General features: G+C 39.6%; 3 protein-coding genes across 4 annotated transcripts; 2 read left to right on the top strand and 1 right to left on the bottom strand.

The window, feature by feature from the left end:
- Positions 1-3,304: 3,304 nt before the first annotated feature.
- On the bottom strand, positions 3,305-11,798 carry zcchc4 (zinc finger, CCHC domain containing 4). The gene is made up of 13 exons (XM_062444830.1): positions 11,604-11,798; positions 11,066-11,184; positions 10,900-10,982; positions 10,423-10,695; positions 9,611-9,691; positions 6,106-6,178; positions 5,856-6,006; positions 4,869-4,969; positions 4,507-4,628; positions 4,086-4,161; positions 3,936-3,987; positions 3,661-3,808; positions 3,305-3,549 (listed from the first exon to the last, which is right to left on the bottom strand). The coding sequence occupies exons 1-13, from the start codon at positions 11,689-11,691 to the stop codon at positions 3,426-3,428; spliced, it is 1,491 nt and encodes a 496-aa protein (XP_062300814.1). The 5' UTR covers positions 11,692-11,798; the 3' UTR covers positions 3,305-3,425.
- Positions 6,903-9,504, top strand: si:dkey-219e21.4 (E3 ubiquitin-protein ligase TRIM62). Its single transcript, XM_062445334.1, has 6 exons — positions 6,903-7,118; positions 7,983-8,072; positions 8,190-8,420; positions 8,520-8,539; positions 8,631-8,761; positions 8,915-9,504. The coding sequence occupies exons 1-6, from the start codon at positions 6,903-6,905 to the stop codon at positions 9,502-9,504; spliced, it is 1,278 nt and encodes a 425-aa protein (XP_062301318.1).
- Positions 11,799-35,950: 24,152 nt separating the features above from the next.
- ablim2 (actin binding LIM protein family, member 2) lies at positions 35,951-106,021 on the top strand. 2 transcript variants are annotated; one of them, XM_062444348.1, is made up of 20 exons: positions 35,951-36,124; positions 46,156-46,317; positions 61,689-61,872; positions 65,920-66,032; positions 66,335-66,461; positions 67,141-67,234; positions 74,565-74,652; positions 75,531-75,589; positions 79,165-79,242; positions 79,417-79,560; positions 80,149-80,181; positions 81,157-81,274; positions 87,907-88,014; positions 92,651-92,688; positions 92,882-92,990; positions 93,104-93,162; positions 96,467-96,527; positions 98,124-98,131; positions 98,254-98,334; positions 103,924-106,021. In XM_062444348.1, the coding sequence occupies exons 1-20, from the start codon at positions 36,109-36,111 to the stop codon at positions 104,035-104,037; spliced, it is 1,794 nt and encodes a 597-aa protein (XP_062300332.1). In that variant the 5' UTR covers positions 35,951-36,108; the 3' UTR covers positions 104,038-106,021. The 2 variants fall into 2 exon arrangements, with proteins under 2 accessions (XP_062300332.1, XP_062300333.1); XM_062444349.1 differs by lacking the exon at positions 80,149-80,181.
- Positions 106,022-106,257: the final 236 nt, after the last annotated feature.

The following is a 106,257-nucleotide window of genomic DNA, read 5'->3' as shown; positions in this document are numbered from 1 at the left end:
TGATATTAATAAAGAAATGTTATATTTAAAATGTACAATTCAGTGAAAACTGCAGAAAGGATTTGTGACCATTTATAATTAAACACTGACATAGTGATAATCTGCTTTAATAACAGAGTTGTTTTTGCTGGTTTCTCCACATAGTATGTATGTTTGAGCATGAAGTGTTAACTGAACATATAGTGTTTACTGGACTCAGAGCTACAACACAATGACGAGCTGTACAGCAGTTTGAGTGAGTACCTCATGTCTGATGGCTACTTCAGCAGAGTCGCTCAGTGCCAAGATGAAGACATTGAAGACACAACGGCCCTTAAGATCCTCAAGAAGAGGAGCAATTGTTCCCAGGAGCCTGACAGACAGTTGGATCACCTGAGTCTCTGAGTGTTTGAGCAGCACATTTCATTACATATCTAACATTAACTGTAAGCTGTATCACCATTCTAATGTCTCCTTATTTCTGTCACGCTGGCCATGCTGAAGGTCTTGATCTGAGGTCTCAATATGCTCCTTATTATTTTGTTCTATATGACTTCTGAACACAGGGGGAAGACATGTCTTGCATTTGAAATGCTGGACAAGAATCTTCTCCAGCTGCTGAGGGAGACATTGTGGCAACCTACTCTCTCTTCAGCAAATCAGACCCATCACAGCACATGTATATGGCTCTGACCAGTTTAAGAAAAAGCTATGATAGAGATGCATCAGTGGAAGTAGCGCACCAGTATTTGGATGGAAAAATTCTGAAGCTGTCTTTATTTATTCCTCTGTCCCTGCAGCTGGTCTCCGCACTTGGAACTCTGAAGACTGCTGCTGTGATTCATACAAATGTCACATTGCGGAACATCATGCTGGTCAACCAGAAACAAACACCCTCCAGAGTCAAAGTCACTGACCTTAGTTCAGCCAATGAAGCTGCTGAAATCAAGCGTAGTGATCTCATGTAGCCTGTTGCATACAGGTGAGTTACACATTTGTCTTTACAGAAATTAATTGAAATGAATATTGTAGTATCTTCTCATTGAGTTATAATGTTATAAATGATGAATGATAACCACTAACGTGAAACTGTGCAGGAAGTCTTTGTCATATCTTCTAAAAATGGGTTCACACCGAGAAAACTGCTGATAAGGATCAAGAGATTCTTTGGCAGGCTGTTTAGGACCCTAAGCTTCTGTATCTCTGTACATGTTGATGAATAATTCCAGGTAATCACTATTTGGTGGAACTGTTAAATATATACTATGCATATTTGAACACAGCAAATTTGAATGTGTTAAGAAGCACTAACTTATACTTAAAGACGTAAAGAAATAAAGCCCTGTAACGTGGTTTTAAAGAGTATAGCAGATACTGTAAAGTGCTGGACAGCAACATACCAGCAAGAGTTTGTGGCTTTTAAGAAAATACTGTAAAATCAGTCACTGCATATATCCACAGTGAGGGGAAGTGTTCCTGTGTCTGGTAGCCTTCAGCATTCAGACTGGGTAAACATCACTGAAAGCAGGTGTGTGTGTGTGTGTGTGTGTGTGTGTGTGTGTGTGTGTGTGTGTGTGTGTGTGTGTGTGTGTGTGTGTGTGTGTGTGTGTGTGTGTGTGTGTGTGTGTGTGTGAGACTCACGATGAATCTGTCTTTTCATGGTCATCACCATAAACATATACAGTACGTGTTTCTGGCAGGATGTTGTATATACCTATCTATCTACTTTATAAGACACTCCTTGTTTCACTGGAAGCAATCAGGGTGTGTGTGTGTGTGTGTTTCAGCAGTGTCACTGGGGAGTGGGACTGTCACACTCAGACAAAACCAATATAGCTGTATTTGTTGTATTATCAACAAAACCTATACTGCATGTACACATAAATCCCAGTGAAACAATGACCACTAAATAACAGGTTATTTGGCAGAAACACGCAGTTATAAGCAGAGTAGGCTTTAACAATACTGCCATCTGGTGGCCAAAGCTGAACTCAGCAGTACAATCAGAAAGTAACACTATGCTGTTCTTATATGTTGCTGTTTTTGGCTCACGACTTAGGGTCAGTTCAGGTTGCAGGATGTCAAATTCAAGAGTCTTCAAGACAACCCCTCCGGAATATAACTAAGAGAAGGAAAACCTGTCAGTCCAGCCAGTCTGACTGATTGTGCTAATGACTGTTCTCTGTCTTGAGCTGCATTTAGAGACTGGTCATAAAAGTACTATTTAAGATACTTGTCAGTTGTGTTCAGTAAAGACTACTGGATTATATTAGTTTACACCCTGTTTGGTAAGAGTGGGCAAGTTTAGACCCCTAAAACTGAAGAAATTAGTGAACTTTTAAGAACTAATTAATAAAGGCCTTTATACTTTCCTAGTCTTTTTGGGGACTCGCATACACCACAATGCAAAACCAGAGATTACACATTTTTAACAAGGTGTAAAAGTGCAGACAGTTAGTGTTAGACATATTTAACCCTGCACTAATTCATATTTCTACATTTAAAATGGATTAAAAAACCATGTATAATGTCAAAGGTGTTGCTCACAGTGATGAGTACACAGAGAACGATCACTGCAGATGTCCGTCTCCTCAGTTTTACAGTGCTAGCCCTCCTGTTGTCCTTGGGTCAATTTTAACTTGGGAAGTGTAAAACCTGTGGTAATACATTGAAATGAATTTGGCTAAAAAGGTGCAACACATTAAGTGATAATGTATACCTTATGCTTACCTTAAACTGGGTCAATGGGTAAAACACCAGATAGAGGAAGTCTGATTCTCAACTAGTCATAAACTAACCAATATAAAAATATGACAAAACTACTGAGTAACTTATATCATATACAAGGCAAGGTTATTGGATTGATTTAAGCCAGTGTTGCAAATGTCTAGGACTCCCTGATTATCACTGATATACAACAGGTGTGCAGAGTTTGGTCCTCATCAGAACAGAGCTACACAAGGAGTAAATGTGAACTTAAAACTATAAATGGGACACAACTTAAAATGTATTCTAATGTTACTCTGTACGTGCTGGATCTGTTAAATAGGTAACTGCTTGCTAATACATTAGCCTAACAAGGTGATAAAATGTAATGTTTTATTTATAGCCTATTCTACTGCATACTGCCCCCAAGTGGCCAAAAAAGCAACTTAACGCCTCTTTAAACTGTTCTTCACTACAAATGAAAAGGTAAGGAGTTGATATTAAATGAAAGGATAAGAACAGGTATGTCTATTCTTGAGATGTGATTTTATAAGTATGAACCCTCAGATTAGGGCTGCTGAGGCAAATGCATCACAAATGAGTACGAGGTCAATTCTCTTTATATTATTTTTATTCCACTGCAACAATTGTTAACACTGTAATAAACTGGGATTGGAGTTTAAACAAAAAGAAAATGCTTTTGACTGCACGGCTGACTTGACACTGCATGAACACCGAGCTCACTTCGACTGAGCCGCTGCCTTCTTTGCTCTGCGAGCTGCTCCAGACATCCTCTTAGCTTTGGGCTTGAAGAGAGGACGATGGGATACATTTTTGCTTCCGCTCTTGGCTTTGGTCCAATGACTGCATAGTTGAAACATAGACAGACACATGCAGAGGAACAAGTTAAGACGTGTAAATATTTAATCGTATTGGTGCGGTTATCCATAATGGGGGCCTGTTCTCTGAACTCACTTGCTGATCCTGTGCGAGTCTTTGAGAGGGCAGCCTTTGCGTTTGTGCTTCAGGCTGCCACAGTTGAAGCAGCCCTCCTTTCCTTGGCTGAGGCCACATGGGTGGTCTGGGAGGGCACAGTGGCCACAAGACTGACAGTGTCTCCATGCTTGGAAGGGGGGGAAAAAAGTAAAACCCTCAATAAAATTCAGAATGCCATGCCAAAACCCAACTTGTAGTTAAATGTGCATCCAAATTCTGAATGACATGATTACTGTGTGTATAAATATACATACATGGTTTCACACATTTCCCACATGCTGAGCAGTGCTTCCAGTCACGACCATCCTGGAGACACAAAGAAGAATTGGAAGTTGTAGCATATTTGCAAATTACAAAGAATCAGCAACATAAAGAATAATGTATGTAATGTTGTGGTATTATACCTTGGATGGGCAGACGTTACATTTAGCGCAGTGCTTGTTGAGGGACCAGACGTATCTCTCACATATAGAGCAGAATCTATAAGAATGAAGAGCAGATGCATCATCACTTAACACAATATTGATATAAACTTCATGTTTTTTCACCCTTTTACAGTTTAAAAAGTATTCATTCAATCTTGGACTAAAAACAACTGAAAATTCATACTAGCAGAGTTTTTAAAATGTATGTTGTGTAGAGGAACATCATAACCCCTGTTTCCAGTCCAGGATCAAACAACTGAACAATCTCCATGACAACTGAGCAAACTTGAGCTGCTGATCAGGATCATTAGGTGGAATTGAAAGCTGGAGGAAAAACTATTGTTTCTATGGTTAATGATGAACTTTGATGCTCAACACAACAGAGTGAGTGTGTTGGTACCTGTAGCCCTCTTCTTTGGGAAGAACGATGTCTTTGGGAGAGATGTTCGTGAACAGCCTGACAGGAGACTGCTTCCTGCCTGTCTTCCCATGCTTATACAGAGGATGGTTGTCATAGTCAACCTGGTGAGACAAATAATACATATTTATTGTATTGCTTATAGTCCACAGTAGCAGTTTAGGTCATATACATTTGTTAAATGCTTGATACGGACCCATCAACAAAACCCAGATACAGCACATTTGTATCAAACAGAAAAGAGTTCTTGAGATGTATTCTTATATCTTACTGCAAGCTTCTTGAGGCTAAATCTGCTAATCATCCTTAGGAGTCATTAGCTAAAACAGGTATTCTACTGGTACCTGGTAGTCCAGCATGATGAATGAAGTGAGACACTCCAGGATACGAGGCTCAAAGAAGTATGGGAAGATCCAGATCATTGGCATGTCCACGTCACTGTTGTCTACACACATAAAACATATCAGGTGTTAGCTTCGGACACTGGACTTGTTCTTCATTTTAAATAGAAGTATCAGAATCCTTTTCATAAAACAAACTGAGCCTTGACGTGAACATTGAGGCAATGTGCAAAAAAGGGCAACATTTTCAGAGGAGGCTGTATATCTTTAGTGTTGACTGGAAGTTGAAGTTAGCACTGTGGGTTTACAGTTTACAATGCTAACACTGGCAGGGTTACCACTCTAAATGTGTGGTTACTTTTACAACAATGGCTCCTTATTTTCAGACAGAGGTAAAACAAAAGCAGACCTCTAATTTCTAGCAGGCGAGCAGTGATTTTGCTACTAAAATGACGCAGTGGTCCTGGAGGAAATGTGGAAAATGTATTCAATTCAGTATTATATGAATTTAAAACTGCTCTATGAACTTTAAGCCCTGAAAGTACAGTCTAAAGCTGCTCTATGTGAAAAATACCCTGAGATAAGTTATGTTTTGATTTGGCCATTTTTCTCAACATTTATTAGATATTTATTGTAAGGTTTAAGGGTGAGGACTAATGATTAGCTTGAGTCATTGTGTGTAAAACTCCCTAAATCTTATACATACATTACATTACCTGTAACCCTAATAATGAAGCAGATATTTATGAAATATGGCTACAGTTTACTCCATTCTTAACACTTTTGCGTTCACATTATTTGGCTTTGAGATTTACTTTTGTATTGTATTTGTGTTGTATGTATAGTCTTTGCAGATTCATATTTTTATTGTGTTTTATAGTTTTTTAACTGCAATGAAAATCTGAAGAACAGAGCAAAATATGTGTATATTTTAATAATAAAGAATGGAATTATTATTAAAAAAGAGTCACGCTCCTCAGTGACACTGACCAGAGCTCTGCAGCTTCCTCCACGTCTGTGAGATCAGAGAGAAACTGCTCGCCAGAGGCTTCACCAGGCCACCGAACGGAGGGTCAGCCACCATCACCACCTTCTCCCCATCAGACTCTTTGAGAAAGGCCTGCAGGACTGCACTGGAGGCCTAACAATCAACATATCCTTATTATTATTATTATTATTATTAAGCACTGGAAACCAAACACATGGAAAATAAGTGTTTTTTTTTTTTTTTTACTCCTACCTCTCCATCAAAGAAGTGATGATTGAACATATTGTAGTGACAGAACTCATCCTTGTTGTAGAACTGAGCATACCTGAAACATAAAGAAATCATACGCTGTGTTATTCAGTTCTAAAAGGTTATTTCTGTTCGGTTTCATTTGTGTAATAGCGAGCTAGGAAAACAAGAGCAAGTCTAAACTTATCTAATGTACATACACACACACACACTGTGGATCCTGAGGTGTGTATCTAGGTGACGATAAGGTGTCTGAGTGTGTGTTGCAGGCTGAAGCTTGTAATGCATGAACACACCCTCTCTAGCTTGCACATTCTTTACAAACGGCAGAGACGGAGAGAGCAGACCTCAGGTAAGCACTGCTGGGAAAACATTATATAAGTATGTTGAAAAGAAGTCTTTATTTGACTATGCATTATACTGGTTTAACAGCATATAGAGGACTTAAGGTTATTCCATAGGAAGTGAGGACCTAGCTAAAAAAACCTATAAATAAATCTAAATGCACAATATTCAGACAGCTGTGAAAATAACTTTCTGCTTGATTTACTTTTTGGATTGTTTTTTTTGTAAATCCGCAGTAAAAATGAGACCATCACTCGGACAGACTCTTTGCAAACAGCTGACTTTTCTATCAATATACAGTTTGTTTGTTTCTTACAGACTTGACAAAAAACCTGAAAGACTGGTTCACTCTGCAAACACAGCCGATGTACAAACACATAGAATGCTTGAGATAGTGCAAAAGTAGTAAAAAATACATCAGGTAGATGTTTAACATGTGTTTGTTTTCCTTAGAAATGGCAGAAAAGGAAGCAATATCTGTTGGTAATAGCCAGTCAACAGAGGCTCGGACAGTACAGAGTGGTCTTGCGGCGCCCTCTGTGGGAGCTCAGAGTGTACTGCAGGACGGACTGACCTTTACACTGGACTACAACAGTGACCAGGTTGTTCAGCCTTTCCCAAGATCACCAAAACTAAAGAAGAAGATAGCCAAAGCTGCACAACCCTCCCAGGTAATGATGAGATGATGCGGTGAAGCAGTTTAGAGATGTAAAGTATTTCACAAAGTCTCTCTTCTACTTTCTTCTCTTAAAGCACAATCAGCCACACCAGTGAGGTTCACAATATTGTGAGAGCACAGACTAGAAATTAAAACTGCAGTACAGTGGCCCAGAGAGCTTAAAGGATAGGGTCACAATTTTTCAATTGTCTAATGCCCATTTGAACATTGAAACCTTTTGCTGTAATCGTTCGTCCTGTCCATTGGAAGACCATTAGAAAATCCCTTAATAATGCACTTAAAATCTAAATGGTGGGGGACAAAATCCGCAGTCCTTGTTTTGAGCAAAAATGTATTTAAACTTTTATCTGAAGGTAATATAAAGCCTCAGCTGTCCCACTTCCACATCCAGCATTTTTAGTTAAAAAAAAAAAATACAAAAGGTGGTGGAAGCACTAAAAAGACTAACACTGGAACATATCTACTTGACTGTGAATTTTGTCCTCCATCACTTACATTGTAAGTGCATTATGAAAGGATCTTCTAATGGTCAGTATAAAGAGGGATTGTGGCAAGAAAAACATGTTTTAGTGTTCATTTGAACTCCTGACTGTTGTTTTAAGACAGACTTTAAAAATTGTGAACCTGTCTTTTAATACATTGCCACTTAAAAAACACATGGAAATAACAAATGACAAAACACAAGCAAATGAAGAAGATATCTTCACTAGGACATAATAAATACATGCTAGGTTTGTAGGTTTTGCTGTTTTTCTTTCGTTTTCCTAGTCCAACTTTAACCTTGTCCATGTCTGCATCCACCCCTAAGCTTACTGAAAGGTAAATCCTTGCATGCACCTTTCCTCTGTAGGAGCAGTTATCCAGACTTATAGAGGAACTGCAGGCAGAAAGAACCAAGAGTGAGGCTCACATCCAGTCTCTGAAGAAACGCAAGGCAGATCTGTCTGTAAGTATGGAACCAGGTGCCCCCAATACGTTAAACAGTTCCTATACACATAAGACCACCAACATGGAAGACTGAAAGTAGCTTGATGCCCCTTATGCTCTCCATTTCCCCCTGAAGAGGAGCACTGATGTGATGAAGCAGAAGGTTCGAGAGCGTTTCGAGCGCATACGGCTCATCCTGAAGCAGGACGAACAAGCGGTCTTGGACTCTTTGGAGCTAGACCTGAGGCAGACCAGGACCAGACTGGACCAGGTTCTCAAGGGCTGGACACAACACGTGGACCAGGTCTCCAAGAGCATCAGCAGCACCCAGACAGCACTAAGCAAGAGCCCCGGGGCAGACAGTGAGGTGGGACTCTCCATGCCAACACAGTCAGATAATATAGTGACAGAATGTAATTGTCTGTTGTTTTCATCACTATTTCTCTCTTTGTGTCTCTTTTCTCAGGGTGTGTCTGAAAATCTGAGGTAAAACTGCATCATTAGATAAAAAGTTTAAACTATTTCCCCCTCTCTGTTTAAACCTCTCCGTTTCACTTTAATCTGATCTCTCTCCCAGTCATAAGAAGCCAGATGCCTCTGAGAGGGAAATCCGACTGAATGAAGAGAGATTTGAAAGGCTCCTAAAAACATTATCCTCCATCTCCAAAAGCCTGAAAGCCCAGCTGCAAAGGAAGACTCTACTGTTAGGTACTGAGATGATCATTTCTACATGATATCGGGCTAACTCATTTAGGGCAGCAGGATGTTGAAGTGAATAAAGTTTGGTTCTTTGTGTCTACACATCCAAGAAAAAAGATCAACATGTCATCTGCATATGTGGATTCTGTGTTTGATTTTTAGATTGGTTGCCCATGGTGATTGACAGGCAAACGTGCCATGGACAGATAGTGGTGACCTCAGAGGGGCGTGGTATGTCCTTCTCAGGCACCGTCCCCTCTGTTCCTGAGCACCCCCTGCAGTTTGATAAGGTGTGCTGCGCTCTGGGCTCATCTCCTGTCACAGTCGGACAGAGCTACTGGGAGGTGGACGTGCGCTGCTGCTCCACCTGGGCTGTGGGTGTAGCCTACAGCAACCTGGTAAGAAAAGGCCGGGACAAGGGCGCCAAACTAGGTCGAAACAGGAACTCGTGGTGCGTGGAGCTCCGGAACGGGCATCTGTCTGCTTGGCACAACGACCGGCATGTGGCGTGTCAGGGTGTCAGGCAAACGCTGGTGGAAAGAGTAGGAGTGCGGGTAAATTACGAAAAGGGCAAGCTGACGTTTTACGACGCGGACAGCATGTTTGTCTTGCAGACGTTTTCTGCAGCCGTGACGACGGTGTTTGACCGGGCTCATCACCAGTTCACAGCACCTCTGTACCCCGCCATACGCTTCCTGAGACCACCAGAGAACCAGACCTGGCCAAACCACCTGCAGCTCTGTCACCTATGATGCTGCGGTCATCCGTCAGAGAGTGATGTGGAATGTTTTACTAATGATTATATGTGCTATCTTTCCTGTCCATGTATATATATCTTAACGATTATAGCAAACCAACCTGAAGTCGATGTCCAGCAGGAGACTCTTCATTGGTTCATGTTTCTGTTCCAGGTTCCTCAGCTTGATCAGCTCGTGAAGTCTAATGCAAACAGCAAGAATCATTACTGATTAAAGCACGAATAAAAAATGATTTAAAACAGTGTTTCAGACCTCAGTTATTTGACATAAGTTTGACCGATATTAGTTTTTGAGGATCAGTTATTTCCAGTGTTCACAAGTTTGACCAAAAATAAAAATGTGGCCATTAAGTGACCATTAAAACCTAGGGCTGGGCAATATGGCTGAAAACTGTATCACGATAAAAGTGTTTCATATCAGTTGATATCGATAATTATTGATTTTTTTAATGACCTATTTAAAATAAGCTTCCTTCCTCTGATTTTAATCACCTGTTATCAATCAAGGTGGACAGGGAAAATAAAAGGCCAACACAACCATGAAAAGCACTCAAATAAATAAATGTACACATACTGTCCCATGCTGGGGAAAAAAACGTTTCTATTAAAGACTGGTTTATATGAATGCACCAGTAGTTATTCATTTATAAACATATTTTTATACTTTTTGTTTATGGACTCACTGCCAGATAAACGCCCACACTTCTCAAATTCAAAGATAGCTATTTTTAAGTTTGTGATGCCAACTCTTCCAAATCTGTAGTTTCTACAGCTGATGACAACCCTATGACATCATCAGGGTTATTTTTTCAGATTTGACAGAAAATATTATACAACTGATTTCACAAGCTGAGCAGTTCTCCTTAACTAAATTGGTGGCGTGACCCTTTAAAACACTCAGAAATCTCCTCACCTGGGTGTTCCCACACACAGCACCTTCCTGTATCCCAGACCGACCAGGGTATCCAGCAGAAAGTGTGAGCTGCGGTCGGTAAACAGGTACTGGGCGTTGCTCTTCTTGTTGAGCAGCGGACGCAGCAGCACGCTGGGCCTCGTCAGCTGAGCCGCTGTGATGGCTTTGGATTTGTGGGAGGAGTGGGTGCTGAGATCTCCCGGTAGGAGCAGCATCTGACAATCCTCGCAGAACTTCTTCTCGTGCAGCTGGAGGGACGCAAACTTTTTGAACCTGAGGGACGATTTACAGGCAATGGAAGAAGTGTCACTTAGAGTCATCATTTTTTTGAATGGGAGTTTTGAATTTGGTTGTGTCAATCTGACTTTAAACCCATTTTAATCCTGTAAAAGGTCATTCAAATCAGGCTCATAATTGCTTGCATGGAGACAATATGAAACAAATTAATACATACAGTGGAGGCAGTTGACTTCTTACCTTTTAATGTACTCCTTCTGGCTGAACTGGGGCCTCTTTGCCTTGTTCTCTGCCTCTCTGGCCAACAACCTGGCCTCTGACACCTTCAAAATAAAGTTCATTCAAATAAGAAAGTGTGTATTTGACATTTTGATATAGTGACACAAATAAATCCATAAAACCTTACCTTGTCATCTTCCCACTGGAAAAAGTTGCAATCTTTTCTGTCTCTGCAGGCTGAGCAGGCATAAAACCTCCGGCCTTTCTCATCTCCTTTGGCAACTTTCTCAAATAACAACGTTGGACCTGACAGACACGCACACATTAGGTTATGTTATATTAAGTCATCAACGGGCCAGGGACCAAACTCCATTCAAAAAAAGGCTGTAAAAATTAATCTACTGGTATTTTCATAAATTCTCAAAAGTGCATCCACAGAATAAATAACCATAAAGATGCAAAACATTTTTAACTACAACTCGGCTTACATGTCCAACTATTACTGCCACTATTGCCTGTCAAATTACACTTATATATATATAGTACCATAAAGTTATATGTCATTGAATTTGTTTGGGATATATGTATGCCGAATTTATCGAAAGACACTATTTATTCATATAGTTTCATTTAAACATTTAAACATGTTATAAAGTATGTACTAAAAAGCAAAGTAACTTTAAAACACGTGATTTTTTGCTGGAGTTTGGTTTGTTCAGTCTTACCATGCGGGCAGCACGGAGCTGTTTTATCTCCCTCTGGAATAATCACTTCTATTCCAAAAGACTCGTCGGCAGTTGCAGATGTGTCCATGTCGATAAACAGGTCGCACGGTTAATAAACTTCACTTTAAAATGTGTTAACAGCAGACTTCAGCTCATGGATGTATTAAGTGTTTTAAGTGGAAGCCATGCTGTCTCTAAGCGGCGCGCGCGTGTGACGTCATGAATGTTTTGTCGCGGTAAAAGTGCGTACGTTTGTTTGGTAAATTGATCACAACCAAAGCAGCGTCATAAATGCTCTATATATGACTCTCATCTCATTATTTACTCATTTAATATCAGTCAAACTGCTGTTATTGTACTTTAGTGTAAAATCATTATGACTGCATCTGATTTCATTGTAATGGATACATTTCCATAGCAACAGTCATCAGGATATGGGCTAAAATGGCTTTTTAATATAAATATGTTTATTCATAAATTCTTTAAATGTTCTTTAGTAGGCTTCCTGACTTTATCATACATAATAATAAATAATACTGATCATGGAAGACTGTAATATGCATTTAAAAATTCTATAGCTAATTAAGGCTATTTTTTTTTGTTTAGTTAGAATGGTTTGTTTATTTATTTATTGAAATTATTGTTTACCCTGTCAATATATATGGTTAAATATTCACACCTTTGCTTTTCCATGCACAATTTACATTCTGTGTGAAGGTAAATTGTCACCTTTCTTGTTACTTGTAACACCTTAGTTTTTTTTTTAATGTTTGTGTTTAGCTTTTGTAGGTTTCTTTACTCTTCAGTCTTTATATTGTATGTCTCACCATAGCAGGGCCACACAACGAGCCTTAATGGGTTTTATTGGCTGCACATTTCTCTTTTGTTAATTACTGTTTTTCTTTTCTTAATGCCAAAAATTCTACATGTATTACTTTTTTGGATTATGTTCTTTTTTCTTTATGCAATTAAAAACAATTACGCTGCAGCTGCTTTCCCATGTCTGTTGATACTCTAGAATAATAGCAGTGAGAAATGTGTCACAGAAAATAGAAAGCCATCTCATTCCTGAGGGACTGTATTAGCTCAGACTTGGTAACAGGATCAGACAGATGTGCTCGACATAAAAGTGTTCACAAAAACAGTGATCCATAATTCAGCCTGTTTAGAGCTGACATCTTCCTCCAGTGTCTCCGCCTCATTTGTTCCCAAAAGGCATTTAATAAATCACTGACCCAGTTATAAAGATGATGCTTTATGATGATGATGCTTTATAGCAGTAAATAAAAATAAGAGCATGTGTTCAACATCTTAAGTGTTACTGAGATGGAATTTTAATAGACATTATATGAAACTGATTATGTGACATAAAAAAAATCATCACTGCCAGTCCCTCTGTCACAATGCAGTTTGTTTACGCTGAACTTGTAGTCCAAAATCAACAGCACACTCCGCATTGAAATGGTTGTTTTGCCCCTTAAAGACTACATTTCCCATGTATCCCACAGCTCAGTGCAGTGGCGCTGCCAGCACAGGGATGGTCGGTGCAGGAGCAGCCTGCTGGATGCTGAAGCAGCGCAGAGACAAGCTGCTGGATGTTACCTACAATAAGACAGGAAGCTGTGCGTGAGTTCCTTCAGCAAGAAAAGCACACATTTTAAACCCGTGATGACGATGGAGAATGCAATAATAAGCATGTTGAACAAAATGACAGCAAAATACTCACAACTGCACAAAACTTGCATTGTCAAAGAAGATATTTTCCAGATGTGGCAGATGTGGTCTCAGTATGAGGTTGGGCAAGTGCCATGAATTTCTTTTGGTAGCCAACTGATACATATGGAGTGGATCAATTTTGTTTTATTTTTCAAAGCAGAAATGTGTGATTGTTTTTTCACTGATTCACTGTAATTCTGCAGCCACATCAACAGTGGGTATCTTGCATGGGCATATATTATATAACTACTGTATATAACTGTATATGTGTTTTTTTTTGTACATACCAACTTCCCCATACACAACCCTAGATACCCATGGATCACAAAACCTCCAGATTAACTGCCAGTCTAAGACTTTGACTAATTGGATTAATTGCAAATTTGCTTTGTAGAGTATAAATCAGTATCAGAGTATCATCATCTACTCTTGTCACCCTGTCTTGTAGAAAGGCTTGTGTCAAAATCTAGTTTTAATTCAGCTGATAAATCAATCCCACAAAGTCCTGTTCTGGAGCTTTTTACTGTATCACATGGGCCTCCTCAGCACTCTACGTTATTACTGATGAATCACTTTAATCTCAATTAGACTGCATTCTTTTATTATTGTGCTCACATGATGGTACATATTCCTGAATAAAGTTGAATCAAATTAGAAGAAAATAATTGACATAGTAGTTTTTCTCCTATGTCGGGGGTCAGCTGATGGCAGACTTTAGCCCTGGATCCACAAATCATTTTTATAATTTTACCCATGATAAAAATTTGCTCCCCAAAAAAGGATCAGATAAGATAATCCTTTATTAGTTCCATGATGGGGAAATTTACAGTGTTACGGCAAGTGGATAGTAAAAATAGAAAGAGCATCAATAAAAAGAATAAAGAATAATACAGTAGAAATACATAAGCAATAACAACAATAGTAGTAAAAAATATAGTAAAAAAAAAAAGTAACATTATGTACAAGAGTAATATTGCTTTTGTCAGAATGATAACATACCTGAGTGTGATACTAATATTGTACATGTGTATGTATTCTTTATCTGTACTTTATTCACAACAGTCCTAAATATGATATTTTGTGACATTATTCAGTTTGTGTTATATTGTGTAATATCAGGCATTGAAACAAATTTAGGCTCTTTACATTTCTTATTCAAACTAAAGAGATTTTAAAGTCACTGGATTTCAATCGCCTTTAACCGGACTTTAATTTTGAAATTGCTTTCCGGAAACGCCCCTCACTCTTCTCTCTAACTTGACCGGTCGCGTTTGTCCACCGTGCGCCCACACCCAACCTGCACTGTCTGCCGTACAGAGGCAGCGCAGCCCCGCAGTGTATGCAGGACATTGTCCTCACGGTGCGGCTGTTTGAGGAGTTCTCTGCAGCCGGAGACAACCAGGCTCTGTGCTTCCCGCCCCTGCTGTCATCATCCCCCCCCCTCCCGCTGCGTGTGTGCGCTCTGCGGCTGCTGGCATCGTCCATGCACTGCCAATGTGGATAGTGGCTTATTTACTGTGCATCATCTGACTGGAGAAGACATCTGACTGGCACCATGAGCAGCACTGGTAAGAGCTTTTATAATATACATTGACTTTTATTCTTCCATTGGGTTAATCCTTGTTATAATTCCATTAATATCATTGTAACATCTCTATAGGGCTTTCAATATAGGGGTGTTGATCAATACTGTCTCATCTTCATCTTGTGTGGCATCACTATAATACCCCCTGTGTGAAATGTATGTAATATGCGTTAAAGTACTATATTTTCCTACTTTTTCTGTACCAATGAAGCCAGCAGCACCCAAATATAAGACACTACTATTGAGGCTGAGGTTGCCTGATGTTAAGACACGGTTTCAAATTAGTCCCAGTTAAAATGAATGTCATGTGGGCTAATTAGACGGGATGTAGAAACGCCCACAGTGGGTTTGGTGGCTCTTTTCATCATGTTGCTCCGCAGTCACTCCTGGTTTAAAGAAGCATGTGTGTTGTTACAGCAGGCCAGACTACTGTCACAGCTGGCTATTGTCCCCGAGGAGGATCCACAACACATTTAACAAGAGGCCGATCCTCATATGAAACCTGTGTTTACACCAGCAGTGTAGCTCCTGTACTGCACTGTGTGTTTTTACATATGTAAATAAATATATGTTGTTAACCAAGTTCCACAACTTCTTTTGTTGGGGCACCTCTGAGTTTAGGGAGTGTTGGTAAATAAAATGTCATAAATATTAATGTTAAAGGTTAACATCATAATTCTCGATGAAGGTGAAACTACATGGTTTGAATGTTTGTGTTATTGCTAGGGTGTAAATAATACACTGCAATCATTCCTATCAATACTAAGTAATTTAATACTGGTATTACATTAGCTGACATTATGGTAAGGAGTCCCCAGGGTGCTTTTAAGGGACCTTTGGAGACCTGATATTGGGAACTATTGAAAAGGCTGCTTTTCTGACATCTGAAAGTCAGAAAATTAGATTTTCTTTTTTTTTTTTACAAGAAAAAAATAAAATTATTGTCCCTTTAAATTAGAATTTGGCTCTGTGTAGAATGCTATCCCTTTAGCCCACATTACCCAGGCAACATAAACGATAAGCTACATTACTTAATATGCTTACAGTCTGTAAAAAACTCACACATTCGACATTCACCACCACATATTTACAACCACAAATTCATAACACTTATTTGGGAAATTAATAAACATTGAAGAAAATCGAAAGTATCATCCCTTTAAATTACAAGTTTGCTCAGTGTAGAATGCTAACCTCTTAGCTCACCATAACAAGGCAACATAAGCAATAAGCTACATTACTTAATATGCTTACAGTCTGTAAAAACTCACACATTTGGCATTCACCACCACATATCTACAACCACAAATCCATAACACTTATTGGGGAAATTAATAAACATTGAACTTTTAAATGTTACATAGCAACTTACACATGTTCAGGTTGTATGCTAACTAGCTAGTTAACAGTCCTCTGACATAATTCTGATTTACCATTACTATTAAGACCAAAATGATAAGTAAAGATATGAGCTATCTCGCATTTTGCAAAAATAACTTCAGAGTTGTAAAAAAAAAAGCAGTTTCAAAATAGCTGCAATAGCTAGCATTACATCAAAACAAAGTCCTATTGTAACTGTAATCAGTCGATTTAGACCATTAAACAGGAGCTACGCACCAGCTACAAATATAAAACGGGGTAAAGAGCTAGCTTTGGGGATAACCATATTAGAATAAAGTTTAAACACTCCCAAAGTTGGAATAACACGAGAATTTTTCCAGTTCCAGACATCCATCTATTATTTTTCCAAGCTGGAATTATGATCAATATATTTTATATACAAAATGCATGATGCCCCTCAGTAGTACTAAATGGACCTATCGATGCTCTGGGCTGCTGCTGGAGCTGCTAATGAGAGTGCTGCAGTTGGTCTGGGATTGGAGACAGGAGAAATTAATTAGCACACTGCTGTAAACTGACCGAGACTGAGACAAACGAGGGACGTCGTTTGTCTGTCTGACTTTCCCTTTGCAATGCTTTTGCGATTTTTTAACCTTTCACCTCTTGGAAGAATGTTGGCAGGATGTGTGAGCAGAAAATTCATTTCAGAAATCTACCTGTGTGTGATGACAGCTGGTCTCCACATGTACGGCCAGGTTGCTCCTGATACAGTAAACAGACTCAGGTGTGTGTGTATGTGTGTGTATGTAGATAGAGAGATATCCTGTTGGACCAGACCCTGTAAACAAGTTTGATTTACTTTAAAGTCACTTTAACAATCTACTTTGATGATTGAGCATCTTGTAGGTTTGTGGAATATGTGCTTTGGGTTTTCTTTTGTCGGGTTTAGGGCTGCAACTAATGATTCTTTAATTATTGATTAATTTGACATTTATTTTCTCGGTTTGTTTTGTCTATAAAATCTCAGAAAATTGTGTAAAATGTCTGATATAATTTCTTGGAGCTGTCTCTCCGAGAGAAAATCAGAGATCTCTATTTACAGGCATCTCAGAGTTTGGTGCCACCGGTATTCAACATGGTTTACATGGTAAAGGAGTGGTACACTAGAGTTTAAATAAACCACTTAGAGCAGGCTTGGCATGAACACACCCCGAGAGAAAGCTCAGCAGCATAATCAATCTGCAGGCCTGTCTGCATTCTTTTAATCCCGGAAAAATACAATGTACATTAGTTGATTACTGTCTGTTTAGCAGCAGAAAGACTTACATTAGATTAGATTATTAACAATGCTTGTGTTTAGATCGCAGGTATCTCCTTAAGATGAGACACATAGACAGATCTGAGCCCCGTCGCCACAGGGAGTGACTAAAAGAGAGGGATGATCAGAGAATCGCCTGTTAATTCCGGCCCAGATTACTGTCACAGGTCACACGAGGAGCAGTCTGATCAATACTGCTGACCTCTAAGTGATATGTCTGATACAGCTGGAATCAATATAACATACATAAAACATATTGGCAATGCAGGCCTGTGGATTTTTAAATTGCCCAGTGATGCACAAAGAAAGATGATTGAGGAAAGTCAACACACAGCACCACCATCAGTAACCTCATCACCTCCTCACTCTACACAGATGTTAGTGAATTGATCCAGTTCAGGATAGGCATAAAACTGAGACCTGGACCTGGATTGTATCTGCGTCTTTCAAGGAACATTCTCGTCTAGTTCAACTTGACGTCGTTCCTGGAAAGTTGCCCCGGATGTTGATACCTTAAGTTATAGCCATAATATAGCTATTCCAGGTGGTTACTTACTTTAGGTCTGACTCAGAGACAAGTGTTTAAAGTGATTCATGTTGAAAAATCTTTGGCAGGCTCAGCAGGGTTTTGCGCAAATCCTCAATTCCCTGAATCGCTACAACAGATCTGGAGTGCAAAGTTAGCATGATAACCATAGACTTGACTTGACCCAACTGAACTATAATAGACATGAGCCAAAGCTGTATTTTTTCTTTTCTGTATTCATTAGTGACCATTAGCTTGCAAGGCTAACACCAAATTCACTGTCTCTATCACTCTTCATGGGGCATTTTATTTCTATTTGTGTACACGTTTATCTAACCTTTTTACTATTGTTTGCACAAATAGAAATTTAAATAACACATTTAGGTTTAAATGGGAGTTATGTGCTAGAACCATTTCTTGCTAGGTTGCCGCCAAAACCTGCACTCATATCTATATTTGCTAACCTGTGCTCCCTGTTGGCACCAACATTGCATTTTTGCTGCTATAACACTTAACTAGTAGAATATTTCAAAAATCTTTCACCAAGATAATAACCAGGAAGTCGTGGTTAAGTACTAGCTAGTGAGCAGTGACACCCGCCCACAAACAGACATGTGTATGATTATCTTTTGGCAGTTGTGGTACTTTTGTAGTGACGCTGGTTCACTTCTGGCCCTGTGCCATTTAAGAACCCGTGTCACAAGTCATATGTTGCAGTTGTGTACAGGGGTTTTGTGCTGTAACACAAAAGGCTTGTGCCTCCAGGGTGTGTGTGTGTGTGTGCTTTCCTGTGTGTTCTCTGTCAGGAAAGAGAATAAATGTGTTTACACATGTGCAGGTTGTGCTTGAAGAAGTGTTTGTTGAGGGGAGAAAAAAGGGGAAAGAGTGAAGAAAATGACTGCTGCATCTCTGTATGAATTGTTAACGTTTGGTAATCCATGAGAATACCTTACCTGTGTGTGTGTGTGTGTGTGTGTATGTGTGTGTGTGTGTGTGTGTGTGTGTGTGTGTGTGTGTGTGTGTGTGTGTGTGTGTGTGTGTGTCTGTGCTGCACTGATATTGGTCAATTAGTGTGCTCTACAAGGAATATGTATATATTTGTCAGTGTATTTGATTTCTGTACATATTACTATTATTACTGTACCAAATGTATTAAAGCCACATCAGTCATCTTTCGCCTTTCCCATGTAATATTATCAGCAATAGATTGTAATTAGGGCTGTAACTAAAGATTGTTTTGATAATCTGTCATTGATTAATCTGATAATCACATAATCTCAATTATGTAAAACCAAAGTTAATTCATTTGCAATTATATGAAACACAAGTCAAGCAGGAAATCCTTGTGAAGCTGTAGCCAACAGTTTGGCCCAATTCAGTATTAGTAACTCACTGAATTTGGCAGTATACATTACATTTTCTGTCATGAATCAAATTATTTATATAAAATGGACCTTGTACTATGGTTTTGTTTTTGTTCACACTACTATATCCAAAGCAATTACTGGCTCCTAGCTAACTTTTTGACGTTAAGTGTATCACAGATTCAGATTTGGATTCACCCTGTGTGTCGCTAATTGAGACATCCCAGTGTGGGTTGAATGTGTTTCCACTTGAATGTATTATTTAAGTGTATCTTTAGGTTCTATGACTTCAATTTAGGAATGTACAGAGACAAAGAAAAAGTGGAAATGATCAGAGTTGACTTTCAGGGTCAGCTACAGGCCAGCACACTTGCTTTGGATACATAGGTTTGCTAGCTAGCTTTTAGCTAATATTTGTACAGTTGGCTGACAAAAAAAACACTGACTGAAAAACTTTCTCACGCTCAGTTTTTCCTGAAACTGCTAGCAAAGTACTTTCATCTTCTCTGTTTTTTTCTTTGGGTGAAAAATGTTTTAAATCTTCTCTTTTTAAAAATGAGTATTTATATTAGTAAAAGCCAGTATTCTCTTACAAAGACGCTAGAATTGGAGAGTCAAAGACAAGGCAGTAAAGCCCAGAGCATTCTGCAGTAAAGATGTACATATATATCACAATTTATCATAAAGTATCAGCTCTGTATATTTATGTCAGTGTAACTTGAACCTATGTGTGCAAATGACGCATGCTAATGCTACTGCCTTACGCTAACTCCTAATACATGAATAATACAATTTTGTAGACAACGCTGAATATCTGTCATTTTTTACATTAAAATCAAGTCATTAAATGATGTTAGTTGACAATATCAGCTTGTGGTTGGTTAAATGCACTCAAGTGATCTACAACCGTGCTTTACTTGATTTTTGCAACATCTTTAGGGTGAAATGGACAGTTTGTTGGTGTTTTGCTGTGTGAAATATCAGATAGACTGTAGACAGTAGGAAAGAAGGACCACTGATTAGTATTTTAACAACCAATATAAACCTTTCATAAGCTGTCTGTTGGTTGTAAGTCATAATAAAAGCTGTAATTTTTGTTTTTAGCATTCAGCCAATGAACATGTCTTCACTGGCCTATGTTAGAGAGCACATTTAGATTGTCATAGTAATAAAAAGCACAGGTGTTACTAGTCACCTTTGATTCAAGTGTCCCAGTAAGTCATGACAGTGTGACAGAGAGCCAGCATGTGCAATACCAGGATCCTAAATGCAACTCAACCATCGTTCATTTCATTATTTGCACTTGTGTTTTTTTCACTGTAAAAAGCTGAATTGTGTAATTTGAGTAAAAATATTTATTTTAGTTTTAATTTATTTTTTGGATGTTGTGTCTAGGTTCTCTGGTAGTTCTGGTCATGCTGGTGCTGCTGTAGGGGTGGCACAGTGGGCACAACTGGTGGGCAGATCCAGACTCAGGCTTACACCACAGCTTTTCTTACTGGGATAAATACTGGCCAACCTCACTGGTGCTAAGCCTCTGCACTGGAGCTTTATACACACACACACACACACACACACACACACACACACACACACACACACACACACACACACACACACACACACACACACACACACACACACACACACACACACACACACAATAGTAATTAAGCCTGCAATGTGGTGTGGGCTTGTGACATTTCCCTGCAGCCTGCTGTTTTAAATGGGCCTTTGATGAAGGCAAGAATGGCATGTTGTTTATCCTGCGTGCCTTCTCGGACTGAATACTTGAAACACTTTTTCAGTGGACATAGCTGATATTTTTGGATTGGAGCTGATGCCAAAAAAATTCATGAAATATTGTAGGTAATATATATACAATATATAGGGAGGGTTTATTCTTTTTAGGGTGGAACACCTGCTGAGAACACCTGAAAGTGCATTTAGATTATCATGGGACTCAAATTAAGAAGTGTACATTTTGAAAACTGGAAGTGAGGGAAAGTCATATAGTTCGTATTGATTCTTCCCAGCACACCACACAGCTCCACTATGTAGCATGGAGTGTCCTTTTAATTGAGTCCTCTTGTGTTGAACATGCTGAGTGTGTGACATTTAGGTGTGACAGCAGCAATCAAGGTCAGCTTTGCATTTTACAGGGAGCATACAGCACACAGAGTTATGCTACCAGCCATGATCAAACAGCCATAGCGTGTTGACTCAATAACCGCAGCCATGTAGTTAAATGAGCTGACAACATGGGGAAACTGTTCATGCGATTCTTTATAGGGTGATATCTGAAACAGGCAAGGTGTTGCAAATGACACTCAACTGATTTTACACATCGAGACCAGCTTACTTGTCTACTCATCCTTATAAAAACTGTTGTGTTTCTAGTGTTTTATTGTTTAGTAGTGATGGAGAAGCCAGTCATAGAATGTAACCCTGATGATATCATAGTGATGTCATCTCAAGCTCTCCTGGGTCTCTCACAAGAGCCCCAGCTTTATGGAGGTAGAACTGCGTCAGTACCAGGCCCCCTCCTATTGCACCTCACTGACCCTCCTCATCGCCACACTCCATTCTGTAGCCTCCAGTCCTCTGATGCCAATTATCTGTTCCTACGATACTGGACCAATCACCAAACCAAGCTTCTCCATAGCCATCCCACCTCTTTGGAACCCTCCACAAACACATCCATGACTGTGCCAATCTTGCTATGTTCAAGAAGTTACTGAAAATTCATTTTGAATGTTTGATTTGATGTCTTGTGCTTTGAGTGCATTTTTAGTTCACTAGGATCTTTTAAGCACCTTAGAGTACCTTAAAAACAGCTCTATGAATAAGATCTATTGTTATTATTATCCTGCCTCTGTTTAAGACGTTCAGTGAAGTGTCTGCAGTGTTGGATTTTCAGCAGAGATGATCCAGAAATGTGAAATAATTTCATACATACACTGATATGAAACCATTATAAATAGCTAACAATGCTCCCTTCACCAGTACATCAAATGGATTCTATTGTCACCATTCTATTGTGCGACACTGCAAGCATTGCTGACACAATCTTGAGGACTCAAAGTTAATGTTAGATCTATCAGATATGAAAGCATTTTGGAATTGGTGTGGCTTATTTTAGCATTTGCTCTCCTACCCAGTAAGGGGTAACAACATTGTCATGTAATATAATCCACCTTGGCACTTACTTTGGTGTTTATGAATCGCTGGGGGCCAACAGTTCAACTGTAAATTAAAGATAATCCATAAACAGCAACAAAGAACAAACTTAAGCCATTGACTTACTAATGAAGCCATTCACCTTGGAAGGTTGTCACCAACTGGCATTACCAACACTTTAGCTCATGTCAAATCCTTGTTTGCCTCAGATTAAGGCCAATATGGCACATGTTAAATGTGAGGTATGTTATGTCAAAATATGAAAAGTTAGCAAGTACACCTGTCAGCATGCCATCTATCCACCTTGTCACACGCTAATAGACAGGTCGTCGCTCCCCTATCGTTCCATTCCCCTGTCACGTCCCCTTGCAGAAGGGATATGTAATCCATCCAGGGCCTTCAGGGCCTGTCCCGTGGTCTTGTTCCATTAAAAATGCCTGGGATATTTTAGGGAGGCACTAAAGGGGCATGCTGGTGGATCCTTACGTGGATCAGATGCCAGACCACCTTAACTGACTCTTTTAAATGTGAAGGAGTAAAGGGCAGCTATTCTACTTTGTACCTCTTCTGGATGTCCAAACTTCTCCCCATCCCTAAGGGTGAGCCCAGATGCCCTATACATAATTCTCCTTTCCCCTTTATGTATCAATTATCTAAATCTTTCAGTCACTATATCAACTGGTCAACTGGGAACTTGGCCTTCAGGCTCAGCTCCCCCTTTATCATGTCAATCCGTGTTGATCCATGTCGATCTCAGCCTCTATTTTACCCCTCACTTCTGAGCAAGACCCTGAGATACTTGAACTCCTTCTTGTCCTTGACTTGCATCCAATTTAAAACAGGAACAAGTCAGTGGCTGATCCAGAAATGTCAAATTCGAATGGACTTGCAGAGGCAGTGAGTGTCATTGCGAGTTACTGGGCACTTAGAAGCAAGATATTCTTGTTCAATAGTATTGGGTGTCTTCATGGCTTCTGGATTCTCGGTGTACTAGATACAGTATGTAAGACAATTTTAACATTTTTAATCAGTATTTCTGTGTATAACAACTAAATGATTAGACTCTTGAGAAAAGCTTTGATAATGTTAAAAAGTTTTTGTAGGTTGAATTCTGGCATGGTTTACAGACCTTGTTAAATTATTGTCCGGTAGGTTGCGCAGCTATTTAGACCATGTCCCCATTTCCAAGTTGTCAAATACCGACACTTTATCAAGCCCCTTTTCGCCTCATACATACACACAAGTTTCCCTTTGGTGTCTGTATAGTATGGAAAGCCAAATAGGTCATGATTTCCCTCCTTGGTGGACTAAAATGGTGCACTATTAATTCCTATCAAATATGCTGATTGGGTGTGTACACTGAAAAAGTCTCTTTGGGCTTCCTTGTGCTGTTGGGATTTTTGGGCTCATAGAGCAGCGTGTGCATCCATGATGGTCTCTGAGTTGACTTCCTGTCGGCTTCCTGCACACATGAATGGAATGAAATAATTAACTAGTGCAACTATTCTAGACTTTCCAAACTTAAATGAACCAACTAGATAAATTGCTGTTTCTCTTCCTACTGGAAAAACATTCTTGTAATGAGGAAAATGTGTAACTAGAAACTTACTGTATTGTAGTCTAAAAATGGCCACAGATTATTATGTAACTCTGTAACTATTTTAATGTGATGAACATATGTCTACCGTGGCTATTTGTAGTGACTGTTAAGGGAAAACAGGACATGTTTTCCTTTGTGTTTGTCAAATGCATCATGGGAATGTGTGCGGCTACCTTGAGAGCTAAGTCTGCACTTTATACCTAGATCAGATTACTGCTATGTGGAGACACAAAAGATCAATGAGCTCCAGTGAATTATTCATCAAATCACTTTCTCCTGTGTGTGTGTGTGTGTGTGTGTGTGTGTGTGTGTGTGTGTGTGTTTTACTGTACTGTGATTGATCATTCCTACAGACTGGATTGCTGGCTGTGGCTGTCCATTGTTACACACACTGATGTACTGATGTATGGTATAATGTCTCCATACGCACTTATGCTCTCTAAAATATTCTTTCACTTCCTTTCTCATCTTCTCCCCTGTCTTCTCCTCTTTTCTCATGTTCTTCCCTCCCCTGTTCTTTCCTCCTTCCTTTCCTCCAATCTTTTTTCCTCTTCTTCCCACTATCTTCTCTCCTCTCCGTCTATATTCTCTCCTATTCTTCTCAATTCTCCTCACATCCTCTTTCCTCTTGTTTCCCCTGCTTCCCACATCCCATCTCCTCTCCCCTTCTTCCCTTTCCTCTTCTTCCCTCCTATCTCCTCTCCTTTTCCCTGCCAATTCTCCTCTCCTCTCCTCTTCTCTCCTCTCTCCTTTGATGTTCCAGCATTCATGTCTCAATCTGAACCCCACAGCCTCCACAGCGATTGAACCAATTAAACAGATTATCACACCCGAATCACTTCACATTGAGCGTCATGTTAAGTATTAAGGCATCCGAAGTAGGACCCTAAATGTGGGTCAGACAAGTGATTTCTTTTTTTCTGGTGTTAAGTCTCTGCTGAAGACGGGAAGAACAGAGATTTGCTTCATGCCGCGCTTCCCTAGTGATTCACTAATCCTGAGCATCAGCTTCAGTCTGAAGCTGCACTGTGTGTGTTGAATGTGTGTCGATACATTCATGAGGACCACATGAGGTTAGAAAGACGAGGACAATAAGTTTGCTGTTTGTTTTGCAATATAGGGTTAATTAAGGTTGAATGTGTGCGCTTTTCTCTTTTTTTAATATGCTAAATATGCTGCATGCTTAATGAAATGTTGTTTAACTGCAGGGTGTTCCCCCCTGTTTATATGCATACATCATCATAATCACACACACACACACGGACGTCAGATTTTGAGCCAAATCCAGATCAACAAAAACATAAAAGGTATTTAAATCACATTTCATTCTAATAACAACCAGGAATTTCAATTAGGGATTTAACTATCGTATTATTAGTAGATATACTTTGGGTTTTTTAGTTTCCTTAATGCCAACTTTGTGTTATCTTTGAGATCCCTTAAATATATTTCACTGGGTGATGAAAAACTTTGATGATTCTGCAAATGCCACACAGTTCATAAAAACTCTGTAGGGCCTAAATGTCTTCTTCGCCGTCTTCGTCACATTTCTGGCTGACCGAATGCGCCGTGCCAAAGGCGTTTGCTTCCCTCTATCAGCAGGGAAGAGTACAAATTACTTAATATAGAACACAAATTCATTTTTTTTCTTTCTTCATGACACCTCCTGGGCTCTGTGGTACTTCGATTAAAGTTATTAGACATGAATTAAGATGTTAATGCAGATATAATATGCTTAAATCCATATACAGATTAAGAGGAATGCCCTTTAAATTCCAGCAGAATACAAACCAATTAAAACTGAAAAATCAAGATCAAGGTTTGTATTAAAGACAAGCTTTTACTTCTAAATCCCTGATAGGACAGTTTATATATACTGTGTATGGAATCGTAACTGTTATCATCATAATGTTTCTTGCCGGGCTTTTAATGTGAAACATCTGCAGAAATTGTTGTATTGACAGTAGTTTAACACAGGCCTGTCACGATAACTACTTTTCTTGGACGATATATTGTCTCAGAAATAATCGCGATAAACGATATTATTGTCATTTGAAGATTATTTTATACCACTGATATAATGATGATATTATAGTATAATAATGCAAGAGGGCGGGGGGTGTGATTGGAGAGTGGGTCCTATGCTTCCGTAAATGCGTAGACTGCCATTATGGGCCAGGACAGAGGTATTAAGCAACTACTTGTTTAGCCAATGTGACATGAATAGCCTCTTAGCTGCTAATTTAAAGTGTTGCCACACTATATTGAGGTAAAAAAACTATCGATCAAAAGAATGGCAAAGTAAAACAATCCAAAATAATTAGAGAATATAAACAATATTTCTGGTAAAAAAGAGAAACTGAGAGAAGGAAAATTAAAGGTGTGACATGACTCTGAAAATGTACATTATACTGAATTTACAAAGAGAGACAGATTCACCCCTCAGTGTAATTTTAGCTGTCCAGGCAATGTTATTATGCCTGGCCTTTGTTTGTTTGAACCGTCCACACCTGCCTTTTTAATAAGAATTTTCATCATATACTACTTCTGCAACCACTGTATAGTCTGTCTCACTGAGGCTGGTGGCGTCAGATTTCTGCACTGTGAGTCAATACGAGAACAATTCCCACTCAAACACTATGGCACTAGGTTGGGGCGAGGCAAGTTTACAGAAGGCAATTCAAAGTGCTTTACATTATGCATTAAAACATAAAAACCCAGCAAGAACATTATGATGATGGATTACAGTCATGAATACTTTCTGCGTTACTAAATTCTTGATGGAGAAATTAAATTGGCTAAAAAACTCAATGGGATTAAGACAAAGAGAGAGAGAGAGAGAGAGAGAGAGAGAGAGAGAGAGAAAGAAGTGATGGAAAGACAGAGCAAAAGGAAAAAGAGGTCAAGAAGGAGAAAGAGAGGATGAAGAGTAGAAGGATAGAGTTGAGAGTCATTCCAGGTCATACAACATTGCCTGTAGTGAGCTGGTTTCAGTTCAGTGACTCCTCCTTTCCTGGCGCTCATCCAACCCATCCCTCCTTCACTCGTTGCCATTGGTTACAGCCTAATTTATCCTCCTCCTCCCTCCTATGTAAATCTGGATCTGACAGTGTTGTCCATGCATGTATGTGTGTGTGGCTTCTTTCTAGAATGTGTTAAATATATAATCTGCTTTATTATTGGCTCTGAAATGGGGGGGGGGGATTCCCCGCTGTTTACATGAATACATCAAAACACACCCTCTGATATCACAGAACAGCTCTCCACCACTGCAGGGTTTTTAATTTATGGTATCTTCTGCACTGTATATTTCATTTCAGGAAGGGGCTGGAGCGAAATAACTATGATGTACAGTTGCACCTACTTTCTCCCTCTCATTTGAACTCACACGTCCATCCACACCCACATATACACTGGTGAACCACCCTACCTACAGTGATTGTAATCTGGGAAAGGGAGATAGCAAATGTCCTGAGCTCAATATCACGACTTCCATTTGGCATATATTCTATCCATTCAGATAACAAATCCAGACATCAGATATACAGATTGAAGCAATTATAGAGTTTAGACTGAGAAAGTCAACTAAGCGGCACAGAGGGAATGCACAGTAGTTTAATCATTTGGTTTTTTAAACGTAAAATCTTAATCTTTTAAATAAGCTTTCAAGTAAATGTAGTGGAGCAGGCTCCCAGCTCATCAAATACCGACCCTTTTTCCTATACTGTAGGTGCCACTTTTTAATGCAATGGGTCATTATTGAACATGCAGGTTCATCCGACACGCTTCTATAGAACTACCACAATGTCTGAAGTAGATGCCATGAGACCAATGACGTCTATATAAGGTGACAACATGGCGTTATAGGAAGAAGGCTAGATAAATAGATGGCAAGAAGTGGACTTAGCAGGAGACCACTGTTTGCGACTTGCTTCCAACCATGTTTCAAGTGATTATTTTGACCCAAACCAAGATAACCCTAACCTTAACCCTAACCCATAACCCCAACCAAGTGGTTTGTGTGCCTAAACCGACCCAGACCTTAATCATAGCTTTGTCACACCATAAAACATCATTCTTTTTCAATAGTGATTGGTTATTTTGGTTTGTGTAGACACTACAGATGCTCCTTTTTAAAATATGCAATGTACGCCATGAGACCGATGATGTCTACATAAGGTGACAACATGGGTTATAGGAAGAAGGCTAGATAAATAGATGGCAAGAAGTGGACTTAGCAGGAGACCACTGTTTGCCTCTTGTTTCCAACCATTTTTCAAATGATTATTTTGTCCTAAACTTTTAACCGTAACCCTTGCCCTAACCCTAACCCCAACCAAGTGTTTTTTGTGCCTAAACCAACCCAGACCTTAACCACAGCATTGTCACACCATAAAACATCATTATTATTTAATAGTGATTGGTAATTTTGATTGGTGTAGGCATGCTCCCAGCTTGTTACCACAATGTGAATATGACCTGTATTTCTTGCCCTACATTAGTGGAGCAGTAGTGACAAGAAAAGATGAATTTATTGAGGTTAAATAACAATACGTTCAGTCATAGACTCCTTATAGCTGTTTAAAGGTTTTGCAGTTACACATACTCACACTTGCCATCTCACCTATAGCTTAAAGTCCTGCTTTTAACTCAGCTTTATGACCAGGAGTTGGACTTGGGATTGGGGTCATTGGTGCATTGCAGAGGCTCACATACACCAACAAAGAGAGAGAGAGAGAGAGAGAGAGAGAGAGACCCACATCACCAGCCTCTGTGGTCTCTCAGTGAGCTTTTGGGCTTCCGTCCCATTCCATTATCCATTATCCCCCACACCAGTATTCCCAGTAGTGATATGGTCATTTGAGCCTTTGAAGTGAAGCTCTTTACGATAGGCTGGTTCACTTTAGTGCTGCAGGCTTCTCATGCATTTAACCTGCTGTATAATGACCCAGAGGTTTCCTATTAGACTTAGAACACTGCATGGTGTAATGATTAAGTCCAGAATGCTTTGCATGGTATGTGCATATGTGACATGATTAACAACGACTGTAGGAAAATGCTTGGGAGTGGTGAGTGATTTAGATAATGTCAAGGTGAAAAGGTCCTGAAGAGGTATATCATTATTGTATCATTAGAGCAGTTATTATGGCCCACTCCTTCCAATGTCTTCATTATATACCCTGCTTAATGATGCAGGGTTTTGGGGTTTTATCCTCAGTTTTGGTCATTATTCCTATACCATTGCTCACCAACTTAGTTTCTGAGTCCTGGCATTGTAGTGACATTGCTAAGACCACCATCTGATTTGGAAAAGAAAAAAAAGTCAAGTTGTTCTGAAGCTAATATGAAGCTTCAGCGGTCCAAATGAGTCAAGTCGAGTAGGTATCTTTCAGTGTTAGTCCTTTTTAGTGCCAAAGTCCCTCTTTTTGTTACCATACTTCCACCACAGCTCAACAGGGAAATACTGCTCGAGGAAACGCAAAGAGGGAATTTTTTAGAGGTGTAGTATGTCCTTGTTACTTTAAAATTCTAATGAACTGGAATGATCCTTTTTTTCAATCTTCCTTCTTCCTGCATGTGTTCTCTATGATCAATTTCACTTCTCTAAAATCAGCTTGTCGTTTCAAGTTTCTCAAACTTTGATGAACTGCAACTCAAATATACTTTAGTTAGCCTCAGTGTCAGTTACAAGATGTCAAAATTTGCATCTGTAACTTTTTCTGGACTACAATCAAACCTGATTAAATCTTTCTCCAGCTTAAATGCTTTCAATTCACATAATACATTTTAACACGGCTGATTTTATACTAAACCATCATGGACACAGACCTAATCAGCTGGTGCTGTTTGGGAACTAAAAGAATGCAGCTATTTAGCTTAGGGAGATCCGTGAGAGTTTCAATTGAATGTGGAATCTGAGCTTTTTGCAAACATCATGACCCGCTTCAATTTAGAACAGTGGTCCGATTCACTTGCGCTTTCATGCTCTCTGTGATTAGCTAGCTGTCATACGCTCACAACCCAGAAACCGAAGCACAGCCAGGGAATTTGTGTGCAACTGTCAAGATGAATCTTTGGGGTTACACCATGCTGTTTGATTGAACTTGGGTGCATTTATTTTAGAAGTTACAAAACCAGGCAGCGCCAAATGGAAACACGTGAGAAAGGTCAAGATGCTAGGTCAAGAAATCCACAGCATCCTTTTAGCTGATCTGGCATGAAGGAAGTATGTACTTTGGTATTTCGACTGTCTCTCTCTCTTTCTCTGCTACCGTGTCCCTCTCTAAGAAGCTAATAAAGCATGTGGAGGATGATAGATGACAACAGAATGCTCCAGAGCACACAAATCTTCCCAAACCTCTGCAAATACTCCCTACTGAAGGAAAGAGAGAGAAGATGGTCTTTGCTGCAATGTCAAGAGCTTGTTACTGTATTTGTTCTCTGGCGGTTTTCCTTTTTCAATATTCATTTCAGCGCCACGCTAGACGTTGTCCTCTGGAGAACACTGCAGAAAGTTGTTGTGAGATCATTGCAAAGCTAAACCCAGGTTGTCATTGATGACAGTCTGATGGGATAGCAGCTGAGTCATTGTTTTCCAGTTAGTTTTTTTTAACATGCAAAGTGGCATTTATTTGAAATACACCACAAAGTCCTCATAAATTCCTATGACAAAAGCTCATTGTGGTATTTTTATTGTCATATTCGGCATTTTGATCCTCGTAAATGTCGCCATGAGGCGGTAAATCGTGTTGTTGCTTCGGTATTTTGGCTTGACTGCAAGTGGCAGCGTTCTGTTTTGGTCCCACATTTGGATTTGCTGTAGACAACCCTTGGCAACTCTGGTGGTGGATGATTTGCAATGCAGATCCTGTGTCTTTCTCTCTCTCTCTCTCTCTCTCTCTCTCTCTCTCTCTCTCTCTCTCTCTCTCTCTCTGTCTCTCTCTCTCTCTCTCTCTCTCTCTCTCTCTCTCTCTCTCTCTCTCTCTCTCTCTCTCTCTCTCTCTCTCACACACACACACACACACACGAGTGGTGCCGGCTGCTGAGTCACATGGCAAAGTCCGCAAGCGGCCCCATGCTGTGCTGTTCCCCCAGAAGCTTCCTAACGTTTACTGAGCACTTCCTTTTAATTTATGTTCCAGCGATGATCCGTCACAGCTTCAGACGACAGGGACAGAAAGAAGAGAGGAATAAAGGATGTGATGAAGAAGAGGGACAGTGTCAGGGATGAAATGAGGCCATGCTCAGTCCCTCTGGCATGTGTCTCTACTCACTGACAGTCATCTCAGCTTTTTCTATACTTCTCTTGAACATCCTGTTTGTTATTTTGGGCAATTTCTTAATAACCTCCTGTCTGGAAACCAGCTCGTCTGGCTTGGCAGGCTAGAAACCATTCACCTGCAGTGTCGTGGTTTTGAATGCAGCTCATACTGAGCCTGTCCTTCTATAAGAGTTCAAGTAACATCTTTTGTTTCTCAGCAAATCCTGAAAGCTTCAAAAGCTTTTGTGTTCCACAGGGTAAAAAGGCTGAAAGTGTACAGCTATGCTATCAGCTCTGTGAGGTCATATGTAGCCTACAGTAGACACAATTGTGCTTTGAGATAAATGCTAATTAGCTATACAAACATGCTCACAATGACAATGTTCACCTTGTGTATTTAACATCTTTGCATACAAACATTTGCTAATTAGCGCTAAACACAATTATTAATTTTGCATGTATTTAGTCAGGAGTAGTTGGAATTTTGACCTGCTGGTAGTGCTAGAGGAAAAGTTAGAAAATTACCAAAGTTATTTTGTAACTATAAACATGTGTAACAAATTTGGTGTCAATCCATTGCAGATGTTGAGATATCTTACAGGACAAATGGAAATTTGGACCTGCTGGTGGTGCAAGTGACCACTAAAGTAATTGGGATTCCTCCTCTTGGGACCTTGAATGTTTGTGCAAAATTTCAGGGCAATCCATCCAATAGTTGTTGACATATTTCAGTGAGGACCATAGTGGTGGACCAACCAATCGAAGGACATTGCCATCTGTAGAACCTCTTTGCTAGCATGGCTAATAAAAAGAAGTACAATTTAGGCAGATCCACCAAAGGAGTGGTCGCTTATTTCATCGTATGGCAGAATGTTTCCCATCAGGTCATCTGGTTCAGTCATGTTCTCAATGCTTGGCTCGGCGCCTAATGAATCTGCCTAGTTACTTCAGCATTGTGGACATGGCTATTGTTTTGTTGGGCCACAGAGGATGGAGACGTTCCAAGATCATTACATTAACCCTAAGGTGACCTAACACCAGCTGAATGAAGAATGACCTCATTGTTTCTCACTGTCCATATGGTTTTCAGTCCCATCACGCAACAATTTCGCTGTATGCTTTGGCCAGAGAGTTTGTTTGAGAGTACAGAGTTTCTCATGAAGTTGATTAGTGAGCTCAAGTCACGCCATATTTTTTATTATGTGTAAAGACCTTCGATACAGCAGTTTGCGTCATTATAAAATTACTTGCAGGAAACCTAACACAAACTCAAGCCTTACCTAAAGTTTTGGAACTTGGGCAAGAGACAGATTGATTCAGTAGAGGGTAGGATTTCCTGACTTTCAGTTCCTCATAAAAGTTAAGTTCTAACATTTTCCATAATGCAACTCAACAGCATCATACATTAGACCCTTCCATGCCCCCAGGTGGTAACACAGGCGTTCAGATAAAGCTGTGAAGTCTAAAGCCTAATTCAAGATAACCCTGACGACATCATCAGGCTTATTTCCTGACACTTTGGAAAGCTCCTTCAGGGGTGTTCTCACAGGTTGAGTAGTATTTCTTGTGACAAGTAGACTAATCTATGTATGTAAAATCTGCTCTGAAGGGACGTCACCATCCATTTCCCCTTAAAAGCTGAATATATTTATATGCAGTACAGCACAAGAGTTTGGACACACCTACACATTCCAGGGTTTCTCTTCATTTTTTTACTATTTTCTACATGGTAAAAACAATAGTGAAAACATCATAACCATAGAATAAAATATATTTAATATTTTAGATTCCTCAAAGTAGCCATTGTCTTCCTTGACGACAGCTTTGCACACTATTGGCAATATCTTGACCAGGTTTGTGAGGTTGTCACCTGGAATGCTTTTCAATGAACAGGTCTGTCTTATCAAAAGTGTTTTGTTCTGCTGAAGAAGCAAATAGCCCTAATCCACTACTGTAGTAATCTATATTATGGCAACAGCTGCTCAGTTAAGTAAAGGGAAACAACAGTCCATCATTTTTGAAGAAATGATGGTCAGTGCATCTGGAAAAGTTCAAGAACTTAGAAAGTTTCTTCAAGTCCACTTGCCCAAATCATTGAACTCTCTGATGAAATTGCCTCTCATGAGGGCGGCCCCAGCACAGGAAGAACAAGAGTTACCTCTGCTGCATAAACTAAAGTCATTAGTGTTGCCATACCTCAGAAAATTTTAATTTTAATTAGCAAGAAAAAGGTGCATCACGAAAACATTTTATATGCTGTAATTCAAAGTATGCTTAGGTCTAATCTTCTTAAAGCAGTACTGATTGATAGATTTGGCCACATGAGGGCAACAGAGCAACTTTTAAACACAACATTTGACATATAAACACTTTATATTAGTTGTTATGGTGATGTTAAAACTTTGGTGAACCCTTGCAAACTGAGAATCAGTGTAGTCTGTGTTAATGTATTCACGTTAATCTATCATATCTCTACTCTGTGGGCACAGTATGTCAGATCTGTTCTTACCTCTGTGTGTATTAGATTATTTTTCGGTACAGCAGCAGCGAGGAATCCCTACAGCTAAGCGTTGCGGCTCCCTGGATATTGATTACATATCAGCTACGATCAATGGCAAGAGTTAAAGCCAGTCTCCAGATACAAACAAACACACAGCCACTCAATATGAAGCCACCTTGAACATAAATCTAGTCAGATGCAGTGTTAATACTTGCATAGCGACAGAAAAACAAGGCAGCTAAGGAGGTGGTTGGTTGATTATTCTATCTCTAATCTATACAAGGCAATTTATTATAGTCATACAAATTGTTTTTTTGGTTTCAATGTTTATCCCGTGCCATTTTTGGAAATAACATCTTGGTCTTTTGGCAATAGCATCACAGACCGGCTGATTTGATGGTTTCCTGAGTGTTTAAACCCCTAAAGAATTGTCCTGATGTTTCGAAGTTCCAATCTGAGATAACAGTTTACCAGTCTCAGGAATTAGTGTTGCTTATAGTATTAAGCATTGTTAACGTTTCCCAGTAGTGTGGTGGCTTTTCCTTTGAAATCAAAAGAGATATACAATTTTGAATTTTTGAATAGTGTAACCGTACTGTTACATTACACTGTTACATGACATGAAGTTCAAGCAAGTTCTTGTCTTTAATCAGCTCTACTGATTTCCCTGTGATGTTCCAGAAAGAGTCTTTACTTTTTTTTGACTTAATGGGTTGGTGGCAAAGAGGTGACAGGAAATGAGAAGAGAATTACATGCAAAACCAGGTTCCCAATTACATGGTTTGTACCTCTCTACACACGAACCACTTTTTACCTATGGAGAATGCAACGTTGCCCTAATCCTTGCCGAAGCACTACCTTGGGAGTTGTGGTTTTACATCTCAGATTCAACTCTGACCTTGTTGGGACCAGGCCAAGGATCTTGGCAGGAAGACTTTGGTGTAAATTCAGCACTGAGATGGGGCAACCTGTTTTTTGAATGGAAAGATAGTAAAACCTACTATCTGTCCCTACCTTGGGAATGTTGGTCACGATCAGCACACACCACCGATCATGTGTAGACAGCCTAATAATATTAAGTCTTTACATTTTTCCACACTGTAGCTCATAGTTTTGTAATGTACATTTCTCCAACTTACAGCTTTGTGAAGGATATGTAGTCTCGATATGTTATATCCAATTATCTTCAGCCTATTTCAAGTCCCATACTTTTAAAAGTCTGGTTCACCATCACACAGTGACTGATGGCATTGCCATTTTCTGGAGTGTAAATGAAAGTTTTTTATTATTGGGGAAAGTTATTCTTGTCCTTGAACTTAATGGTACATCATTATTCAGATTCTACACTGGAGTCTCATTATCCCTCTCACTTTTCAGAGGAGACCTTCAAAGTAGGGCCGGTTTATAGGTCTGTCTATCTTCAGTCAGTCAATCAGTCACGTACATACAAAGAGCAGATTTAAAAAGCAAAATGTGACCTGCTTTCACCTTGCTAAGCTGTCTAATGTGCCTATTTACACATCCAGAGATACATTAGCTTTCATTTAGAGTTGTGGTTGTGTCCAATATTCACTCTCTGTTTAGCTCTTGTTTTGTCTTCATCCATTTCTGCTAGTTTTCCACTTTCTTTAGGCATGTCAATACCTTTGTTTTTTTGGAGGGCTGATTTTACTCGTCTCTGGACCCCAGTTTTCATATCATTGGGCTGTCAAAGTTTGAGTTTGGTGTGCACTGGTTAGACTGGGACACGCCCAGTGACAGATTACCAGGAGGAGGTGTCATTCTCTTTGAGCTTCACATGCTTCTATTTATAACAGATAGCCGCAATAACTCAGAGAGGTGAGAGAGAGAGAGAGAGAGAGAGAGAGAGAGAGAGAGAGAGAGAGACATAGGGAGTCATATGACCCACAGCTCATTCCAGAGATAGTGACAGACAGAGCACTCACTCTCTCTGTGCTCCCATTTATTATTACACCAGAGCTGTGGAGCGTGCGGAGGATGTGTCGCAACACCATCAGAGGGCTCTGAAAAGATTTTTTTTGGATATCGTCTATAATTATTATCACTAAAGGAAATAAATACATATCAAAATTGGGAAAACAACTTGAGTGACAATGCCAGAGGAGAAAGGTAATGATGACCTTTTATAACCTTTATTAAGCTTCATGTGGTGTGTTCACATGTAAGAGAGGGAAGAATGTTTGTGGTTAATGATTGTCTTTTACTAAACAGGACTTACTGTTTACCATTTCTTGTATTTACTTGTTCTCTCATATCTTAAATAGATATTCATTTACTGTTTAGTTCAACAACAGCTGTAGGCCATATGAATGGGTTTGTGTTTGCAGCATGTGTGCTTTTCTACATCAATTGGACAGTACCTACAGCTAAACAGGCCTCCTATTATGTAACCACAGTCAGAACTGTATAGTACTTTCTGTTTGAACATAGTGTGCGTATGTGAATGACAACAACAAGCCTGGAGTAGCAGGCTGAATGCTTATGCTGCAGGTTGATATGCAGCCTGCTTGCAACATCCCTGGCAACGGCACTGTTGTCTTGGTCCCGAGCCTGCATCTCTAACACTGGGAGCTCAGCCATTTGGGTTGTTCACGAAGGGGTGAAGGCCAGATGAGCTGAGAAGAAATCCCTATGATATTATTATTGTGATGTAAAGAGTGTCTTTGGTATTACATAATAAAGGTGTAGTTATCTTTTAGGGTGTTTAATTTTCTCTGCATGTGCTGTATATACCAATGGGGACTTGGGACAATCTTAGAGGCAGTGTTTAGGCTGTTAACTGTTGTTTTGTACCATATTGTCTATTTACAGTAACTTAACTAATTTTATTTGCAAAAACAATATACCAGCATCCATGTACACTTTGTCTCATGCAATTGACATGCTTCCAATCATCGACCCCTACCAGTGGTGGAAGCATTTAGAAGTAAAGTAGCAATACTACCATGTACAAGACTCTATTATAAGTCAAAGCACTGCATTAGAGAGTCACAGTGAAACTGGAATTTTCATTGGTTTAATCCACAAGTAAGCAATTATCATTCTAAAAACCATTAGCATTTGTCACAAAGCCTTCACATTAAGAAAAATACATTACATTACTTTTTATTAGGTTGTTTAAGCTTTAACATTATATATGCTTTATATTATATATGTTTTATAATTATCAAATGAAATGAATGTAGTAAAGTAGGCTAATTATACAGTATTTCATGAGGAACTGTAGTAGAATAGACAAAGTAGCAAAGAGTGCTTAAGAACTACTGACTCCTTTCCATTTGGCTGTAAAAAGAAGATTCACTGTTAGTTCTCATAAACACATCACAAATATTTCCTCTCCCAGCAGTGTCTTGTCTTCAACAGCCCTTTTTAAAGTCAGCCCAGTGTTAAGCTGTCAGTGTGTGTTGGTTTCTAAATGCAGGGCTGTGACTTGTATAGAGCAGGGAGGCGTGTACGCTGCCAACTCATTGTGACGAAGCTTGTAAAGTTCGGTGGTGAGGACACACATGCGACATACTGACATACACACACACACACACAGGCCACGTGCTTCCACACACATATAGTACACATATAGAAACACATGGTCCACGTAGGAATGTTGATTTTTTTATATTTAGGCATTTACATTAAAATGATTCACCTGTTTCCAGTATTCCTGATCTTTTGTCATGTTTTTTTTCCATTCATGTGCACATATTCAATACACACGTTTCCATACTCTAGGCATTTGGCATTTGGCATTTCAGTCAATAGGCTCATGAATACATGCATAAAGTCATGCACACACAAACACTTAACGCTTCAGGCTGTGTCTCAGTCCCAGCCAAGGACAGTGTATCCTGGGTATGTGACGTAATGACTGGCTGCCCGTCAGCAGTCATAGCGACGCCCGCCGTCACTATTCTGAACCTGCCAGTAAACAAACCGCCTGCGTATCCGTCCGTTTACTATCCCCTGTGGACTGTTATATTTTTATACAGCTAAAAATTAAAAAAGGTATTTTATTGTTTTCTTTTGTCATTAAGTCACAAATCACGTCGCTATGAAAGACATCGATTGGCAGACGGTGGCAGGTTTAAAAATGTCGATAAATCCCCGAAGAGTATACTTACTTATGTGACCTTCAGGAGTGCTGGACAGTTCATCATGTTAATGTTAAACCTATGAATAGTAGAATGAAACAGTTGCATCACATTGAGCTGAAAGAGGCTAAAAATACCATGTAGTTTTGGATGGTAATTCATAGTTTTTCAGTCATTTCACAATGTACTATGGTATGGTATGATACAGGTGAATTACGCAACATTTTGGTTAATTGAGGTCATTCTGTGCCCACTTAGTGACTGCATGAGTATCTTTGTGCAGTTAAAGGTAGAGTCATGTCCTGTGAATGTTGATAATGGGCTGTGTTTGTTTGAATCCAACCTCTGTTGTACTAGGCCCTCTCCCTCTAGGGGATAAACCTGCTTGGCATATGCCAGTGTTTTTTGCACTAGCTCTGCTTAAACAGCTGACACAATGCTTTCTTACAGAGAGGCTCTATTCATGAGTCATGGTGTTTCTCTCTGGGTTTAAATAAATGGCCTGCGTAACACACGCGGCTCCGATCCATCACTGTCTTTTTACTTCCACCTACACTTCCCTTTGTGTTTCTCCACAGTCAGCTTTCTTAGATTATTAACTGTTATTAAAGCAAATCATCCTTCAAATGCACTGTCATCTGCTGAGCTGTGCTGGGATTTTCTGTTGCATCACACTACTCCAGGCAAATGACCCCTACTATCGAACTGCACTTTCATTCAGGCTAGCGATGAGAGCATCATATAGGCCTTATCTTTTTTTTCTGTCTTCAGTGTTCTGTCATGTCATTGTATCCATCTATAAAAATAACTTAGGTCCTCAGGCTCAGACTGATCCGAATTTGTCTTCCTCTTGTCCTTGTTTCTCTGTCTTTCTCTTTGCTGGTATATCTCAATGAAACTAAGCATTGAATATAATATTGATGATTGATTAATCACTTACGCACTTACCTACAACTAGACAAGATATTGGATGACCCTGACCCTGACAATCAAAGTAAAAGACTCAACACTTCCTGCATTTGCTCTGAATTCTGGCTTTGGACTTAAAATGTAGGATGCACAAAAAAACGGATGTAATTGTTAATGATATTGGGCTGAACATTGAGTGTATCAATCACCAATGTAAATCAAATATTTTTGAGCGTTAAACCGTTCGTTGGAAAAAGACAGCAACATCACCTTTGACTCTTGGAAATATTATTGGAACAATAATGAATAAATTAATCAATAATAAACAGAATTGTGTCTTTGATATGGGGCAAAATCTACCATTAAGTACACTAAAAGTATGGATGGTCACGTCCCAAAACTACAAAAAAGTCCAAAATTGCGCAAGGCCTTTCCTAAACCTTTACCACAAACTTGTAATCACATCTAAAATATCATTGTGTGATGCAGCATTATGTTCACAAAGGAGCCCAGACCAAAAGTACACAGTAGTATGTGGATATAGTGTGTTTATACTTCGGGTCATGTGGTGTCGGATCCCATTGTAGCTTCGATAAAGCAGATCTAACAGCTTGTTCTAAACAAGTTATTCTGCATTCCTGGTTAAGGTGTTGAACATCCCAATGAAAATGTGAAATTGAGGAAATAAAACGGTATTTATATATGCTGATTGGACCTCATAGTGGTTTGACTTGAGGCGAATAGATGGAAGTCTTCCAGTTGAGCCAGCTGCAATGACACGTGGGATCGTATCTGTAGGCGGTGTTTGTTATCCACGTGGAAGAAATATTCACTGAGTCATCTGTCACAGGAATGGCAGGAATCATATGTTTTGCACAAAGACCATATTCATAAGAAAGCACATTAGCAGCTACTTTAGCTTCATTTTGTACTACTAATAAGATTTCTGATTCATTTAAAAAAAAAGGGTCTGCTTACAAATATAAATAGTAGTAATAGTAATGATGAAAGTAGCAGCACTCATATCCAATTCTAGATTCCAGTGTCAAAATAAGCCTCTTACTGTCTCCTCTGCAGGAAATGAGCTAACTTAATTTCCTAGTTAGTTTCCTACACTTCTCTGTTTATATCACATGCCTCTTTCTGTATAAGGCCTGAGCCAACGAGGGTGTCCATGGTGTCATCTGCCAAAGAGGTCAGAGGTTAGCTTTCTGTAGTGCTTTAACTCAGAGGTCAGAGATCAGATGCTGCTCAGGTCATGTTGCATGCGTGCACAGGTGAATGTCGGGTTTAAGGAGAGCAGGAAAAAACATAACTCATTTGTACTGTCTGGTCCATGTGTATTTTAGTCACATAAACATTAGAGATATATATGGAGTGGATTTTGTGTTGGCGGGGATAGACGGGAAACTCCTGAGCAGTGAAGTAATGCTGTAGAAAGGTAAGTCCAGGTGTCAGCAGGTTTTGAGAAGTCCTCACATGTTGTTAATCATATTATCTGGGCACAAGGCCCTTCACTTTAGCCTTCCTTTCGTTTAATAGGTCTTTAAAGTGTTGGAGATTCCTGATGTGCCGTGTTCCTGGGCTGAAATCTGCTATTCATGCACTTTTCTCTGCATAGATTCACCTTTATTGGTCACGTCAGCTGGTCATAAATTTGATACAAACCCGAATTAAAACCTGATGGACCATGCAAACACCATATAAAGGGGATATCTCATTACATTTTCATTATAGAATATCCATGGTTGCATATATTGCACTTATAAATTCAGATATAAGCATAAGCATCATAGAAGCTTATTGTCTACATTCCAGTATTATGGCAAGACAATATTATACCATATAGTACCAATATCCAAACCAAATCATTCTTAACTGTGTGGTATTTACTAGCTTTACCATAAGAGTAAGAACAACAGGTAATCGGCATCTTTTGGGGTATATTAATGTGTTGTCTCATGAAAAAGTAAGAGTCCCCAAGGTCAATAGCTTGGCCACCACAAGGTACTTCTCCCGTGGTAATATGAGTATTTTGATCCCCTGCCCACCCCTGTAGATCTGCAGATGGTTCACACCAAGAATGTTAGAGCACCATGGGATCCCCATGAGTTGAGAGAACACTCTATTTTTAGACGGTGCTTTAGCATGGCTTCTTGAAAAGGCATTTGAGATATAGCTTGTGTGTTCCACTGTGTAGAAGTTAATGGTTCTTTATTACATGTATATCTACCTTAAAACCTTTCTATGTTGTGTCCTAACCTTGGAGGTTGTTGGGGCTTTTTTTCAATTACAAAACTTCCAACTTGGTGCTAAAGAGCTTATAGCATTCATATATTCAAAGTGTCTTTGAGCAACATATTGCATGTATACCTTCTCATGTTTTGTCAGTGACTGTGCATAAGATGGAATATGCTAAATATGACATGCCCATGTTAGGACAGTTGCATGGTATACCATGGTGCAGGTGGTAAACCACAAACCTCCTTCGACAGTCAATGTGTGTTCCCAGAGGCTTCCAGTGGTGTGACTGTATGCAGTACAGACATGTAGTGTTGCATTGCTCAGATAGCTGCCTGCCTGGCTGCAACCTTTAGGACAACGGCATCAGTAGTGGCCGTCAGCCAGAGAACAGACACCAGAAAGGCTGATTGATGATATGGACAACTGGGCTCGGAGAAGACAGGGCACTGGCAGGCGTCGGGGGTGGGGTGGTGATGGAGGTGGAAGGCCTCTACATTTTGCTAGGCACAGCACAGTCACTCTGCGTCCTTCATCATAGAAAGAACACTTATTACTTCCACAAGTACCGTATGTCGCCCTTGTCCGAATGAATTTCCATTCCCTACTTCCTCTGCTTGATCTCTTAAAAAGCCCTACTTTTTCTCTTCTTTGTCTTTTCCCTCAAAACCTCTTTCATTGTTTATGAGCACTAAATTGTTAGGTCATTGAGGTCTTAACCTTTGTCCTCCTTACTACTTGTTGCTAGCAGGGACCTTAACTTCATTGGTGCACTTTTGTATCCAGTTCATAATTATGAATTGATTAGTTCGTCACTGACTATTGTAGGTGACTAGTGGCAAAAGATGGTCTGGTGACTCTTTTCAATTCTTGGAGAGAAATTTTGTGGCAGTGTTTGAAACAAAGATGCTTGTGTGGACCAGTCATTTTTTCATTATTCATTAACTGTACAGTTGACTGCTCACCACTATTACTGACATATGATTGGACCCTGATCACAGTTCACTACAAGTGTCTTGGTTGGTGGATGCCTTAATGTCTGGAACAACTTTCTGGATTCTGGCTCAAAAGATCACCTCATCCTGTCTTGTCCGCATTCCCACCCCCCTTTTCTATTTGCTGTTTGAAGAGGAAGTAAAGACACTGGATCCCCCCCCAACAGGTGCAAGGGTGCAGCAATGCACACTGGGTTAGATCAAGAGGCAGAACCCCTCCCTGCTCCCCTGTGACTACCATTCCCTGCTGCCTACCCTCTTCCCAACCCTTTTTCTCACTTTTGGACTGTTGTCTTTTCCAGATGGTTGCAATCAACTTGTTCTCAGACCTTTTTACGAGGACTCAAAACTTTCCCCTCCTAAATTCTTGTCTTTATTGGTTAGCATGCCCACATGTACTCTCAACACGGGTAGCTTCTATAAAGTCCCACCTCCTACTTACAATGGGATCCATGTAAGATTGTCCAAAATTTCTATTCATGTCTTTACTCAATTTGGGAGTCAGCACATTTTCAAGTGAGAGATCAGATTGTAATCTAGACATATGGACTGAATGAAAACAGCTTGGTGGATTTCAGCATCTTCCAAAGAAAACTCAATGAAGAATTTCCTTTCTCTATTTTGATTATATTTGCTGACCTCAAGAATGCTCAGTATCACAAATGTACCTTTTTGTCTGAGAGCTTGAAATATCGACTTTTTATTTGAATCAAAACTGATTTGGGGATCATACATTTGAAACCCTGGAAGGAAGCCTATATAAATAACATGATGTAAAAGTTATCATCCTAAGGAGATCTAAGAAGGTTTTTGGAGACTGTGTTTGTCTTGGATACACAGACACACACTACAAAACTGAAAAATGGCCTTGTTCCCTACTGTGGGTGAGAGGTCCTTGTAAAACTTGCTGAAGAATGTGGTGCTACCGTAGGTCTGCATTGACTGGTGGCTGTTTTTACTCCCCTGTCAGATATGAACCCAGCCAAGCAGGTCAAAAATGGGCCATTGCCTCTTTGTGTGTGGGGGTTAGGGTTAGCATCTTGTGCAAGCCCACGTCTTTTTCTTTATATATTTAACACATATTTATTTATCAGATAGCATAGCAAAAATATGAATGGAAATGGGGGGAAAGGGACATGAAAAAAATGACATCCATCACAGACCTTCAATTGAACTTGAATTAGGGGCATTGTGGTTCACGGTCATGGCCCTAACCCCGAGTCCCTGAGGCCGACCCACAAGCAAATGTCTTTAACGCATCTTTCAGTGGGCCCACTGTTTAAGTATCATGGTGTAAATCATGCTTGGGAAATGTGACATGGCTTTAGACAAAGTGTCTAATAGTCAGCATGAGGCAGTGAAAGACTCTGAGATCACCAGTGTCCAGAATGCCACTACTGGCTATTATTAATTTGCATGGTGACAGTTTGTATGTGATTATGGTCATTATAGTGTCAGATTTTTTCTAACCATGTTTCAAGTTCAAAAAGACCACTTAGAACTTGAAACATGTCTTTGGGAGTAAAGTGACTCATTTGTTGTTAAATCCAGCTTTCTTGTGACTGAAACAGAAATGTTGAAGGATCCCTTATTTGAAATTCTGTAGATCTGGTTTGTTCTGTAGTCAGAGAGACCAAAGACCAATGTGAGATGAAAAGACTGATGTTAATCTACTGTCTGTGTGAAGCTAAGGTAAATACATGGTTAGCCTGGCTTAGCATGAAGACTGGAAGCAAGAGGAAACAGCAAGGGACTATCAAAAGTACAAAGAAAAAAAAAACATCTACCAATACCTCTGAAACTGACTGTCAAATATTTTTTTTACTGAAACTGCATAATTTTGAAAAAAAATTGTTTTGTCAGACTACTGAAGCCTCATTTAACGCCTTTAGACTTTGAGAAGAAGGAGGACTGTGGATTTGTCCCCCATCACTTAGAAGTTCATTAGAAATGGATCTTTGAACGGCCAGTGTGGGCAGAAGGAATGATTACAGCAAGTAAAACCTGTTTCAATGTTCCTTTGGGCTTCTCACTAACGTTTTAAGACAAAAACATTGTGAACCCATCTTTTAAATCCAACTCAAATGGTATTTGGGAAAGGGAAGTTACTTCCTTTGATTACATAAACAAGAACCACCCACCAAGTTAAACAGTTTCTAGTCTACATGACTTTAACTTTATAGGGAGAGTCGGGGTGCTACTTTTGCTATAAAATGTGCTTTTTATTTTTCCGCAGTATGAAGTAAAGAAAAACATTGTAGCTTTAACTTAATCCTAGTCAAAATATTGCGCCAATAAAACACCCAATAAACATCCAATGAATAAAGCAAACCTTAGACAAGAAGAATAATGTCCCCCAAAAAGAAGTTCTTGGTAAGTTTCCAGAAAGCAGCTCGGTTGGGCTCAGAGTGGTTATACCCATGCTTCCTTCTCTCCTCGTCTTTTTCTTTAAATCAATTCAATTGATGAACTCCCCTTTCCGAGCCAAATCACTGGTAACCATGGAGTCCCGATGAAACCGGTCGGACGGACACGAATGTTTCCTGGGAAGACAAAGGGCCTTTTATTCAACTTATGCCCCAGTCACTATTGAAAGGCTGATAAGTTTGTGAGCATAATTTTGCCAGGGATATGATGATACTGATAGGATGGAGATATCAGGCTTTAATGGACTGTGTTTGCCTTCTTGCGTTGCATCGTCACAGATACCTCAGGGATGTTCTTCTACTATGTTACAGTTACATGGTGTTTCCTTGCTGATGATGACATCATATTTTTCTTGGCACACTCCCCTTTTCCTGTGTGGAACAAAGGAGATTAACCGCTAGGAAAATGATTGATACCTTGTCAAAGCTATGACGTGCAGCCAGAATCAGTGTTTCGATTTTCTAGGCTTTCTATTTTGTGTGTTTGTGGGGACTCGCCTCCTCTTTGGTACCCAATGTAATCATTACACTGGAGGGTTAGGTGATGGTTCAAGGTTATAGGTAAGGTTAGGTCATAGCTAGGGTAAAGGGATTAGGGTGTTAGAGTTGGTTTCCACTGAATTAGTGTTCTGTATAACAATGCAATGTCCCCTGAAGCGATAGAAATGAGTGTGCTTTAAAGAAAAAAAGAAAAGAAATAAAGAATATTGTTTTCATGTGTTGTCTCTATCTGATGTGACATTCTGAGGTGACTTGGATATTTTTGGATTAAAGAACTATTTCACTGCAAGGATGAAGTATGACATTTCAAAAAAAGTAAGATATGTGTGTTTATTTAAGTAAAACAATGGTGGAAGATTTGATGACTCAAATGTGTCAAACATCCTTTGTAAAAATATGAGTCATTAATATCAGGCTAGAATTGATGCAGATATTCTTAGAGCAAAGATACTTGCTATTTTATATTTTCAGGCCAGTAATGTTCACACAGTAGTTGTCTTTTTGTGGTGGAACAGCCTTTAAATCTTACTAATGTCATTTTCTGATTGAGATGAATTTAATTGTACCACTTTTGGAGTGACCATCCAAACAAATGAGATGCCACTAATGACTTAAAAGCATAATCAGTGACCAACATCAGAACGGAAAGAATATATTAAGACTGCCCAGAAGTAAATGGACATTTATCATTTATATTTCTATCTTCTTTTGGTTGACGGCAGATTGCTCCCCGTTAATAATTGCATCATCGCCCTATGCTATTCTGTCTATAATATAGATATTATTTACATGTTGGTATGTGTAGAAGGAAAGGAAAAAACATCATCATTAGTTGACCACACTGTCTCTGTGTCTTCAGAAACTTACCTGATCTATCACCAAATCCAACAAATTGAAATGTCAGTTTGGTTGCACTCATAATTGTTTGTGTCCCGCTTGAACAAGATCTTAAGTTGTGTTCTCTTTGTCTGTGTCTCCTGCAGTGTTCCAGCCGCAGGCTGTCCACAGCCCCGTGGAGCAGCAGAAGCAGAAGCAAGGAAGAGGAGGAGGCCCAATCCCCTGTCAGAACTGTGGGAAGCCGTGCAAAGGAGAGGCACTCCGAGTCCAGAACAAACACTTCCATATCAAGTGTTTTGCCTGTAAAGGTACAGTTCAGTTAACTTTCCCCTTTGCACCGTCAGATCACACCCAAAACCCAGATTGTGAGGTTTTGTGTGTGCCACTATGTGCCTTTTTGTAATTTGTAGACCAAATACTCTCAAGTGGATTTTTATGAGTAAATAGACGTTATCATGGACTACTTTAGAAAAAAACAGAAATGTGAGCAGAAAAACACTAATGTTGCTCACTTTTGGTTTGTGAATCATCAGTGTTAGAGTCACTACATCACCAGGCTTCTAACACCACCTGTTTTACGAGGAGGCGTGCCACTTCACTGTGCCACTTTGTAGCGTGACCAGGCCATTGCCGTAGTATGAGTCAGCCATTACTGAACACTTACAGGGGGGGGGGGGGGGGGGCTCTGTTAATGTAATGCACCTTTGTGACCAATATTTCATTTTCACTGTTGTACAGTTGTTTGTAATGACGTTGTTATTGATAGTTGAGCAATAAGAGGAAATACAGTGAAACACTCAATAATGGTGGGTGGGTCAAGTGTAACCATTTATGCAGATATGTGTGTGTGTGTGTGTGTGTGTGTGTGTGTGCATGCGTGCGTGCATGTGTGTGCGTGTGTGTGTGTGTGTGTGCATGTGTGTGTGTGTGTGTGAAGGGGGTGTCAGACACTTGAAACTTGAATGTGTTCTATGTTTGTTGCTAGGTGTTGGGTTTTTATTTTTTTTTTAACATGTGATCATGCTTTATAGAAGTGTGTGTTTTGCGCCCCTCCCAGCCCAGACTCCCAGCGCTAGCCTTGTGTCAGACCGCTGTTGTTGTCAACACACACCCCAGTTGCTAGGCGACCGAGGGAAGGGGGGGGGCCGGAGGGTCGCTACAATGTCGGCAGCTTCCTGGAGTTTATCACCTTTAATCTTACACTGACCACCAGACTCCCTGTCTGCACATTCCTACACCCCTCCGTCTGCTCCTCCTGCATCTTTTGCTCTATTAAGAAGGGATGAAGCAGCAGAGTCATGATGCATTTGTGGTGATGACATAGACTTACATTACAACTGTAATAATCAGCATATTTGAGCCGGATCCGTAAGGATAATTCAAATTTCTAACAACTTGGACATTATTTTTGTCATTTAGGAGAGTCTTTGTTAGTCAAGCAGAATATTAACATTATTCTCCCCCAAGCTGTGATTGTTACGTCTGGCTCAGCAAGAAAAGTGAGCAGTCAGACAATAAGGATTTAAACAAACCCACATGCAGTAAAGGATCAGTTTGTAATAAACTGGAACGATCCTTTAACTCCTTGATTGATCAGCTGCTTTCAGCTCCATGAGGAAAGCGTAAGAAGACGTCACTTGGTTATCCAGCTGATATTTATACTACTTTTTTTGCTGCTGATGGAAGATTTACTTACCAAATTTTATCTGAGAGCATAAAGGAACATTATCGGTACAGGATAAAAGTACAATGAATATGAACTGGGTGGATGCTTTGAGCACCACAACTCATAAAAGTGGTAATACTAGTAATTATGTTGGGCAATATTTTGCATGTTGCACTGAGTACATGAAATACAATGCATTGTTGTAGACTGTCAAAATTGATCTCAACCAGGTACAATATTAAAATGCTGCTTATATATCAATATCAGTCTTATGTGCTATATCAATAGCAGTAATACTAAGTCAATCATTTAATATAACAATGTCATATTGGCTTGCATCATGAGTACTTTTACTTTTCATACTTAAGTCAATTTAGCGTATACTTATCTACTTTTACTCTAGGATAACTTTGAATATATGATATTAACTCATAATAGAGTATTAGCAACTACATGTAGAATTTTGTAGAATACGTATTTATTCCTTTTATTAATTTCTTCAGCTTAATAAAGCAGCCTGATTAGTATAAAATAACTTGTGTGTCATGGCTTGATACTGTGCAGCATTTAAAGGAGTGTAAGTCACGCCTTATTAATTGAGATGAGTTATTTCTTTAACGAGGAGCCCTTATGTTTGACTCAAATAGAAATGAACAAATTGTGATGATTACACGCCTCAGGTCACACATATAAATACATCAAATGTTAATACTTGAAAGTCATTATGTTGCAGTTACTGGAAGGTCATGATTAAAGGAACAGGGAGCATGTTTTCTTCATCAGATGAAGTTATTTGGCCTCCTTTCAGAAGGGCTTAAGTACTGTAGGAAGCGTGGTGCTGGCTAATTCAGGAGTTGTATTAATACCATGTAGAGCTATGCACGGACGCTGCTCACTCCAACCCAGTTCACACAGAAAACAACAAAACATTCCTCCTGTCCATAAATCCAAAGCTTGACCGCATTATAATTGAATATCCAACTCATTTGCGCTATTAAATGTGCTTATTATCCCAGGATTGCGAGGTTAGGGTGGAGGAGTTGGGTTGGGTTGTTTGCTATTAAAAGATCCAGATGTGTACTGACAGGAACCTAATGCTCATGGATGGAAATAAAATAAACCTTAGCAGGCGGAGTGGAGCTCAAAGAGTTTTATCTTCGGGTTCAAACCGTGAACATCAAAGAGGAGAGAAGACATCGGCAGCCAAGTACAATATAGTATACTGTAGTGCTGACTTAGAAGTTTCTTTAGGCATGCTCTGTTATGGATGTCAGTTGACAGTAAAATGAAATATCGTCCCATATCAGTGTTTGAACTGTAGATGATAAACACACTCTCTGCTGAGGTCTTTGTCACCTTTGACCAACTGCACTCTATCAAAGATTTACCTGGAACAGAACCAAGCCCCTGACCCCTGACTGTATTGCTGTATTAGCGCCAATTACAACCAGCCTGGGTGTTAGCCAGCAGGCTAACAGTGCCTGGTCTGAAGTGAGGAACCATCAACACTCAGCTAGCTATGTGTAATTAACACCGAGCAGAGAGGATGACTGGATTAATATGAGTTAATGGTAGCCTCTTTAGCATTGTACAGTACATTGGCCTAATATCAAGGTAGCTTTGACTGCTGACAGTAAATATAGCCTCAGTGTTTATAGCAACATGTAGAAAGCATGGCCTGGTGAATCTATTAGTGGGCCCAGGGGCAAAAATGAGATTTATGGTATTTATGGTAATTTATGGTAATTTGGGTAATCACACATTTATTAATAAAGGTGCACCATGTCAATACCACCCTAAAAGACTAGTTGACAAGACATGTACATTAGCTTAGAACTTAGAACGAAAAATGTTGACCATATCTTTAAGGCCTTAACCATTACAGTTGGGGGTCTATGAGACCCCTGCACTGGGGCTCAATAACAGATGCTTTGTGTTTGAGTCCTGCAGAATTGCAAAATAAAGTTTAGATACACATCTTTGTCACTTAAATTATTGCTACTTTCTAATACGACACTGTGTATATGTGAGGGTTCATATGTTTTAAATGGATTTACTGTTGTTAATTAATGTTAATAATAGGCTTTCTATCAATTGTGTAAGAGCTGGCTGCAAAGAGTTAACCACTTTTCACAACTGGGCACCAAAAATTTGGCTTATTACTAATTTATTAAGAACTATTATTATTATTATTATTATTATTAAGAAAAATTAAGTGTATAAAGGATTTTTGTGATACCACTTAAATGTTTCAGTCTCATCACGAAGTTCATTTAGCAGCTGTTCTGGAGCTTTCGATCATAACACTTGATAGATGTAGTTGCCTAGTTGTAATGTCTTCAAAGTGTAGACATTTTTTTTCTGTTTTTACTTCTGTTGGCTGTTTACTGCTACATCGCTGCCACAATGTGATGCAGCTGTAAGCACTGGAGCATGTGATGAGCACTAACTGCTGTTTTCATGGTAGCTTCCATAGACATCATCGAAGTGGTTGAGGAAGTGTGTTTTTATTTAGGTACCAACTGGCCCGGCTTCTATATATTGTTATGTCTGCTTCTCAGACACCTTTAGCTGACAATGAGACACCATAATAGCAGAGAGCTGCAGACATAATGACAAAACAAACTCAGATAAACCTTTATCCCTAATCTGGTTTTGCTTTCATGAAAGACCATCACATCATCCAAATAGTATTTGAATACAGTGGGGAATACTCAAATGCAAAAATATGCAGTCACACCCTAATGCAGGCAAGCCTGCATGAAAACTGATAAATGTAGAGTCTAAGAGCTGGAATGTTGCCATGGAAAGGCTCCTTTATGTCACACACAGTCTCTTTCTTTGTCATTCACACACCACATTCACTTCACATGCGTTCAAGAATGCACAGACCCACAAACACAGGAGTGGTAGCTTTTATTGCACTCTGCTTGCCTCTCTATAAAGCTGAAAACAGTTTTATTCATGAAGTAGGTGTAGTCTGCCAAGCCAGAGGGACTTTCAATGCCACATCCACGTCATTTGGAAAAATAAACATATGTAAGCTTTTTTTGCTTAAAATATTCTCTGCCTTGAGATGGTAAATATGAATGTTGCCAGACTTGATTTCTGTTGTCCCAGATGGGACTTAGTGGGGGAGAGATGAAAAAATGAGAACTGACCATTATCATCGCAATGTTTTGTTGATTTTCACCAGTGCTTCAAGCATGGATGCTCATTCATTGGCCTTTTGAAACAGTAGATGGGAAAGAGAATTTGAAACCTCAAAGGTTCGAGTTAAAGAGTCTAGGAGCCACAGTATTTATTGGGAGTCGGTCAAGGTGCTTGAGTAGGAGTCCATGCCCATCCATTCATATCCAAAGCCAAAGACCAACCTTTCCATGAATTACCGATTATAATCTCCACTCTGTACAGAGTATATGACTAAGAGTTGTCATGGTGACAACTGAGCCAGCTACTGTCATTGAACAAAGACGGTGAGCTGTGACTGAAAACTCCGAAAGCTAGCAAGTGGACCTTGGCACTTACATTGGGGCATTCTCTGAAGCTATCAACAATGGTGGGTGTTGTGGGATTTAACCAGGTTTTTAAGAGTAGCCGCTCCCATATTTGATCCAAGATGTCAGATTTCACTGTACAATATGCAGGCATCAATACATTTGAAGGCATATTATGGCCAATGAATTCCCAAAGTTCCACTGCTGCTCAGCTGAAATTCATCAGTACTGCTCACTTTCAAACAAAAGCAGTACCAGAAAATTGTTGACTAAACAACTCAACTGAAAATCCATGTACTGGCTTGTTATGAAGCTTTCTTATATCACATGGTCTTCATCACCAAATGGAATTTTGTCAAACTCGACTAAGTCCTAAAAGGCCTTAGAATAATAAAATCAGTTGACATTGTTTAGTCAACTAATGTGAGGAGATGAGGATTATAATTGAGTGTATATAGACATTTGCAGTCTGTCAGTAAATTCAGTGACATTGTTTACTGTGTATAGTGTGAAATTGCAACATTGAATGTTTATTTCAAATAGTCGTTTGACAGGCTTTGACAGATTCATAGAGTGCATTGTTTTTACACAAGTTCCCAGCTAGAGTGCGTTTCTTCCTGGAAGTTAGTGTGTTAAATAGACACTGCTGGCCACATGTGGAGGTCCTGTCGGTCAGATCAGTGGTGTTATAATAGCAGATGGTTGTGATGTTCTCAGTTGGGTGTTGGCTATTGGACTGTCTCCTTCTTGGAAAAAGGCTGACCAGAACGGAGCCAGGGGGAGTGTGTGTGCGTTCGTCATCGGGCCAGGAGTGCTGACCTCACACACACATACACGTGTATGCTTAGAAAGGGAGCATGCATACACACTTGAAGGGAGTGGAAGGGCGATCTGGCATTCGTGCTGTATTGTGCATATCATATATGCACTGTAGTTTGGAGTTATTTGAAGCCTGATGCTTTTTAAAAGGAAGGATCAGCAATTTCCAGATTTTTGCCTTTAGCCTTTTACCTTCAACCTATCTTCTTTCACACAATTTGGCACCTTTTATTGGCTGGATGAGGTTTTGTAAAAGTCTATAAAACTCTTTCTAGACAACACAGACTCACTGATAACTGATATCCAAATTTCTAATAAACAGGCAGTATCAGATCTACATGTACAATGTTTATGGTAGCAAACTGCATTTCCTGCACACCTAAACATTTCCAGGAAAGAATCCAACATTTAAAGGGAAATTAAGTTTCATACCACTTTTTGTAGTTTCGATCATCCTTTCTGTTGATAATAATATGTTGTATCCACTAAATTAATTGCTGAGATCGTATACTCCAGCAAAATTGTAATAAATAAGCTGATAGGACATGAAACCTGGCATTACAAACCTGTTTTTGCCCTGTTTTTACAGTGATGGCTATTTCTGCCAATTGGAGTAACATTTGACCGGTCAGAGCTTTGTAAGTGGGTAAGAATCACCTTCCTATGCAGCTAGCTAGCTAAACCAAAGAAAAATAGTAACTGAAAAATGGCGACAAGCATCAAGGAGATTTGATGTAATTGTACATCAACTCATCATATTTCTTCTATTTTTGTGAAAACAGCTGATCCTAGCAACCACTACGGCAGCTTCTGCGTTGACAGCAAATAACGTTAGCAGGACTAATATGCCGATTTCAAAATAACGCTCCTCCCAAACATGATTCAGCTAGGATGAACATGATGTCAGTCTGAAACAATTAAGCGAAACAACATGGCAATTCAGTCTGATTCTGATTCTGATCAGGTTACAATTTAGTAGATTTTTTGCGATGTCTCACATTTGCGCTGTTGTCATGGATATCCAAACTGTCTGTTATAAACAGACTGACGTCTTGGTTCAACTTTGGTACCTACTGTACTTCTTTTAGTCATGGCGATGTTGTTTTCCTCAGTTTTAGTTTTACCTCCAAATAAATTGATTCATATAATCTATCTGAACTAATAATTAACCACTTACCTGATTAACTGCTTGAGTTTCTTGACCCATCTGACTTCATTGAAGTGATGCTGCAATATTATTAGATCTCAGCAATCATTTCAGTGAGTACATTGTCATGACGGGGAAAACATTTAATAACGTTGTAATAAATTGTAAATGTTCTTTAAATTGTTTAAACTAGTGGAATCAACCCAGTCTGTAATGAAAATGATAAGTCAGGCTTAAACAACATAAACCCTCACAAGCTAGTCAGGAGTGTATTATGAGATGGGTGTGATGCACCCAAGTGATTTAGACAATAGACAGACCTCCCCTGCCTATTGCCTCATTAGATGCCTGCTTGCAATTTAGGCCAGAACAGAGGGAGCCTGGACTGTGGTGGGTCTAACTGACTCAAAAGTGTCAAAAGTATCAACCTTGGATAGTTTCCCTTTCATGCAAAGTCTCATAGCTGGCGCAATCAATGGCAGCAGGCCGAAAACTGTATCGTCAAGGTCATGCAATAGACTAATAGATGACACACTCCATCTACAACGCCCATCACACACACACACACACACACACACACACACACACACACACACACACACACACACACACACACACACACACACACACACACACACACACACACACACACACACAAATGGATGGCAAGTCATTGTAAAACATGAGTTGCAGTCAAGGTTGTGCATTCATAGCAGAAAACACATAGCACATGTATATTTAACCCTGCACACACACACACACACATACACACACACACACACACACACACACACACACACACACACACACACACGTACAGTGAGAGTCATTGTGAAACATGAGGTAGTCAAGGTCACACTCGTGTAAGGACACTGCAGATATATATTTTATATGAAGACATATTGAGTCTGTAAACAAGGTCTCCTGGGGGTGTAGTGTGTTGGAAAGACACATTGAAGACATTTCGCAATCTGTCTTATAGACATTCAAACTGGGCAGGACTCCTCACATATGTCTGTGTGTTTTAATTCTCCAGAACAAGCTCAGGGCTGCTGAATTGGTCTAATTATGTCTTACATGACATGCAAATTAGATTCCTTTGTGGGGTGCTGCATCTTTTATTTTCTTGTTCTTTGGTTGGTTGAGTAGACGACATGCACATACACAACATCAATGAGCATGTTTGTGTTTTGACTAGGGGTGGGGTTTAAAAATTCAATAAACTAGAGCTTCCTTAAAAATTCTAGAGCGATTTCATTACTGATACTTTTTGAAATCTAAAAATCTTCAGTGTTCAGTGTTGTCTAAAGAAGTACATGCACAAAAACTTGCTAAATTTGGATTTAAAGGAGCATCAAATGGCTTTTAAATGGCCACCAGGGGGCAGCATTTCGCAACAAGCTAAATGCCACATTTAACATTTCATGGCCTTGTGAAGTACATGTGAGTAACATGTTAGCGAACTTGCCTATTTCCAGTAGATTAATTTAAAGTCATGTTTCTGGTGACTTTATTCTTGTAAATCCATTATTGATGCTGAGGAAACTAATTCCTCAGAAAAATGTCTTTGATCTTTAGCTGCTAAATGTACCACTTTCTTCACAAGCTAGTTACTAAAGGTTTTGTTACAGTGGTGTACGCTATGTTTCAGATGATGATTTTAGCAGACTAGTTCTTTATATGTGAATTCAAACTGTCAGTGTCCTCAAAACTATGTAAAATGTTTAAATGTGCACATATTTATATATAAATATCATAGAATTGTGGGATTGCATTTAAACAAAATATTGGGGTAGGGCTCTCATTTGAACCCCCCACTGTCTATACCATGATTATACCGTTATCTTATTTCTCCCTCCACCTAATGTTTACACGAGTGAAGCAGATGTGCCATATTTTATTTAAAAGTCACAACAAGAAACAAATTTGTACCACATCCATCCATTCAGTCTTGCAGCTTCCTCCCAAATTTTTACACGCTGAATTCAAGGAAAAGCAGCACAAGCCGTGCTCCGAGATCCTCCGGTATGGAGGAAGCAGATTCGAGAGCGCATTGAATTCCTGCGAGAACCCTCTGAGTACACTCCTATTATGTAAGTGGCTTCACAGTGCATGAGATAAGCCTTCAGAGATGGAAGTAAATCAGTTTCCTGTGAAGTAATCTGCTTTTTAGCTTTGAAAAGTTTTGTAATCACGTCCCTACTGCAATGCAACCTTTATACCTACTTCACACCGGCAACCTGAGAAGCACTAATATTCCTGTTAGCACTGGTGTTGCATGTAATCATGAAGAACTAGAATAGAGGTCAAAGTAGAGTCAGTCATGCTTTATTTTTTGAGATTTTAGTATTATATTTAGTATGAAGTTACATCTACATGCTGTTGTTCATAAGGTATACCGCCCAACACACACACTTAATCATACACACACACCCAGAGTTCAAAAGGTCAAACCCTCTTGGGATTCGTGGTGAGTTTTATCTGGCTGCAGGCATGTAGCCCGGCACATTCTGTTCCCCTCAGCTGAGTCTGAGGACAAAAAGACTAATTAGCTGCATCATGATCTCACTCACAGGCCCAAGTGAGGGGATAACACATACACACACACACACCCACCGTTGTCATGGAAATAAAATTGTTACAAACTGATGAAATTGCTGCTTGAACATACAGTAACATTCAGTTAGGTTTGGAGCAGGGTTCAAGGCTGTTTCTGATACATTTGAATGTAATGGCTCATACTGTTTAATTTCTCTCAGGGTGGAAATAAACACAGCAAAACATACAAAGAGGAAGTTCTTTGAGGGTTAGCGGCTCTTTCTTCACACTTTGTCAAAAGAGGATAAAACAGTTCTTGGCCAGCGATGCTAGAAGATGTGCTGTTAAATATCATAGTGTACTACTGACTGCAGCATGTCATAACCCTCTGTAGGATGCAAATGCTCTTTTTTCTCTTTTTCAACAACTCATAATGTTGGTTGCGTACTGGACATATGTTCTTTTACAACATTCAATAATCAGGAGGATCTATGTTACTGTTAAAGAGGAATGCTACTTGGAAAGTGGAAGCTGTGCTAATGCTAGCACCGAATCCACAAGACTTTACTTTTCTTTCATGTTATTTAAACACCTGATGAAGGAAAGTTTGACACAAACAAACAATGTAATCTAAGTGAAGAATGTATCACCTTGTTTGGTTGCACTTGTTGTATGTAGGACTATACTTTCTGTAAAAGCATATTTGAAAGTGAACTTCAATCGTCACTCGGTGAAACGACGTTCACCGACTTCCTCAAAAGGCTCTGCTTCATTTCTTCAACCTCTCATTGTCTTTCAGCACTAGCCCTGAATGAATGAGGGATTAGGGGGAGACAGATTGGAGAGGTGAGATGAACAAGAAAGGGGTAAAGAGGAAGTCAGCTTTGACGGTTTCCATTAGCGTTGAAGGGAAAGATGGAAAGAGCATAATCTGTCTTCCTCTTCCTTATATAATGCACTCAGGCACACATTGTTTGGCTGCAATAGAGACTAGTTTTTAGTCCAGTACCTTTGTGTTCCTGTGCGGTATGCACACCACAGTACTGCACTGCAGATGAAAACAATGATATAAAATGATTGGATGCAATGCTTTCAGCTGGTATTTGGTCTATACATGATGAATGGGCTTTAGCTTGAGCTTCTATGGGTGCAGCTGCTGAGCTGCTTAAGTAACCGAGTTATAATATAGTGAGGAGAGGAGTCTCTGTGCCAACTGGCAACACAGGTATAAATATTGAAGGGCTGAAAGACAAGCTGACGGGAAGCTCCACTCAGGACTCGGAGTGAGGATTTCTGTCTCCATCTCTATTCAGCATGATATATCTCTTTTTCTGTGGCAAGGCTGTTTTTAAACCTTTTGGGGCAAGTGATTTCAGACAAGTTCAAGGCAAGTCTCAAGTCTCTTTTCAGCAAATTTGAAACCAAATCTTAAGACATTGGTGAATAAGTCTTAAGTCAATTGTCTGGAGTGTGAGAATAAGTCTGAAGTTGAGTCTCAAATCATTCAAGACAAGTCCAAGTCAACTGTCAACTATGGAAAAAGAAGCGTCAGGTCTCAAATCTTTCTGAGGAGGATTCAATTAAACCCTTAAGTCAAGTCTCAAGTGTGCTGGAGGAAGTCCTAAATCAGGTCTCAAGTATATCGGAAAGTTTCAATCCAAGTCTCACATCAAGTCTCAGTTCTGTCCGAAGAAGCCTCAGTTCCAGTCTGGTGAACAGTGTTATTAATAAAGTTGACACCAAGTACTTTAAATTCACAGGCCTTACAATGAATATTCAATTAACATGGCTATGCAAGGCCTGTCTGTTACTATAGTCTTTTCTCAATGTTCTGGGATTATACCAAGTCAAACTTCAAGATTCAAGTAAGTCTCATTGCAGTGAAGTCTCATTGAAGTCATAAATCCTCATTATTGTGACTTAAATTGAGTCTAAGTCTCAAGTCTTGCTCAGTTTAATTACACATATGTTAAAACTTCATGAGATTCTAGTTTCGATACTCATTCAAAACACTCTGTAAAGTTTTTACAAAGAACCTCCTGTTGTTCTGAAAGAATGCTTTTAAACTGTTCATTCAGAACATGACCTGGGTGTACTCGTGTATCTCCACCTCCATCCTTCAATCCATCCAACCAATTATCCATCCACCAGGCTTTCCACTCTGCTGGTGTTTACTCCATCAGCCCAGGGGCATTATCTCATTCTAGACACGTTGCCAGACATCTGAACCGGATGTAAGGGAGCCGGTAGCAGCCGCTGGAAAGTATTCCGTCCACTTCCTGAGAAAACATTCCTGCTCGTATTGTTGTGGTTGTTTTATTAGCTTTGCGTAACCTCTGGAAAGGCTTGGTGAAAAAGTTAAATGTTGCAAATGCTGAACAAAGGGTGTCCAACATGTCCCTCGAAGTTTTTACACGAGGATAAAAGGGTGGGAGAGTTGGATTGTTACACAACTAGAGGGAAAATGTGAAATTTGGAAGTTTCAGGTTAGTTTACATGAATGCAGACGAATGAAAAACATCAGATGTTCCAAAACTGGCTTCATTTTACATTCTCTGTCAATTTTGAGTCCACTGTAATCCCTGTATGCACAAGCTTGATCCCCCACATGCATCCAGCAGTTGTGCAACATCACAACAAGAGATTGCCTTTACTTGGGAAATAGAAAAGCTACACTTTTCCTACAACTCAGCTCAAAGTCTCCCAAACATCAGGATTTAACGTCAGAATTTAACAATGTGGAATATGATGAAAATGTCTCATTAGAATCAGTTCATATTAAGGACTTCCCATTGATGACCGGTTGAGTATTAGTCAGGGAAACAGTCGTGTCAGCAACCAACGTGCATCATATCTGCCCCAGTTATTCTGGATTATCTGCAGACCTCACTATAAACAGTTCTTACAAGGATTATTTCTGTAGTTCCACTGCAAACTTTCAACAGTGTGGTTTATGGATCAGCCTCAGTATGCTTCATACTCCAATGTTGTTCTATGTATCATTAAATGATGTTTTAAGGCAAAAGAGTTTATACCTTTTGGACCGTGACTTCTTTGACTTCTCTCCAAGACTTCTGTGTTATTTTCGTGTGTTTGTCGTTTCCAGGTGATGAATCATACAAAAAGGAATAACAGCGCACAGTTTCAGGCAGTCTCTACTCTAAAACATTGGTGGTGTTGCACTCGGTTGAACACATGAAACGAAAGAGAGGCGATCAAACCCTACATGGCCAATTACAGTGTAAAGCCGGCATAACTGTCAGATTGTCTGCTTTGAGAATGTAAGCCCATTTGTTTTCTCTGCTGGAGACATTCTGATGAGCACTTTGTTTGAAACATGCTGATAACTGATAGAACACTGTTTCTTGAGACACTTGGGCTGATTTTGTCATTTTCTATTGCTGTTATCCCCAAAAACGACTATTTTAGACTATTTTATTTTATTAATGTATACATAAATTCAAAATTTCCCCTCAGAGAGCTTGAATCTTATCTGTACCGTATATGACGCTCTCTATCTCTAGACCCTTGATTCAGATAAGGAAAAACTCATCAAAAAAGTAAATGGAAGAAATCTCAGGAAGAGGTATCCCTCTTTCAGAATGGACCGACATGCAATAATGCTGTAGATGCTGTGCGTGCAGAGCAGACCATAATAATACAATTACAGTATTGGAAATCAGAATTAAGATATAATGTAGATAGATAGCAAACATGAAGAATATGGATCAAGCAACTTCTGGGTGAGGTAGCTATCGGAAGGAATTGCTGGGCATGGTATGTTATCTTCACTGTCAGCAAGTATCAACCACAGTAGCAGTGTGATATCTCCATGGCCATTGTAACCCTGACACGTAGTTACATTTTTAGGAGCTGCCCAACAACTCTGGTGTAGCCTTTGACAAAGTTACAGAGACTATGTTCGTAGGCTCCTTTGAATGAATCGTAACAGAACAAATCCAGCTAAACAAAGGTGTGACCACTCCTGCTCCTGAGGTTGTAAACTGTTTTCAATGGATATAAACTTGGTCTGGGTAAGGGTGACAGTTGGACCTTTGTTGTTGAGCTGTAAGCCAGCAAAGTGGACATTAGTTAATACCAAGACGTTCATGAAAGCTAGGAAACCTACAGGCACTACTGCAGTGTGCCTGGGTGTGTCTGAGCCTATTATGTGCAGCATGTGTTCTGCATGATTTCATCCACATTTTGTACATGTGTCACCTCATACCTTCTCACATTCCTGCAATTATGTATGTGTGTGTCCTGCAAAGCATATGTTATGTGTGTGTGTGTGTGTGTGTGATCTCACCTACCTGCCTAAAATGTGTCTTACCTCATACCTTCACACATCCCTGCAAGTTTGAAACAGTGTGTGTGTGTGTGTGTGTGTGTGCGTGCTAAAAGTTCACTGAGCAGTCCCAGGCTGCGACACCATCCAGCGCAAACATGTCTCATTTATCTTTCCTGTTTTTTTTTCCACAATGAAAGAATGGTGGGGAAAGAAAGGGAAAGGCTTTGTTTTTGCTAAAGGAGTGGAAAAATAGAGCGAGGGTTCCCTTGAGGGCGTGGCTGCCCTGTGATGTCATCCGATTGCCATGGTTACTGTGTGTAATCATTGTGTTTTTCAAGAGGGGTGACGGCGATTTGGAAGTCCTGTCATGCATTGTTAATAGATACATTGCAGACTTTACACACACACACTCACACACACTCACACACACACGCTAATAACACACCCGTTTTCACACTGTGATGTTATTAGATCTTTGAGCCAATTGAAAACAGCCAGACGTGTTAGACTGGCTATGCTCACGACAATGTCTCCTCTTCATTTGACTGCTTTTCAAATGGATGTGTGTGTGTGTGTGTGTGTGTGTGTGTGCCAGGTATTCCTCAAGTAAATCTGTTTGAACAGTCATGCTGCAGGGACTCTCCTGCCTTATGGGAACAAAAAGCAAGTCCCCTTAACATAAATCATTAATTTTAAGGTGAAAGCTTGGTTCAAAGTTACGCTTAGTTTATAGTTATGTTAAGGTTAGGCCCGGGTTACCAGTCAACATAATGTCCTCTGAAGTGATGTAAACACGACTGTGTGTGTGTGTGTGTGTGTGTGTGTGTGTGTGTGTGTGTGTGTGTGTGTGTGTGTGTGTGTGTGTGTGTGTGTGTGTGTGTGTGTGTGTGTGTGTGTGTGTGTGTGTGTGTGTGTGTGTGTGTGTGTGTGTGTGTGTGTGTGTGGCACTCTGTCATAAGCTACTTTAAGGGATGCATTTCAGACTAGGTCAGTGGTTATGCTAAGAGTTAGGTTAAGTTTCAAGGAAATGAATGTAAGTCTATGTATTGTCTATTAATTTAAATGAGGACATTCCTGCTGCTTAAACATAGCAATACCAATAGAACCAACAAGATATATTTATAAGGACAATAAATAATTAGAAGGAAGTACATTGTACAAATATTATACTAAAATGTCACAATACTAAAATGCTCATGATGACAATGTTATCATGTTGACATAGATTTAGCAGGTGTAATATATGCCATAGTAGTTTAGCATGTTAGCATACTAAAAATTGGCTATTATTACTAAACACAGAAGAAAAAAAGGTTGACATTGATGTCTGTTCCATATGGAAATCCATCCAATGTTTGTCCAGATATTTCAGTTTGGACCAAAGTGGTGAACCAATCAAATAATCCCTCCTGGCTATCCAGAACAATTATATAATGTTTTGTAAATCAATTATGAAAAGAGACATAATTTAGTAAAAAAGTGGATAACAAAGCTAATGCCTGTCCTTGTGATGAGTGAGTCACTTTTTGCACAATGGCTTTGATCTTATAATTAGCTTGAAGCCATTCATGTTGAAGAAGATGCATTTTTTATTATAGTTTTCATTTCGAAATGTGTCCAGTTATCAGTTTTGTCTAATCTGTCTTTTTTTTTTAAACTTTTGCTTTCCTCTGTCCATCCTTCCCCTTCCCCCTTTCTCCTCTCTCCCTGCCTTCTCTCAGTATGTGGATGCGAACTGGCCCAGGGAGGCTTCTTCGTGCGGCAGGGTGACTTCATCTGCACTCTGGACTACCAGCGGATGTATGGGACTCGCTGCTTCAGTTGCCAGGACTTCATCGAGGGGGAGGTGGTGTCCGCCCTGGGAAAGACCTACCACCCGCGCTGCTTTGTCTGCGCCTCCTGCAAGTAAGAGACCAGGGATGTAGGATGTTTGGTTCATGTTGTCGCATCTTCTGTTGTATTCTGGTGTCCAGCTCTATAAGTCAAAACACTGAGCAGTAAGATGTAGACTTGGGTCATCTTTCTTGCACTCAAGTCATGAAGTCGATGCTTTTGGACTCTAAAGAATCAAAAAAGACTTCGTTGCTAAAATCTGGGAGTATGGCTTACAGTAGTAAGAAGAAGTCAGGCAGTACAAGAAACACTAGTTTTAAACAAACCCCCAGGCTAGACAGACTTATTTGAAAGAAAAAGACAAAGGTCAATGGTTAAATAATTACACAAATTGTCCGTTGTAAACATCCACTACAATTTACAGTGACATTCTGGTTCAACTTTGACCCACTGTACTTCACATAATTGTGGGCAAGGAGGGATTATTATGTACCCTATGGGTGATGATGATGATTACTGCTTAAGGTTTAGATTTAGGCAGTGGAGAACATTGCCCCCTGAATTTAAAGGTAATCAAAATTTAGGCAGGTCTTGTAGTTGGATCCCATTCTTTGGTGCAGAGTAAAGGCACCACAGAGGAAGAGCTTGTTGGATCGTCTTAACAGCATCTGAAACTCTCTTTCTGATGCGTCTGTCAATTTTTGTGACTTTCCAAAAAACCGACAATCCAAAGATCACGCCTTCTTCACACAGTGATCGGTCAGGATTGCAGCGGTTTGAAAGTAGGCAGGACTTTAACTTTCCTCTTTACGAAACTGCTTCTGTCACCTTTAGTATGCACGACCAAGCACGAAACCCAGAATGTCTTGAGGTTAGACTGTCTGTCTGAAAATATGTACCATGTGTATGTTCCCTCTCTACGCTGGCCTGACTTTGAGTGTGACCATTCAGAGCAGTTATAAAATGCTTTTGCCTTCAGGTGTGGCCAGCCAACACTTCATACCCCAGCTTTAACTAAACGCTGCTTCTTAATCTTTAGCGAGGTCTCTTGAAACAGTTAGTGGACCTCTAAAAGATGACCTGTGAGGCCAAGGGGTTTCTCAGACAGTCCAAGATGTACTTCCGTCCCCTAAATTATTGAGAGATTTACAGTCCAGTAGATGCATTTTAAGCTCCTTTTATGATTTTATAAATCAGCCCCGTTCCTATCTTAACATCCACCTCTTGGGTTTTAGCTTTTAGATATTTTCAGACATTCCTACATCGGAGTTCCTCTGATGTGTGCCTGTTGTGCATCTATCATTAAGTGAACTTTTAACCCAAACTCTGAACCTCATTAGCTCAGCACTCCTTTTTTACACAGTGTGCAGTGTCTCTGTGGGTTCTTACAGATCTGAAAGTGTCTGAGATAATTACAAAGGTCATACAAGGTCTTAACCACATTTACATGCAACATTATGAGGTGACTGTGATGCAAAACTGATGTATCTGCATCAGCTGGTAGCCTGGCCCCTCCTTGTACACCAGCAGTGTGTTATTTTACACACATCATCAACAGCAGGTCTTCTCTCGTGTACTGTAGGTGTCATTTACAAGTACATAAAACTAGACCATATATGTATAAATATAGGGACATACATGAAGTCACGTGTCATCCTCACCTGTTTTCAGCCATGTGCATGCTTCTACTGACTGCAATGAGTGTGTATGACCAGTATTGTGTCTCAGGACCTAGAAAGGTAATGGGAGCCTCTATCCAGCAGGAATGTTAAGTGTGTGGTCAGTCAGTGCGGCCACTTAGCCCATTCCTACAGCTAGTGTTAAGTGTCATTTGAACTGCGGGGGTTGGTTTTTCTGTGTGTGTGTGTGTGTGTTTTCATGCTATCATATCTTTGGTGATCCTCCCGCCGAATCAGAGATCAGAATGTTCCAGTGAGGCATTTGAGGTTTGTAATGTGATCGTTGAACTCCCGTGCTCCTTTTATAACAAATATCACTTTTGTGGTAGCAAATACACAGGGTGATTGTGAGGAATATAAAAATAGCACTGATGCAGAGGTTGAGAGAGCTTGAGGGAGACATCCGACTCAGCTGTGTGTGTGTGTGTGTGTCATGGTCAAAGCACTGTACTGATAATCAATAATTCATCAAGAGTACTGTTTTTTCACTCTCACTGTCTAGGTTTTGTTGTGTCTTTCTGTCTGGCTGCTTTTGTGTATGTTTGCTATCACAAAATTCACAATGCAAGTGCAATGCATGTGTGAATTCGCCAATATATCACTGCATGCAATTTGTGTTAAACTGCTGGGAAAGGATTAGATGACTCATTCAGCAACACTTCCAAACTGAGCATTCATCACAGAAAGACACAAAGCATATTTCATCCAAATAAATTCACCTTCAAGCAAAGGCAGAAAAAAGCTGTAAACATAAGGTTGACATGTCATCACCTTTTTACTTTTAGATGATAATATGTCAATGCTGTGTTTATTGCTTCCTCTGCTGTCCCCAAGTCATCATTAATGAGTTAATACCATTTAATGTACTGCTTGATCATCTTAGTTCAATGGAAATGTGTACAGTCATTATGCCAACCCTAAAAAAACAACAACTTAGAACTTGACTGTTAATACTTCAATAACCAGTTATCTCTGCCTCACCCAGTGTGCTTGGATGTATTTCTCCTCAGTAGCTGGCTGTGACAGTGTGACAGCAGCTCTAATATCACATTTCCGAGCTTTAGGAAGCAGCACGTGGCAGCAAGTCAGAGCTCTGCAGTGCCAAAGAATTGTTATTCCTTCTGTACTTGACTCAGCGACAGCAGCTGCGTTTGAGCAGCACTTACCAGCCAGGAGACATTAACATGGTTTCAGTGTGTTTATTTTGACTCTAGCATTATAATGTCATTTGTCTCTAAAAGGATTTTGGCTGGTGAATGAGTGTACAATTAAACCACACACTGATTTGATCGTTTCCTCGCGGCAGCTTCCGTGTCTAAGTGTTACACCTAAATGTGAATGTTGACCATGTCATTTCGGAAAACCGTAGGCAGTGATTTGCTACTGTTATACCCTCCATTCTTCTTGGAAGGTTTCCCAAAAGCTTTTGGAACCTGGCTGCAGGGATTTGGTACCATTCACAAGAATTAGTTTGGTGATTGTTGTTGGGTGATGAGGCATAGCTGGTACTCGATGTTCCAGTTGGATGGGGTTGAGGTCATGGCTCTGTGGAGGCCAATCAAGTTCGTCTACACCAAACTGGGAAAAACATTTCTTTATGGACTATGACTTTGTGCGTGGGGGCATTGTCATGTTGCCACAAAGTTGGAGGCACTATTGAGGCACACTATTTATCAAGTAGATCACAGTGTGTGCAGGTTGAAGGGCTTAAATGAAAGTCTCTGAATGTGACCAATGGTGTACCACAGGGTTCAGTATTGGGGCCCCCTTCTTTTTACTGTCAAAGTCTTTGAATGGATGTGTCAAACACAGATGTCCACTTTTATACTGATGATGCAGTTCTTTACTGTTTTACACCATCTCGCAAAGAAACTTTGGGTAATGTATTGTCTGATTTAATGTTGTATGACAAGGACCTTCAACCTGTCACTCCCATTGAGGCTGATATCAATCAGGCTATAGTCAATACCTGCCTCTCTTTTCATTCCCGATATGACAAATGAAAAGCAGGACTTTTCTTTCAAGGTTAAGAAAAATCTTATCACTGCCACATTTCTTTCTGTTCTGGGATATGGGGACAGTTAATATAAATATGCCTTTTATCAATGTCATGGTACGAATTAAATATCAAATCTAATGAAGGACTGCATTACTCAGCAGTTTTGGGATAGCATTTTACTCAAAAGGTCCAGTAAATGTTATTCCCTAATGATTAGAAGGAAACTCCATCCTGACCAACAATAGTCATCATTAGATTGTTATTTTTACTTCATGTCCGTTCAGAGAATTCTTTTAGGTCTGGTGTGTAGGGATTGTATTCATCAGACTACAATAAAGTGCCTGCTTCAAAAGCTTAGAATACATTTGAAAACTTTTTAGAAGCAAGATATATATCAGACAAAGTCTTCACCTGTTCTGTCTCTCTTCTATTTGTTTGCAGACAGCCATTCCCGGCTGGCGACCGAGTGACATTTAACGGGAAGGAGTGTATCTGCCAAAAATGTACCGAGCCTCTCCCTGCCAACAGCCCTGCACCCATACAGGCTGTCCACAGTCAGTACTTTGTTTATGTCTGTCTCTCTGTCTCTAAATCATGCCAAAAGTAAACTTCTGCCCCTTGCAAACTGTCATTTTTTTTTTGCACTGCTTGGTCTTGTAATTTTCTGTTCCATCTCTTAAATTGGATCTTTCTTAAACTGTGTCAAGTCGTTCCCCTCACAGCAAACCAAAATGTTCTTTTCGTCCTTTTGCTTAAATCCAAGTGATGTGCAGGGAATTCTTCGGCTCAGAGACAATCAACCTCAGTATTATTTCTCATCAACTGATTTCCCTTCATCTTTCTGTCCTGTGTGCAGACTGCTGCGGCTGTGGGAAGGAGTTTCAGAATGAACAGTCCCTTGTAGCACTGGACAAGCACTGGCACCTGGGCTGCTTCAAGTGTAAAGTCTGCAACAAGGTCCTCAATGCTGAGTACATCAGCAAGTAAGTCTGGCCTTCAGAATGCGGTACTATTACTAAAGTACCACAAACACTACAACAACATCCACTTCATCATCACTTTTAACACAAATCTTACAACTGAATCAAATCAAAACCAGACTTCCTTTTATTTGGCTGCCGACTTTCCATCAAATCAGGTCATTTTAAACTTCCTGCCACTGACAAATTAAAGGAAATGCCTTAACAAATGAGACATGACGTGTTGGACAGGACAGCACTCTCCAATACCATCATCAAAACACCAAATTATGGAAGATGCTTTTTACCCCTCCAGTAAAGGAACTCTGAGTTCTTATGGTGGAAAAAACATTACTCTAATAAGGCAATTTATCTTGTTGGGTTTTTTTTTAATTGTCACCAATCTGTGCACAACCAAAATAACCACATTTTTCATCCTCTTCTAATCTTGAAAAGAACAACACATGATTGGTTGAAGGTTTTCTTTTTTCTTTGAACTAAATCTAAAAGTCTTCACTACATTACACCTATTTTCAATAAAAATGAAACTGCTGTTTTCTGTCACAGTTTCATATTGATGGTATGTTATTTCAACATCTTCCCCAAGCACTTGCTGAATGCTGTCGGCTCTGTTCAATGAAGTGTGTCTGATAGCCTGCGCTGTCTCTGATTTGCTTTCTTGCCCTGTTTTTTGTGTCACCAGGGATGGGATCCCCTACTGCGAGATGGACTACCACGCCATGTTTGGCATCCAGTGCGAGAGCTGCAAGAAGTACATCACCGGAAAAGTCCTGGAGGTAAGGTCACAGCATTGATGGGTTACATTCAGAATAAATACTCTGTGGTAGCTTTGAGCTTGCCAGGATGTAGCATGTGGTTCAACTGTGTCGCTCCATCATAGGGACTAAATGAGTAATAGGTATAAAAGTTTTTTGGTTGTTTTTCACAAGCAATACTACTGTGTAATATTCAACAAATAACAACCAAAACATGCTTGTTGGATGCAGAATAATACATAAACAGGCCTTAAGTTGAATGCAATAGAAAAAAAGGACCTTTGATAAAAAATGTACCTGTGCATATAAAAACAGAGAAGAGACTACAACTCCCAAGATGCGTTTAGGCAAGACACATCTAATCACAGAACTTAAAATTCTATTGGGGACTGCATACGGTTTTTTTCAGAAAGCCTACAAACTTGGTGCACGTAGGTGAAAAGGTGTAGTAATTTACCAGTCAGAAAGGGTTATAAGAGTGAGGCACTATCATGTTGCATTCTGGGAAATGTAGGATTTATGATCCTGACCCATACAAGTCAGGATATCTGGGCCTCTGCTGCTCTAATTTTGACAGTTCTTTAAAAAAAAATCTGTCTCTTGTGGGTTCCCAGTTTTCTGAGGTGCAAAACGAAATCACTTGGGTGCCTCTTTAAACAGTGTAAACTTATACTGTTCATCATGTTCATCTGTTTCTGTCTTCTGCCATAACTATTTTGCATAATGTTATGCTCTCATAGGAATAGACTCCAGTGGTGACCTCATTTCCCCAGAGGCATGTTTAAAATTTAATCAGATCTTATACAGCCCTAATGCCGATGAGATCCATAATAAATGCATGGAGAAGAGCTTATAGAATAGCTACAACTCTGTACAGATCTTGAAATAGCTTCTTTTTATGTGTCGCTTTACAGTTTTTAAGCTTTGACATCATCAGTAACAGAATTGCCCTCAAACTATAAAAGGGACAATGTACAGTACAGCTTCCAGAGGCGAATGGGGTGAGACTATGCATTAGTCCCACTGTAGCTTGCAGTGTTTGGGTCCACTGGGAATTACCAGCCAGCCAGGATCTGCTTGGCTATTCAGCACAATCTCTTTTTCTTTTTCTCTGCTGTGGGCTAACAGCTTTGACCTCGCTCTCTACAGCACACACACACATATTGGCTCTCTTTGTTTCCTCTCTTCTGCCCCTCAGGCCTGTCACTCACTCTCAGGTGACAGTCTACCTCTACATTCCTCTCTGTGGCGCCAAACAAAGCGACGCAGCATCCTGTTCTAGAAAATACAGACAGCTATGAAAAAACGTCACCGGTTTCCGATGCTCTTTTAAAAATGTGTTATTAGATACAAGGTGTAACATGTTAGAACGGACACGTCATTCCTAGGTTGTCACCGTCATTAAGTCACGCGTGTGTCATTTTACTGTATGCATGTGACATGATTCAGTTTGTGTGCCTTACTGAACAAATATATACACAGATGGAGAGAAAGAGCAGCTTCTCTACAAAAATAGTGGAACAGGCTAAACTAGATTAGGGGAGTAAAAACGCCATGCTGGTAGCCAGCCAATGGAGTACACAATGGGGACAAAAATCTGGCACTGAGGTGAGATTATTAAGTTTTTACCAATGAATTTGTGTTTCTTAGAATCTTGGAACCAAGGTTTAATATTTATATTTTTGTGAAAAATGAGACTTATATTGTTTCCTACCTGCATACTGCTTTCATTTTTCATTCAGTCACGCTAAATAATAAAACACATCTCCTCCCGCCTCCAAGAAATACTATATTTTCACGATAACCAATAACCAATGTATTATATTTCACACAACATGGTGAATTAGTGAAAAAGACGCTAAATGAAATAAGATTCCATTGATATTTTTTCCTTATTTGAAGCAGCTGGAGATAAATATCTATGTGTGATAGTGATAGTGGTGAACAGACATTTTACAGGCAAACCTCTGTTAAACTGTGATGAGATTCATGGTGTCAGTAGCTCAGATGGCTGGTAGAGGGACAACACATGTGGCTCTTTATTTTTAATGGCAAGGTCACCTTAAAGGATAAGTCCAGCGATTTTCTTTATCTTTATTATTTTCAACGAATTTGCATAAAAAGACCAAAACCAGCTATGTTTAAAATGTTACACTAGTATATGAATTTTCAAAAAAGGCTGGGCGTTGTAGTTTTTAGCTAACGTTACTCAAGCAGGAAAAAATAACACATTTTTCAGGGACTACTTTAAGAAGCGGATTAATACACATTTGGATGAGAACGTCTATTGGAGAGGCAGGTATAAATCAGTGCAGGAGAATGTGGTTTTATTGAAGCAACCCGTTGTTCTGCAGCGATGGAGGGAACGGACACGGGATACTCTCCTTTGGGCGGATAGAGGGATGAGGGGAGGAAGAGAGGAAGAAAGCTTTTAGACGGGGGGTCTTGGAAGCTCCCGCCATGACCTCGGGAACAACAGAGCGGCATTATAGGGACAAACAACAATCCCTCTCTCTCACTTTCTCTGCTTTCTTTCATCACATTGGCAGTCTTTCACATTCTCTCCTTTCATAAACACCTATCAGGTTCCAGTGTCTGGAGAGCAGCGAAACATAAGAAATGGAATGAGAGCATGTTTCTGTGTTTCTCTCGGTGTGTGTGTGTGTGTGTGTGTTTGTGTTTAAATTACATCATCCACCTCCTTTTCCCTTTGTGTTGGCGATCAGGTGTGTGCTTGGTTCTTTTGGCCCTGTAGGGTCTGGAGCCAAAGTCAGTAGAGCAAGACTAAAAGGACCTGTACCTATAAAGTGTGTGTTTTTGTTCATGTGTGTGTACTGAGGAGGGAGTGGTGAAGTGGTCTTGTGTTTATTGCCTGATAAAAACTGACAGTTTGTGCTTGGGCTATCATTGTGGCCACAGTGGCTACATTTTGAAACACATCTTGCAAAGATTCATACAGAAGTTTTCAGAAATTCAAATCCACTCTTGATTTCAGACATTGTTGGAACTATTGAAAAATCTGAAACTGTAAAAAAGCAGCTCAAATCACCCAACCAGCCTCAGTAGAAGCCAACTAGGTTTGACCATTTGAGTGCTACAACAGTGCTGTAACAAAACATAAAACACATTACAAGCAGTATTTAAATTCAAAAACGTAAAAACAATATACAAAAAAATAACCAATTATGTGCATCCAGACATGAATCAGTCAATGGGGTATCTACCAAGACTACCAAGTTAGGTTAGTACAAATAACTTACTTACAAACGGACATCCAGCTAAGTTAACACTTAACTCACTTCCACTCATATTTTCATGCTCAGCAGCACCTAAGGGTGAGTTGATATTGTATGATATTAAATATGGCATGCAAGTTTATAAAAGACATAAAATCGAACTTTCTGTAGCACAGTTCCTCTGAGAGATTCTGCCATACTCAATGAACACAGGCCCGGCTCTTTGGTATTCTTTGAAATTATTCAATCAAATGTCACCATGCAGAGTGTATTGGGCATTGAAGCCATTTCCAGCCACTCTACCTGTGCTGGGCTGCACTTTGAAATTATAATGGAGAGACTGAGCATTCAAAATGTCATGACATTTGGTTGAGATCAAAGAGTCTGTTCAGTGGGGACGTACCGAGTCAATAACTGGAGGTGGCAGTGGTGGAAAAGGGCGAATTGAGACTTTGGTGATTGTTTTTGCCCCCATCTTAGCTGCTCAGAGTTCATTGTTGTGTGTGTTCATCGCTCGTCCCAGTTATCACCTGCCAGTCATGTAGTGTCAGTTGGTGCTCTGGTGTCTTGATTTGCTGTCAGTCAGAGACAGGAGCATGCTAACGGAACAGTGGGGCAAAGAGCACAGCGCAGAGGGATGGTGTAGTGTAGGTTTACTCCAGCAATTACTAGTTTAACTGACAAGTAGCCTAAAGAGAAGATGAGAAAGAGGGGGGTAAGGTATTGTCCATCATGGGTCACTTTCAGGTTATACCATGGCCAGAGGTCAAAGGTGAAACAGTGCTTCCAAGGTAATCTGGCAATCCCGGTCACTTTACGTAATGATTGGCTGGGTGTGTGGAGGTGAGAAAGTAGGCAAGTTTTGAATTCTCACAAGCTCTCTCTTTTTTCCCTTGGTTGCTTAACTGATTACTTAACCTTTCGTTGGTGTCTGAAAGTCTGTCAGACAGTGTGCATCGTAATCAAACCCATTAACTGCGTGCTCGTTGCCCTGCAAGTCGAGTGAAGCCTTTTTGAGCTCTTATGACCTACTTTGTTTGAAGTACTCTAAGACCTTGAGTGTGACTATGTAAAACAAGAAATGTTCAAGCTTGAACTGGATATTGATTGAATTTCTATTGTGTTCCAGTCAGTAATGCAGAGAGTATGAAAATGTCACAAATTATTACTTTCAAATACAGAGTTTGATATCGGTACACTTGTCTTGATGAAAGACTGACCTAGACTATGAAACACATCACTGATTGTGTGTGTGTGTGCACCCTCACCAAAATCTATTTCTAATCTTCTAAATGGACGACCTCCCTCGCCTGACTGGTTTCTGCAATTACTAGATGAGGTGATGGACAGGGTGGGAGAGAGATGATAAGCAGATGGTTTGTAGGTAATTGGGTAAATAAAGAGGTAACCTCAGCTGTCCTTTCACCACTTAGTTGCCATGATCTCTTCTGCTATCTACCACAGATGTGTGGGTAAGCCCAAAACTCGGCAGGAGCCTCAGCCAAAAACCTCAATCCTGGCACCCCAACTACAGCCCCATTCCAAAGTAAAACATCCAATCATCAGCTTTCAAGTTCATCCCCCATCTAATATCCCCAACCCCTCCTCTTCCTTGACTTATCAGCCCTGCCGGACATTGAATATGATAATTTCCCCTTCTTGCTGCTTCAGATTCTTACAAAGGAAGGATTTGATTGCAGGGCTATCTTCTTTCCTGCCTCCTCATACTTTCCATGTTTGAATTTCAATCCAGTTCCGGCCTTTTATCTCTGGGCCTCAATGTTTCTAAGTCAACTTCCTCTTTTCTCTCGGCCTCTGTCTATTTATCTGTCTCAATTCAGTTCAAGAATGAACTTTTGGCATGGCGTTCACAACGTGTTGCCAGTACTCAAGAACTTTTTCCCAGTATTACCTAGAGTCCACATGCTCGTTTTTAGTACAGTCAGTACATGTCTTTCATTGCTTCCTCTCTACACCTGCTGTCTACTTGTTCCAGATAAGTATTAAACAGGGGGTTTTCCAAGAAATAGGGTGTCAACGTCTTGTTTTCTGGTATCTTTCCATATTGACATGACGCAGCAAAGTGGTGGGACCTCAGAGGGTTTGTGAGCAATCAGTCTGCTGTTGAAGAAATACGGGGTTCCTTTGGGAGGCTGAGATCAGCAGACATCAGATGATTGTTTTGCGAGAAGAGAAAATATCTCATTGTAAAAGAATGCATCTTAAGTCATTTGTTTCATTACTGAGTCCATAAATCATAAGTGTTTTAAAACAAGAAATCTGCCAACAGAATGAAATAATTCTGCTTGGCTCCAATTATGTTTTTTGTTGTCATAATACAAAACAAGAAAGAAAAAGGTATTGGTATTGAGCAATGATGGTACAAATGGTGTGGTCTTTGGATTCCTTATAGACTGAATAACCTGTTGGAACAAACTTGCAAATTTACACAATCTTTTCAAGAAAAGGAATAAGTTTTCCCCTCCTACAACAATTACTGATGAGGTGTCGTTGGAGGTCATCATTTGTTGGCTAGATCCATGAGAAACACACAAACCCAGAGTGCATTAATGCATCTTTCAAAAAAAGAAAAGAAAAAAAAAAGGTACCTGAAAACTGTCAGGCCTGAGGGTAATTAGAACATCAACATTGGAAGCAGTATTTTGGACCCAACTTGACTCTTTTACTAGTAACTGAAACCTGAGAACTGAATGGATCAGTGAGAATCTTTTTATCCCAGTTTCCTTTGGTTTCACAAGCCAAGAAACAAGCCACATTATGGCTTTAAAGCAATATCACTGTCACATCCATTCTGGCCATGAAGACTCACACTGCCTTGTGGATTCATCCTCAAGCTCTGGAGATAGCATATTACCCCCATTAGCCTCTAAACGTCAAAACACTTAATAGTAAGTCCATGCTAAACACACAGGTTATGATAAATGGTCAGCCACTGCAGACGAATTGTTTAGGTTTATTGGAAAACGTTTTGGAGGTTTTTAGTTTAGATTTAAAGGACAGTTTCACCATTGAGCCTAAAATGAACAAATACTGGTTATGTACCTTGTATTTTGAGTTTATTATGTCTTTGGTGAGTAAAGGTGAATGTATGTTGCCTTTGCATCTTTCTCTGCTACTGCAGTGCTTCTTACTCAACTCTAGGGCTCCACCTTGTGGTCAAATTATATAACACAGCTTTTTTTGGTAGTCATTTTTAGCTTGTGGCACTTAATGAAGGAGTGCTAATTGGATTCTGAATTACAATAAGCTCAGCAACACTTCAGGGACTGACTATTCATGCTGCATCATCATTTTGATTGAACTAATTATGAATATGCTAATAAAGTGAGCATTCAAACATGCAGAGAGCAGCTCTTGGGTGCACAAACACAAACAGTAAGAATTAAGCAGAACATTTGAATTTCTCAGGCAAAATTATGATTTAAAAAAATCTAATTTTTTACCCAAGATTTCCAGACAGAAAGTAAAAATGTTCATCCTACCAAGTCAAGTTTCTAACATAGGTTATAATATGAAACAGTAAGTCATAATTATGAAATAATCAATCAAATCTTTGACTTACCAAGTCCAGTTTATGGATTAGGGTTAGGGTTATGAGTCCAAAGTCCAAACTCTCATTTAGTATCTCATAATTTTGACTTGTATTTTTATGTTGGTCATTTCTGACATTAACCATTTATGTTTCCCTTACTTGGTCAGACAGGGCTTCCATACTTGCATTCTACAGCTGACTGTTAGGAAGAAGGCTGGTATTTCGTCCCGCCTGATTTTACATGTTAAAGACAGTTTGGTAGTCATGGAAGCACTGTTTAGCCTTCTGTGGCTATGGATGAGCTCTCTCCTGTCTGAGAAAATAACTCAAAGGACAAGCTATTGGGTTGCATCATGGTTGGTGTAGAATCCAGTGTTTTTCGGGCTTGACCTAAACTACTGCTGCCTCAATGCTGACCATTCCTTTTTTCAATGTTTTTCTCAAGTCTGGCATTATTAAATTACTAAACTGCCAGAGCACCCCTTTAACAATATCCAGAAGACACCAAACTCAACAGTGACTGCTACATTATTAAAACCTTGTCTTGTTTTATTTGCGACAGGCTGGAGAGAAGCATTATCACCCCACATGTGCCCGCTGTGTCCGTTGTGAGCAGATGTTTGCAGAAGGAGAAGAAATGTACCTGCAAGGTAAAAGAAAGTTTTGGGTCCCTTTTAATGTTGTCTGCAGGTCCTTGAAAGACTTCTTTTATTGTAGCTCCAAACTTCAGAGCAGGTGATGTTGCTGTTGCTGCCTAACCACAAAGGATTCAAAAACACATGACTGTCTATTCTTAGATGATAATGAACATCACCGATAAAAATCAGGTGTGGGCACATTTATTTTGGCCTACTCTGTTCTCTTTCTCTTCAATCTCTTATTCCAATCTGTCTTCAGTCTCTCTTTCCTATCACTCACCTACAGCAGCATATCAGCATAACCCCAATTCATTGTGGGTCTGCTAGTTCTAAATCAACTGGGTTTGCAGCTTGGTGAATGAATCATACACTCATGATTTGTGTGCCTGAGTCATGCCGACACAGTCATGGTGATATTATTTACAGCTGCTGTGGCACTCACACGAAGTAGCAGCTGGTGCTTTTCCTTAAGAGCTTGATTTGTTTTAACTCTTATTGAACTTCTACTTGTTTGTCACTGAAGGAAATATTGATTTAGTAAAGGGAGTAGAGTTCTGAAATCATAACCATGAAGATATTTCATTTCAACGGAGAAGGGAATGAGTCAGGCATGTATTTTGGTGTCTTCCTATTTCATTCAGAGGAAAGTAGATGAGTCATATTGGGTTTTCTGGCTTTGTCAGTGGTATTATTTTCATTATTTTGTATTTAATTTACGAAAATGTTGTCTCCTTGGGTGAATCTGCAAGCTAATACATAAAATGTGCCCATATAGTACAAAATAATCACGTTTATATGATTATAAATGGGCAAGTACAGAGTACATCAAAAGTGATCATGCCTGGCTACATCTGATTTCTGACAGTTTCTCTCTCGCTCTGTCTCTTCAGGATCTTCTATCTGGCACCCTCCATGCAGACAAGCAGCCAAGCAGGAGGAGAAGAGTAAGGTGGGTGGAAATGATCATCAAACCACAGCTGTGTACAGATATAAGACTCTTGAGGCTTGGTTCAAGTTAAAAGCTCTTAAAGAGTAGTTGAATTAGTTCACTTGTTCCTCATGTTGCTGCCTTATAAACCTTGAAACCGCTTATTATCTGTCAAGAGTATCTACAACTACTGTACTGTGGTAGACCACTTTGACATTTTTCCAACTTGGATCAGTAAGCTGCACACAGTTAATGCCAGGTATTTTGTCTAAAATCTCTTTCTATACATGGATCCTATGTATATCCTACTATGATTATACTCTGAGACTGAAGAAAAACTGAAAGCTATTAAGTCGCAAAATGCATTTCTATGTACTATCTAGCACTGATTACTAGTGTGAAACATGTTAGCAACAGCAACTTAATAAGGTGATCATATAGAGATTATCTGTGGTGTTTTTGACCACTATGAGCGCTATGGAGCAGTGATTTACACATGGCTCCCTCTTTTGTCTGTTCTTATGCACATGTGCAAACATTCGCATGTGCAGTCAAGTATATATAGTATCCTGCCACTCATCAACAGGTGGCAGCTTGGCCAACAAACATAGCATTGTGCCCGTAAGGTAGGAAAGAAGAAGATTAGAAGTTAGCAAACATGTAGGTTTCAAACTGTAAAGTAGAAAATAAACTTTGTAAATGTTTTAAATGAGTAAATGCAGAGGGAAATGCATTCAATCTCAAGGATACACACTATATTTTTTGGTGAGTAACACTGTAAGTAGTAGAGACTTAGTATACAGGAAAAACTCCACAGGGTGCCTTTAATGTTTTGTTTTCATCTTGTTCTACTGCCCCCAAGTGGCCAAAAAACCAAACAACATCAACAACAACAAAAAAACAGTGAATGTTTAATTTAATTTCCTAAGATTTTCCTAAATCTGTGAGGTTTCACTGTTTTATTTTTCAAATGACCTCACTCTACTGCCAGAAGTTTCAATATATGCATTTCTAGATAAATAAGATTATAAGACTGAGCAACACAGTGTTCTCTAAATGTTCAATGTTTTCTAATACTGCTTCTCCTCTCATATCTAAGCCACTGTTATGAAGACTACTTATATTGTATCTGACCCATACATATACTTCTCTCTCTTGTCTTCAAGATTTATGCACAATATCTAACATTAGTTATAGAGCTGTGTTGCAAGCTGTTCTCTGTTACAAACACAATGACTGCTCTACAAGTGAGCGAACAAGTCAACATGTTGTCGGATGTAGTGACTCTCAACAGTTCAACTCTTTAAAAGAGATTTCCTGACTACTCAGTAAATACAAGGAAGATGTGGCTGACCAATCACAATGAGGAGGAGAGATTTATTTGACAGCTGGGGACAAAATAACATTGTTTTACCATTGAGTCAGCAGGCCTGCCCGTCCTCCATCCCCCATTCTCCATTCCTTATCATAACCCCTCTCCTTCCCAGAAGCAGGTCCGGATACAGCTCAATGACATCCCTGAGCAACAGGTTGGTGCTCCTGTACGTCCCTGCACCCGCCCCAAACCCCACTCAAGCCCTCCCACCCCCACAGTCATCTGCTGCATGGGTTGATCATGACGTTTGACACTTTAGTGCTGTATTTGCTTCATGCTGAGCAGTAGCCATGTACTGTAAAAACACAATACTGAATACTACTCATGTGATGCAGAACTGATGGAATTGATTGGTCAGTGACTGATGATGCTGTAACATGCTGATTATTAGTCTGTGCATGTACAGGGGTGGTTTAATGAGTTAGTGGAGATGGCTGGCGTGCCTCAGTTCTTGCATCTGTAGAATATATCATCTCTATCCATGGAAGGTGACACTCACACAATTTGAACAGACAGAGGACAAATCTGAGTTATTTCAAGATTAAATAGTAATAACATCCTCCTAATCCTCCTTTAATTTGTTTTAAAGGGGAAAGTGTAGAAAGTCCACTCTCTGTCTTCAACTTGTGTGCTTTAACAGCAATAACTGATTGGTGCCAATAGACCACACCCAACACAGCTTCACTAATAAAGCCACTGCACTTAGTGTGTGTGTGATGCAGTATTTATGTCTGGTTGAACATAAATGAATAAAATGTTTTTTTGCTTGCGCGGACTAAAAAGTTCCAAAAATGATGTGTACTTTGAAGTCATATTTAGTTTTGGTTTAATTCCACTCAAAAATATGTTTTTCTTCTTTTTTCTACAGTTGTGTGTTTGGATTTCACTGTATAGAATGATATATATGCAGAGTTTATTTTCACATTCATCTGCTGAAAGTGGAAAGTCTCTCTGTGCACACTGAAAATCCAATTTTAAGGGGCGGGCCTACAAGCATGATGTCTGACATCACAACTAGTTTGGAGCCAATCGTGCTATGGAAACCTGGGTTAAGGTTAGGGTTTTCGAATATTATTTATAGTCTGCATCTTCCCTGTGGGTGCTAATTTTGGGTAATGATAAACGATGTAGGTGCTGTAACTTGATTGGTTTAATATCAATATGGATGGGGCACCAAAAATACTGTTTCATCACTTCAATTTCAATAGGCTAATAGGAAGTTTTGAGCATATTACTGTTTTCTGTAGGTTTGAACTATACAGTAGCATAGTGCTAGTGAGAGATGGGTTACTTTTGACAGCTAGCTTATTTACCATCAGCACATCTGACCTCATAAAGTAAGACACTTAATGCTAGCTACACCTCTTTCCACAACACTGAATATGCAGAAGTGCTAGCGACTCACCTGGTGTTAAAATAACACCAATAATAGGAAGTAAAAATGTAACTTCTACCTGGAATCAAGCTTCCATAAACCTACAAGCACAATGGTTTGAATTTTGTAATGAGAAACAGCGTGAATTGCTAACAGCTAAAACACTGGCTCACAGTTGAAGCTTCGACGCTGTTTCCACTAGTATCTTTTGAAAAAATAGAAAAGTATACAGCAAATCTGCCTGTCATTATAGTTTCCTTGAACAAAAAGTGAGGAGGATTCAAATGTTAGTCCAATTTTATGCTAATCTTATAGTCTTGATTAGCTTGGGCTCTTTTTGAAGCTAATATCATCCCAAGTAGTCTGAAACTCTTCATCATGGTGCCCACCTGGGTATCGCAAAGAAACTGTGGCAGATAGTTGATAATGGGTTAATTATTTTAGTCATTTATCAGTGCCAAGCACTGCTTTTCTATGTTTAATATATTGTTAATTAAATATCTTTTGGTTTTAATGTGTTGGCCGCACAAGAAAGAAAATTGTAGACATTACCTTGGGCTCAGGGAAATCGGTTTATCAATAAGTAAAAAAAGGAATCATTTATGAACAAAATGATTATTATTGCTTCACTAACAAAATTGCTGTACATGCAGCACTGAAGAAAAGTGAATGGGGTTGCTTAAAGGGACAGAACAAGGCAGGTTTTAATTGAATTCTGGGCTGTTCACACAAAGCATGAGCTTGATGAGCAGCAAATATACCAAATATGTCTCTCTGTAGCTCGTCAACCTATGAGCAACCAGTATAGTTAAGTAATAATTGTGTATGTGTGCATGTGTGTTTCAGGTGACCCGGACTTCATCTGAGAGCATCACTTCAGTCCCAGCATCCAGCGCCTCAGGCTCTCCCAGCAGAGTCATCTATGTAAGCTGACATTACCTCTACTCAACACTAGGGAGCAGTAGCTGCCCACAGTTTAGCATTTTACTTCACAGCATCATGTGTATCCTTTCTTTGATGCATATATGCTGAACTAAACTTATTGGATTACCAGTAAATTATCCATAAATGATGAAATGTTTTTTTTCCTGCTGCCAGGCCAAACTAGGAGAGGAGATGCTGGATTACAAGGACTTGGCAGCCCTTCCAAAGACCAAGGCCATCTATAACATAGACAGGCCTGACATGCTGTCCTACTCTCCCTACGTCAGCTATCCATCTGAGGAGAGGCACTATGGAGAGGTAGAGCAGCCTATCACAGATCTCCTTTCTTTTTTTCCTAACTCTTTTCTTCTCTCCAGTTTCTTGTGGAGGATAACACAAGTACTCAAGTACTGTACAGTACATGTACCTTCCTTGAGCAGTTCAGTTTCACTAATACCAACTCATACTCCACCTCATAGCAGAGAGACATATATTATATTAGCGTATATGATGAATTTATTTGAATGCATTTCTATTCCAAATAAATGAAACCACCAACTGGTTTTCCTTAGTCATCTACTTCTTGTGTCGTGAGTCAGTTTGTGTCATTTCTCCTCCTTGCTATCCCTCCATCACCCTCCCTCAGTCTGACAGTGACATCAGTAACAGTCATTCATCAACGCTGGCTTTTCTCTCACCAACACAACCATTCCTTTGCAGTGCAGTCACAGTTTCATTGCCCCCGAGCATGTAGAAATGGAACGGTGTACTTTGGACCCGGTTCATTCAGCTCAGTGAACGTCATTACTCACTGACATTGAATGATCACTTTCATTGGCTCAACTCATATAACCTCACATATGAGTTCGTCCTAATCATTGGCTTTCTCCCCCTCTTCATTTGCAGTCCCCCCTGCTGCTTTCTCCTACTCCTACTGAGGTAATATAATGCACTGTGTCTCACTGTGGATGTCATTTATTCTTCATCAGTTTAACATGCCTCCTGTCTCTGTGTGTGTGTGTGTGTGTGGGGGGGGGGGGGGGGGGGGGGGGGGACTTAGGTCATCACATACCAAGACTGGTTCAAAAAGGTCTGATAGATGGCTATGTGCACCAGCTGGAGGAAAAATTTAGGAATCAGAGCTTTGTAGGCATATAATTAAAAATGGGGGATGCCATCTTCTTACATACTGTAGGTGACATCTTTATACATGAAAATGGCAACAAAAATAATGACAGATGTGGATGTGATGGATATAGCTGTACAGGTTGTTGTAAGACCTATAGAAATATCAACTTTCAAGATTTGCATATTTCTTTGATTTTCAGAAAAACTCTTAGCAAGTGCTACTTCAGCATCGATCTTCATTTTAAAAATGGCTTATTGAGATGGGTACATCACTCACTACTAATTGGTTAAGGCAAAACAAAAAATAAATTAGACCCAAGTAGTAATAAAAGTGAGTTATCCTTCAAATAGGACCATTATCTTTATGTACTAGATGAAAGACACACTACACAATAATGTTCCTATTAATATTTTGCTGATGTGGCTAATTCAGTCATGTAAGCCTGCAGGTGGCATAAGACACTGATATTGATCATCATTTGAATCATGTATACTTTTTTTTTGGGACATGTATTAGTCCATTTATGACTTAAAAACCCCAATTTTTTTCCATTTGTTGATCCATGTTTTCTTGGATATAACAGTATCAGTATTCCCCCTGACATTTGTGTTATCTTTTTATCATTAGTCATATATTAGAACTTTTGTATGCCTTGTGCAACTTGATCTGTCTCATTAAAACCGATATCAGATGGACTCTTTCCTACATTCCTGCCTGACTGTGATTAAGGAGTAAATCTATAATCAGAATGTTCCTTTTTTCTGGTATTTTGTTTGTGTGTCCAGGGCGATGGGGAGAAGTCACCCCGTCAACGAAGACCTTCCAGCCCCAGCTCCAACAGCTCCCTGGGGGGCTACGGACGTTACACCCCGTCCCGTTCCCCCCAGAATTACAGCCGAGCAGGTATCAGCCTCATACACGTGTGACAATCCTTTTATTGCTTTTGTCGCAAGAAAACTCTAAAACAGAGTTAAAGTTTGAAATTCTAAAACTTTAAAAGGATTGCATTTTCCATGAGTCATGTGAGATTACATTCATACTCTTTCCCCTTACTTCTTAGTGAATGATAGGGAACAAGATGGTAGGATAAAACACTTGCTTACTGTAATTAGGGGAAAACATCTGTTACAAACATCACAAATGATTCCTCACTCCCTGTATTTTGAGAAGATTTCCTTCTGGTGACCATATACCCAAAACCAGAAATTAAATTACATGCTCCTCTACGGCTTGATTAAAATCTGCAACCCTTATATTACACTGTCAAAACCCATTGGACAATCGGAAAACTGCGTGGCTGTCCAGTTAAGTAAAAGTCTGCTATTTTTACTCTCTGATAAACTTTTCCCTTGACAGCACCCGTTCATTCCTGTATGACACACTGTGTTCAAGAGATGGAAATATTTACCTACAGTATCACTGCTCAAAATAGAAATTAAGTACTGTCTCCTCCTATTGGAATTGTGCTGACTGAGGACTACTAACACTATGAATTTTTCAGGAAGCTTCCTACGCTGACTTTCAAGCAAGGAGAGGGATGATTCCTGGGAGTTAGTGTGGCACTGCTGTGTCTCTGTCACAATGTAGAAATTGACATGAATGACATATTTTCCTAACAGTTGGGGTTTGGAATATTAAACAATGGAAAAAATTGAAATGCAGAAAACAGCACTGATTTTAAGTGTAAGCAAATAATCATGGCAAGTTATCTAGATTATATATGGAAAAATATATGATAAAATGAATACATGTGATTACTGTATACATAATGCATTTTATAATACGTCTTATTTTTACCCTATGAATAGTTCAAAAAGCAAAAAGGATGGATTGCAGGTATCGTTTGACGCGAGACGTTTTGATACTACTTGGTTTCAATTTATTTCGGTCGATACCTTAAAGGTATTAATACCCAGCCCTACTGAGACACTTGATAAATACAGGCCTTGATTCATAATAATAATAATTTCAGAGTCACTCAGTTTTCCATATAACTTTTTGAATAGGGTGATAGGGCTTGCTTCATTACATAAAAATGTGTAATTTTATAAATGTGAAATGTTCTGACATTTACAGATCAGTATTTAAGGGTTCAGTATGTGCTGTTGACCTTTTATAAAATGCTAAATATTTCAAAACCGCAAATATGCACTGTTCCCTTTGTCCCCCAATTAAAAAGACTTGACTATAAACAAAGTCAATACATCTGTAATTGAATCCATGGCTCAACTTGTTTCCTGTGATCTGATTGGACATTCAGGGCCAGACGCATCCCTTGGCAGTAGATACACCAGCCAGGGCCGTGACTCCAATTCTCTTCCTTTGCCCCCAATCGTCATGGGTGGCATTAAGTACCCTTCCACTTTGACCAGGGACTCATCCTCCCTCCCTATGCACTATTCTGGAGGGGCTGAAGGGAGTGTTGGTGTTGGTGGAGGTGGTGGCAAGTACTCACCCACACCAGGAAGTGGCAGTGGAGGCTTGTCTTTACACCTCAACCCTACCACCCTGGCCATGCTGCAGCAGCACAACTTCATCCCTTACTTCAGAGGTATCAAAGCATGCCGAAACTGAGACCAAGACCTGGTCCAATACAGACAATGGACTATTTGCTGGTATCGTTGCTGCTGTCAAGTCAAAGAAAACTGTATTTGAAAGGAGATTTGTCAATAGTGCTGAATTTCGGCAGAAAATTGGAGGTGTTGACCAAACAGAGAAGAAACATTTAACTGTTGAACTTAGAATCTAAAACATGAAACTCTTGATTTGACCAAAGCAGCAGATTGCTGTCCGCTCTGTATTTGACTGTGATCAAAGGTCCTAAAGAATGGAGTGCTGTGATACTGCCATGAAATTGGTCCTTACTTCAGTTGGCATGGGCTGTGGTTAAGCACCAAATTAACCATGTGTTGGAAACTCTCACTCTGGATCGTTTAGTCTCTCGGTTCGCCATAGACCCATGAGTCATAATGGGAAACAGAACATCTGACCTGGTGTGCGCTGCATTACGGTCGATCTGCTCTAACCACTGTTTGATCACACACGACAGTTTATTTAATTTAATTCTTGAACTAAAGCCATGAAACTGTTAATGCTTTTCACGATACCACATGTCCCCGAAATCAACATCACAAACCAGTATTGTACATTTTCCCCTTGCACGCTGTAATCCCTACAGAATGGCTTATCCAACTACCTCCCTTTTGCCCTTCAGGGTTCAAACAGGACCCTCTACCTGACCCTAAACCTAGGACATCCCTTCATCTCAGTTTACTTCCTCCTGACGGTAAAACATCAGTAGTCTCTCTCTTCTTTTGTGTCCCCCTGTCCCCTAGTGGAATGATTAGCAGGTTTTGTGATGTTATTGTCCGGTATCGTGGTGTTGTCGGGTTTCATGATGTGCATCAAGGTAAATTCACAGGACCACTTAGTTTTTCTCATTCTGCTTGCCCTGTTCACCTGTGTCTGTGGACGTGGTTGTTGTTGTGCATGGTTTAACTTGATATAGATTTGAGTATAACCTGGGCTTCATTGAGGAAGGTTTAGGGTAATCCATAATTTCATTTTTGTGCTTGTTTGTTCCGATTGTTGACCCAATTTTTTGCCTGCCTTTGACCTATAATTTACCCTGTTGTTTTTCCTGAATGATCCCTTGTTCATTGTCATGTAGCCAACTGTATCCCTTGGGTGTTCACCTTCTTGTGTCCTTGATGTGAATCTAAAGGAGAGTTCAGGCTTTGTTTTTTTATGACTGATTAAAAGGCACATTGAGGTTCGTCGGCAGAGTGATGAGTATCATTCTTAAAATTAGCTGTTTTGGACAGAAATACATAATACCAAGTAAATAAATCATGTCAAACTATTATCAGTAAATGCATTCCTTTGAAACGACTCCCTTCACCAAAGCTCTGACAAATATTGAAATGTTTTAACTGCAAGCCAAGGAGATAAGAAAGAGGGATCGGTCAGCAAGAATCTTTGGAGTCTCTGCAGCATCATTACCCAAAGTGCATACATCTGGTTTACTGACCATCTGCAGATGTTATCATCAGCATATTTTTACAACAGATAAGAGTCATTAAAGATACACCATGACATGGTTTAAAGGTAAATTACAGTTTATAACAACCTGGATTTTATTTGTGTATCTTGAAAGCCAGGTGCTTTCTTCTCTTATCAGTTCTGATGATATTGTACTCACCAGTGTATTTGCTGAAACCTCATAGTACAGTGATATTGTTGAAAGTAAGCATTGGGGGTATTTTAAGGACGTTTCAGCATTCTGGGATCTCATCAGTTACTTTAGTGCTCATTTAGCTCATGGTCATTACACAGAAAAAAGTAGGTGAGACACTGAATATCTAGATCATGCGCTGCTACAGCTGCGTGTGAGCGTGGCCTTACCTTTATCTACTATTTCTCTATAATTTCTGAGACTGTTTGGTGTCATGATGATCTGTTAAGCACGGTTTGCTAATTTCCTTCTGGAGAACAAGTCACAGCCTGCTCCTCCTCTACACTGAGAATGTTGAATTTAAACATTTCATTACAGATCTAATACATTTTTATATTTTTTTTATAATGCCCAAAGTGTAGTTTCAATTTGAATAAAGAGTGATTGTCCTCATTGAAATGGCTCCTTTTCTCCTAATAGAACCTTTGCATCAAAAAGGATGTAATTTCTGTCCTATATAGAACAGTAGGAACACATTTTTCTAACATGTGCATCACTGGACCTTGAAATTGCTTGATTAAAAGGAGGAGGTAGAGAGGGAAATGGAATGAACTTCCACTCAAACATTTGCACAGAAAATCACGAACACGTGGTCCAGGGTTTTGGTGGTTTTTCCATGACAGGGTGGAGAGGCTGAGTGGGGAGTTCTCCAACGGGGGAAGATGAAAGAGAGGAGGGGGAACGGAGGAATGAAATAGCCCGAGCCGGCCGAGCTGTAATTTGGGGTCTGGTTGCCAGTTGCAGTGGCATGTAACACAGTGCACACTGGCCTCGTTCAGGCTCTAGCGGTTCCTAACACACCGTGAAAGAGGGCTATTTGTTGTCATGCAACAGACTTATGTTTTAATAAACTATCAAGTTCCCTCACAAGAATGACTGTTATAGTAAGACTTAAAAACACTCTAAAACGACTCAAATGTGTTGTCAAGTGATTCCGAGTGAGGGGTAGAAGGGAAAGTGACCTTGCAAGGATGAATAATGCATGCTTTTGTTTTTATCTGTCTGTTTCATTGTTAATTATCCCAAGAACAATTTTTATATCTTGTTATTGTGTTATTGGTTTTTGAGTAATGAATGACCTCCACCTTATGTTGAATGTGTAATGTGTTCAGAAGAATTGTAATGCATCTCCTCCCCAAACTCCCCGAGTCTCCATCACCTCCTACCTTAGCACCAGATGTTTGTATGGAGGATCTGCCCTACATTTAGGCTTGCACTAACAGTATTCTGGTGTGTACATGGGTGTGTGTGTGTGTGTGTGTGTTTATGAGCATGTGTGTGTGATTGTGTGTGTGTGTGTGTGTGTGTGTGTGTTTGTGTGTAGGAGATCACTCAGATCTGCACAGCACTGCTGTGTGCGTCAGTGATCTCATCCACTTGCATCCAGATTGCTGCTGATGGTTTCTCTCTGTCTGAGGGGATAAGAGTGTGTGTTCAATCAGCTAACACTTTCACACACACACGCACACACACACACACACACACACACACACACACACACACACACACACACACACACACACACACACACACACACACACACACACACACACACACACACAATATTCCTCTTTATTTCTTCATCAAAGCTCTGGATGTAGAGTGTTTATTTGTTTTGGCCTCAAGGGTGTGAGTGACTCCATCACCCAGCCTGCCTGTGACGAAACACAATGGGGTGGACCCTGGTCATGGTCGAACATACTCTTCACACTTACAAAAAAACACACACCCCACTGGAAAAATCAAAGATCAAACATAATTATTGGTCTCTTTCACTGCCATTATTGATTAATATTATTATTATTGGGATTTTGTACCTTTAGCTAGTAAGTGATGAGAGCAAAGTCTCCAAGACCTTTTCAGAAAAGAGCTGTTTAGAACAATACCAGCTCGTCTCCAATAGTTGTATCCAAAATCAACAGTTCTACAGCCTGTACTTCCACTTTTTGTGACACTGGCCATATGTGCATAGGTGTGAATATTGGATGGATTTCAAGAACTGAATGAAGCATTTCAGTGTCTTCAGTGTAAAGCACTTTTTTATGTGAAGCACGTCCACTTATCCCGCATAGGGTCGTGGGGGGCTGCAGCCTATCCCAACTCCTGGCATAGTGACTAGTTGCCACTCTAACAAAGATAACATTTACACCTATGGGCAATTAAGAATCTCCAGTTAACATAACATGCATGTCTTTGGACTATGGGAGGAAACTGTAGGGCCTGGAGGAAACCCATGCAGGCACAGGAAGAAAATAAAGCAGCTGCATGATGTACTTTGCCACCAAATTTAGCCATGTTGAGCAACCTTTGACTGATAAAGGTTGGTAAAACTTTGGAAACACCTTTCCATGTTTTATTGCTTGAACAATGATATACTGTAGGATGTGGCATGTTGTCCTTTTAGCTTAATCATGCAAAAGGGTGGAATGGTCAGTCCAGGTGGCAGTGACAGTTGCCCAAAGAGCAGGACTCAAGGTACTCTATCATGGGGTCTTCTACACAAGTGAGGAACATCACCAGTTTGTGACATTGACTGCAAGTTAGGAGCACCTGCAGCGGTATTCCAGGCTTTACAGTGGGTCATGGTGATGAACAAAAACCTTCGTTACAAAGCAACGCTATCAATTTATGGGTGGGTCTTCATTCTTACCCTCAACAGTAGTCATAAGCTTTGGGTAAAACTGATTAAAAGTGGAGGGACACTTCGGTAAGGTTTCTGTGAAGGATGGCTGGTCTCATGCAATGTTTGACTTAATGACTTAAAAGTCCTGCTTTGCAGTGAGGGGAGTCAGAAGGTCAGATGGTTCAAGTACCTTGGATGCTTTTGTATGGAGGTGTTTCACATGTAACAGACTGGGAGATCCCATGGCAAACCTGGGACAATCAGGAGAGGTTATGCCTCACTGGAGAGTGTGGTAAAGGATCTGGAGCAAGTTGTTGGGGAAAAAGGAGATTTGGGCTGAGGGACGAAATAGTGTATACTAAAGTACCATCCAAAAGTCTATCAGGTTGAGTTTTGTGTCTCATCACTTTAATAAGTGGGTTGTAATCAGGACATTCCACCAAAAACTCAGTGAATTTGTTCTAGATATAGTTTCAGTACAGCAAATATAAATACAGTAAATGGCTGGGTCATCAAGTCACCTGCATAAATGTCACAATCAAACCTTTATATTTGAGCTTTATCAATATACCTACCATAACACTACCCTTTTGCTCCCCAACACCCTTTTTTTCCTCCCAAACCCTTCCCCTTTTGATTTCATTTCCATCGCTCACCCAACTGCGTCCCCAACTGAAGGTAGTGAAAGTGGTCGGAGTACCCCAAGCTTATCCACCTACTCTGATGGCAAATCCCCCTCCTCTGCTTCTACATACGTGGCTGCTCCTCGACATTTCCACGTACCAGGTAGGCCATAACCGCACCGCTTGGCTCGCAGCTTAACTTTTAATCTTCCCTACGCATTCTATAGACGAGGCTGTGATACATGGCGTGAAGGTGAAATACCAGGTAAGCTGCCAAATCATGACATTACAAAAACAAATTACCAACCACTTTCTTAACCCCTAGCTGAAAATCATTGTTTCATTGACCTTCCAGTGGTTGAAAGTTTCTGTTGTACTTTTGATCCACCCAAAAATGTTAGTAGGTGTACATTTCTATATCCCTGCAACAAGATTAAAACTTCTTCAATACCTGGAGGCCAACCAGTGCAAGATGTTTGGTTGGTGTTAAGTTATTGTTAGTTTTGACCAAGTAATACTTTTATTTTCCAGGGAATTGGGTCTCTTCCTGCACAGGTATATGTCAATAAGTCTTGTGAAGTTAACAACATATGCTGGATTATTAATACCAAACCGGTTACAGTGGGCCTCATGCAAAAACATGTTCATATTCTTCTTCTACACCTCTCTTTTTGTAAAGGTCTGCTCGCTTGTATATACATTTTTTAAATTTAATTTTGATTAACATGTTCGTACGGTTGGTTCTTGCATGAGGCCCAGTGTCTTCACTTTGTACTTTGTAGTGTTGACGTCTTGCCTCCAGGTTGTGGTTCTTTCGATCTCTCAGGCTCTTTAATTCCTGGTGTCCCTACTGTTTGCTAATTTTAAAGCAATTCCTATCTGATCTGATGATCTGACATGAGATTGCATCACTTATAATAAAATGTACAATACATTTGGACAGGAATTGATGTTAAACAGTGTATCTTTCATTACTTTGAGTTTCTCACAGAGGAAAATCCATTTGATGTAACATATTGTTCTCATTGAGTATTGCACTGTCAGTCATGCAGAGGAAAAAAAAAAACCCTCCCATGTTGGAAGCAAGTTAAGTGGAAAAAACAGCCAACGATTATCCACTTAATGGCTTTCATAGTCTTCGTCCTTATTGCTTTTATATGGATATTGTTTCAGATGCTGGCAGGCACTGAAACAAGCCAGATAAATGACCCACATATGTTGTTTTATTGTGAGTCATGTTTCTGCTGTGGCTTAATTTGTGACAGTTGTTACTAAGCATCTCTGTCAGGGGCCTGTCTGGGTCCACTGACACTAAAATGGATTAGATCAGCCTTATGGAAGAACATACTATCTCCATTATCCTCCAGAGGGACTTAATCTAGTATTCCAGTTAACGCAACATGACCTAAATTAACTTTTAACTTTTAACTTTTAACTTTATTGTTGTGATGTTTATATTACTAATTAAGGTGCCCCTTTTTGAATGGTTTTACAATGATTACATCCTTTGAAATTCTTAAAAGATTTGCTAATACAAATGGACTGTTTGATGCCTGGGGAACATATGTGGTTTCATATATTATTCTTTGCGTGTCGATGAATTGAACTGCATCAAATAACCTCCCAATCCCCTTCAACAAAGACCAATACATTGACATATTTTGAATATGTTGCATGAATAATACAAAAAGTGCTGATGTTTCTGATGTGCCGTTATAAAAATGACAAATGTCTTGTGTTGAATCGAGCTATGCTGCGCCTCCTTTGCTTCTTCAAAATATCCCATTCCCCAGTAACTGCTAACTCATGTTTCTTTTTCTCCATTCTCTCTCTTTCTTTCTCTCCCTCTCATGTTGGCTTCTTCCATTTTCTTTCCTCTGCGCCTGTTCCCATCTCCAGAGACTATGGTCAAAGATAATATCTATAGAAAACCCCCCATCTACAGACAGCATGGTATAGTCCACTTTTAACACTACCTTCTCTGGTCTGGTCTCTGCACGATGTGTTGCATGTCGCCTGTCAGTCATCTCGTCATCTGTATATCCCGGCTCTTCTCCCTTTTAACTTGGGCCTGCACTGGTCTAGTAGACTCAATGGATATACATGCATTGGACTAGTAAAGAGGTCTGCACCCATTCAGGGCTATAAATCAACATAATAGACAAATGCAAAATCTATCAAGGTGATTGTGATTCAGTGCAAATTTGTGACAAAATGCACCTAACACTTAGCACTTAGTGAGAAGCATACTGAGACCTTATTACATCTGTGGAAAGTTACCTCAAATTTTATTTTCTATGCTGACGATCATGAAGTTAACAGTAGAATTTCTCAGTTTAAGTTTCCATGTTCATTTCTAACTAATCCACTCAAAATGTTTTGGTCGTCATTACCTAGAACAGCTTCTCACTGCCATTTAGAGCCACTCGCATGCATATAATCCTACTGTAGGTTTGAAGGGCTGATGTACTGCTCTTTACTGGCTGAAACATTTAATAAGGTTGCATTTCTAGTTACTCTCTAATCAGTGATGTCACAGGAAGTTTTTTTACAAATACAAATATAATACACCTTCTGTGGGTGGTGCAGAAGCGGTTTCCTGCCATACCTAAATTTAATTTGTAGATTTAGACTTAAAAATAACTAGAGAGAAGACAGGGAAAATAATAATAATATAATATTGCTTTAATAACATTTTCATTTTAGAAAAAATGTTTGCTTAATTGGGTTTTACTCAAACAAAGGCCAGATTTTGATGTAGACATAAAGAACCATATTTTGGCAATACAACACATTTGGGAGTGAAGTTGATTGGGATTGAGTCCTTTGGGTGTTAATTTGCTCTGTCCGTTCATGCATGTCTGCATTCATCTCACCAGCTCATTTGTTGGTTTTAGTGGTGACACTGTGACTGTTTGTTCACTGTGAATGGTTGGGTACATGCATCACTTTGTATGGTGACATTAGTGTTGTGCAAGTCACTGTTTTGATCACTGTCACTCCTGACCATTGTGTGTGTGTCTGAAATGTGGTGTGTGGTTTTCACTATAGTTTCACTCCAGCTACATGTTGCATTTCTGAAGAAACACAGCCAATCACATGAAAGGGTTCAACCAAACTGCGTGGAAATAGGAGTTTAAGGAGCTCTATCACCTATATCATAACCACTCATCCAATGGACCTCTTTAGTTCTAACTGATTGTTGGGGAGTCCCAGGTTTTTAACCTCTGTGGGACAGTTATCATTGCCACTTGGTTCATTAGTGTTCATGGCTGTTGTAATGAAAGTCATTAGAGTTGTTGGAATCAGCTGAGGCCAAGTGTAAATGACTCAGAGTTGTTACATGAGCTCAAATGTGAATGGTTGATGAGTCTCCTGGGAAGGGATCAAAAGACAGTATTGTAGGTGGGGCATAAGGGGTGTGGTAGCCTTTCCTCCTTTGTTGAGGGATGGTTTTTCTACTTTGACGTCGATCGCCTCCATCACTCCTCTTTCAAACCATCTGTCCTCTCTATCCAACATATGTATGTTGTTGTCCTCGAAAGAGTTTCCCTTATTTTTTCAGGAAAATATTAAAAGAAAGATAAAATGACCTGGATGACTGAGAATCTTCACAGATATTGCTCCTACACTGTTGAACCTTGGACTTGTGTTAAGTAGTACAGCTTTTAAAAGGGCATCACTTATGTTTTGGGTTTGTCCATTGGTTAACTTATATGATTATAAGAAGGTTGTCAAAGTCATCTAGATACCTATGCCTGATTAAAATGCAGTATGTTAAGTGATGATAGTTAGTTATTGATTATTCAAAAAGTGAGAAAATGAAGCAGGAAGGAAGGTAATCAATATTGCCACCTAAAGACATAATGTTGGTCTTTTATATTTGCTTTTTGTATTATGACCAAATTACTAATCTGTACGCATGATTGATCAAAACACAATGTTAACATAAAACACATTTAAACATGCTAAATTTGAAGTATATCCAAACATTTCTGCCCAATTCAGGTGGTTTATTGAGATTTGATTGTCCGTAATCTATCCTCAGTTTATTTTACTGTATTTACATTGGACTACATAGCAGTTGTGTAGTAGGGCTGCAACTAATGATTATTTTCATTATTGATTATTCTGCTTTTACCATCGCATAGGGCAATGAAAACCAGCAAATCATCACAACTTATAACCTGGAATCAATAAATAATCAATTACCAATACAAGTTGCAGATTAATTTGGGGTAATGGCAGTTAAAGCTAGTACTAATCAGCAATGCATATAAATGGAGAATCACAACTGTATAAAAAGGAGAGTTAAGTTAAGTTAACAAATGTATTAACAAAAACATAATATAGCAATATGAATTTACTATCTGTACACACTTCAATACCATAACACAGCTTGTCATGGAGAAAAGTGTTAGTTAAAAGGAGGTTTTGACCAGATGGTTAAACTAAATGAAAGTTCAAGGGTTCAAATACGGCAATGATGAGTATCCATATCAAATGTCGTGATAATCAGGGCTGTAGTTGCTCAGATGACCAATGGGCCAAACTCCCAAAATGTGGGTGTATCCCTTTAAGAACAATGTTGATACAAATGTTGGTGGTTGCTATCCACCCTGTTTTATTGTACAGTTACACAATGCATGTGGAGCTCCCTGTAGGTGCTGTCTACAGCTGATGATGTCATGGTCCATGGGTGATTTACTCTAGAGTTAATAGTGCAGTACACTGGAGCTTAGAGGCAGATGATCCAGCACGTTAACTATGACATCCTGTAACATCTGACTGTTTTACAGCTTCTAGAACATCCTGGCAGGATGGGGACGATAGCAAGGTGGGTGTGAGTGTATGTGTTTACACAAAAGTGTCTATCTGTCTGTCCATATCTGTCTTTTTTCAAGTCACATTTAATACTCTACAGATACATCCATTTACTAATTCACTAACTCATTATTTTCCATCATCCATCACTTCTGTCCATCTTCCTGTCTCTGTCTCTCTTTCTGTCCCTCCTCCTCTCTCTACAGAGGACCAGTTGGATGATCTTGAAGAGTGAGGTCGATGGACATATGGGTCCAGAAGACCTTGACCCCTGCAAGTCAACCTGCAGTCTGCCCACTGACACCTCCCAGCCGAGTGAGTAGCCAATCACAAGCTCGCTCTGGTGTGAGTGACATGAAATAAACAACACAGATCTTGGACCAAAAACTAGATTGTAAAATGAACATGAATGTCTGGTCTCTCATCAGATTTCCCCTACAGTAAGTCTGCATCCTTACCCGGCTATGGAAGGAATGGCATCTATAAGGTGAGCTACCAAATTTGTGATGGCTCGTCCAAATATTGTTATTGCTGAAGTGGTTGCTTTGGTCAAAACTGGATTACAAAGTGGCTGTAATAAGTATTAAAAATTCATTTAAAATGTTCCAAAGTTTCCAGTAGGGTAGTGAAAAAAGTAGAAGGAGAAGCAGAAGAATTTATTATGATAATCGAGTAATTTAGATATGAAATTGAGAAATTACTCAAATAAAGCCCCTCTATGCATTCATAATAATAATTTCAAAGTTTCTACATTAAAAAATCAACACCTATTGGCTTTAAATATTGTTAAACCAAAGAAGGGACAGTAAAGGGAATCTATATGAGTAATTATTCAACAAACAAGGCAGCATAAAAAAACGGGAATTTGCAAGGAAGGGGAAGAAGAGGAAAGGTACCAAAATCCCAATTTCCATAGCTATGGCCAGTTTTTCTATCATTGACTAAAGTAAGTAAGCGGTGAGATCTCTGAATGGCAACTTAGCTAAAAATAGGTTCAACTGGTGGTCATATGAGTTGTAAAGAAACTAACAGTTTAGCCAGATTAGCTACGATTTTGTTTGGAACTAAAACCAAAATTGACTTCACATGAAATGATAATAGTACCCCATTGCACAGGAAAACCCTAAGTGCAAACTGTAAGACAAGAAGGAAGTCGGTCTGGCTCTCTGGGTTTGCTACTTGATCAAAGAAAGAGAAGGCCTTGACAGAGGTGTTGGTTGGATCTGACTGCTGTTATATTTGGGCCACTGGGTGGTGCTGTTTCTTATTCCAGCTCTATCACCCACTGAGGTACCGATCCTGCATGTTTTATATGTTTCCCTTTTCCAACACACCTGATTGAAATGAATGGGTCATCGTCAGGCTTCTACAGAGGTTGCTGACAAGATGATCATTTGAATCAGGTGTGTTGGAAAAGGGAAACATCTAAAACATGCAGGACAAGGGTTCCCCAGGACCAGAATTGAAAAACACTGGTCTAACAGGCCTCTAACTTCATGTGTTTACACCATGGGTTTTATCAAATCAACACTTTCCTCCCCCACACAACCTCCCACCTACACTAATCAACACAGGAAGTTTCAGAGCAGCATTTAAGACCATTTAAGTGTTTTCTGCAGTTTTAAAAATCAACTTCAATGAGCTTTTCTCTCACAGTTTTGGTATCACATTACACAGAGGTCGGTCAGTACCATTCACTCCACACAGGCAGGGCTCCGGTTTATTATGAGGACGTTGGGGGTATTTAGTCTATCATCCACTGATGTGACGTTGCTGCTCTCCCTCTGAGTTTGTTGATGGATAGAGGACAGGCAGACAAAACAGAACAGAGAAGGAAATGAAAGCTCAGGAGCCATGACGGATTCATGGCACAAAAGATATTGAACTATTTTTCACTTGCTGACATGACTGGTTAGTGTTGTTGACAATGTGGATTTAGTGTGTTGGAAGCAGAATGAAGGGAGATATATTGTTTTCTATTAACCGTGGAGCTATGTAACATTATACTTAAAATATACAATACATTTTGGTGCAAGCACATTGCATACATATAGAGTGATATACAGTAGTGCTCGATCTCCATTTAAAGTAAAATTTGATCGCACTTAATTGGATGTTTGTTTTATTCTGCTAAGGTATAAAAAAGGGTATAAATTGAATGCCATGTGTTCTCTTTCAAGACTGAGTCTATAGCCAAGCTAGCGGCCCTTTGAGGCTAAATGCTGATATGCCCAAAATTATGTTTAGACAGTATAGTTTCCCAGGTTCATATTAGATTATTGTATTAGTATGCTTACATTTAATCAGCACAATTAAACAAAGTGCAACTTATAATGAAGCTCAAGCTGATATTGTACCCTGATGTTGACTGTTACGACCCAAAAATGTCTAGGGGGGAGGGAAGTAGCAATTGGTTTTTTACCAATAACAGAAACAAGAGGACAACTGAAGTATGAAGGCAAAACCAAGTATTTATTTAACAAATCAGAAGGATAAACAGAAAACCTGAGGGTCAATAAACAACTAAGGACGGACTTCACTTAAAATAAGGAAGTCGGTTTGTTAAATTTAACTGACAGCACCACTACTAGTCACTAACACAGAGTCACACGCAAGGCAACAACTGCACTGCCGGATGGCCCACTCGCCCACAGAAAGGAGAAGCTGGAGCCTTTATACTGGGGCTGATTGCATTGGGGTACAGCTGTGGTGATCAGCTGAGGGAGGAGGAGGGCAGTACCTACACAAACACACTACAGCACATGACAGTGACACAACATGAAATATCAGGCGACCACCAAAGTGATAACATCCTGTTGAGAACAAAGAATGTCTACCAAGTTTTGTGCCAGTCCATCCAATAATTTTTGAGATATTACACCAAAAACTAAAAATTTGAACGTCATTCTGATGCTAGAGAAAAGGTCAGGGTTTCACCTAGTCATTAGAAAATGATCATGCTTGGAACCACAAATGTCTGTAAGTTCAATGGAAATGTACCCAATAGCAATGACAATGTACCAAATAGTGACTTTTGACAGACCAAGGTGGTTGAGTCACTGGCATAGCCATGCTGCCATCATTTATGCTTTATTACCATAATGCCTAATAGTGATACTGACCAAAAAGCCAGAAAACAGTCATGACACAACACAAAAAGAGTCTCAAGAACCACAACCCATATTAGCTTTCTAAGTAATGTCTACTTCTTGTCTATAAGCATGGTCACATGTCTTGTGTTCCACCTTGGCTTGTTCAACTAGCTACTAAACAAATATCCAGCAGGGAAAAAGTGTACATCGATTTACAGGCTAGCTATCTTCTTAGCTAGTCAGTGCATCTTGAACAGCTTGTAAAACATACTTAAAATGTAAGTTTAGATTCTAAATGTTGTGGTCCTGATTCTTCAACGTCAATACTTCGTCCTTAGTCCGACTTAGTCCTTAGCTTGTTAACTGCAGTTTCTAGTGAGCGGGTTTCTTTCAATTGTTTAAGCAACCCTCAAACCAGATTACGTATCTCCATTAGCAGACGGAAAACGCTTTCCAACATGAGTGCTTCCTTCTTTTTCGGTTGCCTTATAGTCTTTCCAAACTAGATGATGTAAGTTCACGATCAGAGGTATGTGTGACACTCACTTCCTGTTGGTCACCCTGAAAGAATTTGAGCAAATTAAGTACAAACGCAGTGACTAAAAAGCTTTCAAATGAAACTAGGCTTTGATGAAAAGCAGCAATGTTCTGGCCTGAATTGTGGTCTAAAAGGTGTATACTGTATGTGTGTTCCTGCAGGCTGCTGAGATGGTGGAGGATGAAGTGGACCCAGACTCCCAGAGCTGGGGTGGCATGAGAGGTGAGAGTGGGCTGTTAATCCTTAGCTCTTTATTTTGGTCTTGCTAATGTAAGTTGTTTACAAGCCTATTCCATTGTTGCATTGCTCATTCGTGCATCAGCTAAATGCTGAAATTACATACAGCTTTGTGACTTCATGCAGACTCTAACTGCAAAGTACTTCTGACACATATTAAATATGATTCATTTATTAATTTAAATGTATGTTAACCCTTAAATCTGCAATATAACATCATAGTCATAAAGTAAAAGTTTGAGTATCTGTGGTAAATTCCCTTAATTTAGAACCAGACAAATTAGTTGTTGAATTGTGGAAAAAATTGATCCAGAATTTGAACGTGAACCAAATTAATTAGATTGAATGCTTTATCACGTTTCTACATCGTGTAATTTTAAGCTTCTGATTAAGCTCCCTGTTAGTTGGCTAAATGCTCACTGTCTTTCATTGGCGTCTAAGCATTTCCGATAGAATTCCAAAGACCCTTTTTCTTTCTTTCAATTATAAAAGAATGTGTTGATTAAATCAATTAAAAATCGTTCCAACATTATTTTAGAATGCGAAATAGGATGACTATGATTAAGTTGGACACCAAAAACAGAAAAGCTGCTGCCAGTTATTGCATGTCCACACTGTGACTGGACCAAAATATTCCATAGGAGCTTTAGTCAAGGAGTTAGGAGTTTTTATGTACTTGTTCCTTTGAGAACCAGATAATACAGTTGCTTGGCAATTGTCCAGATAATTAGACCAGTTGAGTTTTGTGTCCAATCAAGCCAAACTCTTACTACTTTAAAGACAATAAACAGGACTTTTACTTCTGAAGAACTCTTTCCACTTTGCAACTCTATTGTTTCATTATAAAACCTGTAATACAGAGCCAACACACAAGAGCTGTGTCACTGTGTTAATACATGCTACTGCACTGTGTACATCTATGTGCAGTATTAATGGAAAGGTCACAGATTCAATCCCCACCTCCAGATAAAAGTATTAGCTAACTTTTAGCTACATTTTAAATGATAATATGCAAAAAGGCCACATCATCTTTCCTTTTAAGTACAGATCTAAGGTCAGTTTACAATCCCTATTACATTGTTCCCATGCTAGTGGAGCCCTGCAGCTCTGGCTCTAGATCAGTCAGTGGAGGTAACAGTGTGGAGCGATGATGTCATTTTTCCAGCTGCAGAATTATTGATGTGTGTTTATAAGTGTGCATGTGTGTGTGTGTGTGTGTGTGTGTACAGTCCCGGCTGTATCTTGGGCAAAGAGTAAGTTGCCAAACTCGTAACAGAGTGTGTGTGTGTGTGTGTGTGTGTGTGTGTGTGTGTGTGTGTGTGTGTGTGTGTGTGTGTGTGTGTGTGTGTGTGTGTGTGTGTGTGTGTGTGTGTGTGTGCGTGTGTGTGTTTGTGTGTGTGTGCGCAGAACAACCTTTTATAATGCTTTTGACGCCTTTTGAAACCCAATATTTTTGAGTAGAGTTGAGACCACTAGTTGTAATTTATTTTCAGGCTGTATCATAATAGGCCTACAATTCAAATAAAAACTCATTGTTCCACCATGTTAATTCTCTCTCTCTCTCTTTTCTTTCCTTCTCAGAGTACAAGGTAAGATTTCCCTCATTTGTTAATACTTAGAAAATAATATTCTTGGTAGCATTATATGAACACTGGATTATAATTGTTTTCCTTAATAAATCTCCTACAATGCTTACTTGTGTGCTTGCCAGGTCTACCCCTATGAAATGCTGGCAGTGACGCATAGAGTGAAAGTGAAGCTTCCCAGAGACATAGATCGTACCAGACTGGAGGTGAGCTCTAATCTTCCTCTCCCTGCTCTGTCATTTCCCCTCTTCAATCCACAGGTCATTAAAAAGCAGGAGAAAATGAGAATGCACAGCTTAGTTATGAGTTAGAAAGTCAAAAGTGTGCGGTGTGGGTAAGGCAGCAAGGAAGCTACTGTATAAGCCAAAGCTTAAAGAAATGCCACCTCCAATTTCTGTAAAGGTGGATAAAAGTTTATTTTCTGTTTTTTCTTCAATATATATGTACACTATGGCCAAAAGTATATGGACAGGGGTTTGTTTTCTGTCATTTGTCTTTCATGGTGTGAGCATAGACCTCTAAAGGCCTCCGTATGCTTCACAGGAAGTGCTTTTCAAGTAACAAGGTTAGGTCAGGAACCCTCTTTCCACCTTCAATCTTAGACAACAAAAATATGATTATATTAGAAATTAAGAGGAAAGTTACACAACTTTGGTATCTTGGTGGTGGTATGATGCATTCAGGGCCACTGAGGGCATCAGGATCTATCATGTCATTTTGGTACTTTTTTCTTAGAGGGCAAAATGATTAAATTAAATTACATAAATGGATTTAGTATTTCACCATCAGAATTATATTTCTGGCGATATGGTTGAGGGCTTTGAAATTGCATTCAGACCACCATTTTGGAGGATAAAATCAGCAGAAAATCCAATTGCTCAGTTGACTGAATAAATAAACATCGGGAACAAATGGGAGAATTTGGACCTCAGTATTTCTAAACCTTGGCTACAGCCCTGTGTGTATGCATCTTCAATTTGATGCATACATACTGCTGCCACATCAGCAACAATAAACTGTGTCAGTAGGCAGTGATTAGTGTTACTAACATTAGGTTGACAGCAGGTAACAATGCCCTGTAGGCTCACGTTGCATTCTTTAATAATATTAACAAGGTGTGAGGTGCCACTGGCATGTTTTTGATCATTTTTACTCCCACCTTGAGTATAGCCATTACAAACAGGTATAAACTGGTATAAGCACTGTCAGACAACCTTCTATGACCTAGTTTGTTTTTAGCATATTGAAACCATTAGTTTCATTTAGTGGAAATCTAGGCAACGGTTTGGGAAGTCCCTTTCTTGTATCAACATGACAATGCTCGTGTGAACAAAGCCAGCTCCATAAAGAAATGTTTTTCCCAGTTTGGTGTGGAAGAACTGGCCCGCACAAAGCCCTGACCTCAACCCTTTCCAACACCTTCGGGCAAATAAAGCTTGGCTCACAGTCGGCGAATGCCCGACCGCACTAATGCTCTTGTGCCTGAATAGGAGCAAATCTCTGCAGGCAAGTTCCAAAATCTGGTTGAAGGATTTCCCAGAAGACTGGAGACCATTATAGCAGCAGATTAATGCCCATGGTTTTGGAAAGAGATGTTCAACAATCACATATGGGTGTAATATTCGGGTGTCCACATACTTTTGGTCTTGTGGCACACTTTACTGCAAGAAAAATGCTTAAGTTCGAGCTGTACTTTGTGCAAATTAAAGTGAATAAATTGTCAGATTTTATTGAAAATGTGAATATAATTGGCAGTACTGTTGGTTTTAGGTTCTGAAGTTGTATTACATTACTAGCACTTTCTCAGGGTCACAGCAAGTTTAACCCACATGTATGCCTTATAATGAAAAATTAAGCCTAATTGGACTTAATGTCCTGTAATAACTAATTTCCTGCAGCTGTTTTTCTTAAACTACCCATTTACAGATTCGGAGCTCTCATTAACATTGCTCACTTGAAAACAGCAAATGTTTTAGTCATCTTAAATAAACTTCCACATCGGATAAAAACCCCATTTCCGAACTTTACCATAAATTCTGGTTAGTCTTGTGGTGTAGCTCTGATGTCCCCAGAAGAGGTTTCATGAACTTTTTCCTTTCAAAAACACCCCCCCCCCCCCCCCCCTTAAAACATTTAAACCTTCTGTAACCTTAACATGAGAACTCCCTGTGAGACTTTTGATTATGGGAATATCGTCCCAAGAGGAGTCGGATCGTCGGGATGTTGAGGTGTTACTGACGCAAGAGATCCCCTCTGTGGTTGAGAGCACTAGACTGCAGTTGTATGGTCATTTGTGTCAATGCTGAAGAAATATTTCAACCTCTCTTTAACCCACCACTGCTCCTGAACCTTAACCCCAAAGTGCTGTTGGTTTACCCAAACTAATCAGCAGCTAAACTCGGTATCAGAACTCAAACTCAGAGCCAAGACCGAGGCCCTTTTCCATGAGGCGGTTCAACCAAATATGATATTTTTGACCTGTAGCTGTTTAAAGTGCAGAGGCAAAACTTACAGGAGTAGTTGGACATTTTAGTGAAATGTGCATATTCACTTTGTTACTGAGTGTGAGAAAGAAAGAAAAAGATGGATACAATAGCCTGGATCTGTCCTCAGAATGAGTTACAATGTGGTGAAATGTGTCCCTCCCCTCTCTGTATCTGCACAGCGTGGGTGTGTATGTGTCATGCTTCTTCTATTATAGTATCTGCTTTTCACTTTACACGCCAGCAGTGTTGTCATCATCCTGCAGACAAAAAGTCTGTTGATAGAAGCAGCTTGTAATTTATTGTGAAGAGCATGCAACAAACAGCAATCTGTAGATGTGATGTTAATACATAACAAATTATATTAGTACATGTTCAAACTCATATTTGGTTTGGTTAGATTTGACATTTTTTATGTATTATTTTGGTAAACAGTGATGATTATTTTTTCATTCACTCATTTGTTTAGTGCTTTTAGCAAGTGTGACTTAAAATATGGATGCCTTTGAAGGTACTAAGTAGTACTGCTAATACATTTCTGTCTTTGGATCCAAATTAGCATGTTGCACACCTGAAAATCAGTGATGTCACAGCCAGTGTTTTGCCATCAGCCGGTCATGATTGGGTTGTGGCCAAAAGTGCCACACCCATGAAGCTTATTTACCTTTTGATTTGTGATAGTTAAAATTGTAACAATAAGAAGTAATGGTTTGAGAAGGTACTGTTATGGTTCTTCACAATCTGAAGAAAATTATTTAATAATACAATACTGTACTGTGTGACATATTTAGAAAATCTAATTTTCCTGGTAATTGAGATGGTATACTAGGTCCCTTTTCTATCATGTTATTATCCTGTCAGCATAACGGGTACAAAAATAAAAGGGATCGGGATGTTGTTACCTCAGGGTGGAAATCTATCGCTCTGCATTCCTCACTCAGGTTGTTATGGAAACCAGGTTATTGGCCATCACACAACAACAGCCTGCCTCTAATTTACCATGACTATCATCGGAGAGACTCACAACTGCTGTGCACAGTATGGCCAAACTTTTGCAATAAATGGGCTTATGCTTTTGTTCTGGGTCTAAATCAGCACCATGCATGTTTTTGTTCCACGGTATATTCTTGACATTTACAGAGGAGTTTGCAATGTGCAGTGTGAGCCAAGCTTGGTTTTGGAGAGCAATTTTGTTTGGATAAACTTCTGAGGCACAGATTTCAGTTTAGTGTGTTAAAACCTCAGTACAGAAGGCAACGTAGCATCTGTTTATGTGGCGAACACAAACATTGTCTAAATATTGGATGAATGACGTATATGTGAGTCCAGTTTGAGAGCAGGCTATTGATGTACCATAAAACAGAAGTGGGTAATATATGCAAACAATCAAAATGTTCTTTGGTTTGCTAATTGCACACTTTGCTAGGACAAAGTGTGCTATTGTTACTGTTATTTAGGAATCTCCTGGCTACTGTCTCGCTGTAAACACTGGAGTCTCCTGAGAAGAAATTCATTAGCACATCATGGGGAAAATGACACGCCAGGTTTAGGAAGACAGGTGCCAGATATGTTTTTTAGCAGCAGAACTCGGCTGGAGGCTAAAATAATCTCATTGGTTCAGGTAAAAAAAAACCCTGATGAACTGAGCCAAAGAACCAGATGTTGTCTGTCTTAGTAGCATATTTGGTTTATCTCTGTGAAGCTTAGTGAAAATTCAACAAATATAAGCAAAGAGAAAGCTGGTGTTGATCACACTGCACATTCAAGCCAAAATCAATTATTTTCTCTGGAACTGCCACGATCAGTTGATGGGGGCTGTACTTAAACTTTAGTGACCAATGACACATAGATTTGTAATGTTGACCAATTACAATAAGGAATCCAAGGTAGAGGATGTTATTTAGTAGCTGTATTGTAACATTCAATTTTATATAACCGTGCCCTGTCATAATGCAAAGTTATGCCAGTTTTAGCTCACCTCTTTGTACCTATTTTGCCATAACTGAAACTACCCACGAATAATGGTACTGTCGCTACTGCCAAACTGCAAGCAATCACTACATAAAGCCTCCTGCAGTCTGTTTCATGACGATGCACCGATTTATTTTGCTTGACCACTTTATAGTGTGACCACGCTCTTAGGAAGAAACATTAACTGAAAGTCTCTATCTAGCCATAATAACTTATTTAGGTAATATAGTTAGCCTAACTGAGCTTTCAAGTTCACAGTATCCACTATCAATCAGCCCATACAATGTAGGTGCTGTTGGTTAGCTAGTTAGTACGGCTGGGTATCGTTTAAAAAATTACAATAACGGTACCAATCCAAGTACCCTTAAAGTGATACTGACACCAATTGAGTACTAAATTCGATACCCATTCCACATTTTATGCTCTTGCTTTTATCCAGTGTAACAGGCATGTAGTATAGACACACTTTAGAGCGTCTAGGTGGCATCTTGGCTGAACTGTTAAGCGCCCTAACTCAAAATCACCACGACTTCACCACCACAGATGGGTTGTAGCTGCTGTGGCAGTGGACCAATCACAAGTCGCATTAAGTCAAAGAATGTTTGTGGTGATTGGCTCTGAGCAAGTCCATATAAATAGTCATATTTTATATCTCTGGGTGCAAAAAGGATCGATTGCAGGTATCGTTTGACGGGAGAGGCTTCTATACTACTTGGTGTCGATTTATTCGGTCAATACATTAAAGGTATTGAGTACTGATACCCAGCCCTACTAGCTGGCCAGCCTGCTTCCTTAAAAAACAATTACATGGCCTTGACAACATTACCCACTATATTTTGATCATTAATGTGTATTCAACTCATTAGCACCCTTTGGAGCTTACTTAAAATCAAATAACACCTAAATAATAAAATAGTTGCTTGTTAATGCATTCCAAAAGAAACCATGTGGGCAATTTGCTGATCTGCTGCCATCATCAGTTGGTTGAAGAAACTATAGTTGTAGTCAACAATACTACAAGACTATTTAGAGGTTAGAGAAGGATCACCTTAATGGTCAAAGTACACAAACATTGACTGTTAGTTGAAGCGGGTACAAAAACCTGGTCTTCAGTCTCGAAGTCAGACCTCCCTTCAACCATCCACCCTGGAGACATTGCATGGCTGAACAAGCACTCTCCATCTCCATCATCAATAAACCAAATGAGGGAATATATATTTGAATGAGTGGTGTTCAAGTAGAGTTTGAGACTGTCCTCACTGGTCTCTTTAAAGATTAAAACAATGTTGATCTTTTTGCACTAAGTCAGTATTTTTCCTTTGCTGTGTTTTGCATTTCCAGAGACATCTATCACCTGAAGACTTCTATCGGGTGTTCGGCATGACCTTGGATCAGTTTGACCGCCTGGCTCTATGGAAGAGGAACGACATGAAGAAGAGGGCACGCCTTTTTTAGACCAAAAGAAAAAGGCACCAAGCAACATCTCAATAATCACCCGTCCTGTGTGGAAGGAATTATAAAAGAAAAAAACAACAACTCATCCGAAATATCTATATATGCACCGCCATGATACCCCAACTTTCCACCTGTAAAACGCAATGCCATCTGCCTGTGATGTAACGGAGAGGCGCTCCGTGCGGGGAACATTTTCACGATGTTGAGGCAGCATCTATAGCTTTTTGTATGCGATGTGGTCCGAATGTTTGACTGACAACCTTAACGGAGGAGAAGGAGGAGCTGCGTTTGCATGGCCTGTGTTGATGCTCCTCGCCTCCTATGTGGTTTCTGCATCTACCCCCACCCGCCCATCCAGGCGCTTTCATACTCCCTGGCACAAAAAAAAACAACAACAAAAAAACAGCTTTTTGTAATTCTCGTGCAGGCCTTCTTCCAGGTTTCTGTGGTTCTGACTGTTTTATGTGCGCCTTCTTCTACTCTGTCAATCTTGACTTATCTCCCTGTTTTTATCTTGAGTTTTTCACCCACAGCTTGTTTGTTTTCAATTTGTGAGGGTTTATCATGTTATCTGTCTGCATATCATTTGTTTTTTTGCCTTCTCTCTCTCGCTGTCTCTCCATCATCTTAAGTTGTTTTCCCTGCACTGAGTTCATTTTTACACCCTCGCCATTACTCTAGGATGGTGAAGAGACTGCAGAATCACTGCAAACACGTTCACTGCTGAAGCATGCCAAGGCCAAAGACAGGGATAAGAAAACTACTTGAGCTTCTCTGATCTTTTACTTCAAAAACTGTCAGAGCACCTTATCATACGCTTTTGTTTTCAATTTCAAGCTCAATCAGAGAGGACTGGCTTGGTAGTTTTTTGACATGCGTGCCCTGATACGTTTGAATGCAGTCCCATATCTTACACAAGCCCCTCGTAAATCTGCGCAGATAGGGGAGCCAAGGCTGGAAAGGGGCCACAACATAGCAGTGAATCACAGATAGGGAGGGGGAATAAAAAAGGAGAATGCGGGGCCCTGCAGATCCCTCACTAGACATACAGCGCAGAAGGGTTTCAGGGTGTGCAAAGGTGTCAAACATGCAGCATTGCCAGAGTGACAGGCACTCACATCAACAAAACAGAAAATGAAATTATTTTTATAAGCTATTTTTGACTTCTGGAAAGGATCATTAAAGCAATCATCAGACACAGCTGAGAGAAATCATGATTTTTGTTACAAGACAAAAAAGCCCATGCTGACTTTGTTAAGCTTCACAGACCTGCAGCAGCACTTAAGCATAACAAGTGAGGTCTTGCTTGATTTAAAAACTCAATACTATAACTGTGTTATACCTTCTCAGATAGAGATTTAACTCTTTATATGTTTGTTGTTTGAAAGAATTGTCACGTACAGTCAAAGCTACACATTTAAGCTGAAGTACATTGGCTTCGCTTGATTTCTGGGCAGTAAATCCATCAACTCTACAACTAACATACTGTAAGGTGTATGTGAACATATACTGGACATATACCAGATATTTTTGTCTGTATACAAGCCATGGTGTATAACTCTTCAGGCATGCATGAGGATGGGAAAATGGGGTTTTGTCCTATAACCTCAGTTAAGAAATGTATGAAAATAATACCATCAATGTGGTTTGAGTGATTGATTATTTTCTGGTTAAATTACATCTGATTAAAAGGCCCGGGTCAGCTGCTTACATTAGCTTGAGTTAGATATTTATTTAATTGCAATATTAAGGAAGGGATATTGTTTTTTGCGATCTTAAGGGTGTAGTGTCGAGTGAATGGCACCGCAGTTTTCTTTTCTTTTTTTTGAAGAAAAACATATCAAATTTTGAGTTTATTTTGAGTGTTGAATCAAATTTTGCTCCTGTAAGTAACACACTAACTGTTGTCATAAACCGTCATGTCTTCTTTCTAATATTCATCTGCTATTAAAGTGCTTTATCCAAACTACAGAGTCACAATGGATTGGAGTGCTTGTGTTTATTAAATGATTGTGAAAAATCAGTTTGTTCTTCGTATGGAATGACTTTAATATAATATACTATTTACTTCAAGTAAAGTGTATAACATAGATGTGTGGATGTTTTTTAAAAGATCTCCATGAGAAGGAATTGAGTCTATTATATATATGTATATGATCAATAGTGATAGATGATCACCAAATACTTCTTCCCATTAGGTCTGTCACGATAATTACTTAT

The sequence above is a fragment of the Scomber scombrus genome, chromosome 23 (assembly GCF_963691925.1).
Source record: "Scomber scombrus chromosome 23, fScoSco1.1, whole genome shotgun sequence".
NCBI classification, from domain to species: domain Eukaryota; kingdom Metazoa; phylum Chordata; class Actinopteri; order Scombriformes; family Scombridae; genus Scomber; species Scomber scombrus.
The sequence above is the reverse complement of the archived record's forward strand: the minus strand, read 5'-3'. Positions and strand labels throughout refer to the sequence as shown.

Coding starts and splice junctions, on each gene's coding strand:
- si:dkey-219e21.4 (XM_062445334.1), top strand. CDS start 6,903: ATGGCAGAAAAGGAAGCAATATCTGTTGGTAATAGCCAGTCAACAGAG. Junction 7,119..7,982: donor AAGCTGCACAACCCTCCCAG/GTAATGATGAGA, acceptor CTGTAGGAGCAG/TTATCCAGACTTATAGAGGA. Junction 8,762..8,914: donor AAGGAAGACTCTACTGTTAG/GTACTGAGATGA, acceptor TTTGATTTTTAG/ATTGGTTGCCCATGGTGATT.
- zcchc4 (XM_062444830.1), bottom strand. CDS start 11,691: ATGGACACATCTGCAACTGCCGACGAGTCTTTTGGAATAGAAGTGATT. Junction 4,629..4,868: donor TCATCATGCTGGACTACCAG/GTACCAGTAGAA, acceptor TTGTCTCACCAG/GTTGACTATGACAACCATCC. Junction 3,809..3,935: donor TGGGAAATGTGTGAAACCAT/GTATGTATATTT, acceptor CCCCCTTCCAAG/CATGGAGACACTGTCAGTCT.
- ablim2 (XM_062444348.1), top strand. Junction 79,243..79,416: donor CTCCCAGCAGAGTCATCTAT/GTAAGCTGACAT, acceptor TCCTGCTGCCAG/GCCAAACTAGGAGAGGAGAT. Junction 98,335..103,923: donor TAGATCGTACCAGACTGGAG/GTGAGCTCTAAT, acceptor TTGCATTTCCAG/AGACATCTATCACCTGAAGA.